This window comes from Podarcis muralis, chromosome 11 (genome assembly GCF_964188315.1).
Source record: "Podarcis muralis chromosome 11, rPodMur119.hap1.1, whole genome shotgun sequence".
NCBI classification, from domain to species: Eukaryota; Metazoa; Chordata; class Lepidosauria; order Squamata; family Lacertidae; genus Podarcis; species Podarcis muralis.
In genome coordinates this window covers 51,532,251-51,653,486 of record NC_135665.1, presented here as the reverse complement: position 1 = coordinate 51,653,486, position 121,236 = coordinate 51,532,251, and the positions used below count along the sequence as shown (strand labels likewise).

The window sequence follows — 121,236 nt, the reverse complement described above, 5'->3', positions numbered from 1 at the left end:
GAAGCAAGGAGGAAGAGAAGCCAAGGAACAACAGCTTGCAAGGTTGCAGGGAAGTAGACACTTGGGACGGAACAGATAAGTCAGTGGCAAGTCAGTCTAGAGACTGGAGAAGGTCTAAGCGGTGTCTGAGGAGCGAAGGTCTAAGAAGCTGTCAGGGGGGTGATTTATCCAGAAATGTGATTTAGTTATATTTGTTTTGAATGTTTTGTTGATTTTATATTTGTTTTTCTTGGTGGTTTTATGTATATTTGTTTTTAATTGATTTGTGTATTTTAAGTCATGGTTTATATATAATTTGACTTGTATACTACTTGGGAGAATTTTTTTGAGCAAGTGGGTTCGTACATTTTCTAAATAATTGTCGGAGGAATTTGAAGAGGTGTTGTATACAGTGGTACCTCGGGTTAAGTACTTAATTCGTTCCGGAGGTCCGTTCTTAACCTGAAACTGTTCTTAACCTGAAGCACCACTTTAGCTAATGGGGCCTCATGCTGCCGCCACGCCACGAGAGCACGATTTCTGTTCTCACCCTGAAGCAAAGTTCTTAACCCAAGGTACTATTTCTGGGTTAGCGGAGTCTGTAACCTGAAGCGTATGTAACCCAAGGTACCACTGTACCTGCCTTCCCTCTGATGAACATTCCTTCTTTTGCCACCCCTCCTTCCACGCCACTCTTCTCCTCTCATCGTGTTTGGGTCTGGGATATATCTTTCTGTCTTCCTGTGCTTGTAAGTGTAGTCATAAGAGGCTACACTGGCCAGCTTTAGCCACGCCAGAAGTGGACTTCTGAAAGAGTTGGGCAATGAAATGTGTCAAGCACTGGATGCTGGAACAATATTGCTTGTGGCCCAGGAATAGGACTTGCATGTCTGGTTGCTAAAAATTAGGGTTCCAACTTGCAATTCAGGGCAGTTCATGGACATTGATGACTCAGGCAATAGGATGCAGATAGCATGTATATGTTGTTACGCTTTCCAGCTTGTGGTTCAGAAAACCCAAGTGGTTTTATTAATAAGAGGAGGGAGATTAACAAGACAATCCTATGCAGATCTGCTTGGAAGAAAGCCCTGTGGAGTTCATGTGAACTCCCAGGTAAATTATGTGCAGGTTTGCTGCTTGAGTTAATAAGAGATTTGTTGTTGATGGTAAGGGCAAGTTTTAAATGTTCCTTAGTTTGGTAGTTGTCACTTTCTGAACTGGCCCCCATGAAATACCTTTACATCTTCAGACTAACGCAATGGTTAAATATTTCCAAAATGAGCTGGTCCAATAGGAAGCCCTTTCAATGACTCCTGTGCATTTCCACAGCCTCCTGAGTGGCAAAGTTTTGCAGAAATGGAGTTCCGTAAACCCAGGCAAACCATAGGTCCACCTAGATAAGTATTGTTTGCAGCAACTGGCATCAGCCTTCCAGGGTTTCAGACATAAATCTTGCCTGGAGGTGTCAGGGGTTGAATCAGGCCTTCCATATGGAAGTTGTATATTCTAGCAGTGAATTATGACCCCTGAATTTGAGCAGGGAGGAACTATACTGTGTGACGTATTCCGGTGATACATGCCTGATATCCAGGGCAAAACCTTGTGAGCTCCTCAGAAAAAAAGGGCTGTCTTTTCATTTAGATCAGGACAAACTCCTAGCTTTCATGCTTTTAGGTGGAACGTAAAACCATTAATGAGCAGTGTATGTTTTGTGACAGCCTTAAGAGGCTGCTATGCAACTGGTCTGATAGCACTGCATCGCCAGATGAAAGTCGGTGATGCTGTCCTTTGCTTTCAGAGCAAAAGAATGGCTCTTCGAAGCACTTCTCCATCTCTAGTCACAATCAGTTCAAGAGGCCCACACACGCACACTTGATTAGTGTGGAGCTTGCATTGCCATGGTGACTATTCTCTTCACATACTTTTTGGCACTTGGAAAAACTCATTGGTGTCTTCCCACGATCTAAGAGATTGGAGCACTGTTCAGTGCCCTTGCAAGATTAGGTCTGTAATGATGGAAACAAAGAGATTGCTTCTGTCGCGACGGGCCTTAATCTTGCACTGCCCTGAACTTCCTGCTCTAGTGAACCCTGCAAGCCCAATGGCCAATAAATATTTATTGCTTGTAGCCATAGGCCATTGCAAATGCAGTAAAAGACCTATTAGCACAGGCATAAAACATGAATAAGTATACACTCTGCTTAAAATGCCATCAACATTGAAACTTCCTGGGGTTAGATTTAGCTTGCTCAAATTAACAAGTCACTAACAGTTCGTTGAAAGATTCTCACTTGGATTTTCTTTGCTGCAGTTGCCTATAGTGCAGTTTGATAGTATATGTACTCCTATGGGTTGGATAACAGGTCAATGACTCTGTTTTGCACTGGTCACCCACTCCATTGCATGCAATATAGAAGAATGGTTTCTTTTCTAGGACAGGCATACAGTGGGCAGTGCAATGAATGTTATTGGCATCATCTGTCTGGAAAGACAATGGCAGGAAGTCAAACCGCTGCGTTAGCAGCACTGAAGTGACTTCCCCAGGGCACATTTAGTCTCTGGCTAGACTAAAAACAAGCACATGAACACCTCTGTGCCCTGGCTGCACCATGCATGGACTTTCTATATCATCACCATATGCTATGAGCCCCAGCCTTCCTCAAAGTTAATGTGAACCGTAAAGGCCTCCAACCCTCCCCAGTTTCCAATCAGCTGCAAGCTTGGCAACTTTGCTATCTCTGATTGAATCTGTGTTTTCCCTCCACAAAGCACCGTGTTTGCTTTGGGATTCAAGCTCCATCAGTATGGTACAGAGGATGACAACCATATAAATTTCCAGAAAGAGATGCAATCCTTGTAAGAGCAAGCTTATTATATTTTACTTGCACTAAGGCACCAGATGTTCTTGTGCATTGCCTTCCATTCTCAGAAGGACGTGCATAGGAGATGATAATGAGCGATTGCTTTTCTCTGTGTTCAAGGCAACGATTTCATCAGCTCCATAGAAGTATCTGTCAGCTAGCCAGTTATGAGTTATGGTCACAGCTGTTGTACCAATGGGAGGAGTCACCTTATTTTGTGATTGTAAATTGCTCTAAACTGTTTTCAGCATTGTGTTTTAACAAGGCAGGCATTCTTGTTGTATATTTGTAAATTCATATTAGAAAAATACACAAAGGTTGCTTCCAGACAACTTGTTTATTGAGCATTCATCCTGATTTGTTTGCAGGGAGATTAAGACAACGTTGGCTATTTAATAAGCATAAGGTTAGATGACGTTGCGTAAAGCGAGTGTTACTCCACACCTTCCAGTGCAGTCCCCCTTTACTTTCCTTATCACAAAAAGTCTGATCTTTCGTGAAAGTAGCTTTGTTGCTCAAGACAGCGTGGTCAACTTCAATTGTATAAACTAGATTTGCCAGTTTGTGACTGGGCCCTCCTGCAAAACAGCAACTGTCTGGAAGTGGCCTCTCCATCAGAAGGAAGTCGGATCTGAGAAACACTGCCCCTGGCACTTTTCATCATTTAGGAAAGTAAAGAGTAATGCACAGTCGTATTTTTCTGAGCTGTAATTCTCAAACCACTTGCCACTTTTGACTAGAATACTGTTTCCTCTCTAATGCAGAACGGTTATTTGGTAATTATAATGGTTCCATCTTTTTTTATAACTGTGAATTGTGCTGTTGCCACCACCCTGGGACCTCATGGTGAAGGGTGGGTAAGAAATATAAATGGAATAAAATAAATAATAAAAATCAAGGGTAATTTAATTTAAAAATTAACATCTCTTAAATGTGCATGAGCTCTCTGAACCCAGTAATCCACTGTCTTGAGTATCAAATGGATGTGGGATCTGTCCATCTAAGGTGCGGGTTCCAAAAAAGGAATCTAGTGCCAGTTATGTGATCCAGTCTGAAACTGACATCCAGTTCTTTTTGTTGTCCACTCTGTTTGGTATAGTTCCTTTTAAAGGTTTTGTTTTATTTCACAATGTTTACTTGAAGATCAATATCCCATTTCTTTCATTTATTCTTTTGGGGTGGGAACTGCTGTTGCTTAGAGAGCCAGTAAATATGCAGTCTGCCTCTGTATAATCTAAAAGCAAATCTGTAACAAATAATCTGCATCCCCTATCCAGAAAATTAATTTCCATATTAAGTTTGGAGCTTGCAACGCACTGAAGTGGAAAGTAAAGAATGATGCACAAGATTTTTGACAGAACACTGCCTCCCAGTTTTATTGGTTTAATTTTTCCTAATGACTAAAACTGACACATTTCCCAGCACCACCAGAAGGTATTTAGTGAAATTACAGAGCTCTAATCGACATTAATACACATGTCAGTTTGTTAGCATATAAACTGAGTGAGTCCTGGAATTAAATTGTGAAGCTGGTGATCTGAGAGATAAAACTTTTGTTCCCCATCCCACGCTGTAAGGTTCTGTCAGCTATAGTGTAAATTTGAAATATCCTTGCTGAGGACAGTTTTGCAGATGTCGCTACAAGATTTTGGCTGAATGTGCATGTCACGCTTAACCATGTTCAGGGCGATGTGCAGGAGTGGGCTACAATGAGACCCCGAATTGTGTATTCCCTTCTCCTATGCCCGCATCACCCAGAAGAGTTCAGAAGCTCCTAAGCCTACTTTTGTTTAGCAGTGGTTAGTTATGTCATCTGAAGTGGCAATCTGGTTAATATTAACCATGGTTAGCATGAAACAAGCCAACTTCATGGTTTCTAGAGCTGGCTTATTTGAACTAACCATGGTAAACAATAATTACTGTTCTGGGCTTGGATGACAGGAGAAGCTGTGGTTAACTAAATGGAAAGGAAATCTTCTGAACTCTTATGGGTTGCATGGAAGGAAGGGATGGGACTGAGAGAGCGGACAAACCCAGTTCACTGTGTCTCATTCGTGTTTGTGCACACCTTGCTAAAACCATGCTGTGTGGCACAGCCAAAGAAGATAAATGAGATCAGCATTGGGAGAATTACTGGTAGATCAAAGTAATTTCCACATCAGCCTAGCTCCTCTACCAAGTGAATGAAATCCTGAGAGAGCAATCCTCCCAAGTTAATTCTGATTTGATGGCTGAAGTAGAGCAGGACAATCAAAACAATAACAAAATGTAAGACTGCTAGTTAATCTTTAACATTTGGCATGTAAAGTATCTCTTGGCTATTCATGAACGCTGTGTACATGAATCAGAAGTGAGATGGGCCCTTCCCCAGAGGTCTTGCAATTTGCATTAGGTTGGTCAGGATCAGTAAGAGACAAAAAGAGTTCAGGAGAGTTATCTAGCAATAAAATGGTATTGGAGCATTGTTGCTTTAACATCTATTGATTGCCACAAATCAGATGTATGTGGCAAATGGTAAATGTGGCTAGGTTTTATCTTCCTGCCTTTCAGTAGACGGAAATGGTTCGTTTTGCTGAATTTGTCAATACTACCACACATCGTTAATGACTAAGAACGCGTTTTGTTTTAATTAGAAGTTTCTTATACTGTGCATCAAGAAATATTAAGACGTTTTATAACAATTAAGCAATAATAAATCAAACAATACAACAAGAGCACTTAAAAAACCAAAAACCCTGAGTAATTGACCATATGTTTATGAGATACTGATAACACCCTTCCTCCTGTTTTCTCAAATCTTAAAAAACCTCTTTTCTTTCCGCTGAAACCTCCCAGATCCATCAGATCTCCCCCCCCCACTTCGCATGACTTTTCTTTTATACAGCCACTCTTCAAAAAATAACACACGATGCAGCCAAAGCTTATCATTTTATGCTCCATGGAATTCAAGGAAGATAATTAAAGATGGGGGTGTCATCCACTGAAGCTGAATGGTGGGGGGGCCATAGGACAGGTAAGAGGAAGTACAGTGCATTGTAAAACTATGGAATTTGGGGGTTGTTTTGAGGGGGGGGGTTGTAGCTGGGGGGCTTTCCGTATCTTTATTTTAGATCTTGTGATTTATGAGGAAATTGTTCAGTTTGTGTATTTTTTTAATGTTTTATTTATTATGTCTACAGTGGTGCCTCGCAAGACGAAATTAATTCGTTCCGCGAGGCTCTTCGTCTAGCGGTTTTTTCGTCTTGCGAAGCAAGCCCATTGACAGCTTAGCGGATTAGCGCTATTAGCGGTTTAGCGGCTTTTAGCAATCAGCTGTTAAGCGGCTTATCAGTGGATCAGCTGATAAGCGGCTTAGCGGCTTAGGAAAAGGGGGGGGGAAAGGGAAAGGGAAAAAACCCCGAAGGAACTCGCAAGACTTTTTCGTCTTGCGAAGCAAGCCCATAGGGAAATTCGTTTTGCAAAGCGCCTCCAAAACGGAAAACCCTTTCGTCTAGTGGGTTTTCCGTCTTGCGAGGCGTTCGTCTTGCGGGGCACCACTGTACTTTTGTTATGTTGTAGTTAGGCATTTTTTCTCCCATCTTGTAAGCCGCCTTGAGCATGGTTTGAACTGTGGAAAGGCAACATGCAAATAAAATTATGCATTATATATAAAATTTGCTGCCATATTGTGATGGCTACCCAGTTGGGTAGCTTTAAAATGGGCAGCAACAACAGCGGCAAGAATTATATTAGCACAAGCTTGGAAGACAGAAGAAATACCAACGAAAGAACAATGGCAAGGGAAACTTACAGAATATGCAGAACTGGCAAAATTAACAGATGAATTACATGAAAAGGATAACAAAGATTTTAAAAGAGAATGGGAACCATTTACAACATATATGAAGAGACAACATAAAGAATTGGACTCACTGGCAGGCTTTGAATAAACAAACACAATTGTATATAACAAAAAGTAAGACTATATGTATTGGGAAATTTTGGGGAAACACACAGGGAGAGTAATATGGAAATAAAACAAAATGGGAATTATGAGGGAAGTCCAGGGGAGGGAGGGGGGGAATATGGAAAATTGTTAGAGAAGTGTTAGAGAATGTATACATGGAAAACCCCCAAAAAAATTTTTAAAATAAAATGGGATTAGGCAAATCCATGAAGGGTCATCATCAAATATTTACTAGCCAAGACGCCTGTATATTAATTCCGGTGCCAGAGGAACATGCTTCCGCATGATAAGTCTATGGAGCAGCACTGCTATTGTTCTCATGACTTCCTGGGTGGCCTCTGTTTGGCCACTGCACTAAACACAATGCTGATCTGGATGGGTGTGAAGTTTGATCCAGCAGGGATCTCCTGGTACGTGTGCCGAAAAATAACAATACCAATTCTGAGACACAAAGTACAAATGTGGTTATTCCCAAACTTTTCCACTAGAGGGTACTCATTCCACATTAATTATACCAGAAAGTAAATATACGTTCTGAACTTCCAAATCTCTTGCAATTGCTCCCAAACCTATAGTCCGTAAAACCTCATCAAGTGCCCCGTGTGCACATTAAATATCCATGCTGACTTTTATTGCAGCTTATAGAGTCTTTCATTTCTTATAAGAAACATTGGGATGTGGGTGGCAATGTGGTCTAAAACCACTGAGCCTCTTGGGCTTGCTGATCAGAAGGTTGGCGGTTCGAATCCCCACAACGAAGTGAGCTCCTGTTGCTCTGTCCCAGCTCCTACCTAGCTAGCAGTTTGAAAGCACGCCAGTGCAAGTAGATAAATAGGTATCGCTGCGGCGGGAAGGTAAACGGCGTTTCCGTGCGCTCTGTTTTCCATCACAGTGTTCCATTGCGCCAGAAGCAGTTTAGTCATGCTGGTCACATGACCCGGAAAGCTGTCTGTGGACAAACGCCGGCTCCCTCGGCCTGAAACCGAGATGAGCGCCGCAACCCCATAGCTGCCTTTGACTGTCCAGGGGTCCTTTACCTTTAAAGAAATAAAAGGTGTGATGAAAAATACAATGAAAAATCATATAGTATCTAGCACAGAGCAATACAATTGCCACAATTGGTAGGGGGGAAATAATTAAGTGGGCCATCACAAACATCAGCAGTTTTATGTGGGGATATTCCAAACTTGATCTATTCCATTGGTCTTGGTGGAAGGCCCCTCCCCATGTGCCATTTTAGGCAATCGTGGCTGGTGTTCTTTGGGATTTGTAGGACAGAAGACAGGGAACTTGGCAGTAGCTGGAGCCAGAGTGAATGACAGGGAGGGTCAATAAATACTTGTTTTGTCCCCATCCTTGTCAGGAACAAGCTGGCAGGATTTATATTTTAAATTTCTTTGTATACTGCCCTGAAATAAAATTTTTTTTGGTTGAGTGGTTAGTAAAATAAATGGATAGTAAAAGTGTTACCAGTTACCTGTCTTCCTTGCATGCATATACCAGCAGGGCTACTACAGTGATGTTTAAGATGCATTTTGAGCCACTGTGCAATTAATTAGCTAGCTCCTAGATGTCGCTGTTCTACACACTTGGAAGAAACACTTCCTCAGCTGTGATCAGTTCTATTATTTTCTTGGTTTAATTTCCCCTGCTCCCCCCCCCAACACACACACAGGATAGAAATGGAATTATCTATTATTTACACACCACGAGCTTTTTAAATAGTTTGGAGAGAAATATCCAATTAGTTTGCACAATGTCAGCCCAGCAGTTCCCGAAAGACTGCAATCTACGGTTTTCCTCTTCTTTTTTCTGGGATGTGGTTAGATCCTTATTCACATTGGGGGCCGGGGAAATTCATTCAAAATTAATCTTCACCAGGAGAAGACAGTGGCAGAGAATAATCACCTCATGGCAATTTTTCCTGTTTGGGGGACAAAGGGGAAAGGAAAGATGAAGTACTATTGAGCAAACCAGTTTTATGGGGCTTGGCCAACTTTTTCGCTATTCTAATGGACAATACCAGTGATCTTCAACTTGCCCAGGCCAGACACCCACCATGCCTGGAATATGGGACCCACTTTCACATATCCACTTTTGATTTCTTCATAATAGCACTAACAAGGCACATTATTCATCCTAAAATGAAAATTCAGAGAGTTCATAGTGTTACCTTAGCACTGCTACTAAATGAAAATCAGTGGGGTCTTTTTGTTTTTAAAGATCAAAGTGTCCCTATTTTCCAGGAATAGTCCTAGATTTACAGAAGCGGTCCCTGCTTCTGATTTGACCCCAGAATTTCCTGCTTTTCCTTAGGACATCTGCGAAATGTTGGAGGGTATGGTTATGCAACACCTGAGCCAACCTTTAGAAGACATTTGAGGACAGCCCAGTATAATGAAGGTTTTTAAAAATGTTTTACTATGTTTTTATATACAGTCGTACCTTGGTTGTCGAACGGAATCCATTCTGGAAGCCCGTTTGACTTCCAAAAACCAAGGCACGGCTTTAGATTGGCTGCAGGAGCTTCCTGCAGCCAATTGAAAGCCGCGTCAGCCATTCGGGTTCCAAAGAACGTATGCAAACCGGAACTCTCACTTCCAGGTTTGTGGCGTTCGGTAGCCAAAACATTCGAGTCGCAAGGCATTGGGGATCCAAGGTATGACTGTATGTTGGAAGGTGCCCAGAATGGCTAGGGCAACCCAGTCAGATGGGTGGGGTATATATAAAATAATAATAATAATAATAATAATAATAATAATAATAATAATAAATAGGACATCCCTATTTTCATTGGAGAAATGTTGGAGGCCTTGCTGCACACATATTGAGCATGTGTAAATGGCTGTTGCCTGTATTTATTGCTAAATGTAAATTTTAAAATTAGAAAGTGCCTTGAGGACCCATATAGCAATGGAGACGAGGATAAATTTGACCTGGACAAAGGTTCCCCACTGCCACCCATATATTCCCAGCTGGCAAAATCACCCGACGGCTTTAGCATCGTGTGGGCTTGGCTGTAGAGAGATGACATGCCATTAATATAAATGATACACTCAGCAACCTGTATGTAGAGTTCAATGCCAACCGTTTCCCTTTATGTTTCCATGCAGGTGAGCATACAGGGCTTAAATAGCTGATGACAGTGCCATCTGCAAAAGGCTAACGGCACGCTTATTAATCAGTACGAGCTGCTATTTAATCAGGCGTGTGTGCAATGAATTATTCAGCGGTGACCGGCATATCTTTAATACATATTAAGAGAAGCAAAACCGCACATCTGGTACAACAAAGAGATGTGGAGAAACTGGCATTTTCAAGTTTTCCTAAGCGGATGAGCCTGATTAGACAAGGCATTAATTGTGTGTGCACTTAACACCCGCCGAATTTGAGTCATACGTTCAAAGGCCAGGTAATTGTCCTAGAAGAGCTTGTTCCGGCAAAGTTTGATTGTAGAGTTAAAGGTATTGAAGGAATCAAAATGATACAATGTGAAGTTTGGGTGGTGGGGAGCAGCAGAGTGAAATCTCGTTTCTAAAATTGCCACCACACTCCTGCACTCATGTTTCCACCTCAGAAATTCGCCCTTGAACCCTGGTTTCGCAGTTTGAGGGTGTGGATTGCGTCCAATGTTATTCATTCCCCAGAGTAGACCTGTTGAAATTAATGGACACAAGCATTGCTTCTTTGGTTTAAAAAAATGAGGTGCCAGTATTCATACCCTGAGAAAAGTGCCGAGGGGGCCAGCACAAAATGGCTGCCACAGGGAGCACAAAAGAGGTGATAGTATTCTGTACTGATGAATACCAACCATGACAAAAAAGCATCAAACATGACTAACAGAGGTCCATTAATACTTTGAGCAGAACGTGTTTGGATACAAAACCCTATGTTTCACAAAGAGAAACATTCCCTATCTTCTTAGGAATGTTGGAAGGTATGAAACAACAGGGGGAAAATGTAATTTTGTGTGTGAGAGAGCTTTTTCTATAGGCCAGAGCTGGCTCCAACATTAGGTAAAATGACTTGGCTGCCTCAGGCAGATGATTTTGGATGTTGCGAAAGGGAAACATATATATTTTTTCCTGCCAGGGAGGGGGGAGAGCACTTGAGTGGTCTTTGGCTTTGACCAGCGGTGAATGCTACCCACCTTGACTTGTGGGTGGGCATCATTAGCTGCTTGGTCTCAGGAAACAAAATGTCCCGGGGCAGTCCTGAGTGGAGCTGGAATGTCTGTTCCCGGCACAATTAAATGCAGGGCCGGCTCTACCATTAGGCAGATCCAACCCACTGGCTGTTCCTCCAAAGTCCTCAGCCAAGCACCTCTGTTGCAGACTAGAGTTGTGCACATCACACGGCCTGCTCTGCAACCCTTAAATGTGCCTGCCATCTTCAGGTTTCCTGGAGGATGTTGTGCTACCTTCCTGTTAGCGGATTTGTAGTAAAATTCAGTTGTAAATTCAGTGCAGGAAGCTCAAGTCTGAGGAACTCCTGGCTAAGTGAGATTGCACAGACACCCTCCTTACTAATCTTCAGGTGTGTGACTAATAATTTCTTGCTCATTTTAAGGCAATCTTTTTGTTTTGTGATATTGTTTTGCCATTTCATTTTGTGTGTGGTTTGGTTTTCTGTACACCACATGGAAATGTCCATGATTAAGTAGTATATAAATGTCTTATCTGCCAGTACAATTGACTTCTGCACATGGATTTGAGTTGTGTGTGTTCTCTTCTCCTTAGGCCTCAGGCAGCAAAATGCCTTGGGCCAGTCCAGTCTATCATTCGGCAACTCTAAGGTTTGCTGTTAGCTATTACAGCAGGCTTCCTTAACCTCAGCCCTCCAGATGTTTTTGGCCTACAACTCCCATGATCCCTAGCTAGCAGGACCAGTGGTCAGGGATGATGGGAATTGTAGTCTCAAAACATCTGGAGGGCCGAGGTTGAGGAAGCCTGTATTACAGTATATCAGAGTGCTGCCCTCTTGAGGCTGAATAATTTTGTTTTCAGGGACCAAGATCAGATCTCTAGAGCAGTAGTGTTCAAACTTCCTACATTGAGGGAACCCATGTACACATCAACTCATCTACCAAGGGACCCTTGACTATATGTCACAGAACCTCTGCTCATTCAGAGAATATTCTAGCATGTAGTTCCCAAATTCCCCCCAACATGGACTTGAGATTGCCAAGGGCCATAGAATCATAGAATTGTAGAGTTGGGACCCTGAGGACCACTGCAATGCAGGACTACTGGGATCGAAACCGCAACCTTGGCATTATCAGCACCACGCTCTAACCAAACGCGGATGACCACTTAATGATTTTTCTGCCTATTGGTTGCTGTTTAGTAATGTCCGACTCTTCGTGACCCCATGGACCAGAGCACGCCAGGCACTCCTGTCTTCCACTGCCTCTCAGTTTGGCCAAACTCATGCCGGTTGCTTCGAGAACACTGTCCAACCATCTCGTCCTTTGTCGTCCCCTTCTCCTTGTGCCCTCAATCTTTCTGCCTATTACTGTATAGCGATTGCAATGCACCATGCTAGATGGTTTTAAACTGCAAAATTTTTTATTGCTGCTTTTATTTGTTACATGCTGTATTTTATTGTATTCCAAATAATTCAAATCTTAATGCAATAAAATGCAGCGTTAATAAATAACGGCAGCAATTAAAATACAGTTAAAAATCAATATTAACTAAGCTGATGGATGTCCCATATTGTCTTCACCACAAATCTACGGACATGTTGCAAACCACCTAAATGAAGATTGGCCCATGGACCGCAATTTGGGAAAATCTGTTCTAGTGTGCACATTCTGTTCGGAGCACTGGCCAAACCTTTTTGGTCTCACTGCCACCGCAAAGGTACTGGGAGTTCATCCTAAAAAGGATTGGTCATATTTGTGATCCACTTTTCTGATGTTATGAAACAGACTCCATAGAGTTCTTGGCTCATCTCACACTTACGCACTGAACAGCTCTAGGTTGCTATTTCATGTCTTCACACCATACCCTTTGAAGGGGGAGATCGGTAGTTAAGGGCAATCTTGTCTTTTACCGAAATCTTAGAAAGTAATACAAAGCACATTAAAAATCATATTAAAGGTCTCTCACAAACAGTAGTGAATATATTGTTTAAGTTTGTAAATAATAACACAACGCTGATCGCTTTGGGAACATGCCCCAAGTTAGCAATTAAGCTTCTAGTCTACTGCTGTTTTAATAAAAGTTTTAGATGCTTGATAGAAATATTTTTGACTTCCAGGTAAAATTTAATGAAACATACACATTTGTTAGTCCACCAAAAATGCGGGGGCAGATGAGGTGAGGGTTTTCTTTCTAAAACACAGCTTCGAGAAAGGCGCTGTCACTAATAAACTTGTGTGTTTATTTGACGTACTGAAATGGGAAAATTTAAGGGTTTGGTTGTCTAAAGACTCCTTTTTAAGAATCGTTTTAATTTAGAGTTCAAATGGACAACAATATGCTCATTTATTTCACCTTCCAAAAGGGCTCCGTTCCCAAGTTACCTTGGCGCTGGCTGCTACCCAAGTAGTAAAAGGGAAAGATAAAGGATCCCTAGGTGGTTAAATCCAATCGAATTTGACTATGGGGTGTGGCACTCATCTCTGCTTTCAGGCCGAGGGAGCCTGTCTCGTTATAAGAATTTAAGGTCTCGAATATATAAATTAAATGTTCATAAATGTACCAGGCAAACACATACATAAATATATAAACCACATGTCTGAATCAGTACAGGAAATCAGTCCTGAAACCATTTTGACTCTCCCAAATTGACCTCAAATGTTTCTCTGCAAGGAGGAAGGAAATGGGAAAACCTCCCCATTGTCTCTTTGCTCACAAATCCTGTCTTAAGGGCGTATCTCTGTATGAATAGGGTGAGCCTGTGACCTGGATTCAGGAACTGAGTATTTACCATCACAAAAGAATGGCCAAACTGCCCAAGTAATGCAATCAGTGACCATTATCAGATCCTGGCAGACAGAATTTCTGCTGTAGACCGCCCTTTCAGTAATGTATGTATGATGTATTGGGGGGTGGTCTTGGGCTACAGGGTGGGCAATTTCAAAAGTCTATATAAGAGCTTGCGCATCAATGTTCTGGGTTCTTTCTCCCTCCTGCATGTGATGAGTGAGCACCTTGTTGCAAGATCAGGCTTACTAGCTGCTTTGCTTCTCAATATTCTCTGGTTGGCCTGTTATTTTCTCCTACCAATAGGGAACCCACTTAAGGACGCTATACAGGCTCTTGGATACCCCATAAGGGAAAAAGGGAAGCTTTTGTTTACAGCAGCCTGCAGACAGCTTTTCTGGGTCATGTGGCCAGCATGACTAAACCACTTCTGGTGCAATGGGACACCACGTTGGACACAGAAATGCTGTTTACCTTCCCACCGCAGCAGTACCTATTTATCTACTCATGGTGGTTTGCTTTCAAACTGCTAGGTTGGCAGGAGCTGGGACAAAGCATCGGGAGCTCACCCCATCACACCGATCTGAACTGCTGACCTTACCCAAGTATTCCTAATGGTCACATTGGGTCTGACAGAGTCTCATAATAATTAGGTATTGATAGAGAAACAGCTTTGAGTAGAATATGGTCTTAACTCAAGAGGTGGGGAACCAGAGACCCTTCAAACGCCCGTCATTCCCAGCCAGCATTTCCCTCTACTGCATGTGCAGTGACCACCTTATTGACCACTGGACCCACATTGATCTCACCCCCTCAATGTGCCAGAGCCTATCTTCACATGCAGAAAATGTAACTCACTGAAGTTTTGAGACTGACCAGCTCAAATTTGCAGATGCAAATTTGCTGTTAGCAAAGCGGTATGCACATGCTTTTACATGTAGACGGTCCCAGCGTCAATCTTCAGCTTCTCTATTAAGAAGGGTCAGGCGACAGGAAAGAACCCTCTCTGATCCCCTGGAAAGCTGCTAAATAAGACAATATTGGGCAAATTTGACAAATATGGCGACCTGATGCATGGGTGTAGCCAGGATTTATGTTAGAGGGGACAGGCCTTTATTTAAGGGGGGACAGAACCTGTTTCCTATGTATTTGTATTGAATTTTATTGATGGGGGGCAGCTGCTCCCCTGTCACACACACCCCCACACGGCCTGATGCTAGGAATTTTCCTTGGCTCCTAACGCATGGTATGCATGCAAATATGCCCCCAAGAGAGAGAGAAGAAAATGCACCCATAGAAAGAGGGGGTGCGAAATGGGCACTGCATTTATGCTATGGAAAAACAGGCAATGCAGTTCCCAGAACAAAAAAGGTGTTGACATGCAGATTAATTGCAAAAGCACTGAGAACTGCTGTGATGCATAGTTGATGGATGCTGCTGCTTTGTCAGTTAAGAAAACCTAATTTTCCAAGAATACAGATGCTTATCAGAGAAGTAGTCAAGAGACTCACTTGAGAATGGGCCAAGAAAATAAAAGGGAAATTGTTTCCTTGCCTCCATGGTGCAGAGTTGAAAAAAATATCTGCGTACATGTGTGTGTGTGTGTGCGTGGGTTTAAATCAAGGGTTTAAAATGTCTTCTGTTTTTATTGAGCCACATGAATTATGCTCCCAAACAAAGACATCCTTGTGATTTTAACACTGGCACATTTGCTGTATAAAGCAAGGTAAGAAAGCAAGATAAACCCGCTGCAGAAGCAGGTTGTTAGCAGCAAATGTGAGCATGCTTAATGTGGACACGCCAGTAAAATTAGAACCAGTGGTGGCCTAGCTCACGTACATTATTCTTCTGCCCTTATTCCTCAAGACTTCTTCATGAGGCCCAAACTAGGGATGAAGCGAAACCTGTTTCCATTTTCTGCTTTGTCATCCCTATTTGCTCCCATACCAGATTGTTCTTTTACTCTTTACACTAGACAGAGCCTTTTAAAAACAGGGCACAACTGCCCCGCCCCAAACCCCTGAGAATATCAGTCTGAGGAAAATCCATCATTCTTTGTTCACCTTTCAACAAACATATCCATATTTGTTATGCATGTGGATGTGTGTGTGTGTGTGTGTATCTATCTCACCTGTCTTCCAACCTAAGGTATAAAATATAAAATTATTCAGATTTATACTACACACGCATGTCAGACACACACATTTTAATTGAGCTTTACCTCAAGGAAGGTGGGTGGAGGGGAGGGGGGGAAACCTCTTTACTTTTGTTTCCTAGTCAGCCCAACTCCGGCCTGCTCAATCTAGTTTCCTAAGGAAGGTTGCAAAACGCAACCAGCATCGCAATCCCTGCACATTGCAGCCTTTTCGCAGGTCCCTTTTTTTCTTCACCTCAGGAGCTCGCCTTTTCTTCTTTGCCTGTAATTAAAACATGCCAGGGGAGGGGAATGGCTTTTAACTCCTTTCTCCACAAGAGGGAACCCCTGATTTCTAAAGTGGGGGGGTGGGAGAGAAGCTTCTAGAGACGAACCACCAATAAAGGGGAAAATAAATAAATCCCTTCCTTCTCTGCCCCCTCGCCTCCGTTTTCTTCACACTCTGGTGACAAGTTTTAAATTGAATCCACAGGGGAGATCTCTTCCACCCACCCACCTACCTACCCAACCCCAGCCATCCCTCCATCCCTTTTTCCAAGCCACAGAGGCACCCCCCCCACCCCCACCTATCCCCCTCCTAGTCCTTGCAAGAGCCTCGCGCGCGCTCTCCCCCTCTGCCTGCCTCGCCTGCCATTATGTGCAACCATCTTTTTTAAAGCCAGGCCTCTCTCTCGCTCTCGCTCTCTCTCCTCTCTGCAGGCTCCTCTTGGCAAAGGAGAGAGAGCAGTGAGCTCTTAAACATGTCTGCCTGAAAGCACCCCTTGCAGGAACAGCCCCTCCCCGGGTGGCAGCACACTGGCCTCTTGCCCAAGGCTACCAGCAGCAGCAGGTCTGTTTGCATGGGGGTGTGAGCAGTTTGCATGCGGTGCGGGGAGAGCCGGGGAGAGAGAGAGAGAGAGAGAAAAAGGAGAGAGGCGGTGTTTTTTTTTTTTTTTTTGGGTGGCGATGATGATGATGATGGTGCTGATTTCCCTTCCTTGCCTCTTTTCTTTCCCACCCTGGTGGGGCCTCTGCCTGATGCACCTCCCACGGGAGAACCCTTTAAAAAAATAAATACACAGGACAAGCTATTTTAACACCCCCTCCCTCCCTCCCTCCCTCCTGGATATTTGCAAGAGCTTGCAAGGGAAGGAAAATCCAAAAGCAGCAAATGCTTGGTTCCTCTCCGGAGCAGCCGGAGCGTCTACGCGGCATGGAAAGGAGGAACCGTCCTGGCCGGGTGGTGGTGGTGGTGGAGAAGAGAGGCGAAGCTGCAGAGCATTTGCAGCAGCCGCGCGGGAGAAGCTAGGGAAGGAAGCCGGGGCTTGCCAGGCAGGAAGGCTGCTGGAGCCTTTCTGCAGCCCGGGAGCAAGGCGCCTGCTGCTGCTGCAGCCGCCGGAGATTAGGCCTCTGCCGTGCGCTGCAGACCCGGGAGAAGGGATTGCTGCCGGGGGCATCTTCATCGCCAAGCCATGGGAGGGAGGCCTTCTGGCTAAATTTCAAACGCCGTTGTGTGCTTTTTAAAAATAAATAAAGCGTGTGTGCTTAAACAGCCCCCCCTTTAAAGTGCTTTCTTTGCAGCCGGATATGGGGCCAAGCGATTTTCCTGGGGAGGGCCTTTCTTTGTGTGTCTCTTAACGTTAAATGCATTAGGAGGCCATGTCTGCTCCCCCCCCCCCCCGGCCCCATGCACACAGCCCGTAAGTGGGTATTTCTTGCGTGCGGAAAGAACCCGCAGGAGACTGCAGCACAATGGCCTCTTCCATGTATACCTTCTGGGCCTCTTTTGTTTTCCCAAAACTGGCGCAGCCTCCTGCTCTCGCCCGCGGCGCCCTTCCTGGGCCTCTTGGTGCAGCGCAGGCATGCGCGCTTTTACTCAGGATTTCTGCAGTGGCGCTTACTCCCAGGTAATGGGTGCGTAACGTTCGCAGCCCCAATTAGAGTGGAGCTGGATTGAAAAGACCCAAAGGCCAGGAATCGTTGTCTTGCTGTCAGGTGGGGCCACTGGGTGAGGTCGCTCACACCTTGAAGGAATCCTTTAGTAAATAGGAACAAGAAAGGTTGCTGTGTTGGTCCATAAAGGCAAGGAGGAGTGGGGAGGTGCAGATCCACAGTTGAGCAATGTTTGGGTTGGATCCAACCCAAAAGTGTGCCACCCAATGAAGTTAATTCCCAGCTATGGATTTTGGAGTTCTTGGTAAACATGATTTTCTTGCAGCAAGGGGTAGTAAATCTTACTCACTGAATGTTGCACCACTATGGGAGTAGCGAACACTATGTTGCTTGTGCTTGCTTCGGATGGGGGTGGGTTTTCAGTGTCCCTGTGCTGCCAAGATAACAAAAGGGCCTCACTTCTGTAGAGAGCTTAGGACTATTGGTTACCTGCTTTATACTAGGCTAGACTTATTTGTCCGTCTAGACCTGCCCAGTCTGCTCTCCAGCCTTTCACATCACCTGCTACCTAAACTGGAGATGCCAGGGACCTTCTGCATGCAAAATGTGTGGTTTGCTACTGAGCTGTGGTCCTGCACCTAGGAACAATGGCGAGGGACTTGAGCGAGGGGTGGCGGCATGTGACAGAGTATGGAAGGAGATGAGGAAGCATGTGGTAGAGAAAATGTGGGTAGGACCCACGTTGTTGAGAAGAAAGTGGGGGTGGGTGATAGTGAGATGGTATCAGGAGGATCCTAGCATGATCAGGTCTTCTGGTGGTTGGGCAATGCAGAATTCCATATCTTCCCAGTATGGAAGCAGCCAAGCTGTTATAGTATGAAACAGAAATAGGAGGGAGATAAGATAAGATAATGAAGCTGTAATTGTGTCAGGATGGTGGAGACTCCTGTATTTGTTTGCAAACCAAGTCAATGGTAGTTGCTCTGTTCTAGGGTTGTCAATAAGCTATTAAGAAAATTTGAGCCTTCTGCCCTGTCATGGATGGGGCACCAGTGACCCACCAGATGATGTTGGACTCCAAGATCATCATCCCTGCTTGTTGACCATACTGGCTGGGAATGATGGGAAATGGAGTCCCAACAGCTCAGCTTCCCCATCCCGGATTGAATGAAATGGCCTAATCCTTTAAAAAGCCTATGCAAATACAAACACAAACAAAGGAACTGGTAAAAATGGTTTTGAATTACCCTCATGGGTAATTCAGATGTTGTTGGTTTCCCATCTGCCCCAGTCAGAAGGACCAGTAGCAATGGATGATGGGAGATGTAGTCCTGCAGCACCTGGAGGAAATGATCGAATTTGCCCCCCTAAGGTTGTTAAAGGCAGAGGTTGGAGCCTGCGTCCAGGGAACGTGTGGAAAACCATGGTTTGGTGTTGCACTTTATGCCACAGCATCCCTCATTGGTCCATTAGGGTGAATGGGGCGCTGCCTCCACCAACCTGAATCAGCTCTCAAGCCAGCCCACTCCTGCCTACCTGCCTGTTATGATTTCTCCTCCTTAGTCTCACTGTTGACCTTGTAGACCTCAACGGGCAGGAGGATGAAGGCAGAACTAGAATAGGTTGGGTCTCTGCCTTCGGCTCCCTGCCTTCCACCCCGCCAACCCCAGTGGACTCCAGCATCCATTTGCAAAGGATAGACAGCTCTTCATGAGGATGGAGATGTTGGTAGGTGAGGGAAAGGCCTTGTTCTTCAATCACCTTCTAGTGGGGGGGGGAACCCTGTCTCCACAAGGCCAGGGTTTTAGATATGTGTTTCTGTAACCATCAGGGTGGGTTGAACAGACCCATAATAAGAGGTTGGACCGGGGCAGAGGATTCCTTTCAGCTTCCCCAAACATTGCAAGGACGGGTTGGTTTCGGAGTCGGGAAGCCTTGCTTTGAAGATGCCCTGGTAAAGGAGGGCAGTAGGAGAAGCGATGGCTCTCATTAGAAGCATCTTATTCTCTTGGGGAGCTGCGATTTGGGGGAGGGGGGGGGACTCTGCTTGGCAGCAGCCACCCTCTTGCTCCTCTGTCCGAGAATCCTTTGTGCAGCAAAAGGAGATCCTGTGGGGATTTCTTTTTATTTTTATTGCGGTCTCTCTTTTGTTAGCTACAGACACACATACAGCTTTTCGGCCAGGTTTCTGGGGGAGGTAAGTTGTGGAGGAAGACGAAAAGAGGAGGCTGGGGGGATGTGATGCTGTTGTGGTCTTGTGTGCTTGTGTAGGGGGGAAAAAAGGGGGCCTGCGATTGAAAACAGGAGGGCACCCAGGGCAGAAATTGCCCTTGCACCAAGGAGGAAAACAACCCGAGTCCCTCTGATTTTCAGGGACTTGTTGGCAACTCAGCGAGGGTTGCCATAGCTTTTTATGTAGGGTGACCAGAACCGGCTGAAACTGGTTTGAGGCAGATCAGCTCCTGAACACAATGCAGTCATTGAGCTACTACAGTGGGAGAGCTTCCTCTCTCCATGGCAGCCAAAAGCAGAGGATCTTGCAGAAAGATACCATCCCATAACAATATGTGAATGCACACTTTAGACACACAGCACTGGTATGTGGCTACTGTAATAGTCATAAAGGATTCTGTGTATCTGTGTACATATTTTCAGTAACTGAGATTACTTTTGGCTGGTTCATGCCTTTTTTATCTCCTTTTTTTTTGGTTTGCTTTTGCTGAAGTAATGGGCAAGAACTGAGATTTATCACCCTTTTCGTAAAGGAGAAAAAAATGGTTTGCTTTGCTAGGTGGCACACTTGGATATGTAGGTGTTGGGTTGTGGTGCTTTTGTTTTTTCCAGCTGCACAAAATAATAAAAAAATGGATTGAAAGATTTGTACTTCTATGCTTGTGAGTCAGGATTGCTGCTTTTGCATGCTGTTTTGTATTTACAGGGTGCTGCTGTCGTTTCTTTTCAGGAAAGAAAATAGCATTATTAAGTCTATATGTCTCTCTGTGTGTTGTGTCACTGTTAAAGGCCAAGAGGAACCCTGTGTGTTGTTGTAGAATTGCTCATGAAAGCATTTTCAAAAGAGGCTTAAAAGGCATTCTCTCTTCTTTTTCTCCTTGCAGGCCTATTGATTGGGGCTGCCTTTAACCCTTTCAGGTTTGCAGTGGCTATGCATCTGTGGTTGCATAGCTGATCATTGGCATTAAAAAAACCCAAAACAAAAATCTTGTCACAGGCCAAGGTACACAAGGTGAGCTATGGTATTATTTGACTATGATCACAGTGGCATTGAGGAACATGTATGCAGAGCCTGAATGCAGTTTTGTGGTTGCACACCCAGGCACCTTGGTGAAAAAAAGCAGTGGTCTAAATTGGGCGAAGAAACGCAATTAAATTTGTCCAGATTTAATAGGATTAAAGCTATGGTTTATATTGATAGCCAGGCTAACAGTACTGCATTTGTTTGGTGTACAGTACCTTAAAGGCAGGAATTCTCTTTCCTCTGCTGATTCATAAAAGAACAGGCCCCTGTATGACAATCATAAATCATGGACCACATGGTAGAGGGCTGTTTTGCATTACTGGCCCATTGAACTTTTATAATTTTCCATCTAATCATCAAAAAAGTGATGATTTCTTATGTCCTTCCTCTTTCGGCCAAACTAAATAACCTTGTCCCTTTTCCTTCTCTCTCGTTTTTTTTTTGAGAGGTAAGGGAAAGGAGTTTTTGAGGCAGACATTGAGTGTGTGTACAAATGCCAGATGAGCTATGCATTTTGCTTACTAAATTGTATTGTAAATGGAGGCTTTTGCAGTCCAACAGAGAGGATGCTTTTTTTAAAGGTTTTGTGTAGAACTCCAGTGGATTACTAGTAGCATGAATTACAATACTCGAGAATTAATTACATACAAATAGGAAACCGGATGGACAGTGCATCAGCTGGTAAGGAATGTCTCCTCCTGACTCAAAGCTTCAGAGCATTAGATAATGGATAAGATTTGTTTTCCTTCCTTAAAAAATGAATGTGTGCTTGGATTAGAGCAGGCATTTTGCATCTTCTGCTGAAGCTGGGAGACTCAAGAGAAAGGGAGCGGGGGGAGGTAGGAGAAAGCAATAATGAATGTGGCAAAAGGAAGAACAAAGGCTCTCAGAGATTATATTGGCGCACTAAACATTTCTTTGCCTTTGGGGGTTCTGTGGCTAGAAAACTCTGACTTCCTAAAACAGGAAACCGTCAGGAACGCTGGAATTTTTACGTGCATTATGATGTTTCTGAAAATCCAGCCTGCCCTAGGTGGCAGCTGGTATTATAAATCTGCAGTCATGGGAAAAAAAGAAAAAGGGGGGGGGGGATATGTGCGGAGAGAAGGAACCCAAATAAAGATGGAGGATAAACAGTAGGATGAAAAAAATTGTCCTGATCTAGTTTGAAATTTAGGTTGTCCATTGTATTCAAGCGGAATAAAGTAGACAATCTTAAAAGCCTTGGGAGTATTTTGATTGGGTAAGTTCCATGGAGGCTGGAGACAGGCAAGGTTGGCTGCATTTAGAGGGTGACACAAGCATTAAGGAACCTCTTTATTTCCTGATTGTGCAGCAGATGACATAAGGTATTTAAGGAATAAATTGCAGTGTATTGAAAGTTGCATGTGGTCTCTTAAGCCTGCAGACATTTGATATGGAGGTGTGTTTTTTATATAAAAAACCCCCCCCACCAGGTATACTGTTTTGTGCGTCTCAGATCTGACAGGGCATTAAATAGCTTGCATGGCTGGGGGTGGGGAGAGGGACAACTGTGCTGTGATTCCATTTTTGTGCGTTGAATTTAATGTCAATATACAGTGGTTCGGTGGTTGGGCTGTAGATAATGCTGTTTTAGGCAGCACCAGCCCATGTAACATAATGGGGAGAATATGGATGGCTAGTCTGCATTTGGGTCTTTCTCCTCCCTAGGGTCAGCTGAGATCCCTGGGGTTACATGAGATCACCTTTCTGCTTTGTAAGGTTTTTATAAAACTGTAAGTACTAACACTTCATTTTGTGGCAGTGTTCTTGCTGGATTTGGGGTTTGGAAGAGGCATTGCACTATGCATGGATATGTGTGTCTGTGTCGTGTGTTTTTTCCTTATTGCAAAGCATTCCTTCTTTCTGTTCAGTTACATTTTGTGCTGGAACTGTTTGCTGTAGCTCAAGAAACCCGAACAGATAATTGTTTATGATTCTTTGGATGTTTCTGTGTAATATATTCAAACATTCTGTTCTCTGAGAGATTTTTGAGGATTGGGGTGTGTGTGTGTGTGTGTGTGTGTGTGTGTGTTGTGCTACCCACCCTCCCACCCCCTGCACATGTAGGCCATCCTTTTAAGCTGAAAATGCAGATTTTTATTTTTTGAGAGATGTTCCTCTTAGGTGGAGTTCATACTGGAATCTGCTTCGTAGCTGATTCTGAATCAGTTCATGGCTTTGAGGTCTTCTCGGAAATAAAGCAATTTGCTTTGTCTTCACTGGAAGTGTTACCCTAGGTACACATAGGATATTGATTTGTCTGTGCAAGGGTGAAAACATTGACACAAACATTTCCAGGGCCTACTTCTTCCTAGTTCACTGGGATTACGAGTGGGTGTCTTGAACAATGAATTTCCAGTGCTATCCGTTCACCACTGCTGCAGCAGAGGAAATACTCCCCTCCCTCCCCCCAAAAAACCCAACCCCAGTGTAAATAGAATACTGTTCCTGGATCCAAATAATCCTATGGGTGTGACCAACTACTTTGACACATGTGTGAGAGTTTTCCCAATTTCCATTCCAGTAGGAACCCTACTCTGACTAGGAGATGGTTCCTGATGGTCTCCTGACTTTCAGGAAGGAGCCTGAGCTTTAGAAGCCCTTAACATGGCCCAGGATATTAGTAAATGGCAGAAGTAAATTATCCTTTGAGTGCTCCATCAATCTGATATTCACACCAGGGATGGGGGACCTGTGTCCCTCCGGAAGTTGCTTGGACTGCAACATCCGTCATCTCTGATCCAGTGTAGTAGGCCTGATGTTGTAGTCCAACACCATTGGAAGAGTTGCAGATGTTGCTGGACTCCAGCTCCCAGCAGCTTCGCCCAGCATTGCTAGTGATGAGGAATGATGGGAGTTTATAATCCAACAGCATAGAATTGTGGAGTTGGAAGGGACCCTGAGAGTTGTCTAATCCAACACCCTGCAGAGCGAGAATCTCAGCTAAAGCATCCATGACAGATGGGCCCTTCAACCTCTGCTTAAAAACCTTCAATGAATGAGAGTCCGCCACCTTTTGAGGGAGCCCATTCTACTGTCGAACAGCTCTTACCGTCAGAAAGTTCTTCCTGATGTTTAACATCAGGAGGGTCACGGGTTCCCTATCCTTGTTGTTCGCCAGGGGTAGTCAAAGTGGTGCCCTCCAGATGATACTTGACTACAACTCCCACCATCCCTTTCCATGGGCCATCCTGGCTGGGGCTGATGGGAGTTGCAGTCCAACATGCGTAGGACACTGTGTTAGTTACCCAGTGTGATGTTGTGTTGCATTTGTACCTTGTTTTTTTATGTGCATTGTACATCACCTTGGTATCCTTGTCTGAAGGGCAGTTGAGAAATATTTCTAAATAAATTCTTATTTCGTTTAAACTGGTAGCATGCATTGGCAATTTCTGCTAGAGGGTTGGTGCACATGCTTTGATTCTCTTCTTGAAGGTATCTGCACACAGCATGTACATCAAAATTGATAACCTGAATGTGTGAAGCAGTTTGCACCAGGTTATTGGTTCAAGGAAATATCCCAGATAGGGCTGGTGAAGCTGAGAAGTGATCAAAAGCAATGCAGCACTTGGGCGTTGAACCCTCTTTGGTTTGAACGTATTATGGCTTTTCCTCCTCGCATCTTTTTTCAGTTTTCTTTTGCATTTCTTTAGATAACCCGCTTTGCGGATATGCAGAGTGACTTCTTGTCTGTTTGTTTCTCTTGATGTTTCTATAATCACAACTGAAGCTAAAGATAGGCAAAATTTTCTGAAGTTTAAGAATCCCAGACCCAAGGGGCATGAACCTCAGCGGAAGCCCTGCATAAAAAGTTATTCTTGTGCAGGAGCCTTCCCCAACCCAAATTGGCTTGGGCAGTGGTAAGAGAACCCCCAGAACAGTACGTGGCGGTGGGGGGGGGGAGCAGATCTTTCCATTTGCAGGCATGGAATGTTGTAACAGCACAATGTTCAATTTCAACAAAGTGCTAGAATACTCCTGACACTCTCGTTGCCTGAAAGCATAGAAGCTTTGATGTTGGCATCCAGGAAACCGAAAGATTTCTTTAGCTCTTTATATGCAAGCATCTAAAAACCACCACTGAAACCCCAGAAATGGGTGCCTAGGAGTTGGGAGCATGCATTGCAGTGTCACAGCCTCGCAAGCCTTGGAGGTCAAGCCCCCCTGTGTATTTCCCCCTACATATTATGTTGTTCCATTTTAGTAGAAGGTTCCAGATACTAAGAACATCGAAAGAGTCCTGCTGGGTCTGGCCAAAGGCCCATCTAAATCAGCGCTCTGAGAGCCAGTGTGGTGTAGTGCTTAAGAGCGGTGGACTCGTAATCTGGTGAACCGGGTTCGCTTCCCTGCTCCTCCACATGCAGCTACTGGGTGATCTTGGGCTAGTCACATGTCTCTGAAGTCTCTCTGCCCCACTCACCTCACAGAGTGTTTGTTGTGGGGGAGGAAGGGAAAGGAGAATGTTAGTCCAAACTCTACTCTTCTTCCTCTTCTTCTTCTTCTTCTCCTCCTCCTCCTCCTCCTAAGAGCCAACTGGATGCCCATGAGCAGAGATGAAGTCCAACAAGTCCATCCAAGGTCCCAAGCACATGGTATTCAGAGTCTTACTGCCTCCAACAGTGGAGGTGGAACATAATAATCATGGCCACTGGCCACTAATAGCTTTATCTTCCACAAATTTATCCATTCTTTTAAAGCCATCAGAGTTGGTGGCCACCACTGCTTCTTAGGGCAGCATTTCCATACTTCCACACAATTATTATTATTATTATTATTATTATTATTATTATTATTACCCCGCCAATCTGGCTGGGTTTCCCCAGCCACTCTGGGCGGCTTCCAGCAAAGATTTAAAATACATTAAAACATCATTCATTTAGAACTTCCCTGAACAGGGCTGTCTTCTAAGTGTTAGGTAGTTGCTTATCTCTTTGACATCTGATGGGAGGGCATTCCACAGGGTGGGCGCCACTACCGAGAAGGCCCTCTGCCTGGTTCCCTGTAGCTTTGCTTCCCGCAGTGAGGGAACCGCCAGAAGGCCCTCGGTGCTGGACCTCAGTGTCCGGGTAGAACGATGAGGGTGGATACACTCCTTCAGGTATACTGGGCCGAGGTTGTTTAGGGCTTTAAAGGTCAGCACCAACACTTTGAATTGCGCTCGGAAACGTACTGGGAGCCAGTGTAGGTCTTTTAAGACCGGTGTTATATGGTCTCGGCGGCTGCCCCCAGTCACCAGTCTGGCTGCCGCATTCTGGATTAGTTGTACTGTGTGCAGAAGGACTTCCTTTTTTCTGCCCCAAATCTTCCAGTGTTCAACTTCATTGGTTGACCACAGGTTCCAGCATTGCAACAAAGGGAGAAAAGCGTTTCTATCCAGATTCCACTTACCATGTGTAAATCTCGTACGCCTCTAACATGTTCCCCTTTACTTGCCTTTTTTTCTAAGCTAAAAGGCCCCAACTCTTCTAACCCTTCCTCACAAGGGATTTGTCCTTTTCTGAACTTTTTCTAAAAAGGTAAAGGTAAAAGACCCCTGACAGTTAAGTCCAGTTGTGGATGAGACTGGGGTTGCGGCGTTCATCTCGCTTTACAGGCTGAGGGAGCTGGCGTTTGTTTGCAGACAATTTTTCCGGGTCATGTGGCCAGCATAACTAAGCTGCTTCTGGCGCAATGGAACAGCAAAACCAGAGCAGCACACAGAAACACCATTTACCTTCCTGCTGGAGCGGTACCTATTTATCTCCTTGCATTTTTTGGCATGCTTTCAAACTGCTAGGTTGGCAGGAGCTGGGACAGAGCGACGGGAACTTGCCCTGTCATGGGCATTCGAACCGCCGACCTGATCAGCAAGCCCAAGAGGCTCAGTGGTTTAGACCAGAGCACCACCCACGTCCCTTCTCTGCAATATTGTTTGCTCAGACCTGTACACAGCATTCCAAGTGCAGGCTCGCATTATTATTATTATTATTATTATTATTATTATTATTATTATTATCTATACCATCCTTCATCTAGAGCTCACAGAATGGTTTGCAATATAAAAACACAAAAACATACTTTTAACGACAAACAAAAACAATATTCCCTCCCGAGTATTATTATTTATTAAATTTCTATATTGACAACTGCATTCTGCATCTCTGTTCTCACGATTCTTCACGATTCTTGGAAGGGACCCTGAGGATCATTTAGCCCAGCCCGCTGCAATGCAGGAATATACAGATGTCCCATACGGGGATCAAACCTGTGACCTTGGTGCTATTAGCAACATGCTTCACCTTTTCACAGTTACGGCACACTGGACCTTTCTGTTTATTGCACGGCTATTAAGCATACTCAGGTGTCTTTGGTGAGGACTTTATCATAAGCTTTGATACATATTTTTTCTTTTCTTTTTGGCTGGACTACAACTCCCATCATCCCATGCCTTTCATTGGCCATTCTGGATGGGGCTGAAGGTGTCTTTTGTCATCTGGAGGGCCAGAGTTTCCTCAGCCCTGCTACTTAATCGTAAGAAGATCCTTTTTTTAAAAAAAATATTTTTAAAACTTTATTTACAACATAGTCCACAACATACTCATACATACAAACAAACCCACCACCATTGACAATTTAATTATCAAAATTAAACTCCACTTACACAAAGAAAACTTAAAATAAAAGACTTCCTTTATCCTGTAAATGGCCTCCTTATTTACTTCTTGTATACTGTTTCTTTTGTATGTGATTAATTCAATTTTTCCCTAATTGGATCAGACCAAAGGTCCATCTCATTCAGCATTGTATTTCCAGCATGGTCTGCCATCATCCCTGACCACGGGTCCTGCTAGCTAGGGAAGATGGGAGTTGTACGCCAAAAACAGCTGGAGACCCAAGTTTGGGAAACTCAGCACTGGTGCATCTAATGTTCTTAAGTATTCTGCTTCTGAACATGGAATTTCCATTGAGCCACCGTTGCTCAAATGTTGATAGACCTTCAATTCCCACCCCCCATTTTAAAGTCATTTATTTGAAGCTGAGAAAGACCCATCGCACCCCAGTGCATCCTACCGGACAGTAATAATGTAGTCCCTTTCCCCCCAAGATTACAAAGACACCACAAAAAAGGAAATCAGAGGAAACAAGCTAACCCTGGCACTATATATTGTCTACAAACTTACTTTAACGGGAATCGAAACAGGAAGAGGAGCCCAAAGTTGCTACTGTCTCAGCAGAGCTGATGGAGAGGCCTTTGTTATCTTCTTTCCCTCTAGTTACCATGCAGCCTGACGGAATCTGCTAGTGACCATCATCGCATCCCCGAGAAAGTTCTCTTCTAGCTCTCTTCAGCACAAACCCCAGTTCTCTGCCCTCCATTCCGTCTCTCCCAAGACATAGCCCTCCCTGCTTGGTAACTTGGCTTGAGATGCTCAAAGTGCCCCTGCAGTCGTCTCCTCTTATTGGCTATGACAGATGATGGGGAAAATGAATGAACGTGAAGTCTCGTTATTGCAGTGCTTCTCGAACTTTTCCCTCTGGGCTCGCACCACACCAAATTTTTATATTGATAAGAAATAACGTTGGAAAAGGAAAACAATCAACTCCTTGATTCGTAACCCAGAACACAGCTACTTTATAGTATGATCGCGGGACAGCCAGAAGGTATGAAACAATGCAGAATCGTTCCCCCAAAATAATTATAAATGAGCCTCTTGAACTTTAAGCATCTATAAACTGAGAGGTATGAGCTTGCTTTTACCGGGTCGTCTCATTTATATTAGGCCTAATTTGAGACAAACTCTCATCACCTCATCAACACAAATGTGCCTTTCTCTTTTCTGATCATCCATATTTGTCGGGAGTTGAAAATTCCTGTGTTGTGGAGAACTTTCTGGAAGAGAGTCGTGGATACTGGTTCTAGTTTTATATCCATGCTGCATTGAAATGTTTAAATGTTTCTCGGATTGTCCTTGAATCTTCCTGCCACACTTTCCATCCTCTCCTGCCACACCCTTTGAGAACCATTGCTCTGTTGGGACACATCTGTATCATACATTTAAATCACGTGGCTTTCCCCCAAGGAATTCTGGGAACTATAGTTAGCTAAGGGTGCTGCAAACCATAACTCTGGGAGGGGTAAGCTACAGTTCCCATGATTCTTTGGGGAGAAGTGGCATGCTTTAAATGTATGGTGTGCACGTGACCATGCATTTGTGCATTTGGAGCATGCATAAAGCTACCTCCCCCTCCCCCAGCTTAATTGTTTTCCTGTTCATTTCGCTCAGTATCAGAATTATTTGAGAGACTCGTGCAACTTATTGACCAGAACTTGGCTGCCCCTGTATGTATTTATTTAGGGGGGAAGGAAACTGTCGACCCCTTAATCAGAAAACTTTCTTGAGTATTGCACATAATAAAATTATCAATGAAACACATATATTTTCAGCCAGATGTAGATAACTTAATTATATGTCTGAGTAGGCTTGATGATAATGCATCACTGGTTAAGATTTAAGCCGCAGCCAGTTTTGTATAATGACGGTGTTGCTTTGACTGAGGATGTGAGTCACAGACTCCGAGACTGCAAGGCATGTTGAAGTCATGCATCAGGCATAGGCCGAGACAGCAATATTGCCTTGGGTCCTGTCAAGGAAGAAGGCGGGGTATAAATAACTATATGATAGTGTTAAACCCTTGTAACTCCTCTCTTTTCCTGAATTCCCGCAGCAACTTTAAAAAGGCCCATGTCTTTCAGACTTTGGTGGACTGCAACACCCATCCCATCATCCCTGACCGTTGGCTGTGCTGACTTTTAGTTGATAGGCTGTGGAGACCAATAATTTGTGGAGGGCATTGACTACTAGGCCACCTATACTTTAGGATCTGGAGATGCTTACTAAACCAAGTTCCATTGAGGGCCTATCGATAGGCATCATCGTTCGGTCCATGTTCTGATTCAGGAGTTTCCCAGGGGTCTCTGGAGCGTCTCATTGGGGACTTTTGGATCTAGTTCCAGAGTTAAGTGTCTTGCTTCACGCCCAACACATGCAGAGAGCAGCTGTTACATGCAAGTAAGAAATGGATATTTGTTCAGGCAAATAATGGTGCAGGTTTGGCACAGACACAGAGTTTGGGAGTCGTGATTCAGGAATCACGCAAGACATTCAGAACTGGACGGAAGCAACGAAGATGTCTCAACAGCTTCCATGACTTGCTCGCCAAGCTTTTCAAGACCAGGCATGGCGTGCTCACTCAAGAGACTCACTCACTATGCAAGAATGTCAGGGTTGCAAAGTGTGTGAAGAAATGGAGAAATGGCACCTGGTTCTAGTCAGCAATTCTACACCCTTTTGTTCGGGCTTCTAATCGGTGGGTGATGCTTCCTGAGTTGCCTTCTCTCTGGGTTGCCAACAGGCTTAGCCTCCACTGAGACGTTCCTCTCTGTTGGGGAGAGGAGTGGGCATCCCTCTCCCCTTTCCAAAGTGGCTGAAGTTGAGGCACAATGAGCAGAGCCCCTCTTCCCATCAAATGCCCCACCCTCTGTTTCTTCCCACTTACTGCCCTTGTGTCGGGGCCTGCAAACCCAGGAATGATAGTCGTATCCAAGAGGCACTCCTGCAAGGTAGCCTCTGCCCTGATCCACTGTCCCTCTTTACACTGTCTCATTGGGAATAAAGACAGCTTCATCCTTTGAAGCAGAGTCTACAAGGCCAGCAGGAGATTAGGACAAGGGTTAATAACCACGTTGCATCCTGGAATTTCAGGGGAGGCAGGAAATGATGTAGACACAGGCCAAGTGAAATGTCTGGTTGCAATCTGTCGAGGATGATCATAAGCAGTTGTGTATATAAAGCTCTGCCTCACAGCTGGCTTTCGTAATTCTGTTCCTGAGGGAGAAGGTGGAGCTGGTCCAAGAAGGTTTGCAACAGACTTTGCTCCTATTCTTTCTCTGTGTGCAAGTTTGTGATTTGATCCTCCTCAAGGGCGATTTCGAAAAGCATAGTCAAGGGGCATTGAGAAGAAGCCAAAAAGAGTTGGGTTAAAGAGGCAGCCCTCTTGTCCAAGCTGCGTTTTGTCATGAAGCTATTGGACTTGAATCCATCAAACTACACAGCTCAGTGCAAACACCGCAGTTTCCCAAATGAATTAGCCAGGCTGTCAGCATTGGGCTATTGGCAACGAACACAAGCAAATCTGGATTCCTAGGTAGATGGTCTCTCTCTATAGGATTGGACGGTGGTGTCCCCAGAATCTGCCAAGTGCGATTTGTCAAGAAGCCAGAATCTTAAATGCCTGCGGGGTTGAAGCATTGTGCAGAGGCTACAGTTGCATCATACACAAACCAGAAAAAGAGACGCAAGGTTGAGGGCTAAACAGCATGTGGCATTTATTTTATGGATGCGGTAAACATGCATTTTCTCTCTCTTGAATGTAAATGGCAGCTATAGGCTGAGGAACGACTGGGCCTGTGCTGGGACCATTTGTCACCTTACTCTGTAGTGCTGTTGAAAATCCCTACTCAAACCCCTCCGTCTGAATGCTCCCATCGCTTCCTGGAGCATTTTAACAGAGATGGTATATATGCATTGTACCACACTGCTTTAAATGGTTCTTCTTTTAAAAAAGAAAAAGGGAACTCTCGGACCACCCCATAAGTAATGAATTTTTGCTGTTGCCAGAGCGTGCACTGATAGATTCACCTTTCTTCTGATGTTCATGGGTCAGGGGAGGCGGCTGATGCAGGCATGTTGACTCCAGAAATGAGAGCGAATGGCTCCCTTCTCCCATTCCTTGCATGCCAGAAGATTCCCAATTGGCCTTGACCTGCCCTCCGCATGTCTTTGACTGCAACTCCCAGCTGTGCTGGCAGCCAACGGGTGGGTGTTGTAATCCGAAGCGTCTGTAGGCGTAAAGTTGGGAGAAGGCTGGCTTTGACCCGGCTCCGATCTAGGTGCAATTTAAGATCCTTGCTCTTCCTCCTCATCGTTTAACACCACAGGTAGGTGTGTTCTGTAGTCACAACCCATTAGCAAACGTATTACCGGCTGCAGAGACGGGCAAATAGAGACTGAAGAGAAAAGGAGGGAAATGCTAGTTAAATGCTCGCTTTTATCGTTTTCATAAAATATGCATTTGTGTGATATCAGCTCTGGCTGGCTTGTGGTTTTGGAGGAGAGCAATGGTACTTCTGTAAGGTGGTGAAGAGGAATGAGTGTTCAATAAAATCTATTTCCCCCTTCCTTGCCCCCTGCCGCCTCCCCCAAAACTATATGGGCTGATTTACACAGCTCCCATGACATGTCAGGAAGTGAGCTGAATAAATCCTGGCTGAGTTAGTGAGCTTTATTGTTTTCAGTGATTCACCAAGAAATTGGATTCAAGATGGCCAGGAGGGGTGGAATAACCAGGATGTGTTTTCCTGATACATGCAGCTTTCCCCTGAACTTGGAACTTCCTGACCTGGAATTCTGTTAATTCCTCTTTTAACTATTCTAAATGCTGTTTAACCGGCTTCTTTCATTGTGATTTTTTTCTCCCCATTGCAATTTTATTTATTAAATTTATGCCTTGCCCTTCTTCCTAAAGGAACCCAGTGACAAAACACTAACAACAAACATTTTAAAGATAATTCCAGTACAGATGCAGTCCTGGGAAAGATCTCGGCTTAAAAGTCTTGATGAAGTTTTAATTATGGATGCTTTTAACGTTTTGGTGGAATTGTTTTATTGTGTGTTTTAATTATAGATTATACACCTGCTTGTGGGGTAGAGGAGCTGCAAACAAAATCTCACATTTGGCAACCAGTGCACCCCTTTGGTTTCCGATAGTACATGGGTAGAGGAGTCTAAGAAGCCTGTGACACAAATTTTTCAAGGCCCTCTAGTGGCTATGCTGGCTCTTTTACCAGAAGTAATGTATTTAGTGTTAACTCTGGAAATGTTTACTCAATTCTGACCAAACTACGCTTCTGAATGTGCTCTAGGAGGCTAAGTTTGGTCAGAATCCAGTGAAATATATTGACATTATTTTCAGCTCTCCTACCCCACTATGACCTCCTGCCAACCTAGCAGTTCGAAAGCACGTCAAAGTGCAAGTAGATCAATAGGTACCGCTCCGGCGGGAAGGTAAACGGCGTTTCCGTGTGCTGCTCTGGTTCGCCAGAAGCAGCTTAGTCATGCTGGCCACATGACCCGGAAGCTGTACGCTGGCTCCCATGGCCAATAAAGCGAGATGAGCGCTTCAGAGTCGGCCACGACTGGACCTAATGGTCAGGGGTACCTTTACCTTTTTACCCCACTATGACAGCTTCCTATATACTGTTCGTATATACTGTAGTGTGTTTTCTTTTTGGATGCTACAGTTGTCATTGGGCCCAGAAGGCAAAATTCCCTGAACCCTGTGTTCCTGGGTTTTTAAATCTCTTTCCTTGGAGAAATCTAGGACTGCCCACAACTAGGGACAATTGAAATGTTGCTTACTTGCAGCCAAAGGGTGTGATTTTTAAAAAGCTCCATACTGTGTACAGTGTTACAACTCCATGCGACTTTTGGCATTTGCCTAGTCCCATGCTTTAATTATTTAGCTAACTCTTCAGGGCTTTCATCCTTGAATTATCTTGGAATCTGTGGAGCAACACTTTTAATGGAATTTGAATTTGGGGTTGTTGTTTTAAAATAGAAAATAAAATAAAAACCCCTCCAGGAATGACTAGCTTGTGGCTGCTTAAAAGGGTATTATTTCATAGAGGAGTTGTGTTTTTTTAAAAAAAAAGGAAAAAAAATATTTTGTGCATCTTATACTGAATTCGTGCTTCGGCAAATGTAATTATGATAATCTAGCTTTTGCAATAATCTCTGAAGAAGATAAGATGCATATCCATTTGCAACAACTCAGCTGGGCGAAATCTTTTCAGTATTTCAAGATTAGTGACTGGTCTCAGCAGTTTGCCTAATTTAAAGGCAATAAATAAGAACCCATGAACTTTTGGAAGAAAGGGCCTTGGTTTGGGGAGGTTTGTATTGGAGAGATTTAGAAATTGGATATAGGGATAATAAGTGGATAAAAAGTGACTTGTTTGCTGTTAACAGGGCTTTTGAGTCATTGGTATGTGAATGCTAGTGATCCCAGCATTTTATTTTGCCATGTGAATTATGACTTCAGGCAATCTGAATGCCTTTGGTATTCAGCATACTTATGATAGATATAAAGAGATTTCATAGCTGGGTTTGTTTTGCTTTATACTAGCCTCCTTGTGATGTTTCAACTGTATCAAAAGTGACTTTAGTGCACTCTCAGTTGGTTTTCATTCGGTTCGGCATTGGATCACTGCATTAGGTCGATACAGAGGTGCTGTGAAATTAACATTGTAGGCCCAAACTGGAATTAGAATTACATTCTGTGCCTCCGCATTTCTAGAGTTGTTGAATTGCCTCCAGCATTGACTTCCTGTTGGATTTTGGTTTCTGTCCTTTTTTTTCAGCTCCCTATTAAATCCTCTTGATTTCTCGTGTATATTTTGGGGCTGTTGTGGGCATATTAGCACAGTAGTACAGAGATGATGTAGCTGGGCATCCGTAAGAGAGTTCTTAACCCTCTTTGCACCCTGGCACTCCCTGGGGGTCAATAGGAAGACCGATTCAACTGGGATCTGTATCACTAGGATTAAATTCAGCCTTGAATAGCCAAATGGATGGTTAGCTGCCAGCACCTGCTGAATATGGAAAAGTAGGACTCTACTGTCTCTTGGGTAAAGGTCCAAGGCACAGACGTGGAATGACACATACTATGGGTCAGGTATGGGGAGATAGTTTTCTCTCCCACCCCTCATGGGCCAAGCTTGAAAGGGGGGCAGAGTTGCCTACCTGTCAGTCACAGTGACATACCCTAGAGCAGGCATATCCAACTCCCAAGAGACTGTGATCTACTCCCAGTATAAAGAAACTGGCAGTGATCTACCCATTGTCATTGGAGGGAGGAGGAGCGTGCATCATGGAGTGGGTGGATTTGCTCAGAGTTGTTGACCTTTTTTGGGGAGTATTTTTAGCTCCCCCCCATAACTTTTTGTACACAATAAGGACCCCGTGATCTACCAGGATCAGCTGGGGATCTACCGGTAGATCACAGTCTACTGGTTGGACATCCCTGTCCTAGAGGTGCAAGATTTGGAGAGCAAATGGCAGTTAACATGCCCACTCTGTAATTCTTGCCTTTCATTGACTGCTTCCAGACATGCCGCTATCCATGAACAGGAAGCTAGACCGTTCACAAGCTCGGTGTTGGTGCATGCAGCTCATAGCTGTCAACTTTTCCCTTTTCTTGCGAGGAATCCTATTCGGAATAATGGAGTTTCCCTTTAAAAAAAGGGAAACGTTGACAGCTATGATGCAGCTTGAGCAGTCCTTGCTTTGATTCTCCCTTCCTTGAAGGGAAGCCAAGAACAGACCTTCGTTTCCAATTATGGTTTGCCTTGAGAAGAGCAAACTGTGAACACTGGTTTCCACATAACACTGTGGTTTGTTTCCCCTTTATAAGAAAGGAGCAAAGGGCAAGGTGCTTGAGCTGTTTGCATAACCATTGTTTATGGCCAGCATTACATGTGAATGAAGACACTGGCGACTTGGGCTGTTGGTTCTGAAACACAGTTTTGGAGGTACATGGAAGACTTTCCTGGGAATTTCCACCCTGTAGGCTAGCATGTTTTTATATTCCACTATAATTTTTTGGCTATCCATCAAGAAGGAGCAGCATGGGGAAGATTTGGTAATTCTGTGAAACCATTTCCACCCTTTTTTTCTTGTAGGCAGAAAGCCTGACTCTCTGTGAATGAATTCCTGGCTGTTCTTGAAGACGTATGTCTATTCAGTCATGTTTCCTTCTGTGTTCAGAACTGAAAATCGAATGCATTTTTTTAATATTAAGTGTTGCCCGTCATTCTTTGTTTTTTTCCCCTGATCAAGAGTTTTCCTTTTGAATTTTTCTCTTGCACGAGTTGCCATTTATCTGTAGACCTGCGGGTGTGTCCCCTTTGTTAAAATTCACTTCCCCCCCTAGCCCTGGGGAGGGTCTCTGCTTTGAGACTATCCACCTGCAAAGTGAGTGGGGAGGGGGAGAGAAGCAGTTTCCCCAGTAAATAGCAAATCCCCCCCCCCCCCAATCTACAACATTCTAACTTTATATTACCTGGATATTAAACTGATTCCCACATATTACCAGATTCAGAATTGTTTATTTGTGTCTCATCACCAGACCATCACAAAGCTAGAACTAAACAAAAGGGTGCTTCGTATCTGTAATGAAATTAACAAAATGTAGGATGAATAATAATTTCACAAACCTAAGTAAGATTGTATAAAACTGTCAACACACCTAAAATATTGAATCTTCCTAGCAAATAGGCAGCATTAAATCAGTGTGTATGGTGCTGGGCAGATAAAGCTTTTTTTAGTATAAAGAAGATAGGCTCTTCATGTTCCACTAGAACTTTAATGATGCCATATATGCTCTAAACTCGGTGGAAAATGTGAATGGAATGTTTTGATGGAACTCCATAACATTTTCTTGACGCTCTGTGCCTGTTCTCTTCCATGCTACATCCAGTACTGCTATGATAACTGAGATACTGATCTTTTGTGGATGAAATGCCCTGGAGTTTTGGTAAATAACTAGCACTGACATACTTTGCTCGCCTCTTATCCCTGTTATTGAATTTATATACCACCCTATACCTGGAGGTCTCAGGGCAGTTCACATAAAAATATCACAGTATATAAAATAAAAATGAAAGCGATAACCCAATAATACCCCTCCCCAAAGAGCCACATTTTAAAAGGGTATGGGATGTTGATCAGGTTAACCAAAGGCCTGATTAAAAAGGAAAGTTTTTGCCTGGCGCCTAAAGGTGTGTAATGAAGGCACCAGGCGAACTTCCCTGAGGAGAGCATTCCACAGACAGGGAGCCACTGCAGAGAAGGCCCCGTTCTCATGTTGCCACCCTCCGGACCTCTCAAGGAGGCGGCACATGAAGAAGGGCCTCAGAAGATGATCTCAGGGTCTGGGTAGGTTCATATGAAAAGAGGCGGTCCTTGAGAAGAAAGGTTTCCTCTGCAATTTGCTTAAAAAGCAAAATTGTTTCCTTACTTGCAAGTCCTCAAAGTAATTAGAAATCCTTCAGAAAGTTTGTGTAAGTTTCTTGGCAGAACGAAACAACTTTAGTGGGCTTCATTTTCCACTGGTATGGGTATTTTTGCATGTTAAAAATCACAGTACTGATAGGAAACATTTCTGTTCATTTTGTAGATTTGCTTCTAAGCCATTAACGTGACCATGGGAGATATGAAGACCCCGGACTTTGACGACCTCCTTGCGGCATTTGACATCCCAGATATGGTTGACCCTAAAGCTGCTATTGAGTCAGGACACGATGACCACGAAAGCCACATCAAGCAGAATGTGCATGCTGACGACGATTCTCACGCACCGTCGTCGTCCGATGTTGGCGTCAGCGTCATTGTGAAAAACGTGCGGACGATTGATTCCTCTGAAGGAGCAGAGAAGGAAGGCCACCCCTCTACAGGCAATGGCTTGCATAATGGGTTTTTAACTGTTTCGACTCTAGATGGTTACAATAAAGAAGACTGCAAATCTCACAAAGACGAGGGCTCTGTTTCGGAGACAACACTGAAAGAATCTACCTTCAACCAATTTAGCCCTATCTCAAGTGCCGAAGAATTCGACGATGATGAAAAAATTGAGGTGGATGACCCCCCTGATAAGGAAGAGATGCGTGGGAGCTTCAGAGCGAACGTACTGACGGGGTCCGTCTCCCAGCAGGATTATGAGAAATTAAAGGTACTTGGAGGGGAAAACCTGATGAAACCTGGAGTTGCAGGTTCCGGTAATGCCGATAAAAATAAACTTGTTAAAAGAGACTCAGAAACAAACTCTACGCCTTTGGGTATGTACGAACCCTTTAAAGCGAGAAAAACAGATGATAAGCTACACAAAGAAAATCCCGAAAAGGTACATGAAAACCGGGTACTTGATGGGAAAATAGGCGCCGAGAAAGCGGAAGCAAACCTCACCAGTGTTTCGCAGTCGAAAGCAAAGTCATCAGCAAAACTCTCCTCGTGTATTGCTGCCATCGCAGCACTTAGTGCTAAAAAAGCAGCAACAGACCCTGTTAAAGACCCACAGTCTACTTCTAGAGAGCCGTCTCCCTTGCCAAAAGATATGAATGAAAGCCCTAGGGCCATTGACAAATCACCTGAACCTCAGAGTCTCATTGACTGTGCTAAGAAACCCTCCGTTAAGCAACCTGACAGTCCCCGGAGCGTATCGAGCGAAAACAGCAGCAAAGGGTCTCCGCCGTCACCCGCAGGCTCGACACCAGCAATCCCGAAAGTCCGCATCAAAACCATCAAGACATCGTCTGGCGAAATCAAGAGGACGGTTACGAGAGTGTTGCCTGAAGTTGATTTGGACGGCAGCCGCAAAGCAGAACAAACGGCTTCCATGGTGGCGTCCATGACTTCGCTGCTCTCCTCCCCGACTTCTGCCGCAGTCCTTTCTTCTCCCCCTCGGGCACCCCTTCAGTCGACGGTCGTCACCAACGCCGTTGCGTCCGCAGAACTCGCCCCGAAGCAGGTCACCATTAAACCCGTGGCTACTGCTTTCCTTCCAGTGTCGGCTGTGAAGACAGCAGGATCCCAAGTTATCAACCTGAAGCTCGCGAACAACACGACGGTGAAAGCCACCGTGATATCTGCTGCTTCGGTGCAGAGTGCCAGCAGTGCCATTATCAAAGCTGCCAACGCCATACAGCAGCAGACTGTGGTGGTGCCAGCGTCAAGCCTTGCCAGCGCAAAACTCGTGCCAAAGACAGTCCATCTTGCCAACCTTAACCTACTGCCTCAAAGCGCTCAGGCCACCTCCGAACTCCGCCAGGTGCTCACCAAACCTCAGCAGCAGATCAAGCAGGCAATAATCTCTGCGGCGGCTTCGCAGCCTTCGAAGAAGGTGTCCCGGGTCCAGGTGGTGTCGTCTTTGCAGAGCTCCGTGGTCGAGGCTTTCAACAAGGTGCTCAGCAGTGTTAACCCCGTCCCTGTTTACATCCCGAACCTCAGCCCCCCCGCCAACGCGGGCATCGCTTTGCCCCCGCGTGGCTACAAGTGTTTGGAGTGCGGAGACTCCTTCGCCCTGGAAAGGAGCTTGACGCAGCACTATGACCGGAGGAGCGTGCGGATCGAGGTCACCTGCAACCACTGCACAAAGAACCTTGTTTTCTACAACAAGTGCAGCCTCCTCTCTCACGCCCGCGGGCATAAGGAGAAAGGGGTGGTGATGCAGTGCTCCCACTTGATTTTGAAACCCGTCCCAGCAGATCAAATGATAGCTTCTCCGACGAGCAATAGTTCCGTCGCCTCGTCTGTCCTTCAGAGTTCCATTGGGATGGGCGCCCATACAGTTGCCAAGATACAGTCCAACATCACCGGAGCGGTCATCTCGGCTCCTGCAAGCACGCCTGTCCCTCCAGCCATGCCCCTGGACGAAGACTCGCCAAAGCTGTGCCGGCACAGCTTGAAGTGTCTGGAGTGTAACGAAGTTTTCCAGGACGAGACGTCTCTAGCAACGCACTTCCAGCAGGCTGCAGACTCAAGCGGACAAGTACAGTATCTTATATTTAAATTCCTGTGTACCTGGTACTATGCAAAGGAGATTGAGATGTGCTTCCCTTCCCCTTTATAAATGTGTGTTTTTCTTGGCATCCTTTTTTTTTTTGGTCATAACTTTTATTTTTTAAGTGGCAAAAGACTGAGAAAAGTAAATTTAAAGTGGGCTGGGAGGAGGAATCGTTGGGAAGCAAAAAACGGCTTTTTGAGAAGAAAAGTGCTTGTAGGAATTTCTAAGTAGTCCTTAAGCTACTTAAACATAATAACGAAGCAAAGTATTTCAACTATTAAGGGTTCCACAGCCTGGCGCCTTCAGGTGTTATTAGACTATAACTCCCATCAGCTCCAGCCAGCATAGCCTGTTGGTAGGATGGGAGTTATAGTCCAAATTTGGAAGGCACCAAGTTGGGGAAGACTTTTATGAAACAGTTTTCTGCTTGCTGGTGGAGAGCTCCCCTTCAAATTTCAAGGGTTCAGGCTAAATGCTCAACTGTGAAGGAGGCCATTGAGGTTACTGGTCTGTTACTTTTCTGGGGTCTGGAAGTAGCATGGTTCCTGATAGAGAACTTTCAGTCCATACGTCTTTCTGCATGTAGCACTGTCATACAGACTTTGTTTTTCTAGTGGTGAGTGTGCGCATGCACGGACATGCGCACACACATGTTCTGCATCTATCCTCATCTGCTCCAGAAATAATCTGGAGGCATCTAGAAAAGACTCTGGATTGTGTTGGGTTTCATCAGTCCACCCCGCCCCCGCAATCAACTTAATTTGCATTTTCCAAAATGGTATCAGAAACAAAACACAGTTATTCAAATTTTGCATTTTGGTTCTTCGGCCAAGTTATGTATACAAAAAATGCATAAACTAGGCTAAAATGTGCCTAAGATGTGCAGATAGATGATAGATAGATAGATGATAGATAGATAGATAGATAGATGATAGATAGATAGATAGATAGATAGATAGATAGATAGATAGATAGATAGATAGATATAGATGATAGATAGCTAGATAGATAGATAGATAGATAGATAGATAGATAGATAGATAGATAGATAGATAGATAGATGATAGATAGATGATAGATAGATAGATAGATAGATGATAGATTGAACCTATAAAATGCATTATATTTGCAAATTGCTTTGCAAAAATCACGTGTCACATAGAATTGTATACAGAAATGTGGCTATTAAGTGGAATTCACACTAAGATGCTGGACATATGTGTATATATATGTGTGCATATATACACACAGAGAGAGACAGACATTTTGCAAACTGATGTGGAGAACTGCAATTAGGACTGGAAAATGAGAAAGTGAAATTGAAAGGTTCATGGTCATCCTTATGTACAATGGATTTCGTTGAATTGCTACCCTTTTAATAATTTGCCAGTTAACAGACACAATCTTTGCTGTGTTCTCCACCCCGCCCCCGCCCCCTGGTAGTTAAATTTCCTGCATGAAGTTTCCTTACCATATTGGGCGCTTGCCTTCTGAGCTTTGTTAATGTGTGAAGTCCATGGAAAGACATGCCCACCATGGTTTGCAAGCCTGTGTCAAAAATACTGCTGAAAAGTGGTGATTAATAGGTCTCATTTTCTGCTCCATCGTAGACTGTGTGCTTAACACTGCTTTTCATATACAGTCAAACCTCGGTTGTCAAATGTAATCTGTTCCGGAAGCCCGTTCGGCTTCTGAAATGTTCAACAACTGAATCACGCCTTCTGATTGGTTGCAAGAGCTTCCTGCACACAGTGGAAGCTGCATCAGATGTTCGGCTTCCGAAAAATGTTCTAAAAAACCGGAGCATTTACTTCCGGGTCTTCTGCATTTGGGATCCGAAACATTCCAAAATGGAGCCGTTTGGGAACTGAGGTTTGATTGTACTTCCTGGCCGTTAAAGATTTATCGTTCTCCTCCGGTGGCGGTCTGTGTATTTTACTACAGCTGCAAAGATACATAGTGAAGTATCAAAGTAAAGCACAGGCTTGGTCTTTCCCCAAAAATATAGTTTTGCAAAAACAAAAACAAAAGTTTAGGAAGTTTTTAAAAAAGAACCAATCGAGCTAAAACAGTCCAGCTATTACGTATTAATATCTAAGTCCTTCCTAAGCATTGGTCGAGCTGTGATGGCATGGAATTTTGACAAAGGTTTTGACTGCTCAAGTAAAATTTAGAACAAAGAAGCTTTGGGGCAGAAAAGGCTGTATACTGTTGGATAGAAGGGGTGCAGAGAGTTTAGATGTGTGAGCCAGCATGAACTTCTGGTGTCCGTGTTTCTGCTCATGAGTATTCGCTCCCCTTTCTGGTGCAGGGCAAAATGAAATGAAATTCTCTTAGGGATAGTTCCTCAGTATTCCCTCTTATGCAGTTGGGTGCGGAGAGGCGAAGAGAGCTGCTTTCAGGACAAGCCGAATAGAATGAACCTCCCTGCACATTTTTTGCAGTATAACATTGTTATCTGCAGAGTGGAGCAGCCCATTGCTTGGGGAAAGCAACTTTAGCAGCCATGCCAAACTCTGTGCATATGATCCTTTAGGGCTGATTCCCACTCTTAAGGTACATGTCTGTGACAGATATTATAGCCAATGAGACCTTGCTGGCACCCCCCCATCATTTCTTCTCGTGTTCTTTATAAAACAACAGTCCCTCTCAACATGTGTGCAACTTGACCCAACGTTTATCCTCCAGCCCTATAGTTATTCTACTCTTCCTCCTCTCTCTGCGAGGGATGGCATCTCTAAGGAAACCTTTAGGATCTTTGCCTAATAAGAGAAATGTGGAGTGAAACCTATAGAATGGCACCAAGACACACACAGTTTCAGTACAGTGGTACCTTGGTTGTCGAACTTGATCTGTTCTGGGAGTCCGTTCGACTCACGGAACCATTTGAAAACCAAGGCACAGCTTCCAGTTGGCTGCAGGAGCTTCCTGCAACTCAGTTGGAAGCTGCGTTGGACGTTTGGCTTCCAAAGAACGTTTGAAAACCGGAAAACCACTTACTTTTAGGTTTTCAGCATTCGGAAGCCGAAGTGTACGAGTACCAAGGCGTTCGAGAACCAAGGTACGACTGTACTGGTTTTGGAGCAGTGGTTTACAGCAGTGTTCTCACAAGCCCTGTTTGAGCATTCAGATGAATGTGTGAAGGCTCACGTTTTTGTGATTGGGGCCATGTGCACTGGCTTCACCCCTATGAAACCCCACCTCCCTTTCTCCTGACGGTTTCTTTCTGTGTTGCCCATAACAGTCGGAAGGGGAAATCTCACAGTGTTTAGCTAAATGTAGTTGAAATCGCCCCTTTCATCCGGGTGATCGCTCAGAGGATTCTGTCTGTGGCTACATGAATGAGTTAGAATTTCCCTGGAGATTTTTGTGCTCCATGCAAAGAAAGATTGGAAGACGAGGAGGCAGGATGGTGTTGCATACAGATCTTGGAAGTGGGGATGGCATCTGTACCCTTGCACTTCTGCACAGCTTGAGTCCTCCTGTGTTGTTGAAGAAGGTTACTGCTCTCACCTTTCCAGGAGACCATAGTTTATGCGTCCGTCAGAGAGAGGGGATAAATACCTCCCCTGAAAGGCTCCCTCATGACCCATATTCTCCAGAAGAAGAGATGTGCATTCATCCAGTATTGTAAAAGTTTGTGGGAAAGGGTTTGTGAGTTGTACTAGCTAGATCTGCTGTTTCTGTTTGGGTTCTGAGCTCAGGTTATGGTGCTAGTAATATCTGTTCATTTTATTTCATTTGAAACATTTCTGTGCTGCCTGTCCCCTTGAGGAAGGATACCTATTTAAAAAGTGCACACACCAGGCAGTATCATACACAGTATAAAATGTGACTGCACCAGGCAGGACTAAAACCGGAATTAGATACTTGCAAAAGCACAGTTAAATAAGTAGGTTTCAAGGAGGCACTGAAATAAAATCGGAAATGTCGCTTACCCAAGTTAAGTTCTACAGTTAGAGAATAACTTGATCCCAAGCTTACGGACATAGAAAACTGCCTGGGATTTTTAGTCTGTGATTAGCAAATACCTGATTGATGAGCAACTGGGACAGTGCCTTCTTCGTGGTGGTGCTGCAGTTGTGGAAGTCTCCCCCCTCATAGATCCTGCAAGGCTTCCTTCTGTCCCATTTTTATATGGCGCATGAACACATTTTTATTCCAGAAGTCGTTTTGCGATGGACTCTGGATGTTTTCATTGGGCTTTGCTTTCTTCCTTTTCATGCCACCTTTCCATCAAGAAGCATTCCCAGGGCAGGTTACATCATCTACGTAAAATGTTCACCATAACAGTAACTTTAAAAACAACAGAAAAACCTACAAATAGAATTGTTCTGTCTGCTCCTTCTGAATACCAGAGCACCTTCTGCACTACCCAAATCCTGGAAGAAGAGGTAGCAATGAAGGCTGAGCAATGCCAGGGCCAGCTCTGCTTCTGCGGGGAGTTATCTCCACAACTGGTGGCAGTGCTGGGTTTTGTGGCCAACAGTATTTTAATACTTCATTCATTTTTTATTTGTTACGTCTCCAAAGCTGCTTACATTAAAATGAGAATATGTGGTATTCAACTGACTTTTGTGCTACTGCAAGGATTAACACTAGCACAAACAGACATACACTTACCCCAAGTGTCACACGCTGTCCCCAGATCTGTTCTAGAGGGGTGGGGGAACCCTGAGAACAGATTTAGAGGGTGCACAGGGGAAGGACAGAGTAATTCCGTTGTGCAAAGAGAAATCCTTGTGCCAACAGAATCTGAGACTTAGCGCACAGTGAGATTGGAAAAGCAGGACATAAACAACTTAAATGAATAGATAGATCTTTTATTTCTCTAGGTCATGAATCATGAATGAAATTTATTATGGTCAGAGACCAGCTTGAGAAACACAACTGGAACTACAATCCCAAAAGCAAAACAAACATTTAAAACAATATACAACAATGGATTTTAAGTTTAAAAGTGCGATAGGCATATAAACACATAAAAACTTTAAAATAGACTATCTTAGAGAAATGACCCAAAGTTGCCCGTGGATCCGGGTTTGGGAATTTTCTTAACAAACTAGATTGAATCAGGGGATGGTCTGCGCCTACAGATCTGTGCGCAGAATCTGCCGACAATCCGGGTCGTGTTGTGGTCTTTGCCTAACAGGAGAAGACCGAATTTTTGCTTTACCAGGAGGTCAGCAAGCCTCACCAGCAGGGGGTCAATGGTTTCTCTATGTGCCTCATCGTAAAAGGGACATCTAAAAATTATGTGTTCAGGGCTTCCTATATCCCTGTATTTCTCTAGGTCAAAGAGCAAGAACATTTTACATGAAATACATATCAACAACAAAAAGTTCATTCAGAAACAAGATAATGTATATCATAGAATCCTAGAGTTGGAAGAGACCATGAGGATCATCTAGTCCAACCCTCTGCAATGCAGGAATCTTTTGGCCCAACATGGGGCTTGAACCCCTAACCCTGAGATTAAGAGTCTCATTCTCTACCAACTGAGCTATGTATCCAAACAATCTTCAGGAGAATGATGTGGCTAACACCACTGATGAACAAGCATAACCAATTAACATGGCTGTGCTTCAGATGGTGAAGCAATTTGTCCAGTTAACTGCAGTTAACGAACCAGACTCTGGCATGGTAACTAGATCTGTAGCTCTTCAGTGAGAAATCCATATTTTACATCATGTTTACCCATACAGTTACAGAGAGGGAGGTTCTAGTAAACAGCCTTTGCCTCATCTCCTGAGCCAAGATATAGCTACATATGAATAGGGATGGGAGAGAAATATGATTCATTTCACTTTTAAAAGCAAAGTTACCTAATTTGCACTTCTGAAACCAATAAAATAACTGGAATGCTGCTGTCCTTTGAAATCTAAAAGGTAAAGGTGAAGGTACCCCTGCCCGTACGGGCCAGTCTTGCCAGACTCTAGGGTTGTGCGCTCATCTCACTCTATAGGCTGGGAGCCAGTGCTGTCCGCAGACACTTCCGGGTCACGTGGCCAGTGTGACAAGCTGCATCTGGTGAGCCAGCGCAGCACACGGAAACGCCGTTTACCTTCCCGCTGGTAAGCGGTCCCTATTTATCTACTTGCACCCGGGGGTGCTTTCGAACTGCTAGGTTGGCAGGCGCTGGGACCGAACGACGGGAGCGCACCCCGCCGCGGGGATTCGAACCGCCGACCATGCGATCGGCAAGTCCTAGGTGCTGCGGTTTTACCCACAGCGCCACCCCCGTCCCAATCTACACTCCAAATTTTGCTCTGCAGTGCTCCAGCCAAGTAATGTTTAGATAGATGTGTATACTGGGGTTAATTGTGCACGCAAATGCCTATATTAGTGAAAACAACATACAAAAGTGAATTATATTAGGGAAAATTTATCTGCAAAAAAATGTGTATATTAGGCAAAATTCACACCAAAATGTCGATGAATTAAAACAGACAAATACATTGCAAACTGATATGGGTATGTAGAGAACTGAAATTGAGATTGGAAAAACAATAAACAGAGGGAAACCAAAATTTGTAGATTTCACCCATCCCTGTACATAAGGTAGATTCATTTGTGTGTGTTTTCAAAAGTGGTTTGTTCATTATCCAGAGCTCATGTTGCTCGGGATTTTTAGTCATATAATTCTCTTGTGGATTGTTTGGATCCATGTACAGTATATTACTCTCTTCTTCTTTTTTGGACTCTTGGGACAGTGTGTGTGTGTGTGTGTGTGTGTGTGTGTGTGTTGCTATATTCGCATTGCATTAGTTTTGGTTTATGGGGCAACCTGTGATTCTAGATCTACTGTTGACAATAAACATCAGCTGCTTTCTGGAATTGACTGCATACTTTATTTAGGGTTTACTCTTGGGGTTTGGGGCTCAAGAACTTGGGCTGCCTTTTTGTGCCTTTCTGTTGCCCGATTCCCGAGTCTGAAGAGCGGTTTGCTTTGGGAGCAGAAAGGCTAAGAGAAAATGTGCATGTTTCTGTCCTGAATATACTTTTGACATCTTGCTTTCTAAAGTAGAAGAATCTACCCCAGCTGGGAAAAAAGGTCTTCCCCAACCCTTTCCTGGCTCTGTTGCAAATTGTGATCAAAGCAAGAGTTGGTCCCTACAGTGAGTATCTAGGCATTTCCAAAGCTGGCTAGCTAGCTGCTCCTGTTTAGAATGGAAATTTACCAGGGGATTAAGAGGCTGTGGAAGATGAGGTCTCTGCAGTGGAGCTGATTATGATTTGAACTTCTTAAACGAGCCAGCATGTGAGATAGCAGAGCCTTTTTGCAAGCCGTTCACCACCAGTAGACTGTAAACTAGCCCCCGTTTTTCCTTCTAGAAATGCTATGTAATAATAGTTGCTAATCTTAATAAAAGCTTGAAAGCCAAATCAGAGCAAGGGCCATGCTGCCTGCCATCACTCTGAATGTACGAACACTGTTACAAATTTTGAGGAAGGGGAGAGCAGCCAAATGAACAAAACAGCGTGAATGGGTTGCAGGAGTGAAGTTTATTTGTGAAAGTAATATTTACCACCCTTTGGGGCTTATGTCTTATATATTGGTAGCTTTTAAAATCAAGCAATGCCACTTTTGGAAATATAGAATTCGTCATAAATTGTGCAATGCTTTTTTGTAAGCTCAAAATGTTAATATTACCTCTGGTTTACTTTCCTTATTTGTTTGTTGGTTTGTTATTCATTGATATGAAAGCAGAACCACTAACACGCACAATTATATTTTAAATGTAAAATTTTCTGGGGGGAAAAGAGAATTTACAGATCTTTAGTGCATGTTCAGCTTTAGGGTGGGAAAAGCAAGAGGCAAAATAAAATATTGGCTCAGATCCCAGCAAAAGAACTGGGTGGCTTCAGTTGCCGATACGCACCCCCATTCCCAGCAAAAGGCACATCTGGCCAATTCGGTGTAATGTAGATCGGCATGTGCATATATAGATGCAAATTGTTCCTGGCAAAGCACACTCTTAAATTTGAGCTTGTACACATCTTGTGTGATTTATGAATTGGTTATAATTTCAAACGAGCTAGAAATCTCTTTTTTAAAATTAAAAAATAGCTAGCTTCTGTGGCAAATTGTACTTGTGGAGCTGAGTGAAATTCCTTCCAGGTTGCTAGGTTACCCATGGATTAACTGCAGAACCTCATTTATCTCTTCTTTCCAAACTGAAAAGCCCAAGCACACGCAAAACGCTAACATTCTGGTTTGCACCTACTTTGGGCCACAGGTGGGGCAGGGCTTGTATTGTTGAATACTCCCTCAATCCCTGCATGTAATAATGAACTAGAATACCTGAGAGAAATGTGTGGCGCAGGTCTCTCCGAATGTTAGTTCGTTGCATATAAGGCATATTCCCTCCCTCCCTCCCCCCGCCCCCAGTTGATGGTGCCTTCCAAAATTCGACCCCTGAAGGTCTGAAGTGATTCAGGCCAGAACTGCAGCACCTCATAATGGCAAACTCAGGTGGTTAAGTGCTGACAGGATTGGAGGCCACTGGGGAACAAGAGAGGAAAGTTGCAGCGTTGTAATGGGATTCCTGAGGTTTGCAGGTATATAAATTTTGGTGGACATCCCCCTCAACCTTCCAGCGAAGACTGAGCATGCTCGGTAGTTGCAGAATGTCGGATATCAGTTGGAAGGAGTGCTTCTGATAGAGGGAGGATATACTGCAACATTTTGCTGCTGCTCCTCTCACATGTTCTATGTACTGGGTTTTAGGCGCTACAAGCCTATGTGCATTGACTCAGAAGAAAGCCCCATTGTGCCTTGTGGGACTTACTAAAGAGTAAGGCTGCACCAGCAACATACATTTAAACCAATATCGTGCTACTCCAAGCAGTCATGGCGGGGTGATTTAGCAACCAGTCTTCCAGGGAGCTCTGGGAATTGTAGCTTTGTGTGGCTTCCAGTCACTATCAAAGCCCGTAAAAAACAACACCCAGGAAATCCATGCCTATTCAACACTGCTGTGTTGATGGCACCTACGCATGATTAGGATTATATTCCAAAGAGGCGAGTCTGATACTGAGGGCTGGTGGGGAGGGGCAGATAAAAGACTAGACAGTGCTTCAAATTTTCTCTTGCGAAATATTAAAATAGCTGTATTTATTTATTTATTTTTAGAAAAGACAGCAAGGGGTCAACATTACATTCATTGCTCCTGTACTCTCTTGTTCTGTTTTCTATACTGCTCTTCCCTCCAAGGTTCTTAGAGTTGGTGTGGACATAGGACGTTGATGCCGTAGTAGCGCTGTGCTCTAAACCACTGAGCCTCTTGGGCTTGCGGATCAGAAGGTTGGCGGTTCGAATCCGCACAACGGGGTGAGCTCCTGTTGCTCTGTCCCAGCTCCTGCCTACATAGCAGTTTGAAAGCACGCCAGTGCAAGTAGATAAATAGGTACTGCTGTGGCGGGAAGGTAAACGGCATTTCCGTGTGCTCTGGTTTCCGTCACGGTGTTCCGTTGCGCCAGAAGCGGTTTAGTCCATGCTGGCCACATGACCTGGAAAGCTGTCTGTGGACAAACGCCTGCTCCCTCGGTCTGAAAGCGAGATGAGCGCCGCAACCCCATAATTGCCTTTGACTGGACTTAACCGCCCAGGTGACCTTTACCTTTTTACCTACTGATGCAGTCTCCCATCCCCAGGGAATAACCGGACTCAAAGCTTGGGGAGATGGAACTGACCAATGGGGTTTGTGAGGGTTCACGAGCTGGACCAGACAGAACTGAATTCAAAACCCTGTCCAGCTGCATGGCTTCCTGGCTGATCTTGAGCCAGTTGCTGTCTCTCAGCTTAACCAATATTGTTGTATAGATGCATAACACCACCCAGAGCTCTGGAGGAAGAGCAGTACGAAAACAAAATCAGCATAGCCTGAAGATGCCTAGTGTAGATTTGTTGTGGACGCCATGACACCCCTACCAGTCTTTGCACCCATCCATAGACCTCATTTGCTACAGCTGTGGATCAGGGTTTTGAAATGAGAATGAGTTATGAAAAACAGCTCATTCCTGTTGGGTTTTTCACCATCCCTAAAGTTTCTGATTTCTTCTTGAATAAAAAGGGAGCCTTCCCCCTGACTTGCCCCATGCCTTTCAACACAGTCCGTAAAGCACATGATGTTTCATTTACAACTTAAGCAAAAGAAGTCAAGCTTCCTCCTTCATGGAGTTTAACCCTTCAGGGTTGCACCTAACAATGACTCTGCACAAGCAAGTGGAATGATTTCTGCTTGTGCAACATAACTTTCCCTTTCTTCCTCCTGTGCAACCTCTCCACACCCCAACTTTGGTGGTTCTCCCAAGTGGCCCGAACAAATTACAGGAGCTTGGAACTAATGGAAAAGTTAGCAAAATATATTGGAACCCTACACAATCCGAAAAAGGACAACTTTTCTAAAGTTTGGCATCTGTTTGTTGAACCCATTAAAGTTAAGGAACATGACTGGCAGCTGCCCTCTTCTCATGGGTTCCTTTGGAAAAACTTTCTTGGATAACATGCTGACGAAAGACAACTGACTGGAATTATAGTGTCGTTTTTTGGAATACTCCCTCCTTTCTCCTCGCATCCTTCCTTTCTTTTGTTTTCCTTCCTTGCTTTGATTTCTTTTCCTTTACTCCCTTCTTTATTGTTGTCATTATGCTTTTTGATGTATGAGGATATGGAAGCAAAGGAAGGGGAGGGAGGCTGGGAGAAGAGAGGGGTGAGAGCTGAAGGGACACATCTTTGTATGAGACAACAGTTAGATATATTTGTGAGAGGGGATCTTGAATTCTTCTTTCCCTGTCGCTTTTCTTTTCTCTTCATTATTTTTTTGGTGTAGATTAGCTCGTCTTGTATTGTGAAAAAATGTTAACAAAACTTTATTTAGAAAAGAAAATGCAAAGGAGAATTTTCATAGCTCAAGCGGAATGGCTTCGTTGGATTCAACCCTTAGGTTCTAATCTAATTAAAAGAGAAGGAGAAAGAGTTGTGACATTGAATGTGGTTAGCAAATGCAGTTACATGTACTTTACTGGATATAATGCACCTGTCCTTTCTCAACCTGGACCTAAGAGACAGGAATTCAGTTTAAAGGAACAGTGGTGTAATGGGTCCATTTTATTGCTTTGTTCTTATCCCTTTTAACTGAAACACCCATAATGGTACTTTCTATGATGATGATGATGATGATGATGATGATGATGATGATGATGTGATGAATCGTGACTACCTTTATTAAATGTTAACGTGTGCCCAGGACAAACAATTGCCTTATCATCTCATTTGTTTCCGGTTTATTGTATAGAAGACGTGTAGTATATGTCAAATGCTGCTACCCAACCTGTGCAGCTTTGCATCGCATCAGAGAATTCATCAGCACAAATCGCCGTACACCTGTCCCGAGTGTGGTGCAATCTGTAGATCGGTACATTTCCAGACCCACGTCACAAAGAACTGCCTGCACTACACTCGAAGAGTTGGATTTCGGTCAGTATAATAAAAATACTTTTGAGACTGTGAAGTGGTATGCTGTATAAAGTTTCAGAAAGCCAAAACTTCAGGGGAAATGGCATATTGTTAGTGCCATATAATTATTCGAGTACATTTTTTTAAAATACCTGAATCTACAGGCACATAGCAAGGGACCAAATTTTACAAGCTTAGTCTTTAAACAAGTTTCAAAATCTGTTATATGCATATTTCGGAATAATAATTATGGTATTTTGTGGTAGCTCATCCACTTGATGAGGATATTTTGAATTGACTCTCAACATGCTTCTTCTAGAACAAGCTCCATGAGTAAATTACAGATGGAAAGGATATGTGGGAATAAGTTAGCCACATAATTTTTCCAGGGGCAAGATGCAAAAACCTCCTTGCTTTGGCATCTGGCCACTCTAGCTGTACAGCATCCTCAAGCTTCAAATTTGGGGGATGACATTTTCATTAATATTGGTAGGTTTGTTAAGGCACAGCTGCTCAAAGTATGCAGGCTACTTCGGCATGGCTCTGAACTATGCTTTTGTTCCAACTATGAGTGTCTTTGTGGCATGATATCAGAAAGGGAGAGAGGGTCACAGGGGGTTTTGTTTTATCTTTTGCTTCTTTCATCGTGAGACTTTTCCTGCATGCAGAACAGAGCTGTCGGCTTCTTACCAATCTTGTACAGGGGAAGATAAAAACCTTGGTCTGGGCCACAGTCCTTTGTGCCCTGTGCCCCAGGGTTGAGAATCTTTCAGTGATACAGTGGTACCTTGGTTCTCAAACTTAATCTGTTCCGGAAGTGCGTTCCAAAACCAAAGCGTTCCAAAACCAAGGCGTGCTTTCCCATAGAAAGTAATGCAAAATGGATTAATCCATTTAAAAACAACCCCTAAAACAGCAATTTAACATGAATTGTACTATCTAACGAGACCTCTGATGCATAAAATGAAAGCAATATTCAATGTACTGCAGTCACACAATCAATCAATCAATCAGTAGCTGAACTGGGTTCCGCACAGTCACAAAAACAAAACAAAAAAGCCACAAAAATGCAAAAGAAATAGCAAAAACAGAGAGACCTCAGTGTAAAACTCAAAATGGAAGTGTGGCACTCAAATCAGAAGCATAACACTCAAAACAGAGGATGTTCGGCTTCCGGAAAAAGTTCACAAACTGGAACACTTATTTCTGGGTTTGCAGTGTTTGGGTCCCAAGTTGTTGAGTACCAAGGCGTTTGAGAACCAAGGTATCACTGTTCTTAGAAAGAGTAGAGCATACTGAATACATTTTATATCCTTTATTTGTTCTGTGTGCAGTTATAGCTGTGTCCTTGGCCATTTTCTACACCTTGTAGAAGGATGCTGGCACTTAGACCCTACGGTGTTGCATTGCACTGCACAACAGAAAACATTGGCATAACTCTCCATCTCTTGCAGCTGTGTCCATTGCAATGTGGTATACTCTGATGTGGCGGCGCTCAAATCCCACATCCAAGGTTCTCACTGTGAAGTCTTCTACAAGTGTCCCATTTGTCCAATGGCATTCAAGTCGGCGCCCAGCACTCATTCCCACGCCTATACGCAGCACCCTGGAATCAAGATAGGGGAGCCCAAGTAAGCATCTCTGGTCTTTGCATCCTACTTGACTATTGACTTGCAATGCTACGGTTATCATGCTCAGAAATGAATGTTGCGTGTCATGACCAGAACTCCCCATATGCCATCAGAGAAGCAGGAACAGTCCTGGCAGGAGCTGGTTCTCCGACTTCCAACGGTGTTTCTAAAATTAAAGGACAGGTGCCATATATAAATGAGACAAAAGAGCAGCATGTTCGACAGCATATGTTTAGAACCTCCTTTCATACCTTCCTGCTTAATTCAAGAAACTTATGAGTGAAATTGGTGAGAGTGTATGAGCACCCTGCTCCCGTGTAACTGAAAAAGTTGCACAGAGATCCGTGTATTTTTAGCGTGTTGAAAAGGTCTTGCGTCAAAGCAAATTTTAGGCCCCGTTTTCCTACACAGAGCCGACCTTTCAAATAGGGATTTTGCAGCGGTTGAAGCCTCGCTGATTTCCTCTCCCCAGATTTCTCATATTCACTTCAGTACTTCCTTGTTGATGGTCTAGGGCAGTGATGGCCAAACTTGGCCCTCCAGCTGTTTTGGGACTACAATTCCCATCATCCCTGACCGCTGGTCCTGTTAGCTAGGGATGATGGGAGTTGTAGTCCCAAAACAGCTGGAGGGCCAAGTTTGGCCATCACTGGTTTAGGGGAACCTGTTTCAGCCCAAGGGCATATGGACAACTTTCCAAAGGCCACACGTCAATGGTAGGCAGGGCCAGAGGCAAAAAAATGGGTGGAGCCAAAGGCAAAAGTAGGCGGGGCAATGGGTACAACTTTGTACGACAGGCTACATTCCAATTATGTACAAACATCTTCATTCTACATCTGGACAGGAAAAAGGCAGTTCACAGGCACATTCCAACCGGGCAAAAGAATGTGAGGAGAGTGAAGCCAGGCAACAGCCCTTGAGGGTCAGGGCACAGGAAGAGCCACAAGAGGCCGGAAGCCGCCCCCCCCCCCAAAAAAAACCCTGCAGTTTCCCGCTCCTTAAATAGGGATATCTGTGCTCACTCCAGATGCAAATGGCTATTCCTCTCTCAAGTGTGTGAGAGAATGATAAGGGTCTTTAATAGAGAAATCTAAGCATCCTTGCCAGATTACATTTCCCAGGGTTTATTAAGTCAGAACCGGTATGCCGCTGTTATAAATGCATAATACAGATACAGCATCTACAATGCATCTTCATAGAAAAAGGAGGAAAGTGCAAAATGAGAATTTAATTATTATTTTTGCCGTTCCTTTCAAACATTCCTCCGGCTCCCCTTGACGTCCCTCCAATTCTTCAGCCGAATTTTGCTTCGGGTGAAAATTCAGTGTCAGTTCTAATGATAAGTGGCTGGTAATGCTTCCCTTATTAGGAGCAAGAGTCCTTTGTCTGCGTTTATGGAAAGGCACTGAAACCACCAAGATGATTTACAGCCTCAAGGGGTCGTTTGAAAGCCCATTGCCATGCAAGCACTACTTTCAGTTCTGCAAAGGTTGTTCTTATGAGCCTTAGAAATGAAAACGCCTGATTGCCACTGAGTGACCTACATATCTGGGCCTTTTCGGGTATTGCTTCCGTGCATTGGGCTTATGTGTGGTTAGCTTCACCTACAATTTCACACTGCCCTGTGAGGCAGTATGAGGTAGTGGTTAGAGTGCTGGATTAGGACATGGGAGACCAGGGTCCAATTCTCTACCTGCCTGCTTTCATGTGTAAGCCCCTTTGAGCAGCCCCTTTGTGGGACAGAAAATCGGGGTACGGTTTAAAAACCTATGCCAATAATGCAGTCTTTTGGAATAAGTGAAATGCTACAACAGACAGACGTTATGTCTTCAACTGCCTTTTTCTGTGTGTTTTTCTTTTAAAAGGATAATCTACAAATGCTCCATGTGCGACACAGTGTTCACCCTGCAGCCTTTGCTGTATCGCCACTTTGACCAACACATCGAAAACCAGAAAGTGTCTGTCTTCAAGTGTCCAGACTGTTCGCTTTTGTACGCACAGAAGCAACTCATGATGGATCATATCAAGGTGTGTGGGCTTCGTTTGGCAACCATAACAGGGAGCCACCAGAAGTAGATGAAAGTAGGTGTAATGATCTCTGGCAGGCAAGCAAGCCTGTAATGTAATGACTCTCCGGCAGTTTTATGCACATTTATTTACAAAAAAGACACACCCAGAGCCCAGCTTCTTGCCTGCTCGCATTTGCAATAGTTGGTCAGTCTGAATTTTCACCCCTCCCACAGCAGGAAGGACGCCAAACTCCTGCCTTTCCCCTCTTGCCCTTCCGTTTCCATCTGATCTTATCCAGACGCCTAGAACGGGGACTGAGAGACTGGCCTGCCCCATCCCCACTCCCACTTGACACTGACTCAGATCTCTGATTATCTGCTGATTGCCTAGCAGTGCTCTGGCTGCCGTACAACTCCGCCTCTTCTTGAGAGCTAACAGAGTCTTCCCCAGGAAGGGGGGGGGGTCGAGCTGCCCTTTCTCGACTGTCAGCCAGTTCTCATCTGCAGAGTCAGACCCTTGTTCACCTAGTTCGATTTCTGAGTCTAACCCTTCCCCTGCGCTCGGGGGGTGGGGTGGGCACATTCCTGACACCAGGTTAGATGCCCTTGTAAGCAGGCTTGCGAATGATAAAACTGTGAACGCATGAAACGGCATTATATTCTAGGAACCAGGTCACTAAACTGCTTAACCCAGTACTGTCTACTCAGGCTGGCAGCTGCTCTTCCCCAAGTCTCAGAGCAGAGGACTTTCCCAAATCTTTGAACTGAAGAGATCAAAGCCTGAACCTGGACTTTATGCCAGGGGTGCAGTGCGATGCCTTTCAAATGTTGTTGGCCTGGAGCTTTCATCAGCCGCAGCGAGCGTGGCCTGCAGTCATGGATGATGAGAGATGTCCCAGCCTCTGCGCTATAGTACTACTGAGTTATGGTCGCTCCCTTAATCTGCATAGATTCTAAACTTCATGCAGATTACTATGAAGTTACAGAATCCACTTTCAGAGACTTTTTCTTTCTCTGTTTTATAGGTTAAAAGAAAACAAACCCCCACAAGATTTTTCTGGAGTGGTGTTTTGAGGCTGACTACTACTTCTGGTAGGGACGCGGGTGGTGCTGTGGGTTAAACCACAGAGCCTAGGACTTGCCAATCAAAAGGTCGGCAGTTCGAATCCCCGCGATAGGGTGAGCTCCCATTGCTCGGTCCCTGCTCCTGCCAACCTAGCAGTTCGAAAGCACGTCAAAGTGCAAGTAGATAAATAGGTACCGCTCCGGCGGGAAGGTAAATGGCGTTTCCATGCGCTACTCTGGTTCGCCAGAAGTGGCTTAGTCATGCTGGCTATATGACCCGGAAGCTGTACGCCGGCTCCCTCGGCCAATAAAGCGAGATGAGCGCCGCAGCCCCAGTCGGTCACGACTGGACCTAATGGTCAGGGGTCCCTTTACCTTACTACTTCTGGTAGTTTCATTCCTTTGAACTTTGGTATTTATAATGATATATATATATTTATACTAAGGCATGAGGCAATCAGTAGCCTTTTCCCACTGGACTTCTGCTTTTAAGCTATTGGCTTTACCGCAGTAACTTTCAGCTTGTGTTCTGCGCAAACCCAGGGATTCCTCAGTGAGATTTTTATCTGTAGCAGACAACCTTGACAGAATATAAGGGGAAAAGCTAGGCTAGAACACTCCCCCCACCCCCAACATGGCAGCTCTCTCTGTGCAAGGTAATGGCGGGTAGCGGGAATTCAGATATGCAGTCCCCCATCTTTGAAGTGGTATAGTCCAGCTGTGTCATGTGGTTTTTGTCGCCTCTGTACATTGGCCTATGGGTGCCATGGATTCGTGAAACTTAATCTACAAGTAACTGCATTTATTTTATTTTATTTATCACATATCTGCATTCTGCTTTTCGTCCAAGGAGTTGAAAGTGGCTTTCGTAGTTCTCCTCCTCCCCATTTTATCCTCGCATCAACCCTGGGAGGCTGGCAGTGAGTGACTGGCCGAAGGTCACCCAGCTGTCAACTTACAGATTTGAAAATAAGGGACCAGCAGCCTCGAAAATAAGGGATCAGCAGCCAAAATAAGGGATCAACAATTACTTTGATGAAATACATATTTTGTTGCGTGCAAATGGCTTTAGATACCTATTAGGTCCATAAATTACCATATAGCATATATTCAACACAAAAAAACAGCAACAATTTGTGGTTGACAAAGCACAGCTGGACATAGAAAGGGCCCCATTACCTTCAGTAGCTTATTTAAGGGACATCGTCAATAAGGGACAGCAACGGGACATGGCGCTGGGACAAGGGACTGTCCCGCCAAATAAGGGACGCTTGACAGCTATGCCCAGTGAGTTTTGTGGCAGAGTGGGGATTTGAACCCTGTTGGCTTCCCAGGTCCTAGTCCAACGCGCTAACCACTACACCACACTGGCTTCTCCAGCCTTCCGCCTGCTGGCCATCGCACCTTGTATTCTCTCTAGATAGCAAGTACCACCTTGGTTTGTTCTTTCTTTTTGAATTAGTCTATGCACGGGACGCTGAAAAGTGTCGAGGGGCCTCCGAACCTGGGTATCAGTTTGCCGCTGAGCACGAAGCCCACCACTCAGAACTCGGTCAGTCACAACAAGGAGGACTCCAAATCCGTCAACGGGACAGAAAAGGCAGAGAAGAAGTCCCCCTCCCCTGTGAAGAAAGCAGAGCCCCCGAAAGTCCCCAATCCCGGCTGGACGTGTTGGGAATGTGATCGCCTGTTTACTCAGAGAGATGTTTACATATCCCACATGAGGAAAGAACACGGAAAGGTAAATCGCGGGTGTTGAGCGGAGAATTAGAAGATTAGATCTGGGCCGTTTTCAAGTTGTTGACGAGGATGTTTAGCATGGGAAGAATTCGTCCCCGTTAGTCGCCCACCTTGCAACCAAACCAGCAGTGAGGTTTATTGATTGCACTTGCCTGTTGCTGAAAAGTTATTATAAAAGATAATACCCCACCCCTGGCAAAAATAAATAAATAAATCCCTTCACCATGGTGAAGCCCAGGACAAACTGACTGATGTCAATTCTGCATGCTGGAATGGGCTCTTTCTCTCTTTCTAAGCCAGACCAGGCAGATTTGATTGCATTTTAAGTAACCAGCCATCACACAATTTCAGCGGGGAAAAAGGCCACTATTTAGTTTTATGTAAGCATAAATCCAGAGAATAAATAAGATCATGCACGCTAAAAGGCACAGGGTTATAGAGAGAAATAATATACAAATCAACACAATGGATCAGCCTGGTTTACATTTCCTGCAGCGCAGAAGGGAGATTCAATGCTAGAAATTTTCACGAGTATGTTATTGCCTAGATCTGTTAAATTTTAAGCGCTTTCGCCCACCAACTTGGATGGCTGTGATAGAGGGTTAGACAAATTCGTGGAAGAGAAGGCTGTAGAAGACTACCAGCCACAATGGCTATGGTCCCCCCTGCGCACTTGGAAGCACATTGCTCCTGAGTGCCGTTTTCCTGGGAGTAACAGTGGGCAGACGGCTGTTGTTTCAGGCTTCTCCTAGGAATCTGGTTGGTCCCTGTGACAGCAGGTTGTTCGCCTGGTTAAACCATTGGCCTCATCCAGCAGGCTCTTCTTATGTTCTTAAAGCTGCTGCGATGAATTAACATGACAGGCGTGCCCTGATTAGTCGGTCCTATTGAGCAGAATGTGTCTGATTTTGAATAGGAGTACAGTCATACCTCGGGTTGAATGTTCTTCACGATGAGCGCGTTCGAGTTGCGCTCCGCAGCAACCCGGAAGTAACCGAACGTGTTACTTCCGGGTTTTGCCGCATGCGCAGATGCTCAAAATGATGTCATGCGCAGAAGTGGCGAAAAGCGACGCGCACGTGCGCAGACGTGCCGTCACTGGTTACGTTTGCTTCTAGATGCGAACGGAGCTCTGGAATGGATCCCGTTCTCATCTAGAGGTACCACTGTACAGCAAAAAGGGCTGTAAGTTACCTGGACCAGTGGTGTGGGGAGATGCAATAAACAGAAAGGCCCCCTGTTCTTACTCCTCACAGATTGGTTTTCCTAGGCTCTGTGGTTTAGCCCACAGCGCCACCCACATCCCTGGTCCAAAAATGAGTTTGCATGTTCCCGTGTTAATTTCTTGGCTCCATCTTGGCCACATGTAAAAACCTCTATTTGCTTTGTTTGCCATGAGTAATAAACCTTAAGTTTATTCTTTCAGTCACCAGTCTTACTAGACTGTTTCCTTGGTCATGCTGCTGCAAAATATGTACCAAACTCCAAGCAGGGTGGGCAGGCAGTATGCTCAATGTTCACAAAAAAAGGCACCTCAGAAGAGGAATAGAAACGGAAGTGGAGAAAGGGAATGTAATGGAGTGTCCTGAAAGAGCACTGGCTGGCTGGAACCCTGAGCAGGAACACTCCATACTGTAATATTTTCTTGCAAGTCCCACTTCTCTGAACTAATAACAGTCTTATCGACTCCAACCTGCTTTTGGCTCCCCCCTGCCAACGAGGCTTTCAGAGTAGTAAAATTAAAAAGAAGGAAGAAATTTTAAAAGCTCATAATTTTTCATGGTTGATGTTCAGCACCGGCCCCTAGGCAGGAGTAAAACTAATAAAAACCATGTCAGTTTTGCTGCCTTGGGTGGAAGGAGAGAGAGACGTGAGAGAAAGCCATATGGGAAATACCGCGAAAATGTAATAAGCTCAGAGGTGTTGGTAAAGACAGAAAAAAGCTCGTAATAACCAGGCTCTCATGGGTAGGAGATGCTATAATGAAACACCCATGTAGCAGCTTTCAAAGATGGAAGCTGAAATAAAGCAGTGTGTGTGTGTGAATTGTTCCAGAGTAGGATAAATTCTCTGATACGGGCCGTTGGTTAAAATGTTTTACTGCTTCTTGGGTCATTTATGTAGGTCATCATGCAGCAAGCCTTGTTCAGATCCTCTTGCTGCTGTTTATCATTTGTGTTGCGAATGGCTACTAAAGAGAGAGCTGTAAGGGGTTGCCTAGCAACCTTGGGTTTGGCTTGGGCCTAGCAAGCTTGTCAGCCAGAGGCGAGGAATGCCAGTGATGGATCTGTGTCCCGCAGGTGGACTGGATAAGAGCATCACATAACTTGCTGGACACAGACCTCCTTATATTGCGGTCCAGCAACCAGTTAGAAACTTCTGGGACTCACAGAGCAGCGCAAGAACTGCTGTATGTCCTCAGCATCTCATACTCCGAGGCAGGCTTCTCCTCCTGCGCATGGAGCTTCCATGTATCTGTCATGGCTCGTAGCCATTGGCTAGTCCCCACTTATTTTGGATTTTTTTGGGGGGGAGGGGGACAGACACAATGGTCCATAGGTCTTGTGGGTCAAATGACAGGTGTGTGAGCAACCTGTTCAGGAAGATCTGAGCACAGGGCATGGAAATAATTCACATGTATCCCTCCATATGCTGCTCTGCATTTAACAGCTGGTTTTTGTGTACGACGCCATTCCTCCTCTCGTTAGCTGATTTCCATTTTGCCTGGTTAATTTCCCCCACTCGATTGACTTCTAGGGGGCTAGGCAGAGCAGCTGCAACTGGTAATTGTAAATCTGGGAAACCACACAAGTAGGTCTTTCAAAGCATTGTGTTTGTAGAGCCATCAGGCTACCTATACTGGATCAGAATTAGTAAAGGGGAAGTGGCTTCCATTGCTTTCTAGAAATAATTTGCTGTACAACCCAGCCCTGCTCCCTCTGGTGGACACAGCACGTCATAATGGTGCCCTGGGATGTGTCATGCTCGCGACATTGCTTTGTTTAAGGTAAAGTTTTAAGTTAACTGGCACATATCGTAATGTACCTCCTTTTTTAAAAAAACGTTTTGACTTCCTTTCTTTAAAGCAAATGAAGAAGCATCCTTGCCGACAGTGCGACAAATCCTTCAGTTCCTCGCACAGCCTTTGCCGCCACAATCGTATCAAGCACAAAGGCATTAGGAAAGTTTATACCTGCTCGTAAGTTCTGCTTTTTAGAGTTCTGCGCAACTATGTTCGTTATAATAACTCTTAGACCTTTAAAAAAAAACAACAACCTGCCCTTCTTCGCTCATTGAGAGGCCTGGTAGCATATCTGGAGACAAGACAATCTGCTCACATTTCAGCCTACTCTTTAGAGGAAATGAGTCTCCAGGTGGAGCCACACAGTGTTCTTCAACCTTTTGGTCCCCAAATGTCATTGGACTACAATGCCCATCATTTTCAGCTAGCTTTGCCAGTTGTCGGGAATGGTGGAAGCTGGAGTCCTGCTGCATGTGAGGACCCAGAGTTGAAGAACCCCGTACATGTCTGTTGTTTAAGACTGCCTACCACAGAGGAGGGATAGCTGACACGGTGCCCTGCGGATGTTCTGGACTACAAATCCCATCATCCCTGCCATCAGCCATGCTGAAAGCCATGCCCCATAGGAGCCCAGAACATCTGGAGGACTCATTGTGGTTTCAAATGTCTAGTGGGCACCACATTATGTACCCTTGGTTGTAGAGGATTATGGGACAATTGCTAAAGTGCGTTCTCAGCACATGCATGGTGACAGTTAGGCTTACTGAAACCAGAAGTGTGTCCTGGAATGCACCCAGCTGTTTCCTAAGGCAACTTGTTGCTGGATAATATAGGTAGCAGCAGTCAAGCTGCTTTTTATGTAGCAAATAAGTTAAAATGGCCTGGGTGTATGTATGTGTAAGAGAGAGTGCTTCTATTGCTCTTCAGGTTGAATCCAAGTAAAATGTGTGTGTGTGTTTTAAAGATTTACTTGTGTTGCAAAACAAACAAAGGAAAGTACATATAGCATCTCCATTTTCGGTTCATAGAGTCTTTTCCACAGTTTGTTTACGTTCGCCAACCAAGTGCAATGTAATCCCATACGTCCTAGAAGACGAAAGGAAACAATGGGTGCAAATGGAGATAGATAACATTGGAAAAAGCCCTCCTCTAGTGTACCCATTCCTCCAAAACAAACCAAGGAAAATTCCCACAACACTAACCAAGTTTCAGGAAAACTGGCCCCATTCCCACTAATTGCCCTGGCCCACCACCCACTATTCCATCCTGCATCCCCAAACCTTCCAAATAAAGACCTGCCAAGCTGAAGGCCTATATCGCCTCACCGACTTTTACAAAAGTAAATTATATTTTTGAGCACACCCATTGAAATCAGTAAGATGTGAGTTAGCCACGTTCAGCCATTTTAAGGGCAGGCACGTGAGCACCTGTGCAAACACTGTTAGTACCAACTAGTTGATCATAACTGTTGATGGTCTGCTATGCATTTTATTCATGCAGGCACTGTCCGGATTCAAGGCGTACTTTTACCAAGCGGTTGATGCTCGAAAAGCATATTCAGCTGATGCACGGCATTAAAGAGCCCGATGTGAAAGAGATGACAGAATCCAGCAATGTAGGACAAAGCGCGGTAAAAGAAGACGCGAAGGTGAGCTCTTAGTTGTATGCAAGTCCTGGTCTTTAAAAAGGAACATGGAACACCAGCTGAATAAACTTCTGTGTCCTCTCAACAAATCAGAGTTGGGAAACTTGAAGCTTCTTTTGTCTTTTGAGGGAAAAAGTGAAGAAAGCACCTCCAAACGTAAAAAGGGTTTTGTGGCCTATTTAAGGAGATTGGAAAGTGTTCAGGCTAGGATTGTGCCTTTTTATTATCTGTATCGGGATTTTTTTTTTTAGCCTGACCTGCAGATAGTTCTGGAATAACTTGGACGTAGACCAGTACTGCATTCTTAAGAGCCAGACTGTGATTCCTGAGCTGCATGCAATTCCAAAGCTGGGTTGGCTTATGTGCCACAGAACTGGGTCAGGTGCAGAAAAATGGACAACGTAGTCCCCTCCCTCATACGATCTCACGTTGTGCTGAGTCATGCCATTTAATATTTTGTGGCACTAGCTCTCATAGGCCTGAGGTCAGTCCTTGGGCAAAGCACCTGTTCGAGTTCTATGTTATAGGTTCTCCCTGAATTTCTCCCAACACAGTTAGTGCAGTGAATCTCTTCCCTTGCTTCTTCTCCTTCCTGCACCCACAATGTGTCTAGGCTGGGAGGGTGGTAAAAAATAATAATTATGCATTAGTGTTGGGCACAGGACATTGTGGGTCTGAACTTGGCTGAATAGAGTACCCTGAATGAGATTTGAAGAATTGTTGGAAACAATGGAACACAAGAATGTGAGTTTGCAGCACTGGAGTATAATGCTCCGGTGAGCGGTTGGAGTTGGGGCTGCAAATGTTTCTTCATGTGATGCTATCAAAAGGTGGAAAGTGGCTCCAGTGCTTAATAAACGGGAGCCAGTATTTGGTCTGAAGGCACACGAGACCAAGCACTTTTTTTCCTAGAAAAAAAAGGTGCTGTAACTGCTCCCTCACTGCCCCCCATGCCTCCTTCCCTCTTCCCCACCCCCCACGCACCCTGTGAGCCCTTCCCTTGCTCATGTCTTCCACCCACAAACTGGTGGCCATGCTGACCCCTGATTCAGAATGTAGAGTCTTACCCCTTAATCCACTAATTGGCTTTGTACCCTGAGATCACTTTGCCTCCTGCCTGCATGTGCAGCCTGACCTCCTTAGGCATCACAGACCCTTGCTATCTATCCTGGTCAGATGCGCGGGTTGCAAACGTGCATCCCGCATGGATCACGTTCACAACCCGAGCGTCCACTGTAAATAAATAACAGCCATTGTAAAACCTGTCCTCCGTGTCGGATACACCACTATGTTTTTGAAAGCCATCTAAGGTAGTAACCATCACCACCCCAAACACATACACAAACTTTGGCAGAGAATGCCATAAGTTAAATTGTGCATTGTGTCAAGAAGTGCTTCCCAGTTGGCTGATTCCGAACATGATCCTTGGCTCAATGCACACACTTATTTCTAGTGCAGAAGCAGTGAACATTCATGAGAACAGCTACATGATCATAGCTGGGTTGTTTATATTTTAAAACTGATTTGTTCCAACTTCAGGTTCCCAGTCCGAAGCGTAAATTGGAAGAGCCGGTGCTGGAATTCAGGCCCCCTCGAGGCGCCATCACTCAGCCGCTGAAGAAGCTAAAGATCAACGTTTTCAAAGTCCACAAGTGCGCAGTCTGCGGCTTCACGACCGAGAACCTCCTTCAGTTCCACGAACATATTCCCCAGCACAAATCTGACGGCTCTTCGTACCAGTGCAGGGAATGTGGCCTCTGCTACACCTCCCACGTCTCCCTCTCCCGCCATCTCTTCATCGTACACAAGCTGAAGGAGCCCCAGCCCGTCTCGAAACAGAATGGGTCGGGGGAAGACAGCCAACAGGAGAACAAGCCCAGCCGCGAGGAGGAGTCGTCTGACAGTGCCGTGTCCGACAGGAAGTGCAAAGTTTGCGCAAAGACCTTTGAAACAGAAGCGGCCTTAAACACCCACATGCGGACACATGGAATGGCCTTCATTAAATCCAAAAGAATGAGCTCAACTGAAAAATGACTCGCCCCTCCCTCCCACCCCACACGCATATCCCAAAAGCGAGAGAAAGAAGAAGCCTTCTCTACTTCAGAACGTGACTGACCTTTCTTTCTTTCATTCATTTTTGGTACAGAAAACCTGCCACACAATGGAGATAACAGCTCTTCACACGCTGTTGCAATATATTCTGTACTGAAAATAATATCTTCTTCACCTCATCGCTAGAGAGAGAGATATATAGAGAAATATATATATACATAGATATATATAACCCCCCTAAAGACTTTTTTTTAAAAAAAAACACTCCACGTGAAATAAAGCAGTATTTGAGTTGAACAGAGTTTGTATATATTTAAACAGATAATTTTTATACTCTTTGTTATGTGTTGGTATTGGTATTTAGTGGGAAATCCTTGTTTCATTTTGTTTTTCGGTTTTGGTCAGTTGTTTTTGTTGTTTTTTCCGGACAGCAAGTTCGTTTTAAAACAGAGTTCTTCATATTAGGGCATTGCTTAGGTTTCCATTAAACTGCGTGGGGGTGGTCCCTTTCTGATGTCACTAAAACATCAAGGGAACACGCCCGTCTGTTCCATAACTCTATGATCATGCTAGAGGTCACATGGGAGGAGCCATGATTCCCCCAGCTCTTTTCCATGTTACCACCATCCTTCCTGGAAACCGTGGTTAATTCTGGCATGTTAAGGAGCTGTACCATGTGTCATTGGACTGCCACACGATCTAGAGCTTCTGAAATTGCCAGCGTTGTGTGTGTGGAAACGTCGCACATTGTGGTGGCTCACACACCTTAGCATTGAAGTCACGAGGAAGCCTATGAATATATATATACCCAAGGGAGGATTGACAAAACTGCACTAGAAAGCAAAAGTTAAAAGAAGATAAATGAAAGGCAAGTAGCTTTTTTGTTTGTCTGCTTGCTTTGTAGTTACTGGATTTATGCCCCCAAATAACATTCTTAACGATCAGGAGGATTTAGAATAATTTTATTATGGCCTCTTGCATAAACATTATAGGTGCTTTTTTGGAAAATCTCCCCGTATTAATGTGAGAGGGCATTTCCGTGTTCGGCTACAGAACCCAGCTGCAGTTTCCTGCAGAAAAGCCCCCCTGAAATAATGGGAGCTGCCCCAAAGCGCTATCCTTCCTTTTCATCACTTCTTACATGTAAGGAATGCCCTGGAGGGTCTGTGCTGCTTGTGTTTTAAGCATCATGCTCTTTTGCTCTCCTCCACTGCACTTTTGAGAGAGGTCCTTGGACTCTTTCGAAAGCCCTGTTGAGGTGCTTCAGTATTTTGCTGCTTAGCTGCTCCCAGTTAAACAAATACGTAGAGTACTGTGAATTGAGTTTACAATGGTGGGAGAGGCAGGGAGAAGGATCGTGCGCTGTGTCATTTCTTAAACACTACATTGAAAAACCCGTGAAATGATGTATTTTTTGATTGACGGAGAAGGCTGAAGCCTGGATGCTTGCATAAGATGGTAGGCGGCGCCAGTTTTATGTCAGATCAGGAGCTCGGAGGCGTAGGATAAATTTGTAGCCCCCATTGAAAAGCTAACACCCCGTAGGTCAGACTATGCATCCATTTAGCCCAGTATTGTCTCCTCTTGTTTCGCAACAGCTTTACCAGGATCTCGGGCAGAAAAAGGGGTCTTTTCTGTCACGTGCTACCTGATTCGCTTTAACTGAGGCCGCCAAGGATTTGCTTCCCTCTCCTACAGATTTTGTTTCCGTTGCTTATTGAAACGTAGACTAGATCGGAGACCAGAATGCACAACCAGGAATCTGGGAGGCTTTCTAGAGCTGCCTTCCTCTTCCGGGTAGAGTTCTGCAAAGAGCGTGCAGTCCCCACTTTCCCATGCTCACATGGGAAGTCTTAAAGCAAGGACAAGGGATTTGGACAGGTGGGTAGGGCAGCCCACCTGTCCATCATATAATTGACAGGGGGGGTTTGCTCTGCCCACCTGCCAAAGCTGGCACAGTCCCATCAGTCTCAGCCAGCAAGGCCCAGCCCTGGGAGATGCTGAGAGTTGTAATGATCTGGACCACAGGGAAGGCTGTAATGATCTGGACCACAGTGAGCCTTGCAAACCATGGTGTTCTTATAGCAGTTCCTGTTATGTGATTTGAGAATAGCATGGACTGTGGGAACAAGAGGGATTTAGTGCAGCGCTGTGTGTAGGAAGCATCAGTGTTTCTGAATAACAGTTGCTGGAAATCACAGAAGGGGAGAGAGCTCTTGTGCTCACCAGCATTTGGTTGGTCGCTGTAAGAACAGGATGCCGGACTAGATGGGCCATTGGCCTGATCCAGCACACCCTTCTTCAGTTCTTAACGTATTCAGCAGTTCGGTTGCATAAACAGTATTCAGCAGTTGTTATGAATAAGGCTTGGTACCTGTCACAGAATCCTGTATCGTTTGAAATACTCTTGTTTCACTCTTTTTAAAGCAAGTCTCTAGTTCTCAGAGGATGGCTGTTACATTCTCAGAAGCCAAAGGACAGTATGAACAGGATTTCCAGTGGCTAGGCTCTATATAGGGTGTATAGGGTGGTTCTTTGCCACTCTCTGTGACTAGGAGAGACATTTTAAATCATGCAAGGTATATGAGTATATGGCGATGTGGTTAATTTGCATAACTTACACAGGTGGCAGAATTCGTTTTTTGTTGATGCAGCGTATACATAATGCAGGCCTGAATTTGTGTGAGCTACGCTTGACCCTTCATAGCAAGCAATGGGACTTGCCTCAATGGTGCTGTGTTTTAATCTGAGGCCTGAGTGATCTCTTAATGATTGGTGAGCTTCTGAGACAGGGTGGCCAAACAAACTATGACTGAGGAAGGGCACTGGGGTCATATGTAATGCCAAGCCAGATCTAAAACAAACCAAATGTTCATAAGCTAGCAGCTAACCATTACTCCAGACTGTGTTTTGCTGGTAGAAGTAAAAAATAGAAAACCAAAATATAGTTAAGCTGCTGGGCAGGCTTCACACATAACACTACTCCATTGTTCAGGAAACCATGGTTTAGCGTTATGTGCAAACCAGGCCAATGCTTTAATGTGTATTTGAGGATGGTTGTGGTTTGCAATGGTTGGTTTGTGCACTTAGGAATACATAGGAGTGAGTTGATTTCTAGTGTGTTCCTCTGAATTGGCCACCTAGTGAGTTTCAGCTTCACGTGCCCTTCCTTCCTCACAGTCTCTTGGTCTCACTCTCCAATTAGTCGACTAAAGTTTTGAATTCTGAACTACCCGGTTACTATTTTCAAGGTTGCTTGTCTTCGGGTTAACACAGACATAAGCCAAGCACCTCCCACTGGCTCTTTATGTTGCTTTCAGCTTGTTTTAGCCTCTCGGTTTACATATATGAGGAGGAGATGCATTCAGGTGCAAGCAATCGCAGAAAGATGAACTGAGAGGTATGTTGCCAAGGTGATAGATGGAAAGGGTACTATTTGAGCACTGTGAGTCTTTTTCAGAGCACCATCATATAGTACCATGCTGCATCACATAAAGATGAAGGACCATGAAGCCCTCTGAATAATGAAACTGTTCTATACGTGAATAATACTACCTACATAGTAGTTCTAATTTTGCAGGTAAAATGTAATTTCTTTTTTTAAAAAAAAAGCGAGGCCTGCTGTGTAATTCACACAGCTCATAGATTTCTTAAAGGTTCTGGAGCATACCAGCAATTATAAAATGTTTTGGAATTTTCAGAGTGCTTCACATAAATTATCTCAGTACTCCTTACAACAACCTTGTCAGGTAGGTCAGTATTATTATTATTATTATCATCCCCACATTGCAGATGGCTGCATGTGCGTGGGCAGAGCTCATATTTAAGGCAAGATTTGAACGTGGGGTTTCTCAGCTCACAGTCTTAACCCTCTGCCCTAAACGTACGCTCTCGTCTACTCTGAATTGCACCCAAAGTCTCTTGGGACAAATAGTGTTAGCTCAGTGTTATGCGGTTCCCAGATCGCCCAAATTCTCTACCAAAATGTGTTAACGTGGTGGAGTATTTGGGATTAATGGGGGAAGCTGGTGGCATGTGTTTAAAAACACACACCACGTTGCTAGATCTCATGGTTATGGAGTTAGCAAGGATTTGAAGAAGACTGTCAGTGGTTTCTAGCCTTGATGGCTTTGCTTTGTCACCATGGTTGATGCCAATAGTGCTTCTGAATACCAGTTCCTGGAAACTGCAGAAGGGGAGAGTACTCTTGTGCTGACAGGCTTCCCATAGGCATTTGGTTGGCCACTGTGAGAACAGGAGGCTGGACTAGATCTTAAGATCTTCTAGTTTTATTTTCAGCATTTAAGGCAGCTTTCTCCATGCATTTGTCCATGCCGCACACTCACATCCCCATGCGAGTTATAACAGACACCCACAAGACTATTCTGTGCCTCTTAGAAAAAAATCAGCCCTGAGATGCCTGCAAAGTTCAGTGGTACCTCTGGTTATGTACTTAATTCGTTCTGGAGGTCCGTTCTTAACCTGGTCCGCTCTTAACCTGAAGCACCACTTTAGCTAATGGGGCCTCCTGCTGCTGGAGCACAATTTCTGTTCTCATCCTGAAGCAAAGTTCTTAACCCGAGGTACTATTTCTGGGTTATCGGAGTCTGTAACCTGAAGTGTATGTAACCCGAGATACCACTGTATATATAAGTCAACTTGCAAAAAGTGCAGCTGGTGGCCACGAACCAGTAATAAAATGTTCAAACCGCCGCCAGTGTACCCGTTTTCTTCAGGGCTGGCAAATGCTCCGTACAGAGGCCTCATGTGCGAAAAGCTCCCCCTGGTTTGTGACAGAAGGCGTGCCTGAGGTGCTCTGTGTACAAGCCAGCTGCACCACATTGTTGGATTTGTGTGGCTGTTAACAGGAGACACCCTTCGGAGGCAGGTAAGCGATCTTGTGCTGTGTGCTGATCCTTCCTCCTCCTCCTCTCGTGGCATAAACCTGTTAATTGAGCACCTTTTGATTTGCATCTCCTAAACACTGTCGATCTCCTCAGTGGAAAGTTTGGTGCTTTTGGAGGTGGGGAACACCTCAGAATGTACCTTCTATCGATAACTCGTGTTTTTATGGAAGTACAGAAGAGGTTCCATGCGCTGCCCTTCTTACGCTACATTGGATTTTTGTGGGTTGCTTTTATATCACATATGTATTCCCTGAACCCAATTTTGTACTTTTTTAGAGGGGGGAAAAAACACATTGAAAACAAAATGTTCAGTGTATGTACGTATGTATGTATGTATATATAAATATATATATGTATGTATGTATAGGGGGAGAGACAGAAAGAAAACTGCATGATTATATTGTAGTTAAACGTTCCATTCTTGAAAACCAAGGGAAGGCGTCGCTGCTCTCGGGAATTATACATTTTGTCCATAGTTACTTGTATGAAGACACATGTTGTATGTAAATAAATGTGGGGTTCCCCCTCCCACCTCTCTTTTGCCCCTAAAGAATTGTGATATTCCGTTATTTATTGAGCAGAGGAAATACTGATCCACTGGTGTCCAAAGGGGGTAGTAGCTCTGTTAAGTCTTTTGCAGCAAAAAAATATCCAAGAGCCTTGCATGGCACCTTAATCATAAGTTGCCAGCTTGGAGGTTTCCAGATTCTTTCCCATCAACCGCAGCTGGCATAGTCTATACTGGCAGGGGGGGCTGATGGGAGTTAGAACCCATAGAACCGGAGAGTTTGAAGGGACCATGAGGGCCATCTAGTCCAACCCCCTGCAACTCAAGAAACCTTTTGCCCAACGTAAGACTCGAACCCACGACCCTGGGATTTAAGAGTCTCTACCGACCGAGCTGTAGGCCAAAACACTCTGTTGGCAAGAAAGCCGTGTTAGCCTTTAAGGTGCCTCCAGATTCCTTGCCATCTTCTAACGTATTTTCCGGATATTATGTCAGAAGCAAAACGAGTTCTCAGTAGCTGAACATTATTTGTTCTTCGCTTCGTTGATGATGACCAGTGAATGCTTGTTATTCCTTTTCTCCCTCTTTTTATACTCATCAGATACCTGGAGGTTATGGAGAACGTCTTGATTCTACCCTGTAGCTGAATAGGCAGGATCCTGTTACACTTCTGTCAGTGATGTATACTAGCTTGTCACTGCCTTTTAAAACTTTTTTAAAAAAGAAACTGTGTACCTCTTAAAGCCTCACGCTTGTCGATGTGCACTTTTTGACCTGTGTAACAAATGGGCAGTCACTATGCAGTGATGGTGTTTTATTTTGGGGGGTTTTTTTGTACAGAGTGAATGGAATAATAAAGGTTACCTTTTTATTACAAGACTCTTTCCATTGTTGTTGTTTTGTTTATATTTGTACGGCCTTCCCATTATCGCAGTCTTCCAAGACACAATGCTGTTCTAAACCAGAAGCTTTATCCTTGCCACCACAATCAAGTACGTTTTAAGCAGTCAAATGTGTCCATTCAGATATTTTCTTGAAGCTGGTCTGTACCTTTGTGTGTAATCCTATGTCGAATTTTCGGAAGTGTATACTTTCGTGATAGTTCTGAAATTGTGGTGAGCGAACACCATGGAAAGGTAACAATCACCTGCCTTGATCTCTGTAACAAATTGCAGCAGGTGATTTTAAAAAGCACAGAGGAAGTAAGCAGGACATCCAAGCTGAGAAAACACTGAGGCGCAAAAAGCCCTTTTCACGCTATTCGTGCAATTTCCACAGCATTGCATCTGTTTTGCAAGGCGAATTGATCCTTTTTCAATTAAGACACGGTTGCCTTGTCTTCTCACCTAAGGCAAGTGGCTTGAGGCCCTAATATAAATCGCCAGGCCCAAAGGAAGAAGTCTAGAGGTAAACAAGGTGTAGAAATGGCTTCTGGGTTCAAAATCCTCCTGCTTCTTTTACTGCCTTTTGCTTCTGTTGCAATAAATATAACTCTTGGATGTTGGGAAGACGTCGCAGAATTCCTTTCTGACCTGAATGCAGAAGAACCCAAAGCTTACGCCATAAAGAGTAAGTAGAATTTTTTAAAAGTGTGCTTGCTTGAGTTTTCTTGGCCTGTTAATTTATTTGAAATGTGTATCTCCACACCTGCTAACTGGGATTCTTGATGTGGGTTAAAAAAGTATTTCAAATACATATAATTAAAGTGGCAATTGGGATATTCGCTGTGGTGGTTGTCCATTGGAAAGGTTAGGGTGAACAGCAGGAAGATTAACAGTAAGCGCAGCCAGAGCCAATGACAGGCAGAAGCAACTAATTTTAGTTTTGTCCCCCAATCTTCCAGCTGAATTCCACAAGTAAGCTACCATCTCACCCCTCTTAGCAACCCTTTAGCCTACGCAGGAATGCTTTCTGGGATCCAAGGCAAATTCTTAAAAGGGAAACAGAGATAGCATCTGGCTCATCCGTCACTCCCCAGAAACCAACTCCCTCTCATACAAAAATAGCCTGGACCGATGGGCTAGATCAGGGGTCTGCAACCTTTAAGACAAAAAGAGCCACTGGGACCCGTTTCCGAAGAAAAAAAACCTGGGAGCCGCAAAACTCGTCATTATAAAAATAACTTCTTTGTCACTTTTTTATTATTTCTTTGTTTGGCCCCTCAGAATTACTCCTCCTCATAGAAATAAACGTTAAATTAACAAGTTACCTTTTTGTGTGTGTATGTGTTCTTCACTCCCCTTCAAAACAGTGACCAGCGTACATGCCCCTTACAATGTAGCGGGCGGGCGGGAAGGTGACGTCGGGACGGTGCGTGACTAACGCAGGCACTGCCCCATGCGAGGTCACAGCCAGTACAGCGCCCGCCACAGTGGGGAGTGTCGGGGCGCACAATGCGCCTCCTCCCCTCGCTAGTAGCCGCGGCAAAGGTGTAAAAGAGCAACATGCGGCTCCGGAGCCGCGGGTTGCCGACCCCTGGGCTAGGTGCATGCGAGGTTTGACTAACCCTGAGACTCTGGCAAAAGTGCACTCAAGACCGCACCAGCCAAATTTTATGAAGTTTATTAATAATAAAAAAGTAAGGAAGAAGACAAGCAGAAGAGGCAGAATGTTGCTTCAATAAAATTTAAAAAGGAACCTTTCAGTTTAAGTCTATCCGAATACATCTGCTTACAAACAAGCTTCTGGTCTACTCATGTGTAGCAGTCATTGGATGGGATTTGTGGGACAGAGACCATTTGGCCGCAGTCCATTTTTAAGGGGTTTGGACCCAGGTGGGACTTGTCTGACAACAGACTGTGTCCTGCCAGTCACCAATAATGCTGTTTTAGGTAGACTGACACCTTTTGAAAGTTGGGGTGTGTGTGGTCATCATGGTCTTAATTACTACCAGAATTCTCCATCTCTTTGCCAGATGGAAGAATTTTACCGGCATTACTTTTTCATTGCAGTTGGGTAAGAATAATCACCCAGGTGATGCATTTTCCTACACAACTATTAACTAGGCTGGAATATCAGTGGTTGTCTCCATCTCTCTGTGTATTCAGGGAGAGGCATAACTTCTTCGCTAAGGCAGGTGCAAAAGATCAGGGCCCTTTGCTACATCTCCAGGCTAATGCCAGCTTTGGGGAACCCATCCTTAACTACCATGTCCTAGGGTGTCATAATGCAAGTATAAATAACCAAATTAGTAAAAAGTAGGACTGGGTGGCGCTGTGGGTTAAACCATAGAGCCTGGGACTTGCCGATCAGAAGGTCGGCGGTTCGAATCCCCACGACAGGGTGCGCTCCCATTGTTTGGTCCCTGCTCCTGCCAACCTAGCAGTTCGAAAGCATGTCAAAGTGCAAGTAGATAAATAGGTACCACTCTGGCGGGAAGGTAAATGGCATTTCCGTGCACTGCTCTGGTTCGCCAGAAGCAGCTTAGTCATGCTGGCCACATGACCTGGATGCTGTACACTGGTTCCCTTGGCCAATAGAGCGAGATGAGCGCCGCAACCCCAGAGTCGGCCACGACTGGACCTAATGGTCAGGGGTCCCTTTACCTTTACCTTTACCTAGGACCATTCCAACCAAAGCATTTGGCAGAGTAGTGGTGGGTGCGGGAAGCTGAACCCTCTCATTTCCCTCAAATGCCTCTGGCCCCCATCCTTTCATTGCATCCTTCCTTTAGTCAGTTTATGGGTGGACCATGTGTAGTTTGCCCGGCATCCTTGCTTTGATTTTACAGTGTACGATTCTGTTGGGAAACCTGGCAGCAATGTCCTTGGTGGGAATGTGGACAGACTGGGATCTTATACTGAATGCATTTCTGCTGAGGCACCTTCCGGAAGATTCCGAGGGCAGTACTGCAAGCTCCAAGTACAGCAGGTGTGTGACCTACTTTGGGTTGGCTGAATGACTGTGTTGGAAGGGCAACTCCCAAAAGTTCTTCAGCAAAAAAAGAGACTCCATGTGAAGACAGAGGTAAAATTGGTGAAGACAGAGGTAATATTCTAAGGTGAGGATAAGTTACCTTGAGGAATTTCATAGGTGGAAAGTGTCCTGTCTCCTCCTCTCCGCACCCTGTACTCCTTAAAAGCTGCTCTGGAAGGTTGGGGCACACGCTGACTAATGTGGAATGAAGTGGGGGGACTTCTAGGGGAGAGGGTATAATCCAAAATTAGGCTGGAATCCTAAAATAAATTAAGGAAGTTAACAGTAGTCATTGATAGCCACAGGGCACATGTGGCTGTTGGGGGAAAGAGGGGACAGCAAACTTTAATTCCTTGATCTTAAGTTAACTTTCTTTAAGCTCCAAATGCACAATTATTCTAGAATCTGACACAGGGCTCTTTAAAGTTTCAGCGAGGGGCTGGATTGTAGGATCTTGTACAAGGCAGTAGATCCCCCCCCCCCTTAGAAACGAAAGAAAAAAAGAATTATCTCTGCTGTTTGTTACAGCTCTGATGAATTAAAATCTTAAATACCTGGTCTCAAATGCCCACTCATACGTGAGCAAAGCACTGCCTTCTAGGCTACAGCTTTATTCTGAGGATAAAAAGCTCAGGATACAAATGGAATTCATACCTAACTGGCAAGTCCTGTAACTTTTAATAATTATACAGAAAGAAGGATTTTTAGCAGGTTTTTCTACTTTGACTTTGGCCCCTCAGACAGCTCATTTTGAGTGTCAGGGAAGAGCAGCAAATTGTTAGTTTTTTAGTTTACTGGGGTTGCATTTTTACTGGCAGGGAATGGGCAAGGGGCACCATTTCTTATTGCACCACAGGCAGCAAAATGTCTTGGGCTGTACTTTTAATACCCAGAGCAGATCTGTAACTGTCCCTGCATGCATGACGCCTGGCCTCTGGTGAATCTTCTTGTCCCGCTGATGTGCAGAATCTCAGTATTTTTCAAGTTTTGCCAGAATGCCCTTGAAATCAGTGCATCTTGGGTATCTACTCTATTTGCCTACTTTTGCCAGTATCCCTTTGTTGTTGTTGTTGTTTAGTCATGTCCGACTCTTTGTGACCCCATGGACCAGAGCACACCAGGCACTCCTGTCTTCCACTGCCTCCTGCAGTTTGGTCAAACTCATGCTGGTAGCTTTGAGAACACTGTCCAACCATCTCATCCTCTGTTGTCCCCTTCTCCTTGTGCCCTCCATCTTTCCCAACATCAGTGTCTTCTCCAGGGAGTCTTCTCTTCTCATGAGGTGGCCAAAGTATTGGAGCCTCAGCTTCAGGATCTGTCCTGTGTGAGCACTCAGGGCTGATTTCCTTCAGAATGGATAGGTTTTATCTTCTTGCAGCCCATGGGACTCTCAAGAGTCTCCTCCAGCACCATAATTCAATAGCATCAATTCTTCGGCGATCAGCCTTCTTTATGGTCCAGCTCTCACTTCCATACATCACTACTGGGAAAACCATAGCTTTAATTATATGGACCTTTGTTGGCAAGGTGATGTCTCTGCTTTTTAAGATGCTGTCTAGGTTTTGTCATTGTTGCCTAGGTTTGTCACTGCCAGTATCCCTATTTTCTCTTAAACCTATTGCAACAAGAGAACTGAAAAGCATTCTACTTCTTAGGATGGAATTGATTACTACAATGGATTATGTGCCCCCAGTTCCTGCCACGAAGAAGAAATTACGGCACTGGCTGTGCTAGGTAAATTGACTGTGATTTTGTTGTTTGTTGCTGTATAACATCTTGTAGATGAAACTTCTGTCTGAAGATCCAATGTGTGTGGATTTATGACGCATGTCTTGAGTTCACACACCGTGTTAAACCGTCACTCATGCTTTTTAATATGAGTTTTATTATTTGCAGATTAAACAAAGAAAACAAAGGGGGGAATTATTAAAGAAAATAAAGAAAAGGAAATAATATATGGAGAATACTAATAGTAACCATGAGCCACCATCCATTCACACTACAGACACATTAATGCTAGTACATGCATCTGGTAATTAAACATATATGTTTGGAGAGAAACAAACTACGGGTCTGCATTCAGATGACACGGCAAGCCAAGGGTTATGGTTTGTTGCTCCTAGCGCAGCCCAAAGCAGAATAGTGCAGATTTCCTGCACCAGCATGATGTTCATAAACCATAGTCAAACCTTAACTGTGGTTTAACATGACATTACAAACAGGCTAGAGTGTGTACCTAGATGGGTCTACTTTTGCTCTCCTTTGGCTCCCGTGTTTACTATCTAAAAATAAATAACACCCTATTTCCACAGATAACTGTCAGTTTGCATTTCTTAGTACAGAGAGTATTGATCGGATGTGTAGAGATCTTTCCTGTTCTGCTTAGTTCAAGAGGGTTCTGGAAGGTTTCTTTCTATGTGAAAGAAACAAGCAGAAGGTTTCTGGTGTTTGGGTTATTCCTTCAGAGAAGCCGAGTACAGCTGGTTTAAACTGGTTCTGTTATCTCTTCTGTCAGGGTCATGCTGACTATATTAAGGAGAAGGAGCCTGGGTTTACTTTCTCTTTCTATCTCTTCTGGTGTGGTGTTCTGTATGCTTAGTGTTAAGGTTTAGTCTTATTATAAGTTCTTGTAAGTTTAAGATAAGTCTAAGATAAGCTGCAACTGGATTTCTTATGAACAGTGCCAATCCTGAATTTATTGGATTTGTGACCATTATGCTCATTTCCCTTCAGTAGCAGCAGTGCTTTTTTTCTTTAAAAAAAATGTTTAAAGGGTACTCTCATTTTCTACTCATATTGAAATACTGCCCCCCAAATGAGGCCAAACTTAGATTCACAAAATGTTTAGGGGTACGAGTACCCCTGCGTCCCCCCATTAAAAAGCACTGAGTAGCAGTAAAGCTCTGCTGGATGAAATACAATGGCCTCTGGTCTATTTTTGGGGAATCCTGCAATGTGCTTAAGTTGTTACTCCTATTTTTCTTCCTTTTCATTTTTCATTGGCCTCTTTGCTCTTTACAAAGAATAGGAAAAACAACATTATGAGTACTTTTGAAAGGGAGAATGGATACTTTCATTTTTCTGATTGCGCTGTATGCTAGTCTTCCCCATCCTGTCACCCTCCAACGGCTGAAGAACTCCATATCCCATCGTCCCTGACCCTTGGCCATGCTGACGGGGGTTCAACAACATTTAGCAGACCTCAGGTTCTAAGACCTAGGTCACTGTTGGTCACCTGCAATTTGGCCCTTAAACTGACCTCTCATGGGCTTATACCAACTCTGTTTCTTCCATATTTCTGCAAGGAAGGTGAAACAACCAAGGGAATGCATGTGAGAGATTCATTTCCTAAGAAAGTTTATTATTTTTTGGAAAAGATGCAGTAAAACCTTTGTGCCGAATAGAAACTCTTTCTGGGACTTAAAAGAGCAAATGTTTCCATTTACTCCGTTGAACAAGCTGGTAAAAATTGCGATCACAAAAGGCTCCATTGTCCTGACCGTGAAATTATTAACGTATTCTTCCTTTGACAGGTGTATTTAAATTCAAGACCATCTCTTTCCTATTGCCTTTTCCATCTCTGTTCGCTGTGAATTCAACTGCCTCGTTCCCGACTGTGGCCAGATGCGCTAAGAACCTCTTCCCTATTGATGTGTTTGTAGCGGTTTGTTTGTAAGTACTGACCGCGGACGTCTCAGCCCAGCCGTGAAACTGACCCTGAACACCGTGCCTCTCAGGAGAGAGAGTCACTCTGCAGTAATGAACTTCTATTTCCCTTCCAGGTTCGTTAGCGTTTCCTTCATCATCTTGCCAATCATCGGAACCATTTACACCGCTGATGTATGGGAGAAGGCTAAGCGCAGTGAATTGCCATCGGACGGTTTGCCTCCTGCAAATTACGGGAGCACATCTTTCGTTGCAAGAGATGCAAGCGACTCAAAAGCAGAGAGGAAACATAGTCATGAACCTGTATCAGCAGCGCTTGCCGCATTTGATGGTTCAAAGCAAAGTAGGCGTTGCATTATTATTAATGGTGATGTTGGTAATTATTTTTATGGCACCTACTGTGAGCAGGAAGCATCACAGAGTGCGGGGCATGGGGAGGGCAGGTCTCCGTCCCGAGGAGTTTACAGTCTATTTTGAGATAGCAGGAGAGGCAACAGAGGGAATCGAGGACAAGGAGGCGGGAGGAAGCCAGCCCTGAAATCTTCAACTCCCACAGAGTTCATTTGGGTTCAGGTTCAGGATAATTTTAGGAGGATTAAAAATCTCGTTTCAGGTTTCTCTGTGGCAATCTATCAAAAACGTATTTTGAAAGGTATTGAGCTGTATTCCGTGTAGCACCAAGGAACCATCTCCATCTCTCCTCCACTCGCACCCCTCCCCCAAATCTGTTCTGAGTTTCTCCCCCCCAACCCTCCGGGGCAGAGAAGGGGGAAGTCCTGTGGGGCTACCAATAATCTTTGCACAGGCTTCCCTTTGCAGATAGATGTGACTCTAAGTGCTGCCTATGAAGCTTGTAGAAAAGCGCTGTTGTTTGTTTTGGAAGCTGTTTGTCCATTAATTATCCCCCATCATCTGCCAGTCTTAAAATGCGATCCCATGCATGTCTACTCAGAAGTAAGCCCCACGGAGTTAAGTGCGTACATGCTTTCGAAAAAGGACTATTTCTTCACTCTACATGGCAGAACACGTATAATCTACATGGTATAATGAATTAATTTCTGCTGCTTTAATATTCTTAGGTACCTTGGACTGCGTTCTGAAGTGTTTTTCCTTGCAAAACCATCTCCCAGCCATTTGGCTGATGAAACCCTGTAAAGAAGTCTCCTTGTCTCTAAGTGGTATCAGAGCGCTGAGTCTCTTGTGGGTAATTTCTGGGCATACAAGTCAAATGACAGCGTGGCAGAATTTAGGTAGGAGCTGAAGCTACAAAGGCAGATATATTCCTGTTTTAAAGGAAACACAGTGTTCTCTAAATGAGCTCACTACTCATTTCAACTGCTGTTTTATTCCATATTTGACACTCGGGATTGCGGTTCATGGGCTGTGACTTGCTGCTAAATAGCCCCGGCTTTGGTTCTTTTTTTTGACAGGGCAATCAGTTATGTAGAGGCAATGAGATTTGTTCAATAGAGAGTTATAAAGAACAACGAGAGTCCTCACTTGATATATCTCATTCAGTGCATTCCACATCTTTCCTGGGTCCTTTAAGAATGATTATAGGGAGGCTGAGCTGCTGTTTGAACTGGAAAGGACCTTTTCAGTGACCAAACCCAAACTTTGTGATTCTCTGCTTCAGAGAGAAGAATCTGATGTCCGTCTTCCACAGTGTGGAAGACCTGTTTGCTTCTGAACTTTGGTTGATAGGATTTCACAGCTTTCCTCTATTTCTCTCTCTGTGTTTCCTTCCCTCGTGTGTGTGTGTGTGTGTGTGTGTGTGTGTGTGTGTGTGTGTAATTTCAGAGGCAGGGAACCTGTGGCTCTCCAGATGTTGCTGAGCTCCAACTCCCATAATCCCCATCCACTGAAGCTGTTAGCCAGGGCTGATGGGAACTGGAGTACAACAATATCTGGAAGCCCGTGAGTTCTCCTCACCTTTGAGATATAGTGTGTTTCTTTGTCTTTCTTGGCTGCCTTGGACATTTTGGAAATGTGAGATATAAATGTTGTAAATCAATAAAATTTGGAAGGGTTTCCTCAACATACATTCTGTAAAAGAAGGATTAAGGACACAGCAGTTAAGAAATTCGACAAGTACTTCATTGTCTATCTTGAACAAGAACAAATCAACAACAGGACACTGCTGACTCAGTGTCCCAGATATAACTAAATCTAGTTCCATCTAGTGACACTAGACACATGCCAATTTTCATTCCAGCACCTCAGCCTTCAAGGAGGATAATCACACTACAGTGTGTTTTGTTTCGTTTCTTCCTCGCCTTTGAATGGGCACAGGAGGTTGTGTGATTGTTTCCTGGGTTGCCCCAATTTCAATCCAATATTTCAATCTTCAAGACAGGAACACACACTCATCCCTTTGAGCTGGAGAGGAGCAGCAGTTCTAACATTTCAAAACATCCTCTGTCTAACAAATAGTTCCTGTAAGCTTCCAAGAGACATGAAAACATCAGTAGGGCACTGTATTTGCAAAGTTTAGCCTAACGTAAAGTATGAATGCCATAGCCTGAACATTCAAAGATCTATTATTTGAACTGCTAATATTTGTAAGCTGCTTTGGAAATGTATTAAGTGAGAGGAAGGGAACTTATTTTTTAAAAAAAACATAGACACAATTGGACCTGATTTGTTCCATGTTTCTCTTCGTTTGCAGAGATAGGCTTGAGTTAAGTAGATTTCCAAATATCTCCTGACTGTTTATCTCTCTCTCTCTCTTCCTTATATGTTACCACAGATAATGAGTTGGAATGGGAAGCTAAAGTGCTTAAAAACCCTATTTATGTATTTTCTCTAAGTGGACCATTTTATTTAGGCGTTGACACATTTTTTCTCATCAGGTAAGTCAGATGTTAGGGGATGCGGGTGGTGCTGTGGTCTAAACCACTGAGCCTAGGGATTGCCGATCAGAAAGTCAGGGGTTCGAATCCCCACAACAGGGTGACCTCCCGTTGTTCGGTCCCTGCTCCTGCCCACCAAGCAGTTTGAATGCATGTCAAAGTGCAAGTAGATAAATAGGTACTGCTCTGGCGGGAAGGTAAAAGGCGTTTCTGTGCGCTGCTCTGGTTCGCCAGAAGCGGCTTAGTCATGCTGGCCACATGACCCGGAAGCTGTCTGCGGACAAATGCTGGCTCTCTCGGCCTATAGAGCGAAATGAGCGCCGCAACCCCAGAGTCGCCCGCAACTGGACCTAATGATCAGGGGTACCTTTACCTTTAAGTCAGAAGTTATTAGAAGTTTTTCTCCCTCTGTTATATTTTTAAATAAAAAATAACCATCTAACATCTCATGGCGGTGAACCTTGCAAAGTCTATAAAGGTGGAACATGAGACTTATTCCCTGGTAATTATTTGAAGAAGCATTGGACAACAACAGGTGTTTTATTCATGCAGGATCTGTAGGACAATAGATCCTGCTGGTAGTCCATGCTGCCTGCCTCTGCTGCTCACCTACTTGACCTCCCCTGCCCCTGGGGGAGCAGGTGCATGGCGGCAACAGAGGCCAACAAGCCCAGGGCAGACTCCATGGAGGGAGGCCAGATCTGCTACCCCTCCGATCTATCCGGAGCCTGCTGCCCTGAGGCAGCTGCCTCACCTTGCCCCATAGGTTCACACCTTGCCCCTATGGGATCCCTTGCCATAGGGATCACATGGGACTGCTGGTGAGCTCAGACAGCCATGATTGGGTGGGTTCCCTGGTTGTTTGAACTGGCACCTTCACCACCAACTACTGTGATCACACAAACTGCGCCCCCTCCTTGTCCATGTTTCATGATGTCTGAGGACATATTTTTCAACAGGATTTTGAGTCAGTTGCTTATTACATTGTGATATCTACTGTGTTTTTTCTTTTCTTCATTAGGGCTATTTCGTTTTGGGTATTACATCATTATAACGCTGTGTGTTTTCCTGTATTATTGCATTTGAGTTTATTTTTAATTTTGGGGGGATTGTTTTTGTTCATCACTTTGAATACCTCTGTTTGGAAAGGAAACTGAAGGACAGGCATTTTAGAACGGGCGATTAAACCTCCGTTCTTTTTCTCCTCAGTGGCTTTTTGAGCTGCCGGTCCTTTTTGAACATGTTGAATCTCTCTGAAAAACAGATCACCTTTCGCCTCACAGTGAAGTACCTGTGGCGCCGATTTTCCCGGTAACCATTTGTGAGGGTTTGATCCATGTTTTTGCTATTTATTTTGCATTTCTGTTTTTGCAGCTTTTTTGTTTTGTTTTTGTGACTGTGTGGAACCCAGTTCAGCTACTGATTGATTGATTGTGTGACTGCAGTACATTGTTTATTGCTTTCATTTTCTGGATCAATTGTCTCTTTTTGCATTACTTTCTGTGGGAAAGCGTGCCTTGGTTTTGGAATGCTTTGGTTTTGGAAGGGACTTCCGGAACGGATTAAGTTTGAGAACCAAGGTACCACTGTACTATTAATTACTCCAGTTTGCTATTGAGCTGGGCTTGCAAAGGAATGCAGGGATGAAGTTTAAGAGAAGGGAGTCTGCTTTGCAAATGCAATCAGGTTTGAATTTGTTTAACAATGTGTTGAAAACTGTGTGCCTGCATGCAAGCTGACCACATCTGCTCTTGTGTTTGTAGGCTTCAGCCGCTCCATATATATTCCTTGTGCCTTTTAATTGGTTTCTACTCTGTCACTCCTTGGGGGACATTTTGGGAGATCTCAAAACTCGAGGTTGATAACTGTAGAAGAACGTGGTGGGCCAACCTACTGCTGATCAACAACTTTATCGCTGGGCAAGAGTCAGTAAGTCTGTACGATGGAATATTTATTGGGGCATTGTGTCATAATATATATTTTAAATAATATATATTAAAAGTATGCATTTGTCTTCCCATTCCTACCCTGTTTTCAGTGTAACGGATGGACGTGGTACCTTGCAAATGATTTCCAGTTTTACTTCACAACTCCTCTGCTGGTCTATATTTCCATGAGGTGAGTATTTCTTCGGCAAGGAACATCCACCATGAGGTTTCCTCGTAATTTATTTATTTGATTTATTTCATTTCTATACCGCTTTGTATTTTCAAGAAAAAAACCTCAAAGCGGTTTGCATCATATTAAAACATCAACAAAACAATCCAGAATCGAACATTTCTGAAGAGAGTCAAATATAGAGTATACAGTCAAAGCAACATAATTAACAGAAAACTAAAATATTATCTTAAAGATTTCAAGATAAAACATTGCAAAGGAAGTCTACTACAGAATACATATTTAACACAAACAAAGTTAACAAAAAAACATTTCAAAGAAAAAAACACCACTGCTAAGTGAAGTCAAATATAAATAGCACATTTATAACAGGGTGTGGGACAAGGAAGAATGACAGTTTCCAGAAAAGCCTGCCCAGCCTTCTGCTGTTGCTGCCACCAGAGGGATCTAAGACCCCTCCACCCCACATGGGAGGCACGGATCAGAGTCCTGTTCATCTGAGCCTATCAGAAGGTTGGTTGTTCGAATCCCCACGACAGGGTGAGCTCCCGTTGCTCTGTCCCAGCTCCTGCCAACCTAGCAGTTCGAAAGCACACCAGTGCAAGTAAATAGGTACCGCTGCAGCAGGAAGGTAAACAACGTTTCCACACACTCTGGTTTCTGTCACGGTGTTCCGTTGCACCAGAAGCGGTTTAGTCATGCTGGCCACATGACCCAGAAAGCTGTCTGTGGACAAACACTGGCTCCCTCAACCTGAAAGCAAGATGAGCACCGCAACCCCATAGTTGCCTTTGACTGGACTTAACCATCCAGGGGTCCTTTACCTTATCTTTTAGCATCCGTATCTCTGTGAATTTGTTTTAGAACATGAGAAAACTGTACCAAATGGGACCCATTTGGTCTGTTGCTTTGCTTCTTCCAAGCTGAATTCATGCCTGTGGGTAATTAGAGTGTGAATTATTCTGCTTCCCCTTGGAAAACTAGTATTACTTCAGTTATAACAGGGAAATACATGCTCTCTCAAGCAACCCTTTGAGTATAAAGGTTAGAGATTTTTGTTATTAAGTGTTTTATCATTTAAATGAATAATATAAAGTCCCCTCCCCCCAAAAAGCCCCATCTGTTGTTTATATTTCTATTTTTGCTTATATTTCTATTGTTTTGGCAGAAGCAAGCAAGGAATTATAATTCTGGGGACTTTGCTGTTCCTGACAACTTTTACAGTGACAGCCCTGCTGTCATCGTTCTACAGGCTTCCTGTTGCAAATCCTCGTGATATGAGGTAAGGTTCTGGAAACTGCCCCATTCAATAACAGGTCACAATAATATGCTGGGAGAGATCCAAAGCGCAGTCAGGAATCTAATTAATCAAGAGAAAGTAACCCTCTGCATGTTATGGGGTATGTCTGAGGTTCTTGAATTTTTGGAAACAGAAGTTGGAATGGCACCCTGAGAAGAAAATTGCCCTTAATGGAGATGTCATCTGACTGACTCACTTCATCTGCCTAATGTGTTTTTCTCCCAACCGATTCTTAAAAAAGGCAAAACCTGTGAATTTTGAGAAGCAAATAAACAGGTGGTGTTATCACACTTCCTTTCAGAGCAGAAGACTTGAGTTATGCCACGTTTGTTAACAGCAGCAACATTCAGACTTGGTTCTCATATATTTTACCTCAGGAGAATCTTCCATTTGAGTCATTTGCCAAATGTTTTTAGATAGGAATAGTTATCAGTTAATGCTCTTTCTCTCCCTTCAAGCCTTCCGTATAATCTTTTTATAACCCGTTTCCAATATGCTTGCAGGAAAACGGCCACCGTGATGTATTTCGCAGAGTATTACTCAAAACCTTACTGCCGATACGGTCCATTTCTAGTTGGCATTCTTCTTGGGTTGTACATGAACCAGCAGCAAACCCCAGTCCTAAGGAGCAAGGTAAATGGAAGGCATGTTTAACAAACCTTTGGGAACCTATCTGCACAACAAAACAGAAATCTGGTACAGGCTTGGTGAGGTTTGTGTCGGATTCCAATATGACCAACAGTGCCATTCAGGATATCTGGAACTCTGGATCCCTCCTGAGAATGCATTTGTTGTTGTTTTATTTCTGATACTTTCCCCAAGTTTAACACCCACCCCCTTTTTTTAATGAACTGAACTGGCTAGCTCTTTTGTCAAAACCCATTAGGAAGGTGGGACCATCCTCCTGAGCAATTTCTGATTGGCTGTCTCAACCATTTATGTCGGAGATGGAGCTTCTTTCACCATTGGCTCAAACTCCACTCCATCTGAGAAGGGAGACTGGCTTCAGTTGGTCTCAGATCCCCCCAAATATGTGGGGTATCACCCCAATCCCTCCTTTCCTTTGGAACCATGTGTATTGGGGGACCAAAGATGCTCTGCAGGAGACTAATACCCTCTCAAACTATCTTGTCCTACAAGGAATTCTGTGCATGCTCTGAAATGCCATCCACTCAGAGTTGGTGGAGATGTGTGATTTTCTTTCTTTCTTTCTTTCTTTCTTTCTTTCTTTCTTTCTTTCTTTCTTTCTTTCTTTCTTTCTTTCTTCTTTCCTCTACTTTCTCATAACCCCCTTTTCCTTCTAAGGTTCATTGGTCTTAAAAGGATATTTCTCTGGAAGATCTTCCTTGTACGTTAGATTCACTGTTATTAAGGTATCCCTTGTGCTCTGAGGGTAGTTCATAAGGCTGTGAAAGATTTTGTATCCTCTGGGCTTTGGAAGAGTCAGTCTAAACCTCCTTACTGGCAGATTTACAGGGCCAACAGCTGGGGGATAATGCCACCCACTGTAATGCAACTGGATGATGTGCTGTGTGTGTGTCATGCTATCCACACTTTTCTTTTAGAAGGCAGAAAGGTATCACTAAGGCTTGATCCCCATAATGGGGGCTCCTTCCAGTATGAGGAATAAAAAATAAAAACAAGCAGGAACTGCAACAAAAAGGTTGCAGTGCAGAGTGCTCCTGTTCAGGGTTCCAACAGCCAATCCTGCTCTCTTCCAAGATACGCCATTCCTCCTCTCCCCAATGTTCTATCCTCTCCCAAGAGTTGGTTCGTATTCTGTTCCCTGTCTTTGGTTCCCTGCCTTCACAGGCAGCCATACAAATTAAAGGGTTTTTTTTTCTTTTAAAAAAAGGATACTTCCACAAAACTTGGGGTCCCTCCAGACTGACTGGTATTTCCCTTCTTGTGCCTTGATGGATCCATGCTCAAGGAATTAATTTTGCTATTACAATATATGATGAAACCAAGAAGGGACGAGTCCATTTTGCACAAGCAACGTCATTCTACTGCTGTGAGCCGTTGATGAAGGGTTCCTGGAGCACTGCTTGTTGATCTGACAAATGAGGGAGCTCCTTTGATTCCAAATATTCAAGCCACCTGGAAGTGCTGTGCAAAATATTACCACTGGGGCGAGTGTTGCCTTGAAGTGATCCCACTGCAACCTGGGGAGAGAGAGAGTGAAAGCAGCCTTGATCTGCCAACGAGAGAAGTTGGCGCGTTTTGTGGCACACAATAAATGGGGAAGGTTTTGGCAAGGGGAGCAGCAGCCTCGAGAGGAGAGCAAGATGCAGTTGCAGCATCTAAGGGAGACTTTGTAGTTAAAATGAACACCATAAAAACACGAGGGACCCACAGTCTTTAGAACAGCCATCTCATATTCCAGTTTTGAGTGGAGCTGCCTTGCTGGGTGAGAAGTGTTTGTCTCCTCTCCCTTTTGTGTCCTTTTAGAAGTTCTTTAATTAAAATAAGCACTTTTTACAAATCTCCTCTACATCGGTTGGTTTATTTTGTTCAATTAATCTAACTGGTTATGATGCATTAAAGACAGCGGGCCTAAAATATATGTATATTTTATTATTAAGTGCCTGAAAGCTGAGTAACTGAACTGAGTAATCTAAACATGTCAGTTTGCATTCCTTAGTGCAGAAAGTACTGATCTGATGTGTAAAGATCTTTCCTATTCTAATTAATTCAGGAGGGTTCTGGAAGCTTCTCTGTGTGAAAGAAACAAGCAAAAGGTTCATGATGTTTGGGTTATTCCTTCCGAGAAGCTGAGTACAGCTGGCTTAAACTGGTTCAGTTATCTCTTCTGTCAAGGTCATGCTGACTATTAAAGTTAGGGCCAGAAGGAGCCTGGATTTCACTTTCTCTTTCTATCTCCTTTCCTTCTGGTGTGGTGCTCTGTATATAGTGTTTAGACTTATTGTACGTTTAAGTTAAGTCTGCTGCAACTGGATTTCTTATGGACAGGGCCAATCCTGAATGTATTGGACTTGTGACCATTATGCTCATTTGCCTTCAGAAGCAGTAAAGCTCTGCTGGATGAAATTGCCTCTGGTCTATTTTTGGGGAATCCTGCAACGTGTTTAAGTTTTTACTCTGCTAACTATGCATTGGAATCTACTCTGGATCAATATTGAGTAGAATTTCAATGACAAAACATCCATTCAGAGGAGCATGGAAAGAGACCACCAGCAAGGCATTGTAACAGCTGACAGAGGCAGCGCTGGATTTAGGGCAGTGCATGCAATTGCCCCACACAGGGCACTGAGCTGAGGGGGCGTAAAATAATGATGATGATGATGATGATGTTACCAAAGTCTGTCCATGACAGAAGAGACAGGAAGAGAAGGCCTGAACATTCCATTGAAAGAGAAGCAAAGTCGCTTTCCCCCAAACGACCAGAGTCAGGTGGAATTATCCTAATGAACTAAGATGCAATCAAATGTCTCATTCTCATGTTTCCGCAGGTGCAGGCTTCCATCGGATGGCTTTCTGCAATGTTTTCCATGTTTATGGTAGTTGCTTTGGCCTATACGTTACAAGACCCCCTCGACTACTCACCTGCCACAGCCATTTACCAAGCTACTCACCGGACGGTGTGGGCTATCGCTGTGGGATGGATAATTTTTGCGTGCGAGGAAGGCTATGGAGGTACTCTACAGAGCAGGAATGGGGAACCTCACGCCCGGGCAGTGGGGCGAATGTGACTCTCAGAGCCTCCCCATCAGGCCCTCAGGAGTGGGGATTTGAACCTTGGTCTCCCAGGTCCAATCCGATCCGATCTGAGCCTAGGGCTTGCCAATCGGAAGGTCGGTGGTTCGAATCCCTGCAACAGGGTGAGTTCCCATTGCTCGGTCCCTGTTCCTGTCAACCTAGCAGTTTGGAAGTACATCAAAGTGCAAGTAGATAAATGGGTATCGTTCTGGCGGGAAGGTAAACAGTGTTTCCGTGCACTGCCCTGGTTCGCCAGAAGTGGCTTAGTCATGCTGGCCACATGACCCACATGTCTGCGCCAGCTCCCTTGGCCTATGGAGTGAGATGAGCGCTGCAACTCCAGAGTAATCCACGACTGGACCTAATGTTAAGGGGTACCTTTACCTTTTAGGTTTCATCAATTGGATGCTTTCATGGGGCTTCTGGTCAGTGGCTGCCAAAATCAGCTACGCCTGCTACTTGGTCCACCCAACGTTGATTTTGTTGTATAATGGACTTCAAGAAACGCCCATGCACTACTCGGACATGAATATGGTGAGTGATTAAGGATAGATGGATCTGTCAGTTTTGGTTCTCTTCAGGATCTCGATTTTCCAAATTTTCAATTCAGTTCCTTGCATTTGTGCAGCAATTTGAGATTTGTTTGTGTGTGTATGTTTAAACTCCTCTTGAAAATTTGTCAGCCTTTTCGTGCAAATTTCACATTTTTGTGGGAAGTTTTGCCAAACACACACATTCTTTCAATTTGGTACACTTTGGTATGTTATTTTCACTAATATATACACTTTTATGCACATTTACCCTAGTATGGTTTTATTTGGGGGGTGAGCACATTACTTGGCAGCAGAACTGCATTATGATCAGAGAAAAAAACTAAAGCTCTGTCTCTCTCATAGCTTGCATTAGCCTGCATCCAGCCTAAGGCTATGCAGCTGCTGTACAGGCTTCATTATCACATCTTTCTCTGGCTGTGCCTGGGAACAAAAGACTAAGAGGCAACTCCTTTTCAAAATGGAGATTTGAAATTGAATACCTTAATCACATGATCTAATGCTTGGTTGTCATATTTCAAATCTGGTAACAAAGCTTGTTGACCTTATTTTGGGGGAAAAACTCCAAATTGAAGGCTTTCTATGAAAGTCACCAAAATAATCACACTTCCAACATGGGTTGCCATAAGCCTGGGTTTCCTCGGACATTTAATAAATTTTTGGAAATTCCACCCGGACCCAATTTCTGAAGTACGAATCCTGGATATGTCTTGGGAATTCTGGACGTATGACAGGCCTATCTAAGGTTAAACACTCAGATGAGAGCTAGCAGAGAACACTAGTTGATTAAGTATCAGCCTGTTAGAGCTCAGAGAGCTTCAGTACGCTTCAGTGGCATGTCCCAATGTTAAACCCTTTCAGCAATATGCATACAGCCATTCTCCATTTCAGTGTGCAGCTGAACAATTATGCTTAACAGATCTGCCCTTATTTCTGTTTGCACTTATCTTTTTAGTTCTATCTGTTCCTTGGACACTGCCTGATGACATTCATGGTTGGGCTGGCATTGACGGTGATGGTTGAGATGCCTCTGCAAGCGTTAAGGCGGGCTGTGCAACAACAAGTGGTTCAACTGTGAAGGAGGAAGCAGGAAAGGTGTGATGTCTTGAAACCCCCCCCCCACACACACACCATACCCTTTCCCTTTGAAGGAGAGGCTCTTCTGCTGTGCTCCAGAAGAACTGTATAGTGATGAAGATCTGAACGTGTGCACCCCAGGCTCTTCAGGAGTGATGTGGCCAGGGAATTTCAGAATCTGGAATTAATGGTCTTGCCAGGCCTCTCCTTTAGATGGCCAATTGCGAAGCACACAGCTAACACCCCTCTTCTCTTCATTGTCATTGTTCCATGCTTTGCAACTACTTCTACATTCCTGCTATGTTACAGCTAACAAATGGTTTACCAACCCTAGTTAAAAGAAAAGAAATACTCTGAGCCCCTGCAGTTCCGCATTTTAAATTCACTGAAATCAGTGGTTCCTAAACATTTTCGGGCCTCCACCCCCTTGGCTCCATAAACTCACCCCCAGTGCCCCCTGACCTATAAAATGCATTACAGTGGTACCTCGGGTTAAGTACTTAATTCGTTCCGGAGGTCCGTTCTTAACCTGAAACTGTTCTTAAGCTGAAGCACCACTTTAGCTAATGGGGCCTCCTGCTGCTGCCATGCCGCCGGAGCACGATTTCTGTTCTCATCCTGAAGCAAAGTTCTTAAACCAAGGTAATTGTTACGGCAAAATCTGGGTGCGAGGCTGCTCTGCCACCCAGCTCATCGGACTAAGTCCGTGGGTCCCTGCGGAAGAAAATGAGCTCAGCCGGACGCAGGAGCAAACTGTAGAAGATCCAAGTTTATTGCGCAACAGGTTCAAGGCGAGATTGAACCCCGAGAATGGGGCGACATAGACTTTTAAAAGTTCCCTCCAAGTCCCAGAATACAGTGCACGAAACGTCATGAATACATTTTGGGAAGGTTGGGTTTCATGGATTACATCATGAATATATTACACACGTCATGAATATGTTTACAGAGAGGTGGGGTTACACTGATTAACATTTAAGACAAGGGAGGGGGGAATGTGCAGAGTGAGGGATATACATAAATAAACATTTCTTGAGTACCGGTGGTGGCAGGACAATGGGACAGTGATATGCATCGTCTGCCACCTGGTATTGCCCGGAGGAAGGGTTAGGCAGGACGATCTGACAGGATTAAGAAGTTCCTGTGTACGTGACTTGTCGTCTTGAAGATTATGGAGGTAGGGGTAGCAACATGGAGTCCAGAGGCAACTGAGTTGAATGTTACCAGGATGGAGAAAATCGGAGTTGTGGTCGATTTTATATCAATTTCTAAAGGTTTCAATGCTTTCCAGACTCACGTTAGGAATAGGGCGAGAGAAAGGCATAGGAAAGATGGGGCTTATTCCGCCCGCGTGAAGACAGGAAAGAGAGCCTTTTATTTACAAGGCAGGGGTACAGTGTGGTGCCTATGCAATGGTGCGGGGGCTGAGGGTTCGAGGCCGGCTGGGCACTGCAGGAGCCATCACCTCGGACCCCTTCAGGGAGCGGTAGGGAAGGATGGGTACCCCCCCCCCCCGTTCCTTCCGTATCAGTAATATTTCTGGGTTAGTCTGTAACCTGAAGCGTATATAACCTGAAGCGTATGTAACCCGAGGTACCACTATATTCACAACAGCAGTTTGCACGACCCACTAAGGAATATAATAACACAATAAAATTCAAAACAGTAACAATTAATTTTATCCAAAATCCAATTAAAACTGTTTAGCTTACTTATTTCAACAAACGAACACTATCCAGTGATGCCAACTTTTCGGAGTCTGGAAGTCATTCACACCTCCAGTGACCTCCCCACCTGCTTGCCTCTTAGGGCCCTCCCCTGTATGGGAAATGCACCCGGGAGACAAAAATGTATGGAGGAGTTAGTGATCCTACACGGTTACCCTTCCTGCCTCTGTTCTTTCCCACTCCCTCGCTCTTGTTAAGTTCTTTGATGGTGTGAGAACATTCTTTAATGTCCTGAGAACGTTGGGAGGAGGTGAAGTCCCACACACAGCTGCCTTAATCAGTTGGGGAGGATAATGCTGGCTCCCTTCTTTGATGTTGGACATTGTTTTGAGAAAGTGAGGCATTGGGAGGGGGTGGCTAATGGATGATCTGCACTTGGAGAGCCAGTGTGGTGTAGTAGTTAAGAGCAGTAGTCTCGTAATCTGGGGAACTGGGTTCACATCTCCACTCCTCCACATGCAGCTGCTGGGTGACCTTGGGCCAGTCACACTTCTTTGAAGTCTCTCAGCCCCACTCACCTCACAGAGTGTTTGTTGTGGGGGAGGAAGGGAAAGGAGGATGTTAGCCGCTTTGAGACTCCTTCGGGTAGTGATAAAGCGGGATATCAAATCCAAATCCAAATTCTTCTTCCCCCTCCTCCTCCTCCTCCTCTTCTTCTTCTTCTTCTTCTTCTTCTTCTTCTTCGAAACCACACAGGGTATGTATAAAATTGGATGGTTTGGGCAGAGTTTCTTGAAAGCTTGTGCACGGACTGATCGGCCGCAGGGCCGTGCAAACTGAGGCTACCTGGGGGAGTTACTTTGCCACTTCTTGAGGGCTTCCAAGTTGTAGATTGAAGTGCTTGCTTGGTATCCTATACATTGCCCCGCTCTTTTAGAATAAAATATTTAATCTTCTCACTCACTTGTGTATTTTGCATTGCTTCTGAATCTCATTTTAAAAGAACTACCTTGCCTTTGGCAAGACATCCCCCCAGGTAATCCTAACACCCCTCACTTGAGGATGTTTCCTCCCACTTTAGGAACCCCGCAATTTAAATCACAGCACCCTCCAGGCTACAGGAATAAAACAGGAGTTTGCTCCTCTTGACCTGATGCTAATTAACACAATGCCTTGGGAATAAATGGCATTTTGTATGTAGAACCTAGAATTGTAGAGTTGGAAGGGACCCTAAGGATCATCTCGGACAACCCCCTGAAATGCAGAAATATGCAGCTGTCTCCTGGGGATCGAACTCATGTAGAAAAGGTTAATATATATTTTTAGAGTAAAAATATCAAAATGGGCATCTTGTAACCAGGTGCACACTTGGCTGGCCATCCCGACTATCTATCTATCTATCTATCATCTATCTATCATCTATCTATCTATCATCTATCGATCTATCTATACACAAGAGGAAAGGAAGGAAGGAAGGAAGGAAGGAAGGAAGGAAGGAAGGAAGGAAGGAAGGAAGGAAGGAAGGATGCTATAGGGACTAGCACAGGCACAGACAAACTTGGCCCTCCAGATGTCTTGGGACTACAATTCCCATCATCCCTGACCACTGGTCCTGTTAGCTAGGGATCATGGGAGTTGTAGTCCCAAAACATCTGGAGGGCCGAGTTTGCCTAGGCCTGGACTAGGATCAGCCCCAGAGGGCCTTTGTACACACATCTTAACCCAGGTGCTGATGACAATTAGGCAACTTTGTAGAGGCTCCTAGCCATGATGGTTGTATCTTTCCCAATAGCAGTCGCTGGAAACCGCAGGAGGGGAGGGTGCTATTGTGTCTGGGTCCCGCTTGTGGGTTTCCTGCAGGCGTCTGGTTGGCCACTGTTGCTCAGTCCCTTGGCCTAATCCAGCAGTTCTTTCATGGGCCTGTTTGCTGCTGCTGCCCCCTAATCACCTGCCACCCTCTGGGTGGTCATTTTGGGGTCTGTGGGGCCCTGGACTTTGCCCAATCCGCACCAGTCCTCTTCAGTTCTCTTTTCAAAGTTCTGTCACCCATCCTAACTGGCTTTGGAAATATATACAGCTTAGTGCATATTTCAGCTTGTTTTCTATTTAAATGTGTGTTGCTTTGGAGAAACAAATAAAATTAAAACAAGTTTCTCAGCTGCATTATTAAGCGTTCCCTTCTCACCTCCCCAGAGCCAAGCACTCCTGTGAAGGTCAAACTTTGCCCTTAGGTTTTCGCATGTGGGATCAACTGGGCACAATCTTCTCCCGTGTGCTTAGCCTGCATTGATTGGAGGTGTGAACAGGACAGTGTGAACTTCAGGCAGTGAGTTGTCAAGGAGGCAGAGTCCTGAATTCTAGCTTGGTGTTATCTTTTTCTCTGGCTGGGTGGAGTTTATATCGAGCAAAACAAAAGTCACTTTTACTTACATAGGAAGATGCAGCAGCTTCTATATCCTATATCTATTGGTCAGCCAGTTATATGGCCAGTGCTGATTCAGATACTAACCCAGTATCAGATATTAACACCAGGGGTAGACTTTGGTCTTTCAAATTTCAGCGGCAACCAAGTGAATGATGTGTTTAGGAGTGACAAGAAAGTAGGATTAACTGATAAAAAAATCTAAATTCCAGATTGAACTATTAGAAGGCAGGACTAAATTATTATCTAAAATGTACATTTTTTTATAAGAATGGTATACAAAAGATTAACAGACAAAGGAGGTGATGATAAAATGGGCAATGGATTTTGGATATAACATTTGAGTATGATGCTTGGGTAAAATTGTGGAATGAGAGCTTAAAATTTACAGCATGTACCACCTTAAGAGAGAATATAATGAAAATGATGTACCGTTGGTACTTGACACCTGTTAAATTGGCAAGAATGTATAGGATGAGTAGTAAGATATGTTGGAAATGTAAAGATAAGGATGAAGATTTTTACCACATGTGGTGGGCATGTGAGAAAATGAAACAGTTTTGGGAATTGATTTATAACGAATTGAAAAAGATGTTCAAGTATACTTTCCCAAAAAAATCCGGAAGCTTTTCTGCTAGGCTTGATGGGAGAGGAAATAGAAAAAGCAGATCAAAGGTTATTTATGTATGCTATGACTGCTGCTAGAACTTTGTTAGCCCCAAAATGGAAAACACCAGATTTACCAACAGTGGAGGAGTGGCAGACGAAGATGGTGGATTATGCGGAACTGGCAAAACTGACCTGCAGGATCCGAAACCAGGAGGAAACAAAATTCCAAAGAGATTGGTGTAAATTTATGGTTTATGTAAATAATAACTGTAGAAATTTGAAGACACTAGCAGGACTGAAATAAATCTTACGACGTGGACTGGATATAATAAGAAACTGTGGAAAGGAGACTGAAGTAAGAAAACCTGTTGAAGGGAGGGAGGGAAGTCAACACTTGGCAGAGTCTTGGGAAAGAATGTGGGGAGATGCCTGATGAATATTACTGTACTTTGTTTGTGTGAAATGAAAAAATCAATAAAAAGCATTTTAAAAATAAATAAAAGTATGCTGGATGAAATATTCTTTTTTTAAAAAAAAATTCAGTGGCAACCTGTGCGAGGCCACAATTTGGCACACCCACCTTTCCCTTTTGCTCTGCTCAATTGTGTAGTTGTGCTACCCTGCAGCGCCCCCTAAGCTCAGTGCTCAGTGTGGCAGAACTGTTTGTGCTGCCCCACACTTTCTCCTCCCTAAATCTGGATAATGCTCTGAAAATCCAAATAGGAGAGCTATTTGGACTGCCTTGGGAATTTCAGAAAAACACCACATGGACAAGGGGGAATTAAAGGTGGCACTAGGGCAGGCTTCCTCGACCTCGGCCCTCCAGATTTTTTTGGCCTACAACTCCCATGATCCCTACCTGGCAGGACCAGTGGTCAGGGATGATGGGAGTTGTAGTCTCAAAACATCTGGAGGGCTGAGGTTGAGGAAGCCTGCACTAGGGGTTCACAATCTGCATTAAGCCAAGGTATGGACGGGCTCTTCGCCTGAGCAGAACCCACAGCTGAAGCTGTTTTCTTTTATTCTTCATAACTTCCCTATACCCTGCACTAATATTTCTGAAAAGCTGTTGATTGCTTTCCTAAGGGCTCTTCTGTATGGTATGTCTTTGTCATACTAAAACCCTGCTCGCAAAACCACAGCAAGGCTTCCACCCCTTTTGAATGTCCCACCTTTCCCCTATTAAACGTCTGCCCTCCACATGTCACTGAAGTGACAATTGGCCATGATGTCTGGGGATGATGGGAGCTGGAATCTCAAAACAAAACAAAACAAAACAAAACAAAACAAAACCAAAAAAACCAAAAAAGCCACCTCTGGAGGTCATTGCATTGGTATGAATGAATGAACTTTATCACGGTCTCAGACCAGAATTAAAAAAGCATATAGATAAAATAGCAGTTAGGATTTTTTTAAACCAATAATTGTTAGAGCAAATGAGGACAAGGAAACAGGCATAGGATAAAACATCTGGATAAAAGACAAGATTAAACACAGATAATGGATGGATAAAAAACTGATAATTAAAACAGATAAGAACTAAAAACAAACAAGGACATGCAGTTAAAACAACTGTAACAGCATAAGAACTAAAAGACCCGCAGTTAAAACAACTATAAGAGGCTGCAGAATAGAAGCCTCTGAAACAGAGGACACTCACAACATTAGAAACTGCTGGGCAGGTATGGTTAAAACAAACAATTAAAACAATGTACTGAACACTGAATTTAGCAACAATGTACAACAATAAACTGTCCCAGGGAGTTGACTCAGAATCACCCATGGAGCCGTGTTTGGGGCTTTTCATGCCATTGCATTGGCATTTTCTGTTATTATATACATATAGATTAAATATTCTGGAGAATAAAGTTTTTTTTCTTAGTTGGAAACAAAATGCCCAGCTCTGATTTAAAAGGCAGAATAATTTGGCTTCGCTAAATGTTCTGCTCAGTTCATGCTCCCCCCAAAAAACATGGTTGCTCATCTTTGCAAATGTCACCTGGATGGAGGAGGAATGCAAATGAGCTGCGCAGACAGAATCCAGTTCCATCCAGCGGGGAAGCAACTTCTCTTTGCTTTGGGTGGGCTTTCATAACAACTAATTGCATGTCCAAATGTACATAATGTGAGCAGTGAGCTGAATGGTCCTTGCCCCATTCTGGCTGGAAGCGCAGTCCTCTCCATGGGGTCGGGCCTACCTGCACACACCACTCAACCCTCCATCGAAGTGGAAGTTTATTTGGGGAGGGGCCATAGCTTAGTGGAAGAGCACCCATTTTCCCTGCAGAAGGTCCCTGGTTTGATCCCCAGCATCTCCAGGTAAGGTTGTCCCCAGTCTGCAGTTCTCAGTCATGTATAATGAAATGAAAAGGATGTTTAAAATAACATTTGCAAAAACAAACAAACCCAGAAGCTTTTCTTTTGGGAATTATAGGGACAAAACTACCTAAACTTAGACACTTATTCATGTATACTACTACAGCGGCAAGAATGTTACTTGCCCCAAAATGGAAAGAAGCAGAAGTCCCAGGAAAGGCAGCCCTTTTTAGGGAGGTTTTTGATGTTTGATGTTTTATCGTATTTTTAATATTTTATTGGAAGCCACCCAGAGTGGCTGGGGAAACCCAGCTGGATGGGCAGGGTATAAAGTTGTTGTTGTTGTTGTTGTTGTTGTTGTTATTGTTATTGTTATTATTATTATTATTATTATTTAGAAGAATAATGGATACAAAAACTTATGGAATATGCAGAAATGGCGAGACTTACAGGAAGAATAAGAAATCAAGATAACAAACTTTTTATAAAAGAATGGAAATGGTTTATTGAATATTTACAGATGAATTGTAAACAGAGAAGAACATTGGCAGGATTATCGTAATAACCTGCAGTTTCATAAGAGTATATATTTTAAAGTAGATGAATAAATGAATGAGTTCAGCTAATTTGGATATGCAGAAGATATTAAAAATAAATTTAAGGAACCGCAGAAAGAGGGGGAAGGAAGTCAAGGTTTGAAATGTCAAAATGATTGTAAAATCGGTGAAATGTATAAACCTGAAAAGTATACATAATAATAATAATAAAGTCCCCAGTTGGCTGCCAGTCAATGTGCATCAGGCATTGTGGTACCAAGGACCCTCGTACCTATGGGACCCCCTCTCCCAGTATGCCCCACGGAGGACCTTAAGGTCCATAAATAGCAACACACTAGTGGTCCTGGGCCCTAAGGAAGTTAGATTAGCTTCAACCAGAGCCAGGGCCTTTTCAACTCTGGCTCATGAGACCAGGGCCCTGCAGGATCTGATTTCTTTCCGCAGGGCCTGTAAGACAGAGTTGTTCCGCCTGGCCTTTGGCTTGGAGCCAATTTGATTCCCTCCCCCTCTTTCTTTTTCCTTTCTCCTCCTGTGATGAGGCTACATTTTAATATTTTAATGTTTCAATATTTTAATGTTGTATTTTAATCTTGTTTTTAAGTTGTATTCATTCAACTTATTTTTCTTATTGCTTGTTAACCGCCCTGAGGCCGGCCTTGGCTGGGGAGGGCGGGGTATAAATAAGAATTATTATTATTATTACCCGGCGACGGTCAGGGATTATGGGAGCTGGGAGTCCAACAACAAGTGGAAGGCACCTCATTGGCAATCCCTGACATAAGTAGAACTGAACTAGATGCGTCAATGACTTACTATAAGGCAAGCTTCTGTTCCTAGTTTGGGCAGGTGTCAGAATGTGGATATGTTGACCCCAAGTCTGTGCATGCAAAGTAGATGCTTTACCACTGACCAACAACACTTCTCTGATCTGCTACCATCCTGCACACAATGTTACATATGCTCCTTTATATGTACATTGTAAGGCAGTGATCATAAGGTACGCAATCTTTGTATTGGTGGGGCTTTCGACTGAGGAGCTTGAAATTAGTCCCAGCATCCAGCAATGTGTTCTCCACTATGTTTCTTCCCTCCGTTCGCAGAACCCATGACACTCTCTTTAATTCTTTGGCGTGTGACTCAGCACCTGGAAACGGCAACTTTTAATTAAGGCTCAAGAGATTCGTTTGACATGGGTGGAGATCAGATCAACTCTCCATCTAACATTGATGAGAATAACCTGTGTAAACGTTCCCTCCGGATCAAGGAATGGATGCTTCTGGGTAGATGTGCAGGTCTAGTTTCAAGAGCCAAAGGGCAGAGGGATGGAATTCCTCCTGGGATCCGATTCTCATTTGCAGTGCAATTCTAGAAGCAGCTAATGTTGCCTCACTACCTGGATGGATAGCTTAGTGCTGTCTGATTACTTCGTCTATGAATTACAACAAAACAAAGGTGGTGGCAGGAACAAGACAGCAGTAAATCACACAGAGTAAGTGAAGTTAACTCTTTATTAGAAAAACAGGATCTGCATAGGGATTAATAAGCACAGCAATTCATATTCAGTAGGTTTTGCCCCTATGAGGCAGTTGCAGAGACATTGGAAGGTCCCTGCCTTCCACAGTTGCCTACGTCCTCTCCTCTCTCCCCAAGCAATCTGAGACTGCACCAGCATGCCTGCCTTTGCCTCTCCCACTTCATGCCTCTACTGTTCCTGGGAGATGAGGGGGAAAGGGTCACAGCAGGAAAGAGAGACACCTGTGCCTCTTCACCAGTCTGACTCCTCTCTGCCTCTTGGCCTTTCTCATCCCCCTTTCCTGCTTCAGCTTCTGCCTCTGGACTTCTCTCTGCCACAGACTCCCCCCCTCTCACAGCCCTGTTACCTCTTCAGCTTCTGACACCTCCTCCTCCCAGTCTTCTCCCTCTGACCACTCATCATAGTCCCACCACCAGTTCCCAGGCTCTGAACCTTCTTCCCTTGTGGATTCTCCAGCTGGTTCCTCCCATCATTCCTCTGGGTCCAACCAGTCCATGACAGATGGTTAGATAGGGCACTTTCAGTTGTTGTTGTTTGAGATGAGCTAGACCAAGACCAAGAGCTGGACCATAAAGAAGGCTAAAGAAAGTAGAATTGATGCTTTTGAATTATGGTGCTGGAGGAGACTCTTGAGAGTCCCATGGACTGCAAGAAGATCAAACCTATCCATTCTTAAGGAAATCAGCCCTGAGTGCTCACTGGAAGGACAGATCCTGAAGCTGAGGCTCCAAGACTTTGGCCACCTCATGAGAAGAGAAGACTCCCTGGAAAAGACCCTAATGTTGGGAAAGATGGAGGGCACAAGGAGAAGGGGACGAGAGAGGACGAGATGGTTGGACAGTGTTCTCGAAGCTACCAGCATGAGTTTGACCAAACTGCGGGAGGCAGTGGAAGACAGGAGTGCCTGGTGTGCTCTGGTCCATGGGGTCACAAAGAGTCGGACACGACTAAACGACTAAACAACAACAGACCCTGTTAATTCACCCTTGGACACTGGGTCTTTGATTTTAGTATGTTTCAGTAAGGTTTAAGGTCTTAGTCTTTAATATGTTAAATACTGAACTGTTTTAATGCAGTATATTTTTAAGAAAATTTGATCTGTTTCTATTATTTTTCAAAACAGGTCAAGTCACCCTGCTTTGTTTGCTTGTAAGCAAATCGATTTGTGCCTTTGGCATGCATAAACTAGCACATAAGCACATTTAAGTGTTGCTCCTTTAACAATGTAGAGCTCTGGGCTACTTATGATGTAATTGGGCCAGCCCTGTTCTGTTAAGGGGGCAATGCACCAACATCAGGTAAGGACAGCAAAATTACAATATCCGGTGTTGCTCCTACTTCACAACAGGGGCTCATTTTCAATTTGCAGGTAAAAGAGCTGCAAATGTCTAAGCAACAATGGCGTAATGATTTGTGGGGCGGAAGAGCTCAACGAGAGCGGGTCATGAGACATAGCAAAACACCCTGTATGGATGCAAACTGCCACTTTAGTGCAAAAGGAAACCGAGGTTGCAATCCTATGCACACTCACTTTGGGGGAAACCCCAAGGAACTCCATGCATAGGGTTACACTGTTAAATGCTTGGGAAAGTATTGCAGCAGCATCAAATCTAGGGATGGAGGAAAAAATGTATTTGCATTTATGGACAAAACCTATCTAATGTGCACTTTCTGAGACAATTATGTCACAGGCATTGAGATGGGTAAGTTTATTAAGCATTGTGTATCCATGCCAGTCAGAAGATAACTGAATTGCCTAGCTTTATGTAAAATCCATATAAGCAGTGGTTAGATCAGGGGTCGGCAGACTAAGGCCCATGGGCCGGATCAGGCCCAATTGCCTTCAGGATTCGGCCCGCAGACTGTCCGTGGATTGGCGTGGGGATTCTGTTCATTCGGGCCACACCATTCCCCCCCCCCCATGGCGGCACCTCCTCCCTCCCTCCCTCCCTCCCTCCTGGCTTCTCCCTGCCCTGCCTAGAGGAGGAAGGGGCCTGGGCTGAGCTGGCTGAGCGCCATTTGAAGCAGCCCCTTTCCGGAGCCAGCCCTTTTGCGCTGCTCATCTTCCCACTGCCTCCGCCCTGGTGCTCCTGTGGGCCAGAGAGCAGAGCGAATGAGCTCTCTCTGCCTACCCATGAGAAGCAGCAGTGGCGGTGCTGCTTGTGGTGGCGGCGGCAGCGCCTGGGAAGATAAGTGCAGTGGTTGGGGCTGGGGCTGGGGGGTTGGGAGGAGGACTACTTGCCCCCCTCACCTCTCCTTCCAGCCCCCCCCCCCCGGTGCTGCTTCTCCGGTCCGCCACAAGGTCTGAGGGACAATGGACCAGCCTGCAGCTAATTTTTTTTTGCCAAGCCCTGGGTTAGATGGTCATCTGTTATGTATGACCTCGTACCTACGGGACCGCCTCTCCTGGTATGTCCCACAGAGAAATTTACGGTCTGCAAATAAAAACATCCTGAAGATCCCAGGCCACAGAGAGGTTAGGCTGGCCTCAACTAGAGCCAGGGCTTTCTCGGCCGCGGCTCCAATCTGGTGGAACGCTCTGTCACAAGAGACTAGGGCCCTGCGGGACCTGACATCTTTCCGCAGGGCCTGCAAGACAGAGCTGTTCCACCAGGCCTTTGGTCAGGGCACAGCCTGACCCCCTCCTCTGGCAATCTGCACAGAATTTTGCTTAATGGTTGCCATCAATTTGATTTTAATTTGATTTTAATTAATTTTATAATGAATGTTTTTAGAATGTTGGATTATTTTGATTGTTGTTAGCCGCCCTGAGCCCAGCTTCAGCTGGGGAGGGCGGGATATAAATAAAATTTATTTATTTATTTTTTATTTATTTAGTTGAGATTTCTGAATTTCAAGGGGTTGGACTAGATGATGATCAGGGTCCCTTCCAACTCTATGATTCTATGATTCAAGCTGTGACCGAACTATGGAAGCTGACTGATGTTTAGACTCCTCCTTGAAAGGAACAGACGTTTGAGAACAGTGAGAGGCTGAAGAAGAGAGAAAGGGGGACATCAGAGCCGAATCTTTTTTTTTACAATCTATTTAAATATGATTTGAGACAATGAACTTATACGTACTCCAAAGGAGGTGAGGCAGTGCCAAATGAGAAAATGGAATATTTGAAGGCAGGAATCAAAGGTTATATTTAAAAGAAAAGGAAACTCCCATAAGGTCATGAAAAGGCCATTTTTTGTGTGTGTGTACCAGCTTACTTTGTGACGTAAGTACTTGCCCAACTTTTCCATGTTGTTAAAGGTAGAGTTTGCTCTCCTTTCCCATGTTGACAGGAGAGCTAATCAGACTACTTGTGGAGTAAGGTATTAATTAATCCTGATCCATTTACTGAGCATTTACTCATGCATACCTTAGCCTATCATGTGTCCCAAAATATGCTAGTTAAACAACAAAAACAAACCACCGGTGTTCGCTATGTGTCCTGGGATTTTGGAGTGCCAGTCGTATTTAGTTTAAAAAAGAATTTCCGACAATTTTCTGACCTTTTCATTCTGTTAATATTACTTCCCCTCTGAGCACCAAGAGTACACACTTAGATGCCAGACCAATAATGGGGCACTTAAAAAGCTACTTTGTTTAAAACCATTCACAAATATTGGGATATGCTCGGAGTGGATTTCGCTCTATTTGCATTTCAGATTACTATTAAAAGGTTATCTGTCTTAAGCTCCCACAAGGAAAGTGGAAGGGATGAGATGAGCAGAATACGGTTGCAAATGTCTTGCACTTTGAATACCAGTCCACCTGCTTCAGAGACATACCATATGCAGGCTGTAGTGAAAGCAAATAGAAGGTGAAATGTCTGGTCTCTCCACTCCTCCACCTCCCACCCCACAACTGTTAATTTCTTCCTCTTCTACTTAGGAACAAAGGAACCTGTCCTATACTTAGACAGACTGGTTCATCCAGCTGTGTAAATGGCTTAGGAACCGCAATAACCCAAGGAGCGTTTCTCCCCATATAAACCAACCCAGACTCTGTGATCATCCTCTGAGGCCCTTCTTCATGAGGCCCAGAGGGTGGCAACATGAGAATGGACCTTTTCTGCAGTTGTTCTCCATTTGTTCCCCATGGAGCTTCATTGTACATCTTTAGGCATCAGGCAAAAAACGTTCTTCTTTGACCAGGCCTCTGCTCCCAGAGGCAGTACACAGCCATCATGATTAGTAGCCATTATTGCTGTTGTAGTTATTTAGGCAATCTTTCAGAGCATAGCCCTCAGAAGGCAGCTTACATCACCATGAAAATAAAACAACAATAGGAAAAATCAACATTACAAATATGAAATGTTCAGGTGTTGTTGGACTACATATCCAATCATCCTTAACCATTGGCTGTGCTGGCTCAGGCTGCTGGAAGCTGATGTCCAACAACACTGGGAGAATATCAGGTTGGAGAAGATTGGCATAGATCGTGGATAGCCTTATAGAGCAGTAGAAAATCAATTCTATTGAATCTGGAGTTATGATTTCCATGGACTTTGTAGTTATTCAGCAAATTACATTCAAAACTGCATTATAAAGGTAAAGCTAAACTGCATTATAACTTCTTGCCTGCTGGCGTGAGGAATAACAAGCTAAACCAAAGTTTTGCATTGTAAGAGTGAGCAAACTTCTGTTTTTTTAAATAACTGCAGCTAGTGGCAATGTTCGGACCCAGACAGACTATGGTTAATCTTAACTATGGTTTATTCAAAAAAGTCAATTTCAAGTGATAGTTTATGAAGCTGGCTCCTCACTACCACCACCAGCAGCAGCCACAGCTAGGGTTAGGTTTTGGACAACATGCTAAACTGTGGTTAATCTAAAACTGGAGTGAAAGCATCCAGTCTCTTTCTTACAGTCACAGCGGATAAGGAATGGGGAGGCTGAACATGCTCAGGCAAGAGGGCATGGAGTAAGGTGGTGAGTTGGTGCTGATCTGGAGCAAGGCACGTTCAGGATCCTAGTTAGTGCTCTCCCAGAGAGTCTTGATATAAGTTCAGGACCATGGCTAGCAACCTTGCCATTAGGAGTCAAGTTATTGAAATTGAATTGAAATACTTTATTGTCACTTGTACAACTTGTATACAGTGAGATTACACGAGCACCCCCCACTCAGCTCTCTTAGTCTTATTTCCCCTTGTTTACTGACGCACACCCACCAAACCCGAAAGTCAGTTGCCCTGTTGTTATCTTTTCATTCAGCAGCCTAACAGCCCACGGATAGAAGCTGTTCTTTACCCTGTTGGTGCGACTAATCATGCTTCTATATCTTCTGCCCGAGGGCAGGAGATCAAGAAAGTGCCGGCCAGGGTGTGAATCATCCCTGATAATTTCCCTCACTCTCCTGAGGCAATGTTCTTCCGCGATGTCATCCAGCAGACTCACAGGACAGCCCATAATATATTGTGCTGTATTCATCACCCTCTGTAGGCACTTCCTATCAGTTGATGTCAAACCAGCGTACCACACCGTGATGCAGTATGAAAGGACTTGTGTAGAAGGAGATCATAAAATGTTGACTGACATAGTTATCACAGCCTGGGACAACTTGTAGCTTGACCAGGGAAGTCCTTCTGAAAACTCCCTCTTTTTCAGATGCTGCAGCAGGCTCTCTTACAGAGCCCACATCATGTTCTGCAGTCTCTTGCCCCTTCTTGGAGATGAAGGTTGGAATAGTGGTGACCTGGTTGGTGAACTCCTCCCAGGACCTTCCCATCCTTAGAGGTCCATCACTTGGCATCTGAGGAGAGTGGCATTTCCCCAGGTTTTAGCAGATGGGATGAAGGGTCCTTCTCAGAGCTTTTGCTGCTGGAGAACAGAGTCTCTGAAGTCCATGATGCTGAGGAAGCTATGTTTGTTCTTCTAACAATAAACCGTGGCTTATTGTTCCATCCAAATGCAGCCTCATGTCTGCCACCTTAGGTAACCAGGTCTAAAACCACCAGACAGACCAAGCATGGAGAATGACCTGGTTTCTTTTGCTTCCTTTAGCATATGTTTGCTGTACACTTAGAGGAGGAAAATAAATGATTTTCAGTCGTAAATCACTAGCTGGACTAAATTGAACTTGGTAGTCATAAATGTGCGCCCGTAATGCAATTCTGTGGAAGCTTTCGCCGCATTTGCTAATGTTATAACTCCTGGGCTGCCTCTTTTGTATTCGCTGATTCCAATATTGTTAGACTTATAAAGATGCACTTAACATATTAAGCAGAGTTCTGCTTGAAGCTCTGCGGTATAACTTGTAAGCCTGGCATGGCCATATTAGTAATTGGGGTCAATGGGGGAATGTATTTTCTGCTCCAAGTTACTGCCACTTTCTCCCACGTTAAAAATGCAGAGCAGCTCCCAAAGGAGGCAAATCATCCATAATTGAAGGACATTCTGTCTCAGGCTGAGCGAGCTGCTCACTCTGTTTACGCACCATTGCTGCTTTGAGGAATGAATGTTATCCTTCTTTGTATGCAAATAAAGAGCCAAGGGATTTACAAGGGGGCATCTGTCATGCCCACAAGAACCCACGCCTTTTCCAAGATCCTTGCAAACTCCTGAAACCAGAATCCTGCATTCAGGGCTGGCCCTACAACTAAGAAGGCTGAATCAGCTGTCATTGGCAACAACAAGAGAGTGATCCCTGCTGTACAAGTTCCGCAGCCTGCCCCATGGCCTTGGGTGAAGAGCTGTGTCCTGTTGCCAGCACTGAAGTAAGATTCACTGCCAGCCCCCTTGGCTTTTGCGCATGGACTGCTAGAGGCACCACCTTCGCCGCAGGCAGCAAAATGCCTTGGGCTGGCCCAACCCACGTCCCCAACATGGCTGGAGTGGATTGTAGAATCCGGTGCTGTGTTAGGCCCTGCCAAGCATGCCTCAAGGTGGCAATGATGTAGCAGCACAGCTGTTTCCAGACTAGTACCTGCAGGTCCTCCTGGGTCTGCTGCTCCAGAAATGTTTCTGCCATGATTGGAACTCTGAAGTTCTGGCACAGATTTTGATTGGAAGAGCATTCAGGAACACACCTACTGATTGGTTCACCCTCATTTGTTCAGTTTCCCTGATCAGGGATGGGGAACATGTAGCCACCCGGAGCATGTTGGACTCTTCTCAGCTCCTGATTTGCTTTTCAACCTGAACTCCTGCTCTGTCCTATAGTCTTGACTTGCTTCATGGGTTCTTGCTCCTGTTATTTCAGTCTGCTTCCGCCTTTTAACTCAGACTGCTGCCCACCCCCCTGATGCAATTCACAGGAAGCTGGAACATAGGACATAAGTCCTGAGTCAGGCCTTTGGCCCTTCTGACACAGTACTGTCTGCACTGACTGCCAGCAGCTGTCCAGGACATTCAGAGGTCATTCCCAGTTCTACCTGCAAAACTTGGACCTTCTGCATGCAAAGCACATGTTTTACCCACTGAGCTGCAGTCCCTCCCCTAGGCAGGCCTTAGGACATGGCCAAACTGAGGCCATGTCCTCTTCCCCAGGCCTTGTTTGGAGACAGCTCAGTGGTTGAGCACCTGCTTTGCATGCAGAAGGTCCCTGAGTCAATCCCCAGCATCTCCAGGAATGTCTTTGTTGTTCATCTCTTTCTCACTCGAAAGATGCCATCCCTGTTCTGAACCAGCAATGTGATTGGATTCTTATCCTAACTAGCCTCAGGGGTGCAAAGTCATCAGAGCAGTAAGACAAAGGTTAGGCCTGATGGGAAGGTAAGGAGAGGGGGAACACAGCAAAGGCAGAGGAGGAGGATAGGGAGGAAGGATGTAGAACAGGCTTCCTCAACCTCGGCTCTCCAGATGTTTTTGGCTTACAACTCCCATGATCCCTTGCTAGCAGGACCAGTGGTCAGGGATGATGGGAATTGTAGTCTCAAAACATCTGGAGGGCCGAGGTTGAGGAAGCCTGATGTAGAAAGTCATGGTCCTCTGCAGTCTGTTGGGGAAGGGCACTGGCCATCAGCAACAGGCCATGCGCTATCACACAGTTCTCATCTGTGTCAATGGTGTTTTGCCTGCCGAGGACAGACCTGTGGCTTCACCTCCTTTATTCAAAGAAAATCTGGGGTACTATTATTATTATTATTTCTCTTATTCACAACTTCGCCAGCCACACAGCAGGCTGCATGGTTCTCCAGCTGTCATGTGCTGAAACTCCGTCAGCCTCCTGGCTTATTATCGATGTCGCATTCATTCCCCACATTAAATATCCAGAAACGTAAGTGATGCATTCCGTATGTACAACGAGAGCAACTGATAATTGTGGGTTTTAAAAACATTTGACTTGGTTGTATGTAAAATTGAGGATTAAAATTTGGCGAAATGTGAAGGGTGGGTGAGGCTGGGAGATTGGCAGCGTTAGAGGGGAGAATGTATTTTATATATTTACACAAAAAAATATTCTAGGGTTTCATTTTCACCCTCTGCATGCTGCACCAGTGAGGCTGAGTTGTTGATTACTGGGGCCAGGTGTCAGACAGCAAGGTTCAAGGCCATGTTAGGGAGGAATGTGTGTATTTTGTCTGGGAAGAAGCAAGATCTGTTTTTCTCAGGCAAAGTGTTACTCCAGAGGTATCAGAAGGAAATGTTTGAAAATTGTTGAACGACTATTATAGATAGAAGAGGATTTGCTCTCCTCGATTATTTTGAGGACAGGTTATAACAATGTATAAAAGCCATAGCAGAAATTGGTAAATGAACAGGTAATGCGTAGGGAGAAGGGATGAATGTATTTTGAAATGATACTTGGAAAAGTTATTTTATTGGGGGCAGCAAAGGAGGGAGGAAAATAGAGGGGACATCTGGGGTGGATGGGAAGTCAAATTTCAAATTTGTATTGAATTTGTATTAATTTGGTGACAACTTGTTGAAAGTTATGGAATATCAATAAAAATAACTGGCAAAAAAAAAAAAAAAGAATTGGGGAGACAGCAGTTTTTGTTATGCATGTAGAGTTTAAAGCTTGTACACCAGGGGTGTAGAACCTCCAACCCATGAGTTTCTCAGGTTTCCCCATTTGGCCCACTAGGATATTTTGGTCGTGCCACGCCAACATGATGTCATATATGATGTCAAGTCTGGGGCAGAACCAAAACGTGGCAGGTTAAAAACGAGGTCTGCAGGCACTGCCAATCATGTATATACTGCTGAGAAAAACAAACGTTAAAGGCAAAAGAATTAAGAACGAGCATCAGTGGGCCATGGTACGGGAACATCAGATCATCAGCGCAACATCACTCGATGTCATAGTTTCATTAGATGATTGACAGGTGGCAGCACCACCCACCTGTCAAAATTCACCTTTGAGAAACAATATCTCTGCACCGCTGGTATTCCACCCTGGTTTGGTGGCTTGGAGTCATGGGTAAGGGCCTTCTCTCGATTTTACATTGTTGTTGCTGCTGCTATTGCTAGTAATAATATTCCTAGCAGGCCTCTTTGCTGCTTCTGTAAGCTTTACCACTAAAGACCCAATCTCTGCAGAAGCCCCTACCCCTTTGATCAATACCTATTTGAAACTGAACAGCTTTGGGGGTTGCAGATCGCTTAAATCTGTCTCTGGTCCTACAAATATCGGCTCCATTCCCAGATTCTGCCATGCCCACTTCTCTGAGATGCTTCCAGTTTCAAATGAATCCATGGTTTGCACTTTTCTCGTAGTGCTCTGTGATGGCTGTCACTTCTGACACCGTGTGCTGTCTTCAGCTGTGCATGTACAAACCAAGTTAGTGGTTAAAAAAGCTTTATTTCAGGCGAGGCCTGGGCATAGATCAGTCACCAAGTTCTCCAGGCAGGTGACACTTCTGAGTCAGCTCTCCTGGAGCAGTTCCTCTTAAAGGGGGCAGACATTTAGTTGATGATACATACATTGTTGTTGTTGTTGTTGTTTAGTCGTGTCCGACTCTTCGTGACCCTATGGACCAGAGCATGCCAAGCCCTCCTGTCTTCCACTGCCTCCCGCAGTTTGGTCAAACTCATGTTAGTAGCTTCGAGAACACTGCCCAACCATCTCGTCCTCTGTTGTCCCCTTCTCCTTGTGCCCTCCATCTTTCCCAACATCAGGGTCTTTTCCAGGGAGTCTTCTCTTCTCATGAGGTGGCCAAAGTCTTGGAGCCTCAGCTTCAGGATCTGTCCTTCCAGTGAGCACTCAGGGCTGATTTCCTTAAGAATGGATAGGTTTGATCTTCTTGCAGTCCATGGGACTCTCAAGAGTCTCCTCCAGCACCATAATTCAAAAGCATCAGTTCTTCGGCGATCAGCCTTCTTTATGGTCCAGCTCTCACTTCCCTACCATCAACCGGGCACTGGACATCAGAATTAAGACACCAGCTGTGCCCTCATCCTACTAATCTGAAGACAACGCAGGAAGGAGAGGGAGGGAGACCAGGTGGTAAGGGAAAGTGACATTTAGGAGTGATTTAGTAGTAGGATTAGTGGCAAGTATCAAAAGGCAGGCGTGAATTAGAGAGAACACTCCAAAGGTTTATAATAAATGGCAATATCGATTTAAGGGCAGGCAATAAGGCGATACGGTAACACTGTATTTGATGTCCATCTTACACGGAGCCTTCTCAAGGGATATTTCTTTAATAGCAAAATGATGCCCGTCTGCTGCGTGTTTAACACTGCGAAGAGTAGAAAGGAATATTGAAACGAAGGACGGAGTAAATCAGAAGGAACGGCAAAAAACAAGATAAAACAACCTGACTGGAAACGGGCCCACTGGAAACATAGAGTATAAATACCACATAAAACAGAGGACACTTCGTCTCAAGTCGGTGCTCCAGCTATGGGCATGCCTTAGTCATTAAATGCCATAGCACTAGTTGTTTCTTCAGGGTTTAGATGCGACTCTGCAGAATGACTCCCTTTCTTCTGGCACACGAGTCAAGAACAGATCGTCTTCTCACAATCAGATTAGGGTAATCATATCCTAGTCCAGCGACCACCAGCAAGGCACCCGGTGGGGGGCAGTGGAAGCTCTTGAGATCTTCCCCTGGTATCCACACATTCTCTTAACCAGGAGGTGGTGAGAGAGGTGAAAACGACATAGAACTGAAGGAGGAAGTTGGGAGAGAGACACTCTTTCCTACTTCCTTGTTATGTACAGAGTTGAATAGGATCCAAAATGTAGCAGTCTGATTGGTCCTAGAACAATAGGATCCAGAATGCAGCAGTCTGATTGGTCCACATGAGTCACCCAATCCAGCTCCAGGTGGAAGTGAATCCGCAACTTGATTGGCCTACATGTGAATCCCGGAATTAGCCAATCACGTGGGGCCCATTGTGTAAATAATGTATATAAAGCAGACATTCTGGGGGAACTTCCATTCCACCTCACCACTATGAGCTGAATAAAGAGCATGAGATCCCCTCTCGACTCTGAGTATATTTCATTCCTCTTTCACCTTTATGTGCATTTTCAAGGCTCAGATTAATTATTTTATCCAAATCCCTTGGAAAAGTGATCTATCCAGAGTCCTGCTAGCCTCGTCTCTAATCTGCTTCAAAATCCTGAGGTTTATGCATTGCATTCCTGTCTCTGCCTGTACATATCTGTTTGGAGCTAACAGGCGGCATTGCTTGGGGATACAGTAATAGGAAATGATTCTGGTTACCCTTTTCTGAACCCCCCCCCCAACTTTTCGATATTTTTTTTGAGGTGAGGAGACTCTCACCCCCACACCATACATTTAAAGCACACATACTACTCTGTCAGGGTTCCCCCCCAAACCAAGAATCCTGGAAACTAGTTCACGGAGGGTGCTGCCCTCACAGAGCTACAATTCCAGTATCTTTAAGAAGCTACAGTTCCCAGGATTCTCTAAAGACTGTTAAAGGGGTATAAATGTGCTTTAAATATATGGTGTAGACATGGCCTCAAATAATCAGACTCTCCTCTCTCCCTCCAAATCTGACAACCAAGCAAAATAATTCTTATTTATTTATTTATTTATTTGCTTACACATACAGTATACATGCACCAGTTTGTGTCAACTTGTCCAATGTTTTGTTTTTTTAAAAAAGAATTAACCTACAGGGGTGTGTTTTCTTCCATTCAGTAGGCAACTCTTATTCCTCATTTGGAAAATATGGGCCAGTTGCTGTTCTAGGATTTTGGCACCAAGCAGTGACACACGTCAGTGGAAATGCCGCACAAACGGTGGATAATAAAACACAGGCATCCACACTTACTGAGAAGCTGGAGGAAATTGTATGGAGGTCAGGAGAGACCATTTCTTTGTGTTTCCAAGTTGGGAACAAAGTGCTCTTCCTCTGTGATGCAAGGCTTTTTGAAGACAGGCTGAACATGCTGCATTTTCGCCAGTTGCTCTTACAGTAATGAGAAGCTGAGTCAGACACCACGTACCTTGGACTAGTTTCCATAACTGTTGTGAAAATGCTTGCACAAGAGTTTTACACAACGCTCCTACAGTTGAATTCAGCAGCCGTTCTCATGTGGCCACACAAGCAGGCAGATGAAACTTGTGATTTAATGTGCACTTTCTCACACATCTCTTGAATGCTTCACGGGCCCAAACAATGGCAGAAAACCATCCCAGTAGCTCCTGGAATTTCTGTGTTAAAGTAAGTTGCCATGCAATAACGTAGCTGGAATGGACTAAATAGCTGCCTGACTCCTACGGATCTTGCTGGACTACAGTTCCCATCATCCCATGCTAGATGATAGGGCTGATGGGAGTTGGAATCCAACACCTGAGAGATCGCAGGATCCCCACTGCTGATTTTAACCAACCTCTTGAAGTAAAGCACCCGCTCGCCATCAGCTCCTCCACAAATCTGTTAGCCAGACTCCAGCGGGGGCCATATGATCTGCATAAAGTTTATTCCAGAGGAAGTGCAACAAAACAACTCTTGCAAGTGAGCCAAGGCACACGGTGTAGGCAGCATAGCTGTCAACTTACAGATTTGAAAATAAGGGACCAGCAGCCTCGAAAATAAGGGATCAGCAGCCAAAATAAGGGATTTTCGAAGCACAAGTATGTTCAACTTCTGAGCCCCTCCAAGCCAAAGGCAGAAAGCCCAGCCAGCAGCCAAACGAAGCCTCAAGCGGTGGTTCTCACAGAGCAGCAACCCGGCAAAGGGGATGCGGCAAGGAAAACCACTGTCACCTCTCCGCTGGGAAGCGCTGAGCAAAGGCGAGTCCCCAGGCAACACGGCCGATTTGATCGGCACAAGGCATGCAAGCTCCACCCCCCCGTCGTTCTTAGACTCCTTATTGGGTGAGCAACGCAGCCAAGCAACACAGTTGGAGCCTCCCTCCTCCCTGGCCGGCCAGTAGGGAGGGAGGGAGAGGAGCTGCTTCCTTTGAAACCCGGGAAATTTAAGGGACATCATCAATAAGGGACAGCAGCGAGACACGGCACTGGGATAAGGGACTTTCCCGCCAAATAACAGCTATGACAGCTATGGTAGGCAGTCAGTGTGTGTGAGAGAGCTTCAGACTGAGGGGGGATACATTTACATTTCTCTGTCCAGGCATTGGGACTCTCCACAGGCAATACACCTCACCCGTTGTATTTTGCACCCGCCCTTGAGTGTTTTTTGCCTGGCTGGACCGTGTCCTTCTTGCTTGCATGAATGGAGCATAGAGAGGTGTTATGTACTGAAGTTCTCACCCTGGGCCAGCAGGGGGATACTGTAGATAGTTTTCACTCAGGCCCACATATGCAAATAAGGAATTGAAAGTGACGTTCAGTGATTGGATCGTTACAGAAAGTTGTTACTGTTGCATTGTAGTGGAACTCTATATAAGCAGGCTGGCTGAACCCTTCAGTTCAGTTCTGTTCTGGCCTGTGAATAAACAAGAGCTGTTTGAAGAATCGCTGTGTCGTCTGATATGTTCACCCACAACTTAACAAGAGGGTTGTGTGAATGTGGAGAATCTACCTGCTGGTGCAAAAGTGAAATTCACATTTATTGAAATTCACCCATTTTCAGCCCTTGAACAGAAAAAAAAAAAGGTTCTCCACCTGTGATGTAGGGAAGAGAATAAGGCCCAAACAGAAAACCCTCCAGGTTGCAGCTTCTGGTCATGCCTAGGGAGGTGAGTGTGTTTGAGGACTAGCACCTTGCATTTTATATTTGACACCTCACTATCAAACGCCTTCTCACTAACCCCGCCTCCTCCACCAGCGTCATTCATATCCGTAACGCTGACTCTGCATCTCCCATTCTAACACGGCATCCTTCTTAGCCCCGCCTCCAAATCCCAGCGATGGCACAGCTTGCCACGCCTCTTTACCGCTCGCTTACCTCCTCTAAGCCCCGCCCCTTTCTTTTCCCCTCTCGCCAATGAACGACGTCCACGGTTTAACAGACTCTCTCGAATGCTTAGCCGTCCTAAGTACCGCCTGACGCGAGCACCCGAATCTGCTTCCCTCGAACCCGAGTCGAATTGGTTCAGCGCGGCGGCCCTGTATCGTGGCTGGTTTTTGTTTTTTAAAAATTAAAAAAATAAATAAGCCTCAACTCTCCTCCCTCCCCGTGACAAAAGATCGGTGCTTTCAGGCACTAGCGCGGCCGCCAAGACAGTAAACGGAAAGGGCCTCCTCCCCCTGCGCAGCTGCATTATGGGAGACGTAGTTCTCCAGTTCTCCGCTGCTGCACCGGGATCGCAGCGAGAGGGGAAAGGAGTGGGACTACAATTCCCAGAAGCCTGCGCGAAAAAGCGTGAGCCCTGTGCCTTGTCCCACCTGGGCCAGCTGCTCTGGGGAATGTGAATGGTCTGCGGCGGCGGCGGCGGCGGGGAGGAGGCTGCTGCTGTGAGTAGAGGTCTCGCGAGCCCCTCTCAGGTGGGGCTCATTTGGGGAAGGGGGCTCTAGGGGAGGGGCTTCTTCCAGCAGATCCTTAGCCCCCCTTGCTTGGCGACCCTCTTTACCTGCTGCTAGGAGGGGGGGGGCACACACACACAAATAGGGGGTCTAACTCTAAAGGGTCTAATTGCCAGGTTGCAATTAAGTAGGCTTGCTTTTGGAACTCAGTGGAGGCTGGGGGCTCGCAGTCTTATATATCTATATTTGCACTGTTTTTAAAAACGAATTAATAATAATAATATTTAAATTACCAGTCGCTTTATTTTGCAACCTAAAATTGGTCCTTGGGATAGCTCAGTCGCCAGAGCATGAAACTCTTAAATCTCAGGGTCGTGGGTTCGAGTCTCACGTCGGGCAAAAGATTCCTGCATTGCAAGGACCAGCTGACCCTCGTGGTCCCCTTGCAACGCTACTTTTGCATGATGCGCCCCAAGCGTATATGGGGGTAGGGTGTTGCTTTCTCCTGCTCCTCCCCATGGTGCTTTGTTTTGGGCTGCCAGTTGGTTCTGACTCTCCAGCCCAATCGTATGGAGTCCGGACATCACCCTGCAACAAGGAGTGAGCAGGGAAGACTTTTGCAAATCATAGACTTGTAGGGGTAGAAAGGGTCAGGAGGGTCATCTCGTCCAGCCCACTGCAGTGCAGGAATCTTTTGCCCAAGGTGTGTCTCGAATCCACATCCCTGAGATCGAAAGTCTCATGCTCTACCCTTTGCTCTTGGTCATTTTTCATTTCCTTCTATAGGAACAGCTCTGCTAGATCAGGCCAGCGGCCCATCCAGTCCTGCAGCTCGTTTTCACATTGTCCAACCAGATTCCTGTGGGAAACCAGGGAGCAGAACCATGAGCACAAGAGTATTCTCTCTCCCTGTGGTTTCCAGGAGCTGCATTACTTCCTCCATCTGTGGAGGTGAAGCATAACTATGGTGGCCAATAGGAATTGATAGCTCTTTCCTCCACAGATTTTTCCCAATCCTCATTTAAAGCCACCCAAGTTTGTGGCATCCCTGTCTCTTGGGGGACACTGGAGGACATTGTTCATGCCACCCCCCTCTCTTGCCACACGCAGCTGCAAGGGTGTAAAGGCTGAAGAATACCTAGTGTGGTTTGAGAGGCATCAGATAGACATCCTTGAACTGTTAGTCTTGCAAACTTTGATGTGTGAGCCCAAAGTGATTTCCGCTGCAGTTCTCTGCTGCTAAGTTAAAATGTTGGGAAGTGTGTGCTAACTTCTTAGATTATAAGGATAGGGGAGGCCAGAGCTTAGTGGCAGAGCATGTGTGTTGCAGGCAGATGGTTTCTGGTTCAGTCCTTGGCGTCTTCAGATAAAAGGAGCTTAAATAACAGGTCTGGGGGAAACCCCTGTTGAGCTGCTGTCAGACTTGTTAATACTGTCCTAGGCTGACTAAGCATCTCCAGTTAAGATACGCCAAACCTGGGAAATTGAAATGAATCTGCATTTTGTACTACATGCAAGGTGTATTACTCTTTTGTAGTAATTTTGGAAGCAGATATTATGTGATTTGTGAGGTTTTCATACATATATCTGTTGAACAGTATGAAGTTCTGGTTCCTTAGCAACCCTCCTGCCTTGCTGGCCTGGTGTCATGTTAAGTAACATGAAATGCTTCTGTCAAAAAGCAAACACTTAAAGAAAATATAGTTGCTTCTTAAGGGGAAGTGTAGTAGTTAAGAAACTGAGTTATGAATTGGGAAGCCTGTGGTTTGAATCTCGCCTCTGCCAAGCTGGTGTCCTTCCAGATGTGCCATACTACAACTCCCAACAGCCATGCTCACTGTGCCTGATGGGAGTTGTAGTCTATAACACATCTGGAAGGGCACAAGGATGGTGAAGACTAGCATAGGTGGTCTACAGTATGAGGGCTAACGATACAAGATTCCCTGAAAGGTAAGTCAATAAGTATTGCAGCTAGATAATGCATGTGAAGCCCTTTGAGCAGTTGAAAGCAACAATTTATTAAGGTTGGCGGGTGGCGCTGTGGGTAAAAGCCTCAGCGCCTAGGACTTGCCGATCGAAAGGTCGGCGGTTTGAATCCCCGCGGCGGGGTGCGCTCCCGTTGCTCGGTCCCAGCGCCTGCCAACCTAGCAGTTCGAAAGCACCCCCGGGTGCAAGTAGATAAATAGGGACCGCTTACTAGCGGGAAGGTAAACGGCGTTCCGTGTGCAGCTCTGGCTCGCCAGAGCAGCGATGTCACGCTGGCCACGTGACCCGGAAGTGTCTCCGGACAGCGCTGGCCCCCGGCCTCTTGAGTGAGATGGGCGCACAACCCTAGAGTCTGGCAAGACTGGCCCGTACGGGCAGGGGTACCTTTACCTTTAGGGGTGTATTTGAAGGCTGGGGAAGCTGTGGCCTTCCATGTTGTTGGACTACAACTCCCATCATCCCTGACCATTTGCCATGCTGGATGATGGGAGTTGGTGTCCAACAAGATTTGGAAGGCCAAAGGTTACATATTCTTGTCCTAAGTCTCTCCATACAATTGATACCAGAACGAGGGTTGCAGTTCAGTGTTCACTACAACCTAACCATACTTTTTGCCCACATCCTTTCTGTGAAAGATACACCTGGTAGAATTCACAGCTTTGCACTTCAACCTAGTTTAAGAAAAGGGGACACGGGTGGCGCTGTGGTCTAACCCACTGAACCTCTTGGGCTTGCCAATCCAAAGGTTGGTGGTTCGAATCCCCGCAATGGGGTGAGCTCCCGTTGCTCTGTCCCAGCTCCTGCCAACCTAGCAGTTCAAAAGCACAACAGTGCAAGTAGATAAATAGGTACCGCTGTGGCGGGAAGGTAAACGGCATTTCCATGTGCTCTGGCTTCCATCACAATGTTCTGTTGTGCCAGAATCGGTTTAGTCATGCTGGCCACATGACCCGGACAAATGCCGGCTCCCTCGGCCTGAAGCAAGATGAGAGCCGCACCTCATAGTCGCTTTTGACCGGACTTAACCGTCCAGGGGTCCTTTACCTTTTACCTTACCTTACCTAGTTTAAGAATAACATTTCTCTCTCCTTCTCTCTTTCGGTTATTGGCTCCTCAGAAAGCTGCAGCCATGGATATATTTGGTGACCTGCGGCGAATGAACAAGCGCCAGGTAATAGAAAAGCACAACTACAGTTTGTCTTGTTGCCTGCAAGACCTATATATGTATAAACCTTTATAAAAGCAGTTGCCATCCAACCTCTGTTTAAAAACCTCTTTGGGAGGTTGTAGACTTTCCTTCATTGGAGGTTTTTAAACGGAGGTTGGGTCTATCAGGGATTCTTTAGTTGTGATTTCTGTCTTGCTAGCGGTTCATGATGTTTGGGTTATTCCTTCCGAGAAACTGAGTACAGCTGGCTTAAACTGGTTCTGTTATCTCTTCTTTCGCGGTCATGCTGACTATAATAATAGGCCAGAAGGAGCCTGGGCTTCACTTCCTCTTTCAAGCTCTTTTCCTTCTGTTGTTGTGTTCTGCATACAGTGTTAAGGTTTAGTCTTATTTTAAGTTTAAGTTAAGCGTACTGCAACTGGATTTCCTATGGACAGTGCCAACCCTGAATGTATTGGATTTGTGACCATTATGCTCATTTGCCTTCAGTAGCAGTAAAGCTCTGCTGGATGAAATACAATTGCCTCTGGTCTGTTTTCTGAGAATCCTGCAACGTGTTTAAGTTGTTACTCGGCTAACTATACAAATATATGTATTCCAAACTATACATTGGATTCTAGTCTGGATCAATATTGAGCAGAATTCCATGGCAGGCTTCTCATTCTGGAAAACAAGAGCTGAAAGGGGTTTGTTTTTCTACTCTTCAGAGTTCCAGTTTCTTTCCTTTCATCCTCCATATTTAAAATTGGTGGGGTTGTGTGTCTGTTTCTCCTCACAGCTGCCCCAAAGCGTCTTAGGAGCAAATAAATGCGGACACCCCCCCCCCTTTCGTCATACAGGATGCTGAGAGATAAAATAAGGAAGCCTGGAAGTGCTTGAGAGGAGAATGTTTTGATGGAGGAGAGTTGGCTTGAATGAATGTAACTGTGCCCCTGAAGGACCAGGTGCGCAGCCTAGGAGTCATTTTGGACTTACAGCTGTCCATGGAGGCGCAGGTTTAACTCTGTGTCCAGGGCAGCTGTCTACCAGCTCCACCTGGTGCGCAGGCTAAGACCCTACCTGCCTGCGAACTGTCTTGCCAGAGTGGTGCATGCTCTAGTTATCTCACACTTGGACTACTGCAACGCGCTCTACGTGGGGCTACCTTTGAAGGTGACCTGGAAACTGCAATTAATCCAGAATGCGGCAGCTAGACTGGTGACTGGGAGTGGCCGCCGGGACCACATAACACCGGTTCTGAGAGATCTGCATTGGGTCCCAGTACGTTTCCGAGCACAATTCAAAGTGTTGATGCTGACCTTTAAAGCCCTAAACGGCCTCGGTCCTGTATACCTGAAGGAGCGTCTTCACCCCCATCGTTCAGCCTGGACACTGAGATCCAGCGCCGAGGACCTTCTGGCGGCTCCCTCATTGCGAGAAGTGAGGCTACAGGGAACCAGACAGAGGGCCTTCTCGGTAGTGGCGCCCGCCCTGTGGAACGCCCTCCCATCAGATGTCAAAGAGATAAATAATTACCTGACATTCATAAGACATCTTAAGGCAGCCCTATTCAGGGAAGTTTTTAATATGTAACGCTGTACTGTTTTTAACACTGATTGGGAGCCGCCCAGAGTAGCTGGGGAAACTCAGCCAGATGGGCAGGGTATAAATAATAATAAATAATAATAATAATAATAATAATAATTATTATTAGTATTATTATTATGGGTTGTGTGCAAAGAGGATGTAGAACACAGCTTTTCCTTTTTTTTTTTTACATTTCCGGTCTCTCTTTGGGTGGGTGGGTGATTGATGAAAGGATGATTCATCCAACCCAATTGGTGTCTTAAGAATGTAAGTCAAGTGGAGCTTCCTTTTTGAGGTTAAGCAGTTATGACACTTCTTCCACCACCTGCGCAGCATATAATCCAAGTGTACATTTCACTCCCCACGTCTTGGCTGGAGCTTTTTGTCAGCTTTGTGGCGTCATGGGGAATGTGGGGTGAGCCTGTTTGCATGACTGTTTCACTGCATGTCAAAATCACAGATCCACTTGAGCACCTAGTCTAGGGAAGGGCTAACTTATAGGAACACCAAGTCAGGCTGCTGCACCATTGAACTTAGTATTATCTACACTGACCAGCAGCAGCTGGCCAGAGTTCCAGTAGGGACATTCCCAGCTTTCCCTGGACATGTCAGGAATTGAACTGGGCTGTTCCAAATAATGTTTGTATTTGACTAAGCCAGTGTTTCCCAACCTTTTTTGGGCAAAGGCACACTTGTTTGATGAAAAAAATCTCGAGGCACACCACCATTACAGCCCCGTGACGTCAGCGCGCAGCGTCACGCCGGGTGGAGCAGGAGGGCGGCCGAGGCCGGTGAGGGAGTAGGGTTGCCCGGGGCTTGAGGAGCCGTCGCCGGGAGTTGCTGCTGCTGTTGTTGCTGCTGCTGCCCGGACATGCGGCCTCCTCCTCGTCCGCTGTCTCGCGCTCCTCCCTTTTGCGCGCGCTGCCCCGCCGCCGCCCCATTGGCCGGGTCCTGTCAGCTGATCCTGTGTGTGTGTGTGAGGGGAGAATGGAGAGAGAAACCTCGGCACCACCACCGCGGAGCCGCCCCCGGCTCGACGCGGATCCTCGCCACCGCTGCCCCGCCTCTCACCGCCCGACTCGCCCGCCTCCCTCCCACGGCACACCAGGCAACGTCTCGCGGCACACTAGTGTGCCGCGGAACACCGGTTGGGAAACACTGGACTAAGCTATGCTCAGGATAGAACCATTGAAAGTGAATGGACCTCAGTTAGTCATCTCCATTAATTTCAGTGGACGGTATCTTAGAGTGTGCAACAGTCAATTTAACCCACAAGTAGGAATGAACATATAAGCAGCAGATAACACTAAATAAATGAACATTTGAGACGAAAATGGGTGAAATAAGAGACTACCTAGAATGCCAGGGAGAGATGGACTGGGAAGTCTGAGGATAAGGGATAAATGATGGATATTGTATGATGTATATATAAGTTGTAAAAATGCATAAGCAACAAAAACCAATAATTTCAATGGACGCTGTCAATATGAAGTACTTCTGCTAGTGCAAGCTTTTCTTCTTGTGCAACAGAACTTTCTCTCCCCCTCCTCTCTTGGAGACCTCACCAGATTTGCTCTGGAGGGTTGGCGGTAACTTCAAGAACATTTTTTTTGGGGGGGGAATGGCGGCGTATGGGCAGAGGAGAAGGGAAGGTTCAGTTGTTCAGGCCCAAGTCCTTGTGCTAACGGAACTAATTCACTAGACGCCACCCAATGGGTGGTTTTATATTGATTGATTATTTAATTTCTATACCATTTAATATATTTTAAATCTCTCTAAGCGGTGGTACTCAAAAAACCGAAGCAGCAACAGACATCATAAACAAAATATTACAAAAGCACACAGTTACATATAAAAATGTAACATTAATAAACAGTTTTATCTATAAATCAAGATCCATTCATTTTCCTCCCTTTCAGCCACCATATTCTCACCCAGGGTCCAAACAAACCCTAGCTCAGCTGCTTTTTATTGTGTTGTGTTTTTCTCTCTCTGTGTATTTTTTTTTAAAAAAATACTGTATTATTTTAACTTTTGTGAGCAGAGTACATATGTTTTTGGGTGACTACAATAAATCATGGAGGGTGAAGGTAAAAAAATGTTCTAATTTCTCTCCCCCCAGCCTCTGCCTTTGAACAATTTTACCTGTTCTGAAAGAAGCCAGGAAATGAGGCCATCCTTTGGGTTCCTTTTGAGCACTGTACAGCTGCCTTCTACAGGCAGGTGAAATCTGAGTGCCCTACTTTCCCCTCTGCACTGATCTACTTTCCCCCTCTCTGGTGAGGGCAGCAGTGTTGTGGTCAGTGCACCCCCCTTCCCGGCAGTCTGTTTTTGATTGCCCTGTTTTGTGCAACCCCACCAAGCCGCCTGTTATAAAGGCACGGCGCCCTGGGGAGCCTTCACCTCTGTCGAAGAAGCTCAACGTGTGTCTGTCGAAGATAAAAAAGATCCTACAGTATTTACATCTCAGAATGTGCCTCCCCTTTCCTTCCTGGAAGCAAACAATCTCGACCGTTAATAGGTTTCTGCATTGGTTTGGTTCTTTCAAGACTAGCAGCTGTGGCCATTTATGTTTCTGTGCAGTATAATAATCTCTCCCCCTCCCCAAACATAGAAGTGGGGGCCACTGTGACTTGTAGAGCTGTAAAAGCACAAATGTGGGTTACTGGAGTCCAGTCTTATCAGGAGATTCCCTTGCCCTGGCGCCTCCTTTCACACTTGCTTCCTCGTCCCTTAAAAGTGTTTGGGCTGTGCCATTCACACCCAAGCTAGTTTTCCCAGCTCTGGAGCTGGAGCAATCCCTCTTAAGCCCAGTGCATTCTGTGCTAGTGCAGCCTGTGCTGCTATAACATCAGGAAATGAGAACCCTGCTGGCATCTGTTGGCTTGCTTGCTTAATCTCAGGTTTTTGATCTGCCGTTTCCACTTATCACAGCTCTTCCCTTCCTTACAGCTCTATTACCAAGTCTTAAATTTTGCCATGATTGTGTCTTCGGCGCTGATGATATGGAAAGGCCTTATTGTTATCACTGGGAGTGAGAGTCCTATCGTTGTAGTGCTCAGGTATGCCTATGTTAAACCAAATCTGTTGCTGGGTTAGCGAGTGACCCATAGCTTATGCCCCATTCCGCTCCTAAAATAGTATCTGCAGATCTTGGAAGGAGACCAGGATGTGTGGTTTATGCAACTGTTGTCTGTCTGATGTATATCCCTAGTTAAGCTTATTCAACCTGTGCATCATGTACCACTAAAAAAAAAAAAGGCCCAAAATTATTTACAACCAAAGTAAAAAGTACAATAAAAATCACATAAGCTTGATTAAAAACAGATTTAGCCCCTGCCTATGGAATGCTCTCAGTCAGTCATTTTATTTGTACGTTGCCTTTCCAGAGTTAAAACCATGCTCAAGGCGGCTTGCAACATATAAAAAAATACACAACTGCAAACGCAACAAAAGTAGTAATAAACAATAAATGTAACATCAAGATGTACACAACCAAACTGAGCAATTTGCACCTATTTTTTTTTATTTAAACAAAATAAATATGCAAAAAAATTAACAGCAGCACTCCCCCCCCCAACAAAGACCCCAAACAACACTGCAGCCCAAGAGTCTGTTCAGCAGCCTCAGCTTTTGTAGCTGGAGTCAGTCAGGGCGCCCCCCCCCCCAGCCAGGTGGGAAAAGTCCTGCAAGGCAGGGAGC

General features: G+C 44.7%; 3 protein-coding genes and 1 long non-coding RNA gene across 16 annotated transcripts in view; 3 read left to right on the top strand and 1 right to left on the bottom strand.

The window, feature by feature from the left end:
- Positions 1–3,162: 3,162 nt before the first annotated feature.
- LOC114606133 (uncharacterized) lies at positions 3,163–16,353 on the bottom strand. The gene is made up of 4 exons (XR_003708780.2): positions 15,940–16,353; positions 12,753–12,849; positions 8,494–8,710; positions 3,163–7,823 (listed from the first exon to the last, which is right to left on the bottom strand). It is a non-coding gene; the product is annotated as an uncharacterized LOC114606133 (long non-coding RNA).
- A 78-nt stretch (positions 16,354–16,431) lies between these two features.
- ZNF532 (zinc finger protein 532) lies at positions 16,432–67,905 on the top strand. Of its 11 annotated transcripts, XM_028747950.2 has the most exons (11): positions 20,070–20,342; positions 20,862–20,989; positions 22,694–22,758; positions 37,301–39,667; positions 50,983–51,164; positions 52,598–52,774; positions 54,640–54,802; positions 57,311–57,589; positions 60,675–60,787; positions 62,111–62,258; positions 63,795–67,905. In XM_028747950.2, exons 4-11 carry the CDS (start codon positions 37,328–37,330, stop codon positions 64,287–64,289), a joined length of 3,897 nt encoding a protein of 1,298 aa, XP_028603783.2. In that variant the 5' UTR covers positions 20,070–20,342; positions 20,862–20,989; positions 22,694–22,758; positions 37,301–37,327; the 3' UTR covers positions 64,290–67,905. The 11 variants fall into 11 exon arrangements, with proteins under 11 accessions (XP_028603780.2, XP_028603784.2, XP_028603789.2 ...); XM_028747947.2 differs by lacking the exons at positions 20,070–20,342; positions 22,694–22,758 and adding an exon at positions 16,432–16,702; XM_028747948.2 differs by lacking the exons at positions 20,070–20,342; positions 22,694–22,758 and adding an exon at positions 19,796–19,942.
- A 13,897-nt stretch (positions 67,906–81,802) lies between these two features.
- Positions 81,803–88,959, top strand: LOC114606897 (O-acyltransferase like protein-like). Its single transcript, XM_028749544.2, has 7 exons — positions 81,803–82,084; positions 82,194–82,273; positions 83,442–83,555; positions 84,077–84,206; positions 87,047–87,230; positions 87,685–87,827; positions 88,800–88,959. Exons 1-7 carry the CDS (start codon positions 81,884–81,886, stop codon positions 88,920–88,922), a joined length of 975 nt encoding a protein of 324 aa, XP_028605377.2. The 5' UTR covers positions 81,803–81,883; the 3' UTR covers positions 88,923–88,959.
- Positions 88,960–112,668: 23,709 nt separating this feature from the next.
- The window catches only part of SEC11C (SEC11 homolog C, signal peptidase complex subunit), a 14,109-nt gene continuing 5,541 nt past the window's right edge, over positions 112,669–121,236 (top strand). The window contains exons 1-3 of one of the 3 annotated variants that reach the window (XM_028748574.2): positions 112,669–112,805; positions 115,918–115,971; positions 120,487–120,596. In XM_028748574.2, the coding sequence (XP_028604407.2) occupies positions 112,764–112,805; positions 115,918–115,971; positions 120,487–120,596 (206 nt within the window). In that variant the 5' untranslated portion in view covers positions 112,669–112,763. Of the gene's footprint in view, positions 112,836–115,917; positions 115,972–120,486; positions 120,597–121,236 lie in introns of all 3 variants that reach the window. The other 2 variants (XM_028748573.2, XM_028748575.2) reach the window with 2 other exon arrangements.

What these genes read in the sequence shown, in the direction of transcription:
- ZNF532 (XM_028747951.2), top strand. Translation starts at nt 37,328, where the DNA reads ATGGGAGATATGAAGACCCCGGACTTTGACGACCTCCTTGCGGCATTT. An exon ending in CTGCAGACTCAAGCGGACAA is followed by an intron (nt 39,668 to 50,982) that starts GTACAGTATCTT and finishes TTTATTGTATAG; the next exon opens with AAGACGTGTAGTATATGTCA. An exon ending in AGGAAAGTTTATACCTGCTC is followed by an intron (nt 60,788 to 62,110) that starts GTAAGTTCTGCT and finishes TTATTCATGCAG; the next exon opens with GCACTGTCCGGATTCAAGGC.
- LOC114606897 (XM_028749544.2), top strand. Translation starts at nt 81,884, where the DNA reads ATGCAAGCTGACCACATCTGCTCTTGTGTTTGTAGGCTTCAGCCGCTC. An exon ending in TTATCGCTGGGCAAGAGTCA is followed by an intron (nt 82,085 to 82,193) that starts GTAAGTCTGTAC and finishes CCCTGTTTTCAG; the next exon opens with TGTAACGGATGGACGTGGTA. An exon ending in CCCCAGTCCTAAGGAGCAAG is followed by an intron (nt 84,207 to 87,046) that starts GTAAATGGAAGG and finishes ATGTTTCCGCAG; the next exon opens with GTGCAGGCTTCCATCGGATG.